The 128,430-nt window shown below is 49.7% G+C and overlaps 2 protein-coding genes, 3 non-coding genes and 1 pseudogene across 6 annotated transcripts; 3 read left to right on the top strand and 3 right to left on the bottom strand.

Annotated features, from left to right (window-relative positions):
- The first annotated feature begins 558 nt into the window (after positions 1-558).
- On the top strand, positions 559-40,526 carry IGDCC4 (immunoglobulin superfamily DCC subclass member 4). Its single transcript, XM_077126740.1, has 22 exons — positions 559-607; positions 754-908; positions 1,726-2,074; positions 11,419-11,760; positions 12,671-12,812; positions 19,735-19,871; positions 21,180-21,320; positions 24,118-24,273; positions 25,087-25,500; positions 26,119-26,283; positions 26,880-27,017; positions 28,439-28,609; positions 29,610-29,846; positions 29,996-30,097; positions 31,347-31,530; positions 32,218-32,345; positions 34,018-34,188; positions 34,442-34,579; positions 35,226-35,331; positions 35,821-36,049; positions 36,808-36,969; positions 37,511-40,526. The coding sequence occupies exons 1-22, from the start codon at positions 559-561 to the stop codon at positions 37,916-37,918; spliced, it is 4,224 nt and encodes a 1,407-aa protein (XP_076982855.1). The 3' UTR covers positions 37,919-40,526.
- On the bottom strand, positions 15,641-15,711 carry TRNAG-GCC (transfer RNA glycine (anticodon GCC)). Its single transcript has one exon. It is a non-coding gene; the product is annotated as a tRNA-Gly (tRNA).
- A 5,564-nt stretch (positions 40,527-46,090) lies between the features above and the next one.
- Positions 46,091-83,088, top strand: IGDCC3 (immunoglobulin superfamily DCC subclass member 3). Of its 2 annotated transcripts, none has more exons than XM_077126655.1 (13): positions 46,091-46,691; positions 74,690-74,834; positions 75,157-75,287; positions 75,713-75,850; positions 77,157-77,315; positions 78,901-79,066; positions 79,358-79,605; positions 79,761-79,925; positions 80,170-80,361; positions 80,516-80,620; positions 81,110-81,248; positions 81,880-82,087; positions 82,280-83,088. In XM_077126655.1, exons 1-13 carry the CDS (start codon positions 46,271-46,273, stop codon positions 82,487-82,489), a joined length of 2,427 nt encoding a protein of 808 aa, XP_076982770.1. In that variant the 5' UTR covers positions 46,091-46,270; the 3' UTR covers positions 82,490-83,088. The 2 variants fall into 2 exon arrangements, with proteins under 2 accessions (XP_076982770.1, XP_076982769.1); XM_077126654.1 differs by having other exon boundaries at positions 82,277-83,088.
- Positions 83,089-97,638: 14,550 nt separating this feature from the next.
- Positions 97,639-97,754, bottom strand: LOC143656682 (U5 spliceosomal RNA). The gene has a single exon (XR_013162586.1). It is a non-coding gene; the product is annotated as a U5 spliceosomal RNA (small nuclear RNA).
- An 8,045-nt stretch (positions 97,755-105,799) lies between these two features.
- Positions 105,800-111,103, top strand: LOC143656548 (peroxisomal multifunctional enzyme type 2 pseudogene; annotated as a pseudogene).
- Positions 111,104-112,460: 1,357 nt separating this feature from the next.
- On the bottom strand, positions 112,461-112,576 carry LOC143656684 (U5 spliceosomal RNA). Its single transcript, XR_013162588.1, has one exon. It is a non-coding gene; the product is annotated as a U5 spliceosomal RNA (small nuclear RNA).
- Positions 112,577-128,430: the final 15,854 nt, after the last annotated feature.

Genomic DNA, 128,430 nt, shown 5'->3' with positions numbered 1-128,430 from the left:
GGCACGGGGGCGCGGACTCCAGCAGAGCAGAGCGCCCGCGCTGCGCAAGGTCGCGGCGCGCGGGACAGGAGGCCTGGCGAGGCCGTGGCGGCCGCACTCTGTGGGCGCCCCCGCCCGGGCTGCTCGCCCAAGATGGCGATAGAGGGGCGGGCGAGGCGCCGGCGGCCCCGGCCCCCGCGCCGGCCCCCACTTGGGCCCGGGCCCCCGAGGCCGCGCCCCCGCCCGCGGCGCCGCGCCTCCCCGGGCCACTGACGCCCGGCGCGCCCTCCCCCGGCGGCGGCGGCCGAGGCGTGGGGAGGCGGCGGCGGCGGCGGCGGCGGCCGGGGCCCGGCCCCATGGCGCGGAGGGACGCTGGCGGCGGCCGGGGGCTCATCGCGCTGACCTTCTGCCTGCTGACCGCGCGCGGTAAGGGCGGGCGCCGCGGCACGGGCGGGAGCGGCTGCGGCGGGTGCGTGCGCCGGCGCTCGGGGCTGGACGGGGCGGAGGGGCGGGCGTGGGTCCCGGGTCCCGAGTGAGTGCGGGGGCCGTGGGGCGCGGGCGGCGCGTCCTGGGCCGGGGATGCCGGGCGCGGGGTTCCGCGAGCTGCGGCCGGGGGCGTTTACCGCGCGTACTTGTCCGCAGGGGGTGTGTGCCCTTGGTTTACGGAGTCTGGAGTGTGTGCGTGTGTGTGTGTGTGTGTGTGTGTGCGTGTGTGTGTGTGTGTGTGGTGTGTTCGGGGGAGGGGTGCTGTTGCGGGGCGTTACGTGGCCGCAGTGCGTGCCACACGGTCGCGGCGTGGCATCGGCGGGGCTGGTGGCTGCGGCGTTGGTGGCTCGCGGGGGTCCGGCTCTGCGCTGCCCGCAAAGTCTCTCCGGGTTGAGAGTATGCGTGTGAGAAAGAGGAGGTGTGAGCAGCTCCATTTGTATCGGGTGCGTGTGTAATTGTGTTTATGCAGCTGAGCTAATATTTGGCCTTGGCTTTTGGGGAGCGTCTTTGCCCCGTGGTGGGGGCCAGGATGGGAGATTCTGGACTGACGGGGAGGGGGACTTGACCCGCTCAGCTTTGCCCGGTGGGTGTGGTCCCTGGGGCAGGTTGGGGCGGGGGTGGGGGGGGGGAAGAGTGTTCTCCCAAACCTGTGGCCCCGCGGTGGCCGGGGGGAGGGGGCAGGAAAACAGTTGCTTTCGTGGGCGTGTCCAACACTCGCTCTCGGGATGGGACGCGTGTCAATCCTGCTCCCCCACACACCCCCGGCAGGGGCCGGTCAGGGAAAGGCGGACGAGGTCAGTGAGACCTCCTGCAGTCCCCAACCCCCAGCGCGGGGTAGATGTCGGGGGGAAGAGTCACAGTTGTCCACGCTGGAGAAAGGGCTGAGGAGGGGGTGACGAGTCCCCGAGTATGTGAACATGTCCAGGGCTCCTTCTTTCACCCCCAGCCCTCTTGCTTTTGGTCCTGTGGGCTTTTCGGGGCAGGCCCGGGGGGCGGGTAGGTGGTGGGATAGTGAGGGGGATGGGCTGCCCGCTTTGTTCGCCGGCTCCAGCCTTCCCTGGCGAGGGGGAAGCTGAGGATGTGTCCGGGGCGAGTCGGGGAGGGACTTGGAGGTGGGGGTGGGAAGGGGGATTTCTCTCCAGCTGCTGCGGCTTTCCAGAAGAGACTCAGCCAGGCCACGTGGGAGCGAGGCTTGGAGGGGGGCAGGGGGAGGCGGGGAGTGTGGGGGGTGGGAAGGAGCCTCAGCCTGTCCGGCCCCAGGCCCATCTCCAAGAAATCCAAACGGCGGGCGGAGAGGTGCGGGAACTGTTGGGACCCCTTCTCTCCCGGAAAAGACACGCGCTTTCCAGCCGCGAGCAACCGTCGTCTCTGCGTTTACGCGCTGCTGGAGGCTGCCTGTGGGCAGGAGCTGGGAGGCTGGACCGGGGGAGTGGAGAGCCCGGGGTTGTCAGGGCGAAGGAGCCGGGAAGTGTCAGAGAAGCATCCGTCCTTCTGGAGCCCCGGAAATTCAAGGAATCGTTGTACGGCCCCCTCCCCAAGTTCCAGGAACGAGTTCAGGGTCACCCAGCAAACTCGGAGCAGAACTGGGAAGTGCAGCTGCGAACACTGAGTACCGGGGGCCTCTGGCCAGGGGCTCAGCTTGCCTGTGTTCTAGACCTGACCTGCCCCTACTCTGGAGACTGCATGGCACAGAGGCGGGGACCCAGCTGGGGTTCACCTTGGCTGCCGAGTGGCCAAAACAACCACTCTGCTGTCCCTCCTACCCAGCCACCTCACTTCGAATGTGCAAAGCTCAGCAGGACTGGGGATGCTCCAGTGGAGTTCTGATTAGCCAGCCTGATCCAGATGGAGGTCATTCATTCATTTATTCATTCAACAAATATTTACTGAGCACCATTCTAGCATGTGCCTGGTGCCTTGGGATATAGCAAATAAGGATGCAGACATTGTCCCTGGTACAAAGCTTTGAGTCTTGTATTGGAGGAGACTTGACAGGTGAACATGTTGTCATGCTGTGCCATGCTGCAGAAGACTCTGGGAGGGAGGGCCCCTAACTCAGTCTGGGGAGGTCAGGAAAGCCTTCCCAGAGGAAATGATAAATAACAGAGCTGAAGGTGGCGGGAGAGTTAGCCAAGCGGGAGAGTGATAGAAAAAAGTTTTCCAGAGAGAATAGCATGTGCAAACACTCAGCAGTGACTTAGTTTATACCACTGAAAGAAACAAAATCTGGCTGGGATTTAGAGTGCAATGGGTGGGGGTGAGACAGGTGGGAGCAGGTGGGACAGCGGCCATGGAGTTCCATGAGAAAAGGCGAAGAGGAGAACTGGACCCAGGATATGAGGGACCTTGTCAGCCCTGCCAAGGTTTCTGCCCTGAGAGCCCTGCAAACCACTGGCGGGTTTTAAAATCGGGTTTGGGGCAGGCCACAGTGGCTCAGCGGCAAGAATGCTTGCCTGCCATGCCAGAGGACCCGGGTTCGATTCCTGGTGCCTGCCCATGTAAAAAAAAATTAAAAAAAAAAATCGGGTTTGCACCAGCTCAGTCCAGCCAGTGCGGAGAAGATTGGCGGGAGTAGAGGCAGGAAGCTCCAGCTTCTTGGGAGGCTGTTGTAATCCAGAAGAGAGGATGGTGGCAGCTACCAGGCTGGCAGTTGGGTTGGCCCGAGTGGCTGGATTCTAGAGATATATAGGAAGCAGAAGCAGTAGGGCTTGAGAAGAGATTAAATTTGTAAGGCGTGAGGGAGAGGAAAAGTCAAGAATAAATAGATGCTTCAGCAACCTCAACACGGGGTGCAGGGTGGAGGGCTGAGGATAGGGTCAGGATAGTGCCAGGGTCTGCCCATTTCTCATCCCGAATGCCACTCTTGAGTGGGATAGGGACCTGGGGAGGCACCTTATGGGATGGGATTCCTGTATGTGAGTGTGGGGTTAGAATGCTGAGTTCTCCCTTTTTACCACCTGCCAGAAGTGGAGCTCTCCCTTCCACCTAAGTCAGAAAGGGGTGGGGTGTGGGGTGAGGGAGCCAGAGGTAAATAATAGAGGAGGCTGTAAGAACACGAGAGTTGCTTTCTCCTTGGCTGGGAAGCTCCCATACACCACTTCTGTCTCCAATCCTTTGTCAGCCCAGAGGCTCAGAGGAGACCCCCCTCCACCAGTTGGGGTGATCCTCCTGACCGCACAGAAGAGACCAGAAACCAGGTCAAACATGGCAAGTCTCCCTTAGTAATGCATCCCATCCAGGACTTATCTAAACCTTCATTGAGTCTATATGTACTTTCATGGCCCCATTAATCACACACTTACTTGTAAATTAGCATTTCCTTTCATTTCTTTTTCATGAACACTTTCAAGTTAAGTGATCTCAGAACTGGAGTGTTATCAAATGTCAACCCCTTTTGAAAGGAGCTTAGAAATAATTTTAGCTTGACCCCATTTTACAGATGAGAAAACTGAGCCCCCCAGAGAGAAGTGGTTTCTGAAAGTTACACAGATACGACGGAACTGGGGTAGAGTTAGTTTCCTGGCTCTTGGACTCTCCACCTCAAGGCTGGAGCTGCCACCCTGTCCCAGTATGTGGTAAACATGGGCCTGTGCTCACCCTCTCTGCACCGCAGCCCCTCATGAGATGGTATCAGCTTTGAGCCTGGCCCCCCATAGTCTGTTCGGGCTCTGGAATCCACCCACCTCCATCTACCCCAACCTGCCTCCCCTGTCTCTGATGTATCACAACCAGACTTGACACAGAATTCCAGATGCAGAACAGATGTCATTGCAGGCAGGCTTGGGGGCTCCCAGCTCCCTGGGATGGAGAAGAGAAGGAGCGACTCTGAGGGGGGAAGGACCATCCTGGTAGGGGGAGGGGGGTAAGGAAGGTGAGGAGAAAGAAAACCAAACAGGATGTTCTGGGGCACGGCCCATGCAGAGAAATCAAATCCTCGTCTTTGGGGCCAGCCAGGCTGCCAGCTACTACTACTGCCTCATGAATGAGGCTGAGGAATCCTGGAGTTCAGGGGGCTGTAGGAAGCAGAGACTCAGTAAGCTGTCTCTCACGTGACAGGCACAAGCTGCTGCTGGATCTGAGGTCTGTGGATGGTTTGATAAAGGGGCCCATTACCTTGCCACATGGCCTGTAGGACCATGGCGGAGTGTGCAAAGATAGAAAGATGCACGAGGGTGATCTTAGCTATATGAGCCACACCGCAGGCGAGCAGGGAAGGTGGGCAGCTCTCCAGCCTTCATAATGCTCAAGTACAGACTTCCTTGCGGTGTGGGTTTGCTTCTCTGCCTCTGCTTTTTAAGCATTTGTTAGGTGTCTCCTCAATGCCATGTAATATGGTAGGCATTTTCCACATGTATTATTCACATCATCTCTACCCCTGAAGGGAGGTATTATATTTTTGCAGATAAGGAAACTGAAGCTTGAAAAAGTCTGAGTGACTCTGTAATATATATTTTTCTAAATTTTAGAATAGGTGTAGATTTTTAGAAAAGTCATGCAGACAGCACAGAGTTCCCATATATCCTCTCTCACACAGGGTTTACTTAACATTTTGCATTCCTGTTTTACAATTGATGAAACATTGTTATTGTCATTATATTAACTAGCTCTGCCCCATAGTTTCCACTAGGGTCCGCTCTTTGTGTTGTACAGTCCTGTGTGTTTGTTTGTTTCTGATAACCTAAAATTTCCCATTTTATCCACTTTGTAGTGTACAATTCGGTGGTGTTGATTACACTCGCTAAGTTGTGCCTCCATTGCTATCATCCATTGCCAACATTTTTTCATCATCCCAAACAGAATCTTGGACCAATTAAACCTTAGCTCTGCATTCCCCAACCCCAACATAGCCCCTGATGACCTGTATTCTAGTTTCTGACTCTATGAATTTGCATATTCCGATTGTTTCACATCAGTAAGCTGATGCAGTATCTGTCCTTTTGCATCTGGCTTATTTCACCCAACCTGATGTCTTCACAGCTCATCCATGTTGTAGCATGTATCAGAACTTCATTCCTTTTTATGGCCAAATATTTCATCATATGAAATCATACCACATTTTATTTATTCATTCATCTGTTGATGGACATTTGAGTGGCTTCCAACTTTTGGCAACTGTGAATGATGCCTCTGTGAACAGTGGTGTGCAAATAACTGTTCAAATCCCTATTTTCAATTTTTTTGGGTATATACCTATGAGTGGGATGGCTGGGTCATATGATAATTCTATACTTAACTTTCTGAGGAATTGCCAAACTGTCTTCTACAGCAGCTGTACCATTTTACGTTCCCACCAGCAATGCATGAGGGTCCCTATTTCTCTGCCGCCTCTTCAACACATGTAATTTTCTCTTTTCTTAATAGGAGCCTTCCAGTGGGTGTGAAATAGTATCTCACTGATTTGCATTTCCCTGATGGCTTATGATATTGAGCATCTTTTCATGTACTTATTGGCCATTTGTTATCTTTTTTGGAGAGATGTCTGTTCAAGTCTTTTCCCCATTTTTAAAATTGGGTTGTTTGTCTTTTTGTTGTTGCTTTGTAGGATTTTGTTATATATTCTGGGCATTAAACACTTACCAGGTATATGGTTTCCTTGCATCATATCTTTTTGAGTGTGTCTCTGCATGTTTGTCCACTCATCCACTCAGGGAATACTTATTGAACATCTGCTATGCCAGGCATGTTCTGAGCACTGAGTATTTAAAAAGCCAACCAGGATGTAATTCCAAGAGTTTGTGGTCTTGCTGGGGCGACAGGCAAGTCAAAACCTAAGTGATGCGACCCCACCATACAGCATACAAAAAAAAAAAAAAAACCGTAAGTGACGAGTGCGACAGTTGAGGCACCCAGGACAGCTAAAGAAGAGGGATCTAAATCAGCCTGGCAGGGCACTGTTCTTCTCATCAGAGCGGCACAAGCACCGTGTGAAGCAGGTATGTGCTTTTAGAGAACGGAAGGTGCTTTGCTATGTTGGGGGCAGACGGTTGCAGGGAACAGGGCACAGGCAGGAGCCAGGACAGGCTGAGTTTAGCTTTCAGGATTACAGATGAAGAGAGGGTTGCGGCCTTCCCTGTATCCTAGGAAACCGTCCCAAACTCTCCTTCCAGCTGTTGGTGGGCAGGGCTTCTATGTGAAGTGGGAGGTGGCCAGGCTGCAGGAGCAGAGAGGTTTCTGGAAGAAACTGACTTGCGTCCCCTGGGACAGGACAGTGGTGATGGTGTCATGGAGAGTTGCCCCTCCACCTGAAAGCAAGTTGTAACTCCACTGGGCCCAGAAGTGACAAAGCATTGATGTTTGTGGTAAGTTCTGAGCTTACTGGATGAGACATCTTGGCTTCATCCTCCTTCCCACTCACACAGCCCTTTCCTGAGGGTTCACTGCAAAATGGGCTCACGCCGCGGCCCCGCTAATCCCACCAAACAGCAACGAGCTGGCCCTGGGGTTCAGCAGCTCTTTTTGTCCGGGTTCTTGCTTGGCCTCATCAAATCTAATTTATCCTGTAAGTGGGTAAAAAAAATAATCTGTCAGACAAAGGAGATTGAGAAAGAGCCCCAGGGCTCCCAAGCATAGAAGTTCTATGTCTCTGGTCTCACTGAGGAGACGGAAGAAAAGGAGCTGGGAGAGAGGGAAGTCCCCTCGAGGCAAGGGCAGCAAATGTCCCCTGAGCACCTGGTGTGAGTCCACCCAGCGTCTCAGAGACGCTCGTGGGAGGTGCTTTGGGGAGCCAGTTGTGGCAGGGGGCTGGGGGCTGGCAGGAAATGGGTGGCCATGAAGCCACTGGACACCCACGGTTCGCTTTCTGGAGCATCACTTTTATGAAAAGATTTGGTGGTGTGGGAACCGTGTCCATATTAAAGCAACCATTGCTATGTTATGGAGCAGAAGGAAAAACTAAAAACATTTCAGGCTATCATTGAGCCTTGTGAATATACTCTCCTGTTCTGTTGGGGGAGTTTTAGTGAGAATGTTTGAGAAATGCGGAGACTTCTCGTTGTACAGATTGGGGAAACTGAGAGATGGAAAGTGGCTTATCCAAGGTTATATGACAAATGACCGGACCTAGCGCTCAAGACTGTCTCCTAGGCCAAAGGTTGTCCCAGCACATCCCACTGTCTGTGTAGTTGAGAGGCAGCATGAAGAAGTGTCCTCCAAGACTCTCTGTGATGTGAGTCTTAGGATAATCTCCTCCTGGGGAGTGGAGTCGCCGGCGTCTGAGCTGCATCTCACCTGGGCCCAGAAGTTGGTCTGGGCATCGGGGCAGAGAGAAGCCTCTCATTCGCGTGCAGTTATCTCCCCTGGGCCTCCATTTCCCCATCTGTAAAGTGAGGAGTCTCGGGCTTCGCAGCTATTTCTCCTAAAATAGGCCTTCCCGGGCTCCTGGGACAGCCCTTTTGCTCTCTGAAGGAGACTCTGATTCTTCCCGCATCTATATCCCAGGGCTCCTCTTCCCTCTCACGGGCTCCTCAGAGCTGGGGAAGCCAGACATCTGCTGCTCCATGAATATTCAGGGAGGGAATTGGAGCCTCCTCCGGGCTCCCCAGCCAGCCGCCGTCGGCACTGGCCGCCGTTCTGCTCCCCAGCGCCCGGGCTGCTGACATACCCAGCAGCTGCTGCGGCCCCAACTGTTCACATTGTTTGTTCAGCGCGGCAGGGGATTTTCCAAGCCCTGGACAGGCTTTGAGGGGGGCGGGGAGGCTGCCAGAGGGCTCTGGGGTTTGTGTCCTGCAGGGCTTTTCTCTCCCCTGCAACCCGAACCGACTGCTCAGCGGCTGGAACGGGTGGTCAGAAGCCACTGGGCCCAGAGCCCGGGCTTGCGTTCCCACCCCTTGTTCGAGTCACAGGACCTGGGGCCTTCAAGACAGAGAGGGCTGGATGTTAAGAGCCGCGATTGGCATCTGTATGGCCCTGTGCGGTTTATGAAGTTCCTTTAAAGAGCGAGCTCCCGTTTGCTCAGTGATGTCCATTAGGTGCTCTGCTGGGGCCCTGACATACATCAGCTTGTTTAATCCTCACAGGCTACATAGTATCGTTTCCATTTCACAGATGTGGAAACTGAGGCCCAGAGAGGTTTAATGACTTGCCACGCAGCTGGTAGGTGGAGCAGCATCAGGGAAACCTTGAGCTTCTGTCCCAAGGTCAAATGTTCTTTCCCCCACAGCACACTGCCTGCAGGGTTGTGAATGCCAGTTTGGTTTCCCCAGTTAGAATGGAAACTTGGGGGAAACAAGGGGCGCCTTCTCCTCGCTGTCCCAGCTGGTAATGCGTGAGTACACTTACTCAGATGGGAGGTGCTCAGCAGATTTTTTTAAGGGATTTAGAAAGGTAAAGGCCCAGTTCAGGCCCTATCCATCCGTTCATCCTTCACAGTGCAGTGTCAGGACCCTGGCCTCAGCCCTAGCCTCCTTGTCTCAGCCAGTTGCGACGTGTCACCTCTTATTTTTATTCCTCTTTGGGGGACCGGGAAGGGAACCTAGGGACCTGCTGCCTTGCAGCAGTTCTAAGCATTAGCAGATGTGTGTTCAGGGATTGATGAGTGTGGCAGAGATTGAGGAGCACATGGAAGTTGGTGTCTGTGGTTTTGTGCATGTGTCTAGATGGTGTTATATGTTTGTCTAGGAATAGGTGTGTCCAGGTCACTGAATCATAAAATGAGAGCATCTCAGAGATCACCCGCTACATGGAGCCAACTGAGGCCCGGAATGGGAAGTGACTTTCTCAGGGCCACACAACTAGACTGTGATGGAGCTAAGTCTGTAACTGAAGGTCTCCCGATTCCCGGGTCACGTTGCTTTCTGCATGTCCCCATGTGGCTCAGCCAGCACAGAGCTGCCTTGCAATCGGTAGGGGTCATTGTCCTCACCTGTGCCTCTAGTTCATGCTCAGACATTTCATTCTGCCTCAAAGCAAGGAGTCGGGCCAGAGGCTAAGTAGGGACCATGGACCATTGGCCTCTTATGGGACAGGGAAGCAGCAGGTCAACTTTATGGGAGGCACAACTAGGAGAACCAATCATCTCTCTATGAATGTTGGCTGCTGAGTCCCATTAAAATGATAGCTGAGATGCACGGTGACTCAGTGGTAGAATGCTCGCCTTCCATGCAGGAGACCCGGGTTCGATTCTCGGACCATGTACCCCAAAAAAAGAGAGATAGTTGAAATAGTAAACATCTTGTCTTTGCCTTGGTGTTTCTGCCTTGACCTGGGATACCGTTTTCCTTTGTGGGAAGGGCAGCCTTGGTGTCTGCAGCCTCTTCTGGGGCCTCAGGAGAGAAGAGAGCCCTAAACTGGGTGTCTGGAGAAGTGGGTTCTGACCGCAGACAGATTAGCCAAAGGAAGAAAGGGTGCTTGGCTTAGGGTTAGGGTTAGGGGTCGGAGAGCTGCTGGGGTAGAAGAGGCAGCTGGCCCCCAGGGCTCTGTCCCCAGCTGCCTGGAATGAGCCCTGGGCACCTCCTTGCGCAAAAGCCAGCTTGACTCTAATACCTACCTTGGAGCACTTAGCTTTACCCATCGGGGTCTGTTCGCTTTGTCCATTGACAGAGGGGAGGGGAGGTCTGATTTCCTTTTGTCTAGGTGCCTCCACAAATCAGCTGGAAGTTATTTTTGTTTTGTTTATTTGGGATATCTATTTATTTATACACACACACACTTGCACTTTCTCACACTCATAGTATGTTTTTAATGTTTCTTGAATATGGTATTTTTCTAACCCATTTTATATTTTAGGCTGGGTAATTGTGATTGAGACAAGCTGTAAGGTTCCAGGGGGTAGAGGGATATTACTGAGCCCCCGTCCTGGGCCCGGCACGGTGCTATACTCCTTTTTCACGCATCTTCTTATTTAATGCTACTACAGCTCAATGACAAAGCTATTACTGTGCCTTTTTTTTTTTAACTGAAATATAATTTACATCCCATAAAGTTCACCATTTAAAGTGTGCAATTTACCCACTTCTAGGTCTATACACAAGAGTAAAAAGGGGGTTGCAAACAGATCCTTGCACACCAGTGTTTATAGCAGCATGATTTGCAAAGCCTCGAATTGGAAACAACCCAAATGTCCATCAATAAATGAATGCCCAACAAAATGCAGTATATACACACAATGTGTGATTCGGCCATAAGAACAAATGAAGTTCTGAGCCATGCTGCTATACGAAAAAACCTTGAAAACATGATGCTCAGTGAAATAAGCAGGATATACTGGGACAAAAATTGCATGGTGTCACTTATAAGAAATAACTAGAAATAGCAAATTTGCAGAGATTGAAAGCAAATTAGAGGTTGAAGGGGAGAGGAAGGGTTGAAGAAGACAGAAAGGGGAGACTAAAAACTTTCTCATAAAAAGAAAAATGGAACGATGTGGGTAATAATAAGCAAAAAAAATAAAAGGACCCAAAACAGTGTATAGTTCACTGGTTTTTAGTATATTCACAGGGTTGTGCAACCAATACGACTATCCAATTCCAAAAAGAAACTCTGTACCCAATAGTACTTCCCCCCACAACTGCTAATCTCCCTTCTGCCTCTATGGCTTTGCCTATTCTGGACAATTCAAATAAATGGAATCATATAATACATGGCCTTTAGTGGCTGCCTCCTTTCACTCAACCTCCTGTTTTCAAGACTTACCCACGTTGTAGCATGTTGCAGAACTTCATTCGTTTTGGCGGCTGAATACTATTCCATTGTATGGATATACCACATTTTGTTTATTCATTCATCGGTTGATGGACATTTGTTTCCACCTTTTGGCTATCATGATGCCGCTGGACGAATAAATCTACCAGATGGGTGGGGAGTAGCGCCGCACTTTGCCCAAGCTCACAGGTAGTGAGGGGCACAGCCAGGATCCAGGAGCACGCTAGCTCAGCGACTTGCCCCAGCAGGGTGGGCGTCTCGGGCTGGCGGCTACAGGCGGTGACCGCTGACAGCTGGTGCTGCTCCTCCGTGCAGGGCAGCGGTCGTCGTCCCCGGCATCCACGGTGGAGCTGAGCTGCGCAGCAGGGCCGCGGCGCGTGGTCCTGGGCCCGCAGCAGGCCGTGGTGCTCAACTGTAGTCTGGGGCCTGCTGCCGCCGGACCCCCTACCAGCGTGACCTGGAGCAAGGACGGGGGCCCCCTGCCGGAGCATGACCACCTGCACCTGCTGCCTGACAGCTCCCTGTGGCTGTCCCAGCCGCTGGCATCCAATGGCAGTGACGAGGGGACTGCAGGGCTCATCGAAGGCAGCTACTCCTGCCTGGCCCGTGGCTCCTTCGGAGTGGTGGCCAGCCAGGCGGCTGTGGTCAAGCTCGCCAGTAAGTGCCTGTGTCTGTTTTTTGTTGTTGTTGTCTTGTTGTTTGGCATGGGCAGGCTCTGGGAATCCAACCTGGGTCTTTGGCATGGCAGGCGAGAATTCTGCCACTGAGCCACCGTGGCACTGCCTAAGTGCCTACATCTGGGGCCAGGACTGAGACCCAGGAGACTGGGGATGTATAGTTACTTGCACAAATGCCTGTTTCTTTCTTTTTTTTTTTTTTAACATGGGCAGGCACCGGGAATCGAACCCAGGTCCAGGTCCTCTGGCATGGCAGGCAAGCATTCTTGCCACTGAGCCACCGTGGCCCGCCCAAATGCCTGTTTCTTGAGGCCACTGTTCCTTTACCTGCCTCCCAGCCAGCTCAGTAGGTCCCTCCCTGATGTTGTTTTTCCCTCACTGTTGTGTAGTCTGTTCTCCTTCCCCTCCTCCTCTACTCCCTATTCCTCCTCCTTTTCTTTCCCATGGGAGTCTGGAGTCTAGAAAGTTGCCCTCCTCCAGGAAGCCCACCAGAGAGGCTTGTTGGAGTGTCAGGGTACGAGGCCTCCTCAGGATGCTCCTCACCCCTGCAGGAGGCCGAGTGTGTGCAGTCAAGCCCCACTGTCCAGCCTACCCCTTGGGGGGCTCCTGGCAGGCACAGGTCACCCGGAGAAAGGTGCCCCTCACTGTAGTCTGACCATCAGGGTGTGTGAGGCAGGGGGCTTTGAACTCACTCTGTCTACAACATCTGACCAGTAATCACCATTTCTTATTCCCTGCCCCCTCTCTTCACCCGTGTGTGTCTCCTTTGATGTGAATTTGCTCTGCTGTCTGTTTCTGTTACTCTGATTCTGTGTCTGCTCACGGTGGCTGCCCTTTCTCCGTGCTCCTCTCCTGTCCCTGTCCCTGCGTCTCACCGTCCTCACCCCCAGCACTTGCAGGCTTCTCCCTGCACCCTGAGTCTCAGACAGTGGAGGAGAACGGGACAGCTCGGTTTGAATGTCACATCGAAGGGCTGCCTGCACCCATCATTACGTGGGAGAAGGACCAGGTGACAGTGCCTGAGGAGCCTCGGTGAGTGCCCTGTGGGAAGCGGGAAGGGGGCCGCTGTGAGCAGGGCAGAGAGGGCCCTGTAATGCACTTGGGACCAGGGTGCTCAGAATCAAAGTGACTGTTTGTCTAGACTCCATTTGCCAACCACTGCCTAACACCCAGGTCATTTCTGGTCCCAAAGAGAACCCGGCAAGAAGTTTTTGCTCCCTAGGAGCAAAGCCACCCTCCACGCTTTGGAGCTTGGGCAGAGACTGGAAGTAGAGTCCTTCAGAACATATTTAGTCCATCCATTGCTTTATTGAGAAGTGGACTGAGGTCCAGCCTTGGTTTATCCAAGGCCACACCGTGACTCACTGGCAGAGTATTTGTTGCTTGTTCAGGGCCCCAAGGTTGCTGGGAGGGTTTTCAGTATTCCTCCAGAGTTTCTGTCCCACTTCCACCCAGAGGGGCTCAGCCATCCGATAAACGGGTTATGGAGTCCCTCCTTTTCCACCGTCCACTCTCCCTGCAAAGGCAGTAGGTTGGCGAAGCCATCCCAGGGAAGGCGAGAAGCAGAGGCTGGACCCCATCCTCGATCCCTATTTTGAGATCCAGATATGCATGTAACCAAGAACCCATGGGGCTCATTTGCATCTGCGGTTTCTGAGTTGGTCTCATGACAGTCACCACCCCATGGATTCCTACATCTTTGGAAATGTAGTCTTCAAAGGCTTTTCCTGGCCACCCCACGGTCCTCTCTCTACATCTCTTAGCTGTGGTTACCAGCTCACTTGCTCTCCTTCTCCCCTGGCTGGAGGTGAGATTCTGTAGGCTTAGAAAGCTAGTTTCCAGATTTCCCTTCCTTGGGACTTTCTCTCAACTATGTTGAGTTGTCCCACCTCCTCTGATTTTTTCCCAAAGGTACAGAAGGTTTAGGAGAAACCTCTAGGTAGAAAAGCCACAGGAAACATCCCTGAGACAGTTGCAAAGGAGGAAGAAGGGCAAGAGGTCAAGATAGAAGAGATCCTGTTGACCTTGGTGATTGGTTGGCACCTTTGGCCCTTGGCAAGTTACTTCTTCTCACCCAGCCTCGTTCTCCCCACCCATAAAATCAAAGGGTTGGATTAGATCAGGGTTTCACAAAGTGTCTTCTTTGTAGAACATCAGTCCCATAAGATGCTTCTTGGAAAAAGTATTCAGTATTCAAATACCGTCGGGAAAGTTTGCCTGTAAATCTCCCTCTTGGGCTTGGCCTGCCTATAGGCATGCCTAGGAGTGCTTCTGGGCCTCTTTTGTTGCTCAGATGTGGCCTCACTGTCTCTGATTCCAACTCTGAGAGTCAAGTCATTGCCCTCCCCCTACGTGGGACATGACATCCAGAGGTGAGGGTCTCCTGGGTGGTGTGGAAGATGACTCCCAGGGATGGGTCCAGCCCTAGCACCAAGGGAGCAACAATTCCATCCTGACTAAAGTGGGGAAAAGAAGTGTAACTGGTAAAGTGTCAGTGGCAGAGAGAATTCAAGTGAACTCAGGGGGCTGCTCTGGAGGTCGTTCTTGTGCAGGCTTCAGTTAGACCTTGCTTCCTGTCCTAACCTGCCAGGCCCTGACCAGGGCCATCCCAGCTGATCCTGGAGAACACCTAGGACAATATATAAGGTTCCATGAGGGTTCCATGCACTAGGGTGGCTTTTCGGGGGCCTGCAGCCTCCGGGTGGGTCCCTGGACCAAATGGGTCCTAGAGCCTGGAGGGCCCAGCTTCTCCAGGGCTTCAGGTGGTTCCATCTCCCTGCCCCATGTTATTGGTGGACCCTTCTGACATGAGCAAGTTGGAATGGCTGTGGCCCAGGCACCCCTGAGGAGAGGGACAGAGGGATCGGGGGTGATGGTGGAGTTAAGCAGAGAGGATAGGATTTGGCAGATGAGTGTGTGTGCTCAATCACTGAAGTGATGTCTCCTTTGGTCTCCAGTATCTTAAAGTAGATAAAAATAAAACCCCAAAATTGTGGAGTTGTGACCCAGGCCAAACTCTGAAATGTGTTCTATGCCTAATTGTGGTGCTGTGCTTTGAAATGTGTTGCTTTTTTTTGTATATATGTTATTTTTCACAAAGGGGAAAAAAAAAAGTTGATTGTGATGATACAAAAATAGTTACGCCTTCTGGCCGCCTATATCGTGGAGCAGCTGGATGGGGGGCCTGGGATGGGGGGATATGGCCCGTGACAGACTCTGTCCTGTGGCTTCTTGTTGAAGAATGCTTTGAAGACTGTTGCTTTTTTCCTTTTTAATATATGTTATATTATACAATAAAAAAGTTAAAAAGAAAAAAAAAATCTGCCTCTTGGAGCTGGCAAGGCCCTGAGAAGTACTGTACTGAAAAACCTAGTGAACTTGTTTCACTTCCCAGACTCATGTGCCCACCAGCCCCCTCTGCAGCAGAACCGAACTGACAGCCTATGAATGAGCATTCTAGGTCATAAGGCTGCGAAAAGCTGGCCTGGCCTTCTTAGCACCGACATTGTAACTCCGGTGCCTTTCTAAATGTGAGTCCTCTCACCCCTGTGGGGTAGGTGCTTTCTGGGAGTCCCGTGGACACAGAGTGCATGGGCTGGGGAAGAATCCACTCCTGGAAGTCCCCGGAGAGGCTGGGAGAGACCAGGGAAACTCCCCACATTGAAATTCATAACAGTCACTGCTTCATGAGAGCTTACCCTGGGCCAGGCACTGTGCTAAGCCTTTTGCACATATTTTCTTATTTAATCCTACTCATCATCTTTTGAGGAAGGTATTTTTCTTCATATTTTCCTCTATTTACTTTTACTTTATACCTCTAGCAGCTCCATTTTAAAAATTCAGATCATTTGTTTAGGAACTGCAAGGGCCGGGAATCGAACCCGGGCCTCCCGCATGGCAGGCGAGCATTCTACCACTGAGCTACCCTCACACCCCCATCCAGTCATCTTTTTTAGCAAAACAAAAAAAATGGAATTAGTGTGCAATTTTTTTTCCCCATTTAATATATAATGCACGACCTTACAGGTCTGTGTATTTGTTAGATGATATTATCTGTGTTGTTAAATGAGGAACTAAGGATCAGAGATGGAAGTAATTCACCCCAGGTTGCACAGCTTGTACCCAAATTGTCGGACTCTGGGGCACAGAAGTCATGCCCAACAGGCCTCCGGGCGGTAATTAGGGCAGGGACCACTTAGCTCTAGAAAGTTCATGCTGACAATAGGCTAAGAGATGAGGTGTTCCAACCATGGCTGAGAGCAGAGACGTGACCTCCCCAAGGTCTCTCAGCAAATCAGCAGGGTCCCGACCTTCTCTCCCGATATTTAGCCCAGGCATCATCCTCTGAAAGCACAGGCCTCACCCAGGAGGCCAGAGCTGCCAGTTCCTGGGAGTGTTTGCCCCCAAGTCCTCTGAAAAGTGACCCTCATCTATAAATAAGCTGGGCTCACATGTCCCGGCACACTGTGTGAAGAATAAAGAAACATCTAAAACAGCATACCTTGATTATGCCCAAGGTATGTATTTTTACACATGCCCAGATATAGTACATGTACAAATATGCTATTCATAAACTCAGCCCAGGGGTTGGAAAGGGACCATATGCCTCGGCGTGGGGCGTGCACATGTGCAGTTAATTAACTCACTCCGTCAGGGTATGTGTGCATGTTTTTTGGCACTGATGGTGAAGGCTAGACCCCGAGGCAATTCCCTTGTACTTATGCTAATTTCTAATAAAGGGATAATCTAGAGAATAATTTTTCTTCTGAGGGAACCAATAATCAATGAGAGCAGTGTTTACCAAAGTCCAGGCATTCACAAGCCACCTTATAATCGTGGCCATCCCTATACCGTTTATACAGTCACTGAACACTTCACTGTTTTGTAACTTTAACATGTATTAAAAGGGAACATTATCTCACTGCAGTAAATGGAAAATCAGTAATGCTTGCCGCAAATAGAAGGTAGCCATAAAAATAAATACATATTCAGTTCCTGGTGCCTGCCCATGTAAAAAAAAAAAAGAGCATAACCACTGGAATAAAAATATGTCTCTGGCTTCTCTTGAAATCATTTTCTTATCACCATTCATTCACACTAAGAAACAAGTAACGTGGGTTCCCTAGTCTAGCCTTCCACCCTAACATCTCCCAGTGCCCGTCGTGTGACCCTCAGCTAGTGTCCCCTTTCCCTAGATTCTGTGTCCTTAAATCCCTGGGCTCAGGTGACCCTTTTGGGGCAGGGGATAGCAGGCTCAGGCTTGGGCTTTTAAAAAGACCAACCCCTTCCTTTTGAATAGACGTTGTTTTCATTCTATAAGTAGATACTGTGTCTTATCTGAAATTTAAATTGATTTTAAAATTATAAAATTACCAACTCTACAGAAAGTTTTTAAAAAAATTATCTACCCATTGAACACAGCTATTATGATGTTTATGAGTTCTCTTCCAATCTTTTAAAATATGTGTATGATTTTAGAGCTTGTGGTTCATGCATTGTGTTTATGTTCAGTATCTCCTAACACATTAAGAGGGTTAGTGCAGTAAAGTTAGGCAGGGCAGGAATTATTTAACCCATTTTTCAGATGAGAAGCCTGAGGCCAAGACATGTAATGTCAATTGCTAAAATCACATGGGTTGTAACCAGCTCTCTCTCTCCGACATGCCCCACTGCTTCTTTAGAGCCTGGAATTATAAAACAAAGTGTGCACATTTTTTTAAGTTTAAAATTTAAAAATATTTCCCCCAAACACATATTTGCTATAAAGCAAAACAGACATTTTAAAAACATAACAAAGTCCTCAGTAATCCCACCCAGAGAAAACCCCATGAACTTCACCAACCTTGACTTTCTGTGCATTCCATATATTCGTTTCTCCAAAAATGGAATTGCTTCATAAACACTGTGATTGCTTTTTTTTTCCCCATCAAGCAATATATCTTGGACATCTCTCTGATGCCAGCTTCTAAAAACACATTTCAAGAAAACATAGCAAAGATTTTGGTTGCATTCTAAAAGTGGTTGTGCCACTGCTCTATTGGCTGCAGCAGCAGCTCCAGGCCCAGGGGAAGCTATCCATTCATTCTTTCATTTGTTCATTCATTCATTCATTCAACACACATAATGAAGGAAATCTTATTTGTCAAAGGAGATTATTAGCTCTTGGGTACTTAATTTCCCTGGAAAAATCAGGAAACTTTGTTAATAATTGTGGGTGGCTCTGACGGGGATGCAGTAGACACTGTCAGTGAGTTAGATTGAGGGAGAGGAAAGGAGGCAGCAGGTACAGGGGGCAGGACAAGGCCATGGGGGGGCCCTTGTTTCCCAGATGGGCCCTGCTTATCCTTCCCCTCCCTGTCCTTTTCCATCAATTTTTTCTGTGGCAGGAGGCTGGACCCTGGCTCAGGATTTTACCTTCAACCACCCCTTGCCTCCAGTCCCCTTCCTTCCCACTGGCTCCAGCCCTGATGCCACCAGACCCAAAGGGGCAGCTGTTGGAGCTGAGTGTTAAGGGGCTGCAAGCAGAGCTGGGTTTGCCTCTGGGATAAGGGAGGCACAATGCAGGGTTTTTGTTTTTGTTTTTTTTTCTCTAAGTCCCTGTCGAGCCACAGCAGGTTTCTAGGCCAGTGCACAGAATTCTCCCCTCCCTTCCTCTCCTCACTCTCTCCCACATTTGGATTTTCTCATACCCCATTTCTCCACGAACTAAGGGATCCCTACCAAGTGCACAGCTACTCCGCTCCCTCTCCGACCGTGGCCCAGCCCACACCATCGGTGCCAGCACCGTTTGCTCTAATGAGAAACAATGACTCTCAGCCTGGACTGACCCGGCGGGGGTCACAGCTGATGGGCTCAGGGGGACCTGCTGGTCTCTCCTTAGGCCAGCACCCACTCTGCTCCTTACCACCCTAACCCCCATGGGGACCCTTTCCTGGACTGCATCGCCCCTCAAGGAAGGTCTTGCCCTTTTAACCCTCTAACCACAAGGACAGAACATCCGCCTCATCCACCCCTCCCCTCCTAAGTAAAGTACCTGCTGACCGGGACCCTCTGGAGAAGGTGTCCCTTCCACAGGATTCTCACACGTCTCATGGTGGCTGCTGGGACAGGTAGGTGAGCATAACATGGGATTTGACACTAGGAGACCTGGGTTCAAGTATTAACTCTGCTTCAGCTGTGAGACCCTGGGAAAATATCCTACTTCTCCTCTGCCTCAATTTTGCCACCAATAAAATGGGGGAGGTGATCCACTCTATCTCTTGGGCTTGTTTTGAGGGTCGGATGAGATAGTGTGGTCAAAAGGAATTTTATCAGGAAATGTACTGTAGGCAGGGGGTAAAAAAAAATCCCAGGATACCACCTTTACCAGGGTAAGTCAACATATACAAACACACCTGGATATAAGCACACATCCTCACATACGTTGTGCTGCGCTGACCATTTTTGGTCAAAATTTGACCAGTTTTGGAGATTGCTGTGTCCCAGCTTATACAGAGCTGTCTGCCTCCTTTTTAACAGCTGCTTAGCATTCCACTGTGTGACTACAACACAGTTTAGTCAGTAACCCCCTATGGGTGGACAGTTGGGTTATTTCCAGTCTTCTGCTATTACAGACTATGCTGGAGTGAATATCATTAAACATACTTTTTTTGTGCACGTGTATGAGGATATCTGTGGGATAAAAGAAGTGGTACTGCTGGGTCAAAAGGTGTGTGCAACTTTGATATTTTGAGATTAGGGTAATTCAACCTTTTGGCCTTCGCCAATCTGATAGGTGAAATTGATATCTTGTACTTTTAGTTTCTTTTATTATGAGGGAGGCTTGACGGTGAAATACTGCAGGTGTCTGGGGCTGGGGTGGGAGGTAGGCCTGGGACAGTCTGGGCACCCCAGCCGCCTCCCCCGCCCCAGGCCCCCCGCCCATCTCACAGCTGCCTTCTCCCCTGTCCCCAAGGCTCATCGCTCTTCCCAACGGCGTCCTCCAGATCCTGGACGTCCAGGAGAGCGACGCAGGCTCCTACCGCTGTGTGGCCACCAACTCAGCCCGCCAGCATCGCAGCCAGGAGGCCCTACTCAGCGTGGCCCGCCGAGGCAAGGGGGCTGCTGGGGGATGAGGGGGTTCTTGAGTCTGCCCCCTTGGAGCTGGGAGGGGTCCCAAGAGGCCCATCCCTTCCTTCAGCTAGGTGCCGTGGTAGTAGCCCCATAGGAGGGTAAGGCAGCAAAGCCCAGGGAGGACAAGTGCCACCCAGCAAGTGGGGGTGGAGCCAGGGCTGCAGGAGTCCCTGGCTCCTTCCTTCCTGTGGAGTCTGTTCCTCTGGGTGCAGGGTGGGAGAGGGGAGTGCCAGGGCTCCCCGCTCCTTTCTTTCTTGCCCCTCCATATGCCCAGAGGATTCTGGACACGGGGAGATTCTTCCCTCTCTGCTTGCTGTGTACAGCCAGCCTCGGAACCCCACAGTCTAGTGTGCCCATCCATTTCTCCATTTTGCTGAAAATCTCCGGTCCGAGTGTGATGGAGTAAGAAGGGCACAGGCTTTGGGGTCAGAAAAACCTGCTTTGAATCCTGGCTTCACTGTTCCATCGCTACCACCCTGGGCTTCTTCCCAATTGGCCAGCTTCAGGGCAGTTGTGAGAGTAACTGAGCTAAGAGTGCAAAGTTGCTTGGCCCCTAGCAGGTACTCAACAGCTCTTACATGCCTCAGGCTTCCCCCAAGGGCCCCTCGCTGACCTCTCTCTGTCACACCATCCTCCTCTCCCCATCCTCATTCCCCAACCCCCAGGCTTAGCTTTTTTCCCTTTTCTGGCCCCCTTTCCCGGTGCCTGTGGTCTCTGCTGCCACCTGCTGGACAAACCACAAGTTACCCATGCTGTCCCAAAGGGCCCCAGTCTCCCTGAGAGCTGGGCAGGGAACCAGGGCTCAGACAGCTGCCATGCTTGCAGAAACCCAAGCCCACCCCACCTTCCTTTTCCACACGGGAGCCTGAGGCCCTTGCTTACCCATCTTGCCCAAGGTCACACAGCACGTTAGCGGCAGGGCTGGAACCAGGCACTCTGTTTATTCCGAGTCCAGTGCTGGACTTTTGACCCTGATGGCCCTCTGCCTGGAGGGTCCATTTAACCTGGGAGGGGAGAATGAGGGCAGGTGTGGGACGGTCCTGTCCTTTCTCCAGTGCCGAGTCAGGGGCCAGGTCATGTTGGCTCCGAGAGAGCTCAGAGCTCCAGTCCCAGCTCTGCTGAACCATGTGGCTATGTGTCCCTGGGTCTCACTGTCCCCCCCTGCATCAGATTGAAACATTGCTGCTCCCTGCTCACCTGCCTCACCAGGCAACTGCGAGCCTTAGGTGAGGTATTCACATAGAGACGCAGAACACTAAGGCTGCCTCCTGCCTGCCCTCTCTGCAGGGTCCCTGGTCGCCACCAGGGGGCAGGACGTGGTCATCGTGGCAGCCCCGGAAAACACCACGGTGGTGTCTGGTCAGAGCGTGGTGATGGAATGCGTAGCCTCAGCTGACCCCACCCCTTTCGTGTCCTGGGTCCGACAGGGTGAGTGAAGGGAGAGGGTAGGAGGGCATGGGAAAGGTGGGGGGCGGGGTGTCATTGACAAGCCCCCAATCTCGGAAGCTGTAAGGGCTACTGCTCTGGGGAGCGCTGACCTTCTGATGTGGCGGGAACTGCCCTCAGGGCTGGGCGTGGGTGGGCCACCTCGTCAGGGGGGCTGCCCGGGGCACCGGACAAAAGTCATCGTCACATCTGTGTGGCATTTTCCTTTATGAAACACTTTGAGTCTACCCACGGCAAAATCAGCAAAATCGTTTCTGAAACGCTGGGTGAGGTTCTCCACTTTATTTTATTCTATTCCCTGCAGTGTTACAAGTGAGTGAGTGCTGGGAGGGTGGGCACAGCCTGCCAGCCAGGTGGAGCCAGGGTGCCAGGGCTGGTCTTCTACCCACAAAGGCGGCAGTTGTGTCTACCCCGGTGCACCGCTGCCTTTGTGTGTCTGGCGGCTTACAGGGCACCGGGAATAAAATCGCTGGATGAGAGAGGCGCGGGCTCTGCCCTCTGCGCTCATTGTCCGGGTGAGGGAGATGAGATGCACGCCTGTGACCAGAGGCTTGACGGGTATTAGACAGCAAGTGATAAGTGCCACGGGGGCCGGGGGCCGAGTTACTGGAGATGCTGTCGGGGTTGCCAGAGCTCACTTCGCGACTGATTGAGCATTTTCACACCCATTCTCTTGCCTCCCGAGAGCCCTTCAAGGACGGTTGGGGCCAGGACTATTTTTCCCACCAGGCAGAAGAGGAGGTCGAGGTTCAGAGAGGCAGGTGGCAGAGCCTGGACCCAAAGTTCAGAGCCTGTTCTTTTTCTGGAACAGTCACTTTCTACAGTCCTGTGAGAAAGGAAGGCAGGGATTGCTTTTGCTTCCACTTGTTGGTAAGAAGTGACTGCACAGATTAATGATAGAAGCAGGTCTTGAACCCGGCCCTCTTCTTTACCCTTCCTCCTCAGCTCCTTCTCTTACCCTACACTGTCTCCTTTTAATACATTTATATCACACGTTCAAAAGATATATGAATACATATAATTTAAAGAAAAACAGTAAACTAGATATCTATGTGCCTGCCACTTAGCTGATGAAATAGAACAACACTAGCTCATATCTTTGTGCTCCCCAACAAGCATTGCCTCATTGGACTTATGACATTTGCCTACTTAGTAAGATCCCAGAGGCCAGTAGGGCCCTCATACTATTGTTAGAGGAAGCCTGTGGTGTCACCCCAAAGTCCTAATTTCAATGTTTCTTAAATCCTGACCACACATCATGATCACCCAGGGAGTTTGTTAAAATTGCAGACTCCCTCCTTTCACCCCTGGAGAGTTATGATCCAGAGATCTTTAAGTTTAATAAGTGCCCTCTGTCCTGGCTACTGTCAGTGAGGTCCTCAGCTCTAGCACCCTGGAGCTCGTTAGAAATGCAGAATCTCTGGCACTGCCCCAGGCCTCTGCATTGTAACCTGATCCCCTATGATCCTGTGACTCCCCTGTACGGTAAGGATTTGAGAATTGCTGTCCCAGATGATGTCAACACCTGCAGTCCTGGAAAGCCACTTGGAGAGACTCCTGGATAGATGCTAGGAAGAGAAGGGCTGGAAGGGGACTGCATGCCTGGCATCACACAGTGCTCCCTCTCCAGGAATTAACTCCACTGCATCAGAAAAGGGACCAGTTTTTTGGTCGGTTTGTTTTTTCAAACTGCAAAAGAAGTACATGTTCCATGTAGAAAACTAAAGAGAAAACAAGCAGAAAACATGCCACCACTCAGAGCTAAAAATTGTGAACATATGAATGTATTTTCTTCCAGATTTTTCTATGCATATGCACATTTTCCCCACGAATCAAGAACATATTGTATTTACAGTTCTGAATCCTAGTTTCATACAACAGTATAAAATAAGCATTTCCCCTATCTCTAAAACTTCTTAAAAATAATTTTAGTAACTGTATCACATTCTATCATTTGAATGTAGCCATAATGTAATTTGCAGTGCCCTACTGCTGGATTTTTAAGTCTTCTCCAGTTGTCAGCTACTACACTTAGCACTGCAGCCATAGTCCTTGGTCACAAAGTCTTGCCTGTAATTCTGATCGTTTCCCCAGGGCAGATTCTCACAAGTGGAATCTCTGGCTCCAAGATTAAGGCAAAGGCTGCTTTATGGCCCCATCAGTATTTTAGCTCTTCACCAACATTGCAAATTACTGTTTTTTTTTAATCTTCCCCAATTTGATAGGTGAAAAATGGTATCTGTGCTCTGATGTGCATTCCTTTGATTACATGAAGCTGAACCCTTTTTTTTTCTGTGTTTCTTGGTCATTTGTATTTTTTCTCTGGATTTTCCGTTTGCACCCCTAAGTCAGGTGCTTTTCAAATGGTTTTCGTTTAACATCAAGATAAAAGTCCCTTTGCTCATGGTCAGCACTTCATCATAGTTCTGGGTAGACACAAGAGTAGGGGAGCACGTCCTTCTTGAGGGAAGTGGATATAATAATAATGATAATTGTAACCAACTAGTGTCCTCAGCACCTATTACAAGCCAGGGGTTCTCACAGACCTTATTCTTTTCATCCTGGCAGCAGCTCTTCCAACCAGGGACTGTCTCCCCACTTTTCAGATGGAAACCCTAGGGCTCAGAGAGGGTCACTGGCTAGCAAGTGGAGGAACTGAGATCAAACCTGGGACTATGTTCACTTAACCTGGGTGTAAGAGGGGCCTGAGGCCCAGAGCGGGGCTGGAGGGGCCGTCCCCAGCGCCCCCCCTCCAGCGTGCCTCCCACTGCCCTCCCAGATGGGAAGCCCATCTCCACGGATGTCATCGTCCTGGGGCGCACCAATCTCCTCATCGCCAGCGCGCAGCCCCGGCACTCGGGCGTCTACGTCTGCAGAGCCAACAAGCCCCGCACGCGCGACTTCGCCACGGCCGCCGCCGAGCTGCGCGTGCTGGGTAAGGCGGGGCAGTCGCATGCGCCTCTCGGCGGGGTGCAGTAGGTGTGGGGGAGACCAGATTGGGGTGGGTTAGATGGGGTGAAGGGCGGAAATGGGGAGGTGCCTGTCGTTAGAGGCACCGAGGGGGTGACCGTGGGGGATGAAAAGGGGTAGAGTTAGGGTGGCGGGCTCATAGGGGGGCACTGGATGAGCGGGGTGGGGGGTGGGGGAGGGGAGGTGGGAGGGAGAGAAGAGAGGATGAGGTGAGGGGATTTGAGTCAAGTAAGAAAAGGTGATTTAGAGCCTGCCGTGGGTGACTGGAGGAGGGGACAGAGTGGTCAGGGTGGGACTTAGGTAACTGGGAGAAGGGGAGGGATTGAGGTGATTCGGGGAGGTAAAGGAGTGGTTTCTGGGTGGCACTGGGAAAACTGGGGGACGGGGTTTGTTCAGGTCTGGGAAATCTGAGAGGAGTAAATCTGGGAAGTGTGGGAAAAGGGGGAAGGAGGGGGAGCTGGAGTTTTAAGGAAAGCTGAGGAGGCATGAGGATAATTCAGAGAAGGGAAGAGAACGGTCAGTGTGGGGCTGGGGGAAGTGGGGGGAAAGTCGGGGTGGGGGTGGGGGTGTAGATTTGCCCTGAACTTGAGTGTTTGGGGAGGAGTGAGTCGGGGAGAGGCTCGTGATTGGAATTGGGGGGCAGGGGCGTAGGGGTCGGCCCGGCCGGGTGTGGCTGGGGGTTATTTGGGGGAAGCTAAGGAGGGCTGGGGTGTTCCGGGGAGGGGGAGAGCCCCCGGTGGCGGAAGCCCGGGGTCAGCGGCCCTCTCCCCGCCCCCAGCGGCCCCGGCCATCACGCAGGCGCCCGAGGCGCTGTCGCGGACGCGGGCGAGCACTGCGCGCTTCGTGTGCCGCGCGTCGGGGGAGCCGCGGCCGGCGCTGAGCTGGCTGCACGACGGGGCGCCGCTGCGGCCCAACGGGCGCGTCAAGGTGCAGGGCGGCGGCGGCAGCCTGGTCATCACGCAGATCGGCCTGCAGGACGCGGGGTACTACCAGTGCGTGGCCGAGAACGGCGTGGGGACTGCGTGCGCCGCCGCGCCGCTGGCAGTAGTGGTGCGCGATGGGCTGCCCAGCGCCCCCACGCGGGTCACCGCCACACCGCTGAGCAGCTCCGCGGTGCTGGTGGCCTGGGAGCGGCCCGAGCTGCACAGCGAGCAAATCATCGGCTTCTCCCTTCACTACCAGAAGGCGCGGGGTATGTCCACGTCGGACCCTGGACGCTCCAGCAAGGCCCACGCAGGGGCGCAGTGGATGGGTGGGTGGCTGGGTGGGAATATGCAGGTGGGATGACTGAAGGATTGGTTACCTGGGGGATTATCTGTGGGGTGGGGTGGAGTAGGAGTCCACAGAAGAGACAGGCACCTGTTAGGCAACTCTTCTTAGACTTGGGGCTGGAGGGATCAATGCGTGGGACACGTTTTCCCCTCAGCCACGTTTGTTATGAGAGGAGAGAGGGGATGCTTCTCCTTCCTTGGCATTCCCAGCCCGGGTTAAGGCTCCCAGAGCCAACTCCCACTCTGTCTTAATAACTGCAGCAGGAAACACTTCAGTTAGACGCCAGAAAGAACTTCTACCCACATAGAAATTAATATAGCAAAACTAGAAGGCAAAGGAGTTTATTCATTCAGAAGATTATCTGGTATTGTTATCTGGGAGCAATAATGCTCCTACCTCAGATTATCCAGGATTGTTTAGCTATAAATAGACTATTCCAGAGACTGCAGCAGTCTGAGGGTCCCCTAGGCAGCCTCCATTTTCCCTGGCACAGAGCCTGGGGGTGGCCCCGTGACAGTCCTCTTGTCCCCCACATCAGGCATGGACAACGTTGAGTACCAGTTTGCCGTGAACAATGACACCACCGAGCTACAGGTTCGGGACCTGGAGCCCAACACGGATTATGAGTTCTACGTGGTGGCCTACTCCCAGCTGGGGGCCAGCCGCACCTCAGCCCCCACGCTGGTGCACACCCCGGATGATGGTAGGGCCTCTGCACTTGTAAGGGTCGCATAGGGCCCAGAGAATCCCTTAAGGGTGGTAGCTCTGACTTCTCTTTATGAGTGTACGCCAAAGCACATTTACCTGCCCCCTGTCTTGTTTGGGGCCCTCTAAGGGGATGGGCAGGGTTTCTTCCCCTCAATTTACAGTTGGGGAAACTGAGGCCCAGGAAATGCGAGTGACTTACCCAAGGTCAGTTGAACAGCTGGGATTTGAGCCTAGATCTCGTGCTTCCCTCTGTCATATGGCCCCTCTTCCAAATACCCGTGTATCCACCCGGTCAGGGCCGGGACCAATGACGCTGATACATTGAATGTGGAAGATCGGGCCCCAAACCTTGCTCTTGTTTCTGGATGGGAAGAACGTCCCTTGTGCACAGGAGCAACTCCACGCCAGGACTTTTAGAGGCATGGGCCCCTTGTCCTCCAACCCAGGGTCCCCCTGAAAGCCCCTCTTCCCTCCCTCATGTCCTGGCACTGGCCCTGTTTATGGCTTGCTCTGTGACAAGCCTCTGACCGCTCTGGGCCTCACCTTCCATGTCGGTGGAGCCGGGCTCACCCTGATGTTCTTGTGTCTCAGTCCCCAGTGCAGCGCCCCAGCTCTCCCTGTCCAGCCCCAACCCCTCGGACATCAGGGTGGCGTGGCTGCCCCTGCCCCCTGGCCTGAGCAATGGGCAGGTGGTGAAGTACAAGATAGAGTATGGTTTCGGAAAGGAAGGTGAGTGGGGTGGGATGTGGGCTTCACGGGGTTGGGAATCAATGAAGTGAAGGGTTGTTTAGAGCAGCTGTGGACTTCAGCTGGGCTGAGATGAGCCTGGAAAATGGAAAGCAGACTGGAAGTAGGGACAGCAGGGATGAAAAGGGAAGGCAAAGAATGCTAGGCCCACCTCCTCTGTAGCTGCACCTTGTAATCCTATTGAGTCCCTGCCTCTGTTTCCTCATCTGTGAAATGCGGCAGGTACGGCAGGTAGCCTGGGTAATCCCCAGGACCCCTTCCAGCTCTAAAGGCACAAAAGTGGAAAACAGTTTGGTGGTTTCTCAAAAAATCTAACATAGAATTACCATATGACCTAACAATTCCACTCTTAGGTATATACTCAAAAGAATTGAAAGCAGGGACCCAAACAGATACTTGCACACCAGTGTACATCACCATTATTCACACAGCTGCAGGGAGGATACAACCCAAATGCCCACCTGCAGAAGAGTGGATAAGTAAAATGTGGTACATCCGTATAATGGAACATCATTCAATTGCGAAAAGGAATGAAGAGCTGATACATGCTAAAAAAAAAAAATAGATAAACCTTGGAAACAATATGCTAAGCAAAATGTCAGACACAAAAAGACAAAAAAAAGTATAATTCGACTTACGTGAAATATCTAGAATAGGCAAATTCATACAGACAGAAAGTAGAGTACAGGTGTCGGGCAGGGAAGGAGGGGGAAGGGGGAGTTAGCACATAATGGGCGCAGGGTTTCTGTTTGGAGTGATGTGAAGTTCTAGTAATGGCTAGTGGTGGTGGCGGCACAATATTGCAAAAATAATTAGTGCCACTGAATTGTATACTTAACATGGCAAAATTTATGATATGTATATATGTTACCACACACATACACAGACACACACACACACAAAGTAGAGGAGGGCTTCGGGGTAAGCGGGTAAGGGGAGTGCTTGTGGGATTGGAGAAATGAGGCATTGGGAAGGCTGTGTTAGGGTAAATGTAAGTCATCTAGGGTTGGGGATGTGAAAGGAATAAAGTTAGAAGAAAAAAGGTGGCTGGGGGTCCAGGGTGAGGACTGCGGGACAGAGAAAGAAGTTTGGGGTGATTGTCAGGGCTCTGGGAAGCAGCCAGTGCTTACGTGCCCTGGTGTGGGGACAGTGACATGCGGGAGAGGGTCATTGCCAGCTCCCAGGGAAGGAGGAGGGAGAGCCTGGTGCGAGTCTCCCCATTCTAGAAGGTGTGTCTAGAGCCGTGTGTCAGCCCTAGAGCTGTGGAGTCGTCAGTGCCAGGAAGGTTTCAGCCAGGGTGGGCACCGAGGAACCGGGATCTGAGGTGGCAGCGTCGGTATGGGGGTGGAGAGTCACGGTCCTCAGGTGGCCACCCAGAGCCCATCTCTCCTGATCTCCAGCAGATCAGATTTTTTCCACCGAGGTGCCAGGGAATGAGACCCAGCTTACGCTGAACTCGCTTCAGCCGAACAAGGTGTATCGAGTACGAATTTCAGCTGGCACAGGTGCAGGCTACGGGGCCCCCTCCGAGTGGATGCAGCACAGGACGCCCAGTATGCACAACCAGAGCCATGGTATGGGGCGGGAGGGGCAGGACGGGGGCAGGGGTGCGACTGTGTGTGTTACATGTGCCCTCCCTCGAGGCTTTCCATGGCTCCTCGCTGCCTTGGTGTATAAGGAAGACCGGGGTGCAGAGTAAAAGGCTGACCTCTGCAGACACACTCGGACTCAAGCCTCCCTTCTTCTTTCTGCTGCATTTAACAAACCTAAGAGCTTGTTAAATAATATATTCTGCCATGATTACGATTGTTACTATCTTTGTTAAGAGGCCCTGTTGTAGAGTGATTAAACGCAGTCTGGAGCTATATACAAAACCTAGTGCATTTACCATCTGTGTGACCTTGGGCAAGTTACTTAACTTCTCAGAGCCTCAGTTTTCTTAGCTATTTTATAGGTTGTGAGAATAAAGTTAAAATATGTGTACAAAGTTTACAAAACCTGGTGCATTTACTACTTGTGTGACCTTGGGCAACTTACTTAACTTCTCTGAGCCTCAGTTTTCTTAGCTATTTATAGGGTTGTGAGAATAAAGATAAAATATGTATACGAAGTGCCTGAAGCAGTGGCTGGCACATTGCAAGCCACCACCACTCCACCATTCTGGCTCCATCCCTCCCACCTAGCCTCAGAAAGCCCCGCAGCCCCCTTGCTTCCCGGTCTCCATGCATTCGTTCACTCAGGAGACTGGCAGAACCTTAGAGCCAGGTACTTTCCTCCCCGCCCTTGAGATTCTCCTTGCTGACCTCTTTACCAGTGCCCAGGAGACACCCCTGCATTCCCACACTCTGCTATTGTAGCATGAGTTCGCCTCTAGACCTAGCCCAGGGCCTGGCAGATGGGGTGCATGAGTGACTAGGGAACAGTGACTTGAGAGGATGCTGGCAAAGCCCTCACTGAAGTTCATCTTCTGCTTTTTGCTTCCTCCTACCTCTTGCTGTCTCTCTTCCCTGTTCCCCTTCCCTTCATCCCCCATTCTCTTCCTTCTTTTTCCTATCCTGCTGGTCTGCCCCCCAGTCCCCTTTGCTCCTGCAGAGTTGAAGGTGCGGGCAAGGATGGAGTCCCTGGTCGTGTCCTGGCAGCCGCCCCCTCACCCTGCCCAGATCTCTGGCTACAAGCTGTACTGGCGGGAGGTGGGGGCCGAGGAAGAAGCCAATGGCGAGAGCCCTCCGGGGAGCCGTGGAGACCAGACTTGGGATGTGGGGCCCGTCCGGCTCAAGAAGAAAGTGAAGCAGTATGAGTTGACCCAGCTAGGTGAGGAGGGCTTTGGGGAAGGTAACGGAGCGGGCAGAGCTGCTGTGGGGTGTGGACAAGCCAGGAGCAGGAGTTGGAGAGGGACGTGTCTCTGGGGATAGAGTGACCCCCGCGTTCCTCTGGTGAGTGACCCCTGTGACCTTCCCCAGTCCCCGGACGGCTGTATGAGGTGAAGCTTGTGGCGTTCAACAAACACGAGGATGGCTACGCAGCAGTGTGGAAGGGCAAAACTGAAAAGGCTCCCACGCCAGGTGAGAGGGGCAGCAGGGAAGGGGAGAAGGGCTCTTTCTAGGGGTCCCTGTGCCTTTCTTCTCCCGTTCCTTTGGGCCGCCTGGTGGGCAGGTAGCCCAGTAGCCTCAGCCCACCCCCAAACCCATTGTCCTAGAGTCTGGGTTCCTTTTTTGAGCTTCGCCTCTGTCATAATGAGAAGCTCCCGTTTATGCCCTGTCTTTGGGTCCTCATCATGCACGAGCAGATGCTGATTTAAAAGGTTTGGCTAGAGGGAAACCTCATGGTTGATCCCAATCTTAAAACTGTATTTTAAAGTACTGCCCCCTACATCACATTTTCTATCAGATTGCTGCTTGGCTGTGGGAGATAAGCAGGGAGAGTATTCCCTATGTGGCCCCCTGGGAAACTGAGGCTCAGAGAGGTAAAGGGAGTTGGCCATGGTTGCACAGAGGAGCCTAGAATACAGGACTCCTGGTTTCCAGGCAAAAACTTCCCACTGCAGCCCTGTATTGTTCTCCGTGGTTGCCAGTCACAACCCTCCTTCACCCCTAATCTCCCGGGCTAGTTTCCACCATGTGGTTTAGCAGAAGGAACATTCCACCAGGAGCCAAGAAACCTGGGTTCTAATTCCAGTTTGTTCAGTCATTCATTCAGCAGACGTTACTGAGCATCTACTGTGTGCCAGCTCTGTTCTGGGAGTTTAGTGGCGAGCAGCATAATTAAGGTTCTGTTCTCATGGAGTTTATTTTATTTTACGTTTATAGAAGAAGCATTTATCATTACATCATACTTTCTATAGGCCAGACACTTTTCAATCTACTTTAAAATATTAACTAAACTAATCCTCATAACAATCCTATGAGGTAGGTATTATTATCAGACCCACTTTACAGACTAGAGACTGGAGGCACAGAAAGGTTAAGTAAGTTGTCCAAGGCCACACAGCCAGTAAGTGGCATGCTGAAACGTGAACCGAGGCATTCTGGCTCCAGGCAGTCTGTGCTCTTTACTGCCATGATGTGCTGCGTCTCTCTGTTACATTCTTGCATATTTGTGTTCCATGGTCTATGTATGACCTTGGCAGAAAATCATTTACATCCTTGTGAGCCTCAGTTTCCTCATCTGTGAAGTAGAAATGATGCCATCCAACTCGTAGGATCAAAAGAAACAGGGTAAGAGGAAGTGCTTTGGGACCTGTAAAACCGCTGTACATATTCAGGGATGATTGCCCCCCACTCCCTTCCCCACACTGTGCTTTTCTCCTTCCAGACCTGCCCATCCAGAGGGGGCCGCCCCTGCCCCCTGCCCACGTCCATGCAGAATCTAACAGCTCCACATCCATTTGGCTTCGGTGGAAAAAACCCGACTTCACCACAGTCAAGATTGTCAACTACACTGTGCGCTTCAGCCCTTGGGGGCTCAGGAATGCCTCCCTGGTCACCTACTACACCAGGTGGGGAGAGGGGCCGCTCCTGTAAAGGCGGGAGGTGTGGCAGGCAGGGGGAAGGGGAGGAGGGGGGAGGAGAGCAGCAGGTGGCCAGGTGGGAGCAGGCCCTGGGGAATTCAGAAACATTCCACTGCTCACCTGTTCCTCTGGGGGCACGCTGAGAGTCCACATGGGGTACACCTTCCCTGCCTGAAAAAGGAGAATCCATTGGATCCCACCTTTCCCAGCCCTAGAGAATGTGATGCGTGCACATCTATTCATCCATCCTCAGGGAACTCCCAATCGGATGGGGGAAGAGACATCCCAGCCCCTGTTCTGAGGAAGCCCCCAGTCAGAAGGGGAAACGGCCCTGCCCTGAGGAGTTGCCAGTTGATAGAGCAATGGAAATACACAGCTGCAGCCAGAGCAAAATTAAAGAAAAGATGCGCCAAAGAAAGGATGCACCAGAGATAGTTCCTCAGGTGGAAGATGACTCGGATGAATTCAGGAAGGCTCCCTGGAGGAGGGGACCTGGTTTTGAGTTTGCACATGGAGTAACATATCCAGACTTCTCTGCAAGTCTCTGCAGAGAGGCTTCCCTTCTCAGGGTACAGCCTGGAGCTGGGGCTAGGAGCAGGGAAGTAGTTTTGGAAGGGCCTGCCCTGCTGGGTCAGCGGGTCTGAGAACCCTAATCACCATTTCTTGCCTCTGCAGCTCTGGCGAAGACATCCTCATCGGTGGGCTCAAGCCATTTACCAAATATGAGTTTGCGGTGCAGTCCCATGGCGTGGACATGGACGGGCCTTTTGGTTCCGTGGTGGAGCGCTCCACCCTCCCTGACCGTGAGTGGCCCTTCGGCCCCCTGGCCACCAATCCATCTTTTACCCAACTCCTCCTTCCACCAACAGCCCTCTTCTCTGAAACATCCCTCAGAACCCCTCAAATGTCATCTGCTTTGCATTTATGTAGGACAGTCCTTGTGTGGGTCTTAACCACTTCTAAAATAAGGACATAGGGTTTAGGTGAGTGGCTTCTTAAGAGGCTGTGGTGAGAGGCCAGGTCAGGGAGGCAGGAGTCCTGGATTCTGCATTCTGGTCCTCATCCTGCCCTTGACACACAGGGAGACTTTGGGCAGATTCCTTCTCCGCTTAGAACCTCGGTGTCGTCATCTGTAAAAAGAGACAATGGGACCATTCACCCTGCAAGTCTGTGACTCTCAGCTCCATAAGAAGCATCTGGAAATGCCATTTCAAAACACAAGAGAATTTCTTTGGTTCTGTTAGCCCTAAGACTGTTTACCTTCCAATTGAGAGACCTTTGTCCATTGTCCCAGGATCTGAAATAGCAAGATGTGCGTGGCACTGAGGTCCTCAGCGCTTGTGAATTTGCTTTAACAAACACCACTTACAAATTTTTTCTCACCCACCTCTAACCTTGTTCATAAGGGTGTAAAAACGCACAAGGACTTTAAGGAGACCTGGTACTTTCTCAAAGGGCACTTTACGCCGTTGGAAACCCAGCACAACTGTCAATACAGTTGGGGAGGGAGGTTATTCCGCTTTTGCAAGTAGAGAGGCTGGTGCCTAGAGATGTGGAAAACCAACTAGGGCTAAAGAGGGTCGCTGGAGCCCGTGAGTTTGTGACTCTTGTGCCCTGGAACTCCCTGCCACCCTCTGGAGGGCCTTGAACTCCCGAGTCCCCAAATTGCTGTCCCTTCTCTACTCACCAGTCACTTTCTGTCCTTACTGCTCACCCTTCCTCATCCACCCTCCCTTTCCTCAGATCTTCTCCTCAAAAAATAAACCACAAACCCTCCCAGGATGGTACTTCTCAAACTGAGGTTCCCATGGCGTCTGGGGGCCTGTGCCAGAGCAGACGAATATTACAGAGGACATCTGCACGTGCAACTCATTTTACTTGAAGATCGTAGGGGGGTAGTTAGAAACTTACAATGATATATACTTTTTTTTTTTTTGGCATGGCAGGCACCGGGGAATCGAACCTGGGTCTCTGGCACGGCAGGCGAGAACTCTGTCTGCTGAGCCACCGTGGCCCACCCCAAATGATACATACTTTTAAACATTATTTCTATATTAAACTTTGCTCTGGAATAGATGGCAAACGTAGCATGAGAGTTTAAAATAAAGCCTAAGCCTTCCAAAACTTTTTAAGCTCTGCCCCGAGACCCCTGAAACACTGGACAATGTCCTCAACCCTCAGAAGTATCTGGGAGTAGACGGCTGGGGGGCTCTGCGGCCAGGGCTGGGCAGAGCTGAGTAGAGAAGCGTTTCTGGGAGGGGAGGGACAACGGTAAAGCGCCCCCCTCACTGTCCTCCAAAAGTTCCCTGACTGTGGACCAGACCTCATCTCTGCTCCGTGCTGCGTGGTTTGTTGCATGAAGGGGGAGAAAGGGAGGCCGTGTTCTCTGGCCCTGTCTCCCACCTTCCCCCTCCCCCGCCCCGGAGCTGGGGCTCCCAGCGACTCAGCCTCTCCCCGTCTCCTCCACACACCCAGGGCCCTCGACGCCCCCATCCGACCTGCGCCTGAGCCCCCTGACGCCAACCACCGTTCGCCTGCACTGGTGCCCCCCGACGGAGCCCAATGGGGAAATCGTCGAGTATCTGATCCTTTACAGCAGCAACCACAGCCAGCCGGAGCACCTGTGGACTCTGCTCACCACGGAGGGTGAGGGGCCCACCGTGCGCCCCCAGCGCTCCGGCCCGCATAATCCAGAGCGCCCCATCCCTTCCCCTTCTCAGTGAGGGGGCCCCTGGGGGGGGCGAGTTCCAGGGCGCCTGGGAGGAGCTGAGCAGGGTGAAGCTACTGCCTGACAGGGGTTGGGGGGCTGCGTCTCTCAGTCCTTGCTCCCTATCTATCCCTGCATCCCACCCCCGCCCCCTCCACCAACCCTGCCCTCCCTGCCCCCTCCCCACCCCAGGAAATATCTTCAGCGCTGAAGTGCACGGCCTAGAAAGCGACACGAGGTACTTCTTCAAGATGGGGGCACGCACAGAGGTGGGGCCCGGGCCTTTCTCCGGCCTGCAGGATGTCATCACTCTCCAGGAGAAGCTGTCAGGTATGGGGGTCGAGAGGTGGGACCTCCAGAAGCCCCTTGGGCTGACTTGGAGGCCTCCTTCCCCCTGAAATCCTCTACTCCAAGACCCTGTCTCTAGGCACAGCTGCATTATCATTATTTTGGACAGCTGCTCTCCTGGTTGGGTGGGGAGAAGGCGAACTGAAGGGGCAGTTGGCCTGGTCCCGCGATTTATGAAGGACTGATTTAATTTGGAGACCATCTTGGGGGTGGGGGAGCAGCAGTTCCTTTGAAAGACTAATTTGATTGGACTGTTGGCTCGGTGAGGGGATGACCTCCGTGGGGTGGAGGCAGGCAGCAGCACTGGCTGGAGAATTTGCAGGGCCCAGGGCGAAATGAAAAGGCAGAGCCCCGTTTAAAAATTACTTAAGAATTTCAAGATGGTGGCAGCAGAGCGGGGGGCCCTGTGCCAACGTGCAGGTGCACGCGCGCGCGCGCACACACACACACACACACGAAGAAGGGAGTGTTCCAGGCTGCGGGGCCCTCCTGTGCTGGCAGCAGAAGATTGCCGGCACCAGAGGGCGAGACTCAGGCCACTGACCTCCCGAGGAAGCTGCAGGAAGCCCTGCCCCGGAGCCCTGGGCCCCTCCCCGCTCCCTGACTGCTCTGTCCCCCTCCCCGCCAGACTCCCTGGACGTGCACTCGGTCACGGGCATCATTGTGGGCGTCTGCCTGGGCCTCCTCTGCCTCCTGGCCTGCATGTGTGCCGGCCTGCGCCGCAGCCCTCACAGGTGGGCAAGGGAGCCAGTCCAGCCGCAGAGAGGGGTGTTCCAGGAAGGGCCGCAAAGATGGGGGGCAGGGAACGTGGCCGTGACTCGCCCTCAGCACCCCCAGGAGCCCCATAAAAGTTAGGGCTCCGGGATCAGGGTGATGGCCTCCTAAGAACAGGGGAGTAGACTTAGGGGTGTCCCCAGCGCCCCCACCCCCACCCCCTTAGCAGGGGCAGACATAAGCAGAGCCGCCTTTCTCCTTCTCTGTGGCTGCCAGCACCTTGGAGAGAAGGGCGCCACAGCTCAGATGCCTGGAGCCCAGGGAGGGAGTTGCATTGTCAGGGCTGTTTTGAGCAATCACAGGGTGTCCACCTCATTATGCAAATGAGGAAACTGAGTCCCAGGGACCGGCAAGAACCTGTCCAGGGCCATAGGCTGAACTAGATCCCAGTCTCGTTCCCACCCCCTCACCTTTGACCCCTGTGCCTTGTTCCCCATCTTCCCTTCCAGAGAAGCCCTCCCGGGCCTTTCCTCCACGGCCACCACCGGGAACCCTGCGCTGTACTCCCGAGCCCGGCTGGGCGCCCCCAGCCCCCCAGCTGCCCATGAACTGGAGTCCCTTGTGCATCCCTGTCCCCAGGACTGGTCCCCTCCTCCCGCCGACACCGAGGGCAGGGCTGAGGTGCACAGCCTTATGGGTGGTGGCGTTTCGGACGGCCGCGGGCACTCCAAGAGGACGGTGAGCCCTGCCGGGTCAGAGCCCCACACGGCCGCGCGTTCCCAAGTAGGACAGCAGGGTGCGCCAGAGCACAGCTTGTGACCCTGTGACGGACACCTGCCCCTGGCCCCGCCCCACCCCCACCCCTGCTGCCCCCCTTCCTCGTCCTGGGCAGCTGCTGCAGAGAAGGAGCTCTCGCCCTCCTCCATGAAAGGGCTGGCAGGGCAGGGAAGCAGATGGGCCTCTACCCCCTGGCAGAATAGGTCAGCCTGACTCTCAGGGAGGTCAGGGCTTCCCGTAGGTTGTTTGTAGGTGACTGAGAGTGGCCAGAATGCGCAGCTGCCTCCTCATCCCCACAGCTGGGGAGACCTCTAAGACCTCCCCATGTGGGGAGGAGAGGCTGGTCAGTTTGTCTCTGGCCAAGTGGGTCCAGGATGCATCAAGGAATAGCAAAGTGAGGTCCTCTCCACGCAGGCATGCCCTACTCTGACCAGCCCTCTCAACCCCTGGGCCCTTCCCTCACCTTCCTCCCTGCCTCTAGGGTGGAGATCCCACTTTGCTTGAAACCTCCAGGCTTTGCCAAAGCGTCAGGTATTAGGCTTTTCTGCAGGAGGAATTCCCCATCCTCAAATTCTCCCCCATTCCGTGTTCCCCAGAGCAGGGAGCCCAGGGGGGAAGGAGATAGCAGGAGCCAGGGCCCCCCGTCTTCCCCGCGCCCCATTCGCTTCCCTCTCCGGCCTGGGCCTGCTCCTCAGTGCTCCCCGTTCTTCCCCGTGCAGATTTCCTGGGCTCAGCCAGGAGGGCCGAGCTGGGCAGGCACCTGGGCAGGCTGTGAGCTGCCCCAGGCGGGTCCCATGCCCTCCCTGACCCGAGCCCTGCTGCCCCCTGCTGGAACCGGGCAGACGCTGTTGCTGCAGGCCCTGGTGTACGACGCCATAAAGGTCAGTGTTGGGGAGGAGGCGGGGCGGGGTGAAGGGTCCCCGTCCTTGTGAAGAGGAGGTGATGAGTTCTCAGGAGACCCCTGGATGGTAGTCTCCCTGGGGATAGGTATCCCACCCAGAGACCCCTGGACCTCTAGAGATTTTGCAGATGGAGAGCAGGCCAGTGTGGGACTCTGTGCTTCCCCTGCATTGGGGCGGTCCCTCCTCTACCTGGACCTAAGTGGGCCACCGCACAACTACTGTGGGTCTGAGGGTGGACCCAAGCTGAGGACACTCAGCCCTTCCCGCACTCCACTCTGGGCCTGGTACTTCCAGAATACCTAGGGAAGGGGCTAGGGCGGGGCTCCGTTTTCCCTCTGCCTTCCCCGGGGTCTGGACACCATCTGGTGGGACAGTCTCCGCGTATCCTTCAGCAACTCCAATGTGACTTCTACCCTGTGATGGAGGGTCAGTCTCTGTCCATCCCAAGCATGTTGGTCATTCTTCTGGTGACCGCTGCCAGTCACGGTCCCTTTGTCATTGTGTTCTCTGCTCTGACCAGGGCAATGGGAGAAAGAAGCCGCCTCCAGCCTGCAGGAACCAGGTGGAAGCCGAAGTCATTGTCCACTCGGACTTTAGTGCATCCCAAGGGAAACCTGACCTCCGTGTCCAAGACCTGGAACCTGAGGACCCCCTGCCTTCCGAGGCCCCTGACCTTGCCTCGGGTGTGGCCGATCTCGGGCACAGGGCACACTGGCTGGACAGGGAGCTGGGGGGGTGTGAGCGGGCAACCACTGGGCCGGACAGACTTACCTGCCTGCCAGAGGCTGTCAGTGCTTCCTGCGCCTACCTGGACCTCCAGCCCAGTGAGGTTCTGGAGGCTCCTGGAGTCAGCTGCCAGCCCAAGGCCCCCTGCCGTCCAGCAGCCAGCCCAGGTCCGCCCAGAGGCCCCGTCTCCTCCTCTGCTTAGCTCCTCTAGGGAGTGCAGTTTGAGGCGGGCTGCTGTGGATCACGGGACATGACATGCGTGGCCACACATGTACACACGTGTACCTACAGATACTGACCATCATCAAGCCGTGTGCAGCCTTTGGCTAGGGGGAGAGGAAGAAATGGCCTGTTCACTCTCCCTGTACTCTTTGTGACACATATTTGTGTGAGAGACATGTGAGACCCAGCTACATGGGACATACACGTGTGTGAGGCACAGGCGGATGTGCTGGTTGGTGAACTGGGGACCTGGGGTCCGGGCAGTGGCAATGATCAGTCATTACAGCTAATTGATCCTCCAGGTCGGGACAACGCCCCCAGCCCTGGTGGGCCCCCACCTCCATCACCCAGCCTTTTATTACACACTCTGAGAGTGTCTCCAATGCCCTGTCTGACACAGACAGTGCCAGCCCATTTTCCTGCCCGGCTGGGCTGAGTGCAAATAGGCTCTGAAGGCCTAACATTTTAACTGTGCCACCTCCCTTCTCCCATGCCCCCACTGCCCAAATGGAGAGGGTGATCCTGGCTCCCCACAGAGCAACTCTGCATTTAATTTTGTAATGTGGGAAGTGCCTGGTTTTGAAAATCTTCTGGTCTCCCTTTCTCTCTCTCCCCACTCCTCCCTTCTCTGCCTTTCCTTCCCCTGCACTGCTCTCTTTCTCCCAGTTCCAGTGCTCTGCTATTCTTCTCTTTTCCTTTCCTCTCTCCTCTTTCTCTGTCTTTCTCTCTGTCTCCTTTTGTCTGTGTCTCTGCCTCTCTCTCTCCATCTCTCTGACTGGCACTCCTCTCCCAGACTGGATCCTCTGGCTCTCCTGCCTGGTTCAGTATGCACCCTCCCCTAACAACATGGCTACCTCATGTCTGTTTCAAGGCCATAGCATGACTCCTGTGTCCGCCGTTCCCTTCACCCGATGTTCTCCTGCCCCCTCTTCCCTCTGGGACTCTGCATGCTTCTTCCCAGGCAATGCTGGTTTCCTTGCAGACCCATCCCCAGGGCCGGCTCGGAGAAGACCTTCCCACTTCCCTGGCATCTTTCTCCTCGGCATTGGGATAGGAGAGTGCTCCATGGAGGTGGTGGAGTCATGTCACAAAGGGGATTTTCCCCTTCCTGTGGGGCTGGGGAAGGGTAGTGTGACCCAGAGGCTCGGGACAAAAGGACTCCCTCCCTTTTATGCAGGAAGGTGGGTTTGCTGAATGGAAGTAGTTTGGGACCTTCCTTCCCAGCTGAAGCTGAAAGCAGGATTAAGTGGGATAGGGGTTAGGGAAACTGTAGCCCAAGACCCTTCCCACTCTGTTCCCCTTGAACATGAACTGATGGTGGGGTTGGGGGGGGCAGAGGGGGAGTGAGAGGAATCTCATGAATTTGCACCCAGCACACTTAACTCTCTACAGTCCCACCCTGGGCTGCTGGAAGGGGGGTCTTTGGACAGGACAAGTGTTGTTGGCTCATTTTGACTCGCTACATGGAGACAAGCTTGACTTCTATTTCTTTGTGGAGCAAACAGTGTCATTTATTTGATTTTTCACCTCTGCCCCCTCATAGGAGCATAGAATGTGGGATATCTTACTCCCTAATTGCATCTTTTTAACTGATTGGCACACCAAGGGTTAACTCTGACTTCTGGGCCAAATTGGAAATAACCAGTCTATCTTTCTTTCTTCTTCTTTTTTTTTTTTAATGGTGAAATGTCTCAGCAGAGTTGCAGCTTCTTTAGACCCTGAAAGCATCTGTGTTTATTACACTTGGGTGTCACTCACGTTTGACATCCACCCCTCTATTTCCTGCCCCTCCCCCTCCTTCAACCAGCCTATGATAACACTAAAGATTATTAATGTTGGTTTTGTATCTTGTTAAGGACAGAATTGTCACTTGTGTTATTTCTGTAGCATTGAGCATTGCTGTGGCTAAAGCCACTGTGTGTTTCATCATTGCTTCGAAGGTCAAAAGCCTTGTTTTATTTTGCTGGTTTTTTAAGGGAAAAAAAAAAAAAAAACTGCCCTGAATTAAATGGCTGTTTTAACAGTAGGCTCTTAGCATTACACGACGTAGTCATTTTTCATGTTCTTGTTTAACAGGCACTGAGGTTCTGGTTTAAATTAAATAGCTGCAAATGAGACAATTTATAACCCATTAGGTTGGGTGGAAAATTGTTTCTCAAAAGCAAATAAGTAATAAATCTGGTATCTGCCTATAATTCACACTTGATAAGAAAGTGGCCATTACTCACTAGCATTATATATGATTTGGGCTCTGGGTAATTTTGGAAGTGTTAGGACTGTGTCTTTTGTAGCAGTATTCTTAGAAAAGAATCTATTGGCCTTTTACAGGGTATTAATCCCTTTGTCACCCTCCATCTCGATGCCTTAATTTTTTCAAGAGTCTCCTTTTTAAAATCTTCCTTTTCTTGATGCATGACAAATGTAACCGGTACCTGCTCATTTATTTGTCTATATTTAGTTTATGCTATATTATTTAATTATCTTTCCATCATTTCTTCTTTCTCCTTACAAATAGATATTCTTTACTGTTAAGCCAAGGCGTTGATCATGTATCTGTCCCTAATGAATTAAATAAATAAACTATTTTCCAAAAATGTCAAATTCTTCTTTGAAACCAACAGCTAAGATCTCCTCAGCCTTTCTGCCCTTGGAAATTTATTTTCTAACAGGGATAAGAAGTAGTAGTTTTTGAAGGTAGAGAGCCAGTGGCCATGGGAGAGAAATAAAGCATCTTTCCCCAGTCACAGGCATTTAAGAAAAAGACCCAAATTTAGGAAAAATGAGTTCTTTGATGGCATTCTATTAGGCTCTCTGGAGATCTCTTTCCACCTAGGTACACATTTCTCTGAACTTTCCTGGGTGCAAGGGAGGAGCTAACGACTCCAGGAATTTAGATTTCACAACCATTCTTCTGTATAAATGGTCACCAGAATTACTCGCAGCTGGGCATTCACATCCGTGGATACCACACAGCCTACAAGCTCAGAGTCACACACATGCACACTCACCTTCACAAACACCCTCATGTTCCTAAACTCAAACATGCATGTACAACTCACATGCAAGACCCCATGTTTACAAAGCACACACGTTCAGGATCCCGGGTGGCAGCTGCCCTCTGCTAGGATCTTTACAGAGCCGGGGACTGTTCTTTTCTCCTGGAGGGAACAGGCAACCAGAGGTTACCCTGCCCTGGACCACCCCCGAAATAGCTGGTGGACCAAACCCCAAGGTAATTGACAGATCGTCCGGGAAGATACTGCACAATTTGCATGCAGCAGAATGGCCATTATTTGCATATCACTCCCAGACCAAGGGGTGTGATAAAGAAGAATTAAACACTTGTCAAAATGAATTTAAAATGCCAACAACTCAGGACACCAATTTGACCTCTCTCAGTCCAGGACGAGCCAAGAAGGGGTTGTTGCGAATTCAGGCCCTGCAGGAGGGAGCGCTGCTTTAGGCCAGAGAGTGCCCTCCCTCCCTCCCTTCTGATGACCAGTTGAGACCCATCAGTCCAGCTCTTCCTCACAATGAAATCAGTTCTGGGCTTTGGCATACTGCTGTCCCCTGACCCTTAATTTCCCTCATTGCCTCCCAAGGCTCACACGCTCCAGTGCTGCCTCTCGGGTCCATCTCCCAATTGCTACTGCAGACTGGAGTGAACCTCGGCTGTACAAATCCCACCATTAGTAAACTTTCCACCTCTTGGCAGTCTGACTCCTAGAGCCCTGCACTTCTTTGCTTATCTGCATCAAAGTTATAAACACTCCTGGTCTCAAATTTCCAGAGTTGCGAACAAAAGAGAGACTTACTCTTTTCCCATCTCATTCCAGCCCCAGGTGATGGAATAGCTGAGTGAATCCGAGACTGCCACCTTTAAACCTCCAGTTCCTAGAATTTAGTAGATGCTCAATACTTTTGAAAGAATAGCCCTTCTCGCTGGACTCAACAGAATATCATTTAATAGTGAGAGGCCAAGATTCAGGATCTCTAAGGGCTAATATGGGGATGTTTCTCACAGGAGGCACACCTGTCTTCTGTAACATTTTATGTGAATCCTATGTTGTCTCTTTATATGTTCCCTGATAAGAAACACTGAGAGTCTTCTTTGTGGCATAGATATGTTTTGGGGAGTTTTGACTTTGAATGGGCTTCTCCAGTTACTAGGTCATTTGTCTCTAGGGATGAACAGGACAGACATGATTATCTTATATTTCAGATGAGCTCCAAGAGTAGACTTCCTGAGTTAGCTGGTCTACACAGCCGGCAAATCTAGGGTCGGGACCGGGTTGCCTCAGCGCGCTCATGGTGCGGATGGGTCTACTCTCCCAGGCCCTGGAGTGAGTTAGTTGCCTCCATCTGCCCCCAAACATCCAAGCACCAGGACTCCGCCAGCTCGAGGAGCCTATCTTAACAGCTAAGTGTCTGTTCTTTGAGTGGAAAGGTCAAAAACCCACGGAAGTCAGAAACTCCGACAACTTTGCACAGCTTTTAGGAAATTGTCTCTAAAACATAGACTTGGTCACGGTGGAGGGACGCAGCCGAAAGAGTGGCTCGGTGCAAATCCGGCCGCCTTGCGTGTTTCTCCTCAGCCCTGACCCACTCCACAGTCCGCTCGGTCCCCACTTTCCCAGCCTCCGCCCGCGTCCCCTGGGTCCGAGGCTGGCCGGCGGGGAGGGGATGCGGGGCTGAGGCCCGGGACGGCGCCGGCCGCTCCAGCCACAGTTCAAAGCACAGGGGGCGCGTCCGCCGCGCAGCCGGGAATGTCCGGCCGCTTAAAGCGCTCGCCGGCTCTTTTGTTCCCCAGACCGGGCCTCCGGGGAGAGGGGGCTGGGGGAGGGGGACGGGCGGGGAGGGAAAGGGGGCGGCGGGCGGAGGCGAGCGGGCGGGGCGGGCGGCAGGCGGTGCGAGTGCGGAGCGCGCACCCCGGGCGAGGCTGACAGATCGCCCGGTGGGTGCAAGATGGCGCAAGCGGCTCTCTCCCTGCGCCCCCGGCTCTCCTAGGCAGGCATGCGGCCCCAGCCCCCCGCCGCCCGGGCTCGACCCCGGCCCGGGCCCCGGCCCCGGCCCCGGCGCCGGCCCCGCGGGACGCTGTGAGCCGCAAGAGGCCCCCGAGCCGCGCCGAGCGGAGCGGACCGAGAGCCCCATGGCTGCGCCGCGCGCCGCGCCCCCGCGCCCCCCGCCCGCGCCGCGCCGGCCCCGGCTCCTGCTGGCTCTGCTGCTGCCGCTGCTGCTGCCCGCGCCGAGCGACGGTGAGCGAGGGCGCTCGAGCCCGGGGAAGGGCCGGACGGGAGGCGGCGGGCGCGGGGGGCGGACCCCGGGAGAGCGAGCGGCGAGCGAGCCCAGGGCGGGAGGAACTTGCCCTGGAAGAGAAGACGAGTGGGACCGAGTGGCGCCCGGGACGGGGGCATCCAGGCCGGGCTGCCGGGACGGGAGGGTGGTGGGTGCTGAAGAGAACGGAGCCGCCGGAGAGAGACGGAGCTCGGTCAACTGCGGCTCCGGGACTTCGTGCAGGACCCGGGACCCGGACCGAGGGGCCAGGGGTGCAGCGAAGCCGGAGCTAGCGGGGCGCGCGCTGCGGCTGGGGGAAACCAAGTCAGGGGAGACTCCAGGGCTGGGTCCCGGCGAGGGGGTGCGAGGAGCCGCGCGGTGGACACCGAGTAGCCCGAGGCGGCCGAGGCAGGAGACTGCAGACCTGGGGGCGGAGGCCGCGACCGAGCGGGGCAGGAGACCCCAGCGGCCACACTGGGCGTAGAGGACACATCCTACATTTGGAGTTAGGACTGAGACGCCGAGTGAGTCGGTGATATCAAGGAAGAGGAGGAAGATTCCGAGTGGTCCGCGCGTGGGGAAGGGGCCACCCGGGTTGGGAAACCCGCGAGCCGAGGGAGAGCGGGAGAAGCCGAACAAGTGCGAGCTGCCCACGTGCCCCCGCGGCTCCCCAGTGTGCACGCACGGTCAGCCTCTGCCCCCGGGCTCGCGGGGCCGGCCCGCTTTGCTGCCCAGAGCTTGGTCACCACCACCCCTGTGACGGGTTAATGGGCCCATCTCATTTGGGAGGGAGATGCACAACGAGCCCTTCCCCAGGGGAAGGTCCCTTCCCTCCCAAGGAACAGAGGAAATCGCGTCCACACCAAGGAGAAACTTTCCCCCCCAGATGCTATACCAGGGTGGTGTTTGGGGGCTGAGGAGATGGAAAGGCAGGACGTGGGGGTGGAATGGGTAGGGTTCTGAAGGCGTGTGATCGTCAAAAGTTTAAAAATGTTACATCTCCCCGAGGAAATCTTTATAATCCCTGAACATCCTGCTTTTGTTTTATTTACTCAAAGCACAACCCACTTTTAACCACACCGAGAGGCTGAAAGCCCATCATCCTAGTCCTGTCTTCTCTTTTCTCCCCACTCACTTCTCAGTCTCCCCTGGTCCCGGGAGGGTGCGGGCCTGTTAAGGAGGGGCCAGCACCCAGATGGTGAGCTCCAAATGTGGGGAGGGGTCTGAGGCTGCCCTTTCAGGCAGGTGGGTTCATTTCTCTTGGAGTGAAGTTGTAACTGGTCTGGTAAGTTGCATGCTGGAGAAGTTGGGGACTTGGCATGATGCCTGGGACTGAAGTGCTCTTGCGGGATTTCTCCTGATTCTCTGATCACCCTCTCCCAGCTTCTCTTCCCCCAACCCCCCCCCCCCCATTACTTCCTGCTCCTTTCTCTTCTTTTCCTGCTGGAGGGGTGGGGTTGCTGAAAGTAAAGGTTCTAGGAATCTCCTTTTTTCCTAAATTAAGGGAAATCTGACTTGGCATTTGATACCCCTCATCTCTTCCCAAGACAAAGGCAAAATAAGCAACACCCAGTGCACCCTCGGGTCGCAGCTAGCAGGTACCTTCCTGGGTACTGGGCCTGCACCCTTGCTTCCTGCCAAGCATTGGATCAGAGCTCAGATTGTTTTCAAACTATAACAACATATTTAATAATCCAATGCTCTTGAGCATTTCAAACACCAAGTAATGCAGATGTAAAAATCTAACAAATTTTCCAATCATTAAACATTACTTACAAATCTAATAAACCTATGCTTTTTAAAATAAATCAGATTCTCTTGAACATCCAAATAGTTTTTATATTACAATTAAATTCTTTTAGGACTTTAAAGGAAAACAATCCCTTGCCTATTAGCAAATATTTCAAATTGAAAACAAATCTAATACAACTTAAAATTTTCAAATAAAATATATCAAATATTTTCTTGTCTAACATTCTGATTGTTGCATATCTTTTATTATTATTTAATTTTTATTTTTATTAATGTACATAGTATTTTAAAAGTCAAATAGCATTGCAAGGGGGGTCGTTACCACAGACCCTGAAGAAATTTTTTAAAAATCATAAGCAGATACTATGAACAACTGTATGCCAACAAACTAGACAACTTAGATGAAATGGACAAATTCCTGGAGACGCATGAACAAACTACACTGACTGAAGAAGTAGAAGATCTCAGCAAACCAATCACAAGTAAAGAGATTCAATCAGTCATCAAAAATCTTCCTATAAAGAAAAGCCCAGGGCCAGATGGCTTCATAGAGGAGTTTTATCAAACATTCCAAAAAGAACTAACAGCAATCCTGCCCAAACTTTCCCAGAAAATTGAGGAAGAAGGAACACTACCTAACTCATTTTATGAAGCTAACATCGCTTTAATACCAAAACCAGGTAAAGATGCTTTAAGAAAGGAAAGCTACAGGCCAATCTCCCTAATGAACATGGATGCAAAATAATAGCATTGCAAGGTCTGCAACAAAATAAGAAAGAAAAGAAATTGCCTATGGCCCCTCTGTACTTTCTATGTAAATGGTATGTACAGCTAATCCATCTCGCTTTCTATTATTACCTTTCCTTAGGACTCAGGAGAGTTTGCCAACAAGAAGAAGCAATGATTCGTTACTAGCTCACTTTGTATTTGTTTAGAACTTTTAACTTTTCCAGTGCTTTTGAGTGTGTTTATCATGTTCATCAACCTATGACACAAGCAGGCAGGTGTTGTTCCTGATTTAAACCGATGAGGGTCAGGATTGCAGGGCCAGTGAATACTTCACCTAAGGACATGAGGTCTCACCCTGAAAGTCTGTGCAGGTGTAGGGTGACCATAGAAGTTAAGCAAGTTGCTTCACATCCCTAGGCCTCAGTTTCCTTATCTGTAAAAGAGGGAATGGAAGTAACAATATCCATCATTCCAAGAAAGTTGGATGAGGAAATGAAATACTGCATGGGATGGCACTTTGCATAAAGTTCTCTCTATTTTTTCTCTAGAACAGGATTCCTACTACCATTGCCGAAAAATGGAAATAGGGAGCACAGAGCCAGGGAACTCGGCACCCCTGTGTGGAGTTCTTCCTGCCTATTCTCTCCACACTAACATCTCCTTTTCCTCCCATCTCCCCTGCCCCGATGCAGGTCTTGGCCACTCTGCTGAGCTGGCATTTGCGGAGGAGCCATGCGACGATGTTGCAGTCCCTGGGCAGCCTGTGGTGCTGGGCTGCAGGGTAGAGGGGACCCCTCCAGTGCGGATTACCTGGAGGAAGAACGGGGTGGAGCTGCCGGAGAGCACCCACTCCACTGTGCTGGCCAACGGGTCCCTGATGATCCAACACTTCCGGCCTGAACGAGGAGGCAGCACCTCGGATGAGGGTGGCTACGAGTGTGTGGCTCAGAACCGTTTTGGGCTGGTGGTCAGCCGGAAGGCTCGCATTCAGGCTGCAAGTAAGTGGATGTCCCTCATTTTCCTGGTATGTAAGCCAGACTGGTGATCCAGGGTCAGCTGGGGTCCCCGAGGCCTGGTGACAGGGGGAGCAGTCCTATCTAATGTAGCTTTCGGGAAGACTCATTCTCAGCATGGGTCAGGTGAGAGCTGCAAAAGCAGTGATTGGTGGTGGTGGGATTGTATCATTTGTTTAATGAACTGATTGGAAGGTGGCAACAAGAGTGAGGCTAAACATTCTTGGGGGTGGGGTAGGGGAGAAAGAGAGGGAGAAGTGGAAGCACGATGGCAAGCTTTCCTCAACTCTTGGGTCAGCGCATCTTAGTTTCCATCTGCCTGGCATATCGTGAGCGCCCAGCCCAGCCCATTGAGTGTGATTCTTTTGTGTAAAAGTAAACAACTGTATGTTATGGGTGATTTAAGTGGTTTTTTTGAAGGGTGATTTTGGCCACATGCAGTTTTTACTGTATGAGCTGACTTTCAAACCCCATCCTTGGGTAAGATACTATCTTACTATACCAGTAATGAAGTTTGAGGCTTGTCAACCATTTATTATTAAAAATATATACAGTGGAATAATTTCGGGGTTATCTTAGTGATGACATCACTCCCACTCACCTTCGGACTGCTGTGCTCTTTTGAATGGGAGAGGGGAGGCCAGGCATCGTATTTCAGCTCTCTGAACTGTGCTTTGCTTGCACTGACAGGCAACCAATGAACGTGGTGATGAAACGATGGCTGTGCTTTTGTGCCTGGCCCTGCAGAAATTGTTGTCATTGTCTTTTAGTCTGTGTACACTCGTGGGAGTGTGTTGCATCAATCCCCATTATCTGTGTATCTTGGGGACGTGGCACATTTGGGGATGGGGGAGTGGGGGGCATTCTCTTAAGAAAGGGCAAAAGTTTGGGCAAGTGGAATGTGTCCTCCATCCCATACCCCAGTTTAAGGGATTCCTGGGGTCCCGAAAGAGGCTGCTTTGACTTTTGGGAACAATTATGGCCAACACTTATTAAGCACTTGCTGCATGCCAGGGACCAGCCTAAGTGCTTTACATGAATTACCCGGTTTAGTCATTACAACAACCCTGCGAAGTTGGTGGCTATTGTTCCCCTTTTACAGGTGAGAAAACTGAGACTCAGAGGGATTAAGTAACACTCCAGTTAGCAGAGGGGCCAGGGGCTGCAGTCTAGGCAACATGAATCCTGTACCCTCCTGCTTAACTCCTATGGCCTGCTTCCCCTTTCCTGTCTAATCACTGACAAGTTTCTTCCTGGTTCTGAGGGCGTTTGCATAGTTGCGCTGAACGGCTGGTGAGTGATGAATCTTTCCAAGGCAGGAGCCCTGTGGTTGGGTTTAAGATGCCCCTTTGTTCTAAGGAAGGCTGATCCAGGCCCCCATATGGAGCTCGCTGGGAGACAGCCCTGGACTTTGAGACCAAATCACTTCTGGCTCAGCCGCTTCTCATCCCCCAGCCGTCCCGGCGGGTGGTATGGTGGATGGCGGGGGCGGCCTCTGAGCAGATGGCTGGGTGTGAGGCAGAAAAGCTTGGACGGAGGGTGGCGACCCGAGGAGGATCTACGGATGGGAGCAATGGGACTTTTCAGGGAGATGCTCCCCATACCCTTTTTGCCGGGATGGTCCTGGCTGAGCTCTTTTCATTGCCGATCTTGAACTCTAGGAGCTAAATCCCCAAGTGCTTATATACAGCTAATGGTAAATGTGCTTTTCTATAAATGATAATACCTTCAAGATGTTTGGTTTCCTTAAACTCCTAACAGTATAAGAAATTGAAGTGTGAGCTCTCGCTGGGGGTAGGATCGGCGGGTGGCGTCAGCCGGCCTAATCCTTTGGGGTCCTGGAGGCAGCTGAGGATTTTGCCCCCAAAGACCTGACATAGCCTTTCTCTCCCCCACAAGGCTTGTGTCCCCATGGACAAATGCTTGGATGCCACACACCTGTGTGGGCGGATCTCCTTTTCTCAGCTCACAGGATGATGCCCCCCAAACCTCCAAAGCTGATTAGCTGCTCGGTTTTCTCCTTCAGTACCAACTCCCTGCCCACGTGCCCTCCAGCACTGCAGATGGTAGGGTGACATGGTAGAATGCTTTTCTGAAAAGGCCCTCCTGAGCCCCCTGCCTCCTTCTCTGCTCCATGGGGACCAGTGGTGCTGGCAGGGTGCATGCAAAGCACCTTCACACATATACAGCCCACCCAGTGGACTGACCCAACGAGACACCGGGGTCCAGATCCATGGAGTTCCCTGGGTCATTGGCGCTCTGAGCAGAGGCCTATGACCAGAAACGCCCGCCTCTTCCATCCCAGCATGCTCAGATGCTGCCTGCAAAGACAGCTTGACCATGGGGTGCTGCATCTCAGGTTGATTCCTCGGAGGCTTCGGTTTCAGGTACCTCTGTTTTTGAGGCTGGAGTGGCACAGAAATCTAAGAGTACCTGTGCTTCCCGGGCATCTGGCTCCTCTGCCTTGCAGTTCGATGTGCTGAAGGCTGTGGGAGCTGAAAATCGAGACCCTTGTTAATGATGAGATCCTGGCACAGTTTACTCATCTGGGAAATGGGCACATAATCCCACCTGGAAGGACGGTTGTGAGGACCAGCACCCCCCAAACTTTGCCTGGCGCTCAGTAACGGGAGCCAGTGCTTTCTTCTTTATTTAAAAGTAATTTCACTGACACCACTTTTTAATGTAATCTTGGCTTCCCAGGGAGGTTAATCGCCATCAAAAGCAAGCAGTGTTATCCACTCCCAGATGCAGCCTTCTCTCTCACTGGGATTCATTTGGGGAGTACTCCAGGGAAATCTACCAAGGAGTGGAATTATTGGGGCTGGGTGCAAGTTGTTCCATTTTAACCCCTTCCTGGGAGGGCCTGGGGATTCTCTCAAGCCTCAGGGTGGGGACTGGAGCTGGGCTGGCCATCCCTCTGGAGGAGCTCCAGGAAGAGCACATGGGTCTCTGGACCCAGTGGGAAATGTGCACTGATTCATACCTGTTGATATCAGGGTGCCTGGATGACTCCACAGAGGAATGGGGTAGGTACAGGAGAAGGGGGGGGGCGTGACTGGGGAGCCCCACTCCAGCCTTCCCTCTGTCTGCAGGGTCTGGCTCCCAGCGCTTGATCTTCCCAAAGCGTTCAGTCCCTGTCCTGTGCCTCCTGGCCTTGGCTCTTCTCTTAAACTCCTTGGGGAACTGGAATGAAATGTACAGGGTCTAGAACTGGGCGTGAGAATCACTTGGGTGTGATAAAATTCAGGTCTCACATCAGGAGGTCTAGAGGAGGCCTGGGAGTCTGCGTGTCTACCGAGCGCCAGGTGGTACTGATGCTGCTGTACCACTGGCAAGAATAGAGACCCACCCCTGCCCTAGTCTCTGGGTCGGGGGTCTGTGGGCAGCATATGGTGACATTGGTAAAACCTGGGCCTCAGGGCCAGACCTGTGTGGGTTTCAACTCCAGTTCTGCCACTCACTGGTCATGTGCCCTTAGCATAAATTACATCATCCTTTGAGCCTCTGTGCCCTTATCTGGAGAAAAGGGGTGGTGCATAATCCTATCAAGCTATCAGGACTGCTGGAGGATTAAACAAGGTGATGAGTGTAAAGCGCCTCGCACAGGGTTGGGCGATGCTCGCATTAATTTTAGTGCTGGGTATTGAATGCCAATTTAGTCTGCGGTCTGGTAGCCTGTCCCAATCCCAGCCGGGTTATCAAAGAGCCAGGATGGCCTCGCCCCTACCTCCGCCGTGCCTCGGGCCATCCTGATGGGAAGGACCCAGCAGCGGTCATGAGCGTGGATTTGGGTGCTGCACACGCCTGGACTTGGTGGCCTCGGGCCCTGGCTCTGCCTTGGGTATGTCACTTAACTTCCTTGAGCCTCAGTTTCCTCATCTTTATAATGGGGAAAATAATACTTACCAAGGAGGAATGTCGCAAGGATTACCTATGATAAATGTGTGTAAAGAGCTCAGTGTGGGGTAGGGCACACATTAACTCTTATTTTCTGGGGAGGTGACGGGGGGGGGGGCGGGGGGAGAAACGTTAAGATCTGGGCTCCTTTAGTTGTGGTTTGATTCTTGAGAAGGTCCCTGGTTACTACAGACTTGTAGAGAGAGTCAATGGGGCATAATGAGAGGAGAGGAAATCCAACTCTAGTCCCCTGCTCTCTCCTGTATTCTCGGGACCTCAGTTACCCACTGCTGAAGTCTGAATTATTGCTAACCCCATCTGAGAAGAGCAGTTTAATGCAGAATCCCATCTCAGCAATGGAATCTGGAGGCAGGGCCTGGGACAGAGCTCTGTGAAACCGGGTCTGGGTGAGAGACGAAGAACTCTGGGCTGGTCACATGGCCGGTTCAGTGTATATGGGGGGCTGGGAGTTGGTTGTAGAGGGAGGTGATTCCTGGCCAGCAGCTGGGAGCCCTGGGGGGCCTTCCTCACCTAGAGACTGGGTGCTCAGGCCTGGGGTATGGAATCTAAGCTTCTCTCTCCTTCCTCAGGGCAGCTCAGCTGAAGAAGTTTCCCCCCACTGCCCCTCTAATGCACCCGTCTGCTTCTCCTCGTTATGCTCCCCCCTCCCACCTCCCATCAAAGTAGGAGACAGGTGCCACAGCTGAAGTGTCACTGACATGATGAGCCAGGGTCGGTGCCTAGACCTGCCATCATGCCAGGGAGCTCCCTTGTACCGTGGCACAGGGATAGGCACAAATGGGTGAGGTTCTACCCGCCAGCTGCAGCACCCCACAAGCTGACCCTTTCTGACACCCCTCAGAAACTGTGAGGTATGATGGGGAAAGGCCCTGGCCTGGAGACCAGGAGTCCTGCGTGGCTTTGAACAAGTCACTCAGCCTCTCTGGGCTGGGCTTTTTATTTTTATTTTGTTTACCTTTGCAGTAGTTCATGCAAGAACTTATTTATATTTGTAGTGTTAGTTGGTGGGACACATGAGTCTATATAGGCTTGGCTTTTTTTTTTTTTTGCTGTAAAGTTGGGTGGCTGGACTGAGATTCATTTCTGCTCTAAGGCTCCGGGAGCCTTCCCTGCTAGCCAGCTAGTCCCCAGGACACGCCTGCCTCCACTGGACCTTTTCCCAGCCTATTCTTGTCTCTGCTTTTCCCCTACTCGATCCCTCCCCAAAGACCACTTACTTAGCTTACAGTAATTTTCTTCTTCCTTCTCCGCACATGGGTAGGATTTGTGGTCGTGGCATTCAGGCTGAACCTCGTCCGACTGTTGATTACTTGCATTGCTACGTAACTGTTTTGCGGCTGGACATTCCATCTGTGTCCTCCACTAGATTTTAAGCTCTTAAAGGGCTTCTCTTTCTTGTGCATTTTTCTTGTTTCCTGCATGTGGCACTTGGTTTAAAAACTAAAGGAATATGGGCCTCCTGGCTGCAAGGCTCTGTCTCTGCTTCTCTTCCACTCTCTGTCTGTCTCTCCCTGGCTCCTAATTGATAGCATAGCTCAAAGGAACAGAAGCTTGCGAGCAGCGAGGATCGGCAGGGGAGTATAACACACATGGGGCAGTATCACGGGGTGGCTAGTGCTGCGTGTTTATCTTTGGAGGAACTGAGAATCTCTCTTCCTCACCAGATGGGGTGTGAATCGGAGACTAAATTGCTTGGTCGCCATTCCCCCACCCCACCCCTCATCGCCCCCCTCACCGGGCCTGGGTCTCGGCGTCTCCTGCTTTGGACCTCACTCCTGGCTGCACGAGGTCTGTTTCCCCCAGCCCACCATTGGCCCCAGCTGTGTGTGAATGGGGGTTGGGGGGGTGTCTCCCTTATCCTCTGCGTGCAGGGCTGCCCCTCACCCCCCCACCCGCGGGACTCGAGTGTGGAAGTCGAAGGCTTCTGGTTCCCACACCTTGGCTGTGCTGTTGCAGGCAGCCAGCTGGCCCCTTGAACACAATGTGCAAATCTTCTCTGTTCCTGTTCTCGGCATTGTCCGCGACCAGGCGCCTTGGCTGGGAATGTGGGCCGGTGAATAGGAGAGGCATTTGCAGCCTGCAAATGAAACAGGCCCCCTGCCCCCCCTTAACCCTCTGCCCCCTCCCCACCCCCAGGGAGAAAGGACTTTTTCACTCCTGGCCTTCTTGTGTTGCCTTTCCCTCTCCCCTCCAGAGACCCTGCAGGCTGCTGCTGCTGCTGCTGCTGCTGTGTGTGTGTGTGTGTGTGCAAGCGTGTGCGACTTTTCACAGTAGCTCGAAGGCTGTTCTGCACAGCCTTCATTGAAAGTGGAATGGAACAGAAGGGCACCAGACAGCTCACTACTATCTTTGTCTGTACTGGACTGAAACTCCACTAGAAAATAACTATCTTGTGGCACCCTGAGGCCATATCCTGGTTGCAAACTGGGGTAAAAGAGAGTAGTGTGTGTGTGTGTGTGTGTGTGTGTGCGCGTGTGTGTGTTTGTGTACACCTGGACCTGTGTGGGTACCTGAGCATACAGGTACATGCCTGAAGGATGTGCATGGGGCTCAGGATTCAGGCCCATCTCTTCTTGTAAGGCCTTCCTGTGGGCAATATGGTCATGTAGAGAGCTGCAGTCGACAGAACTGGCGCAGGGCTCACTCAGCCAGCTTAATTGAGAGAGGAGGGAAGCCAGTTCTGGGTCACTGGGTGGAGGATGAGGCTTAAATGATGGGCATATAGGCATGGCCAGGGTTCTCTTACTCTTAAAATGAGACACTTCCTTCGTGAGGTAGGTGCCTTGAATCTGGCTGCAAGCTGGGTCACGTGCTGTCGCGTGTCTCAGGACTTTGGTCTCTTTTTCATGGCTGAATAATATTCTGCTGTGTGTACATACTGCGTTTTGTTTCTCCATTCAGCTGCTGATGTATATTTGGGCTGCTGCCACCTTTTAGGCTATTGTGAATAATGCTTCTAACGACACAGGTGTGCAAGTGCTCCTTGGCCTTTGATACTGCACCCCATTGTCTCCCACCTTTAGGAGCTTTGTCCTTAACACCCTCAGTCTTGGTTCCTCCAGACCTGCCCTCTCTGCCTTCTTCCTTTCTCTCTCTCCTCTTTCTTTCTCATTCTGTCCTTCCTCCTGCCTCTTTCTTCAGTTGCAGGAATTCTTGTGGTCCCCATATTCTGCCGTGCTGCGAGGGAGATGTCTCTGTTTCAGAAGCAGAAGGAGATGAGCTCAGGGCTTGACAAAGAGCTGGGAGATAGAGGGAGACCGAAGGAATAAGGTTCAAAGGGAGCCTCAAAGGAAGGAGTGCAGGGCCTCGCAGGCAAGCCAGCGCCTCCCTGGGAGCAGCCCTTCCCTGAGAGGAATCTGAGAACCCTGGACCCTGGTTGGGGCCTGTCTCCGAGCCAGGACACTGACCACGGTGGGTGGTGAGGGCAGCCTGGGGCTGCTGTCTGGAATGCTGGTGTTGGGTTGCAGTGCAGATGCAAGCAGTGATAATGGGCAGGAACTGGACTTTCTGGTCTGGCTGCTGCCCCCAAGACCACTGGAATGTATGAGAGGGGGACCACTAGAGGCTCCTGGGACTTGGGGTGGGCAGATGGAGACCAGACCACCTAAATGGAGCGGAGGGGGCAGACCACCGTGAGAGAGAACCATGTCCTAGCCCTTTCACTGAGTTTGCTGGTGCAAGCCACAGCAGAAGAATCCTAAAATTCCTGTGCCACCTGGGACCTTGCCTCTAGGTAGGATCGCAGACATCCAGATCTGCAGCAGAAACCTTGGAGTTCATCTGGGCCAATCTCATTTTACAGATTTGAAAACTGAGGTCCCTGGGGAATACCCTGCCCAAGGAAGTGGCTGGTCCTCGCCACACCGCAGGGCAGGTAAGGGAGTCTCTCATGTTAATTGCCATTCTGAACTACCCCACCTGGGAGGCCTCTGGCCTTCCTGGGTGCTTTACTGCTCTCTGGGTCAGAGAGGGGGGATCTTTTTCTTCTCTCCCCACCCCCACCTCCACGTCCACTCAGACCGACATGCTGCTTCTGTTTTTCTTTTGTCCTGTCCTGCCCTGCCCCAGGCTTGTCTTCTGGATATGAGCCTGTTAACCAGCAAACCTCAGGTGCAGGCTCCTGGTTTAGTTTTCCAGCTGCTAAAACAAATACCACGCAGCGGTTTGGCTTAAACAGAGCAAAATTATTGGCTCACAGTATTGAGGCTGGAACTCCAAAATCAAGGCAGTACTTTTTCCCCAAAGACCGTGGCATTCTGGGGCTGGCTGCCGACACCCTCTAGGCGCTTCCATCACATGGCAATGCCTGTGGCAGCATCTTCTCTTTTCTCTTCTGGGTTCCCTTGATTTCCAGCTTCATGCTGTTCCCCATGGCTTCTCTCTCTGTGGCCTTCTCCATAAGACCTCCAGGGATGGGATTTAGGCCCAGCCTCATTCATTTGGGCCACACCTCAACTGAAGTAACCTCATCAGAATGTCCTACTTACAAGAAATGGATTAAATTATTAAAATTAAGGACTTTTTTTTGGGGGGGGGGGGTACATAAGCTCTTGGCATCCATATCATAGAGAGCCTCTGAGTTTCCAAAGTACCCTGGATGCCGAGCTAAGTGGTCAAAGGTCCACCTACAGCTGGGCTTTGTGACTACCTGACCAGCAGTGGCATAGAACTAGTAATAAAGAGGCTGTACTGTCTTAAGCTCTTTATATATGGTAATTTACTTAATTCCCACAACAATTCCATTACATATGCATCACTAGTTCTATTTTACAGATGAGTAAACAGCAGCCCAGAATGGTTAGTTAACTTGCCCAAGGGTACTCAGTAAGTAGGGAAGCTGAGATTTAAGCCAGGTCTGGCTGCTGCCAAAGCTCCGTGGCTTGAATTTTAAGGAGAGGGGCTAAGAGTCCCCTGAGAACATAAGAACATGGTGTTTCTTACGCCTCAGCAATAAATCCAGGCATTGGTGACATGCCGGATGGGGGAGAGAGGGGATGTTGGGAACAGGGAACAACTTCGAAGCCTGGCCCTGGTGGGGCCACTTCTGGGTGGGCCAAGCAGGGCTCCCGCCCAAGGACTGCTGGAGACCAAGGAGAATCTCCAGGGGCTGCTCGGCTAGGAAACTCTGTGTAGAGAGGTCTTGTCCTACCTTTGAGGTGGGGCAGAGCCAGGTACAGGTCCCAGGCAGAGATGGAGGTTGGGAGGTTGCTGGGGCTGCTGGAGGTGGATGTAGGAATGGCTTCAACTGGAGGACAGACAAGTCCCCTCCTCCCCTGGCTCCTTTTCCCTTTCTTGTTTCCCCGCATAATGATGCTGATTGCTCCACATCTGTCATAATTACTCTTTGTTTGAAAATTCAGAACAAATCACAGGAGAGGAACTAGTGTGACTTGAGAAGGTTCCTTCTCCCCAGGGGGTCTGGGTGGGGGGTGGGGGAGCACAGAGCCTTAATCAGCCTGGAGTTGCTGAAGCCGCTGATTGTCCTTGTCTGGGCCCTTTGCTAGGCCTTGGGCGCAGCACCCAGGGCAAGATGGCCTGAGGCCTTATGGAATTGCACACCCACCTCCACCACCACTGCCCACTCCCCCTCAGGTCACTGTCCCTGCCTGCTGGGGAAGCTGGGAGATTCTACCCCCCTATCTGGGGAAGGGGACAGTGGTGGGTTCCCCTGCACTCTTGGCTCCAACAATGGGTTGGAAGGCAGGAGCAGTCCAGCAGGGTGGGGCGGGCAGTGGCTGCTGGAAGGGCACAGGGCAAGGCTCTTTACTGGTAAGGGGAGAGTAGCATTTGTGACCTGGGGGCCCTGGAACAGGGCAGGCATTGGATCTCGAGTGAGAGCCAAAACTGAGGGACCAATATTTCCAAGGAGCACCAAACTAAGCCCTCTTGGGGCTCCATCACATAGCCCTGGATGCTCAGTGCATCCTCCTACCCACTCCCCAGTACCCTGATTTCATGAAAGGGTCCTGATTCCTGTCCCTCTCCCCTGCCTGAAAGCCCTTGACATTAGGAACTGCTCCTTCATGGGACATGGGTCAGGGCATGTGGCCCTGTCTACCATGGACACCCTGTCATGTCCCCCTCCCAACCTTGCCCTTTCCCACCTGGGCTTGTGTCTGCAAAGACTCTGCCATATTTGTGGGGGGTGGGGTGGGGAGGGAACAAAAGACTTGTGACAACCTAGAAGTCATCTCCAAGCCCTACCTGTAATAAAACCCACCTGCTCTGGCCCTCGGTCCACCCCAGAACTTGGTGGGTCTACAAATGCTAGATAGTCTTGCACTGAGGACTGATGCTGGGTTCAAGCTTTCTCCCTTAATACGACTGGGCAATGGTAGGGAATCTTTGTGGGAAATGGTAGGGAGCACTAGCTGGCCTGTCCTTTGAAGGAGAGCGAGTGAGTAAGATCCAGGCATTTATAGAGTGTAGGGTCCTGTCACCACCACCCGCCATCCACCAAGGGGACAGACCTCTGGGGGTGTTAGTGTCTTCAGAGACGCTGGGAGTCGGATGGATTCGTGGAGACAGAGCCCCATGGAAAGACATCTCTGGCCCCAGCCTTAATTGATTGAGGTTCATGGGACAAGTCTGACTTGACCTGGGCACCATCTTGCTTACCTCCATGCCTTCCATGGCCCCTCCTTCGTCAAGAAGCTGCTTTTAAAATGTAGCCTTCAGCTTATTCCTGTGATCCCAGGGACCCATCACGTTTGCCTTCCTGGACCTCAGTTTCCTCATAGGTGAAAGGCTTGGTGTGGGGAGGATCCGAAGAAAAGATCCTTAAGTCCCTTTCTGGGGCCTAGATTTCTTCTTGAATTCCGCCCCGCCCCCAACTGTCTTCTTGTCTTCCTCTCTCCAGGCTGGTGACATCTCCTTCACTCCGTCTCCACTGTCCTTTGGTCTCTCCTTTTCTCCCTGGCTCCGCTAGTGCCCTGGCTCGCTTGGCCTCCTTATGTGTGCGTGTGTGTGTGCGCGTATGTATGTGTGTGTGTGTGTGTGCGTGCGTGTGTGTGTGCGTGTGGGTGTATGTGCGTCAGGATCAAAGTTCTGCAGGAAAAGCTTTCCTCTCATTCTCACCCTCTTTCGCTTCCATTTTGTCGCCGCCTTCCTCGCTCCTGCCGCCGCACGAGTCCGCGGCACTGGCCCCAGGTCCGGGGGTCCCCGGGCGGAGTTCCATGCTGTGCGGGTCCCCCCCACCCCACCCCGAGCCTGGCGGCCCGCAAAGCCCACCTCGGCGCGGGGCAGCTGGCCGCCCGCGCTTAGCGCGGCCTTTGGGGCTTGGCAGTGGCGGGTAGAGCGCGGGGGAGCCAGCGTGGCCAGGGGACGAGCCCGGCCCGGGAATTGATCCCTCTTCCTCGAGGCTGGGGGGGGTGCGTAGCGGCGCCCCGGTCCCCAGCACAAAGCGCGGCCGCCCCTTCCCGAGGCCAGGGCGCGCGGGAAAATCGATGTGCATTCAATTAACCCCGCGCCGCGCACTCGCTCCGTGTTTCTGTGTGGGTGTGAGTGAGAATGTGTGTGCCTGTAGAAGTGTGTGTGTGTGCATATGTGAGGATGTGTGCCCTCCTCGCCAGGCTCCCGGCATCCAGGACGCTGTGCCTGGGGGACACCACGCCCCTGGGCTGCCCTGGCTGGGAAGGGAGGGGATATTTTCAGTTGGTAGTGCAGAAACCCGGCGCCCACCTACCAAGAGTCTGGAACTGGTCCTAAAGGGGAAAGATGGGAGAGGGAGGAGGTTACAGGTTCCACTCACCGCCCTCCCATTTGGCATGGGTGTGGCCCGGGATTTCCGACAAGGAGCTAGAACAAAAAAGTCTGCTGGAAAAGCTTTAAGCATAAACGGATCAGCCTTGTAGGGGAGAGGAGGCAGAGAGCAGGGATGGGTGCTGGTCGGGCTGAAAGTACTTGGGAGTTTTCTCAAGCACCAGGCATACAAGAATGGGGAATGAAGAAGCTTTAGAGGCTTTGCTGATATACATCCTGAACCGGCTCCACCCCAGGTTTCTCTTATCCCTGCCCTGGAAACTGAGGTCCAGAGAGAGGCTTTTCCCTGAGTGCCGCAGCCTGCAGCCTGCGTGGGCAGAGCTGTGAGGCAGAAAGAGCCCAGATGCTCTCTCCATCTTGCTGGCTGGTCAAGTGGGATTTGGGTTTTAGCTTCAGAACCCAGAGCAGAATTAGACCTCAGAGAACTGAAACACAGTATTTGAATTATGTATGATTAACAACAATTCTCTGATCTTTTTCCTGATGTCTTCACATCTAATTTGTCTTTTCCTCGCCCCTTTTTGGGGGTTTATTTTTGTTTTGCCTCTTACATCCCAGCTTGTATGAAATGTCACCCTCTGTTCTAGTTTGCTAGCTGCCGGAATGCAATATACCAGAAATGAAATGGCTTTTAAAAAGGGGAATTTAATAGGTTGCTAGTTTACAGTTCTAAGACTGAAAAAATTTCCCAGTTAAAGCAAGTCTATAGAAATGTCCAATCTAAGGCATCCAGGGAAAGATACCTTGGTTCAAGAAGACCGATGAAGTTGAGGGTTTCTCTCTCAAGTGAGAAGGCACATGGCGAACACAGTCCGAGTTTCTCTTCTGGAAGGGCACATGGTGAACACAGCGTCATCTGCTAGCTTCTTCTCCTGGCTTCCTGTTTTGTGACGCTCCCTGGGAGGCATTTTCCTTCTTCATCTCCAGAGGTCACTGGCTGGTAGACTCTGCTTCTCGTGGCTATGTCGTTCTGCTCTGCTCTCTCTGAATCGCTCATTCTTTCTCCAAAATGTTTCCTCTTTTATAGGACTCCAGAAACTAATCAAGACCCACCCAAATGGGTGGAGACACATCTCCAACTAATCCAGTTTAACAACCACTCTTGATTAAATCACATCTCCAGGGAGATGATCTAATTACAGTTTCAAACATTCAATACTGAATAGGGATTAGAAGAAACGGCTGCCTTTACAAAATGGGATTAGGATTAAAACATGGCTTTTCTAGGGTACATACATCATTTCAAACCAGCGTACCCTCTTTCTTTTTTTTTTTAATGTTTTTAATTGTTAAATATAACATATACAGAAAGAGAAGAAAGAAAAAGCAATGATTTTCAAAGTATACTTCAGCAGGTAGTTACAGAACAGATTTCAGAGTTTGTTATGGGTTACTATTCTGCTATTTCAGATTTTCCTTCTAGCTGCCCCCAAACACTGGAGACTAGAAGAAATTCATATTTTTTTCTTTTTTGTGCAAAATAACATATATATAAAAAAGCAATAAATTTCAAAGCACATCACAACAATTAGTTGTAGAACAGATTTCAGAGTTTGGTATGGGTTATAATTCCGCAATTTTATGTCTTACTTCTAGCTGCTCTAAGATACTGGAGACTAAAAGAAATATCAGATTAATGATTCAACAGTCATACTCGTTTGTTAAACCCTACCTTCTCTGTGTAATTCCATAATTACCTTTGATCTTTCTCCCTCTCTTCAGGGGAATTTGGGCTATGCCCATTCTACCTTATTTGTGTTGGAAGGGGCTGTTGATAATATGGGATAAGGGGATGGAACTAGTTGATGTTCTGGAGAGGCTGGGCCCTCTGCATTTCAGGATTTATCTGGAGCACACCCTCTTTTTGCAATACTTTCTATCATCCTAAATTTCTGAGGTACTCCAATCCGCGAGCACCTTAGAGAAGTGTTGTCTAATTTAGATCTACTTGCAGATTAGATTAAAATATTCTTGATTCCATTATTTCAGGTCACCAATAACGATATTATGTAGAATGAGCCTGTTTGCTATAACTGCCCTCCTGTGGTTCTGATTTTGCTTGAATCGGTCATTTTCCCAGCTAACTCTAACAGTCAAGATGATTATAAGCAAATGGTAAGTGTGATGTTGATGGAATCCAAGACTTTCCTGCAGTAAAGCAATATTGCTTTCATGACATCAATTCAAGAAGGATCCTTTGGGTTGTGTGCCCAGCTTTGCTTTTCTTGGGGTGGAGTCAGAAGAAGGCACAGTCCCACTCTGGGACAATGAATTTGCGACTTGTCTCTCCCACTGGTCTGCAGACTCCCTGAGGAGGGGAACTTGTCTGCACCCTCAGTGCTTAGCATGGGGCTCGGCCTAGAGTAGTTGCTTGGTGAAGGCAAAGGAATGGGGACCATGTAGGTGTCTGGAGTGGAGGATGGGAACACTGCCCACGTGCTGTGGGTCTCTCACAGTCTGGGGCTCAACAATCGGTAGTGGGGGTGGGGGTGGGGGTTACAGATAGGCAGGGGTGGTCTCGCCTGCAGGGGTGTTCGCACCCAAATCATTCTCAGTAAGCTTCTGAGTCCTGTTATCACTAGCTGAGAGTGGCCATGTCTGGCTGCTCTTGGCTTGTAGGAGCTGAGAAGGGTCTCATCTACGTCTTTTCCTCTATCTGTACTCCAACTCCCCTGGTCTATCTCTTCTTGTACATGCCTTCCTTCCTGTTATCTTTTAAAGTCATAACTATAATGATAACAAAGCATTGCATGAATGCATGTTGCTGTGGAAATGGATAAGGGAGAGGGGAAAAAAAACACTCTCATTATTATACTCATTATCTTCCCATCAGAATACTCACCCACGGAGCATTATTTTTAAAGTTACTTGTATTCTCAGGTTTGGGGAAGGGAGAGATGTGGGGAGAGATTGGCTTCATTTTAAAGCAGTTCTTCAGTTAAAAGCATTGAATCTCTAATTTGAGCCTGGTAACAACTCTTGCTTTTTGAATAGGGGACTGTTTTTGCAAAGTATAATTTTTATGGGGATTAGACAATCAGGACTTGCTAAAATCTGGGCAAACCATAAAGACATTCATATAATAATATATAGTAAAAATTATATTTGTGGTTTAAGTTTTCATGGTCATTTAATCTTGTAAAATGAAGCTGGTGGCCTGTGTCGCATTAAAATGATCTTTGATCTGCTACTAACCAGCTGTTGTTTCCTTGGACAAATCCTTTTCCTCCCTAGAACAGGGAATTTTAAATATCATTCCTTGGAATCCCTGAGTCTGAGGAGGGGGCTCAGGGCCTGGAAGTGGAGGGGAAAAAGGAAGCCAGATGGGTGAAGCTCCAGCCCGCCCACCTCTACCTCATCCACAACAGCTCTGCTTTTACCCTTTTTGGTTTGTTTTGTTTGGGAGTTCTCTAAGCAGCAGCAAACCCACTAACTAGGCAAAACAGCCTAAACAGGGAAGTAGCTCAGCAGCAGCAGGTGCTGGGATGTCAAGAGATCTTATCCTTCTAGAACCTAAGAAGCACGATTCTAAGATGAAGATTTTAGGGGAATTAAAAAGAAAAACAATATGATCACATCTGATGTTATTACCAGGGTTTGAGTAAACCCTGACCAATCAGTAGTTCGGGACTGGGTCAGAAAAACAATGAACGATACTTAAATTTTTCTCTCCTTTAAAAGCACACTTTTCACGTTACACTTTTTACAACTAGTGCTTGGTATCCTTAAATATGGTTGGTTGGTCAGAGTAAGGAGTGATTCAACTTCTGTGCAACACTTGTTCATTCTTTAATTTTATTCTCAAATAAGTGGATGGATGGATGGGTGGGTGGGTGGGTGGGTGGGTGGGTAGATGGATGGATGGATGGATGGATGGATGAGTAGGTGGGTGGTTCTGTTTAAGGGTTTGTTTGCCGTCTGCCCACAAGAGGCTTACAATATAGTTGTGATGACATAGATGTTAGAAAATATTTTAGCCTCAGAAGGTGCTCTGTGATTTGTCAAATAAGTGATCCCATGTCCTAGTGTACATCTGGGCAACAGACCAGACCTTTTCATCATTTGATCAAACCAATAGAGCAGTGGAGCATACCTGGAACACCCTTCCTTTAGGCAGACGTTGTCGAAGGGTCCATTAGAAGAGATTAGGAAATATGTTTCCAGAATAAGCATATGTGGAATTGAGGAAGCAGGTCAGTTCTCAGATGTGCTCTCAGAGAACATATACGACCCTGGACCTGCCTGCCTCAGAGCTGGGTGCCCTGAGGGTCACAACAGTAAGACAGGATCCTCCTGATTATTTAGGATGTCTAAACTCTGTAATCGTCAGCTTCTCCATCTGCATTGTGGTTTCCTTTAGTTCTGATCTCTAAGCTAAGCCACCTCAAATCCTTATACATGAGGAAAAGTGAAATTCCTTGAGCTTGTCGGATTCCCACGATGAATCAGTTTCTGCGGGCGTGCGGTTGGTACAGCAATCTTATCAGCCCACCATTCTCATAAGATCCTTCCTTGGTTTAAAACACATGGCCCCAGTGCTTCGGGTTTTAAATCCAAACTCTGAGGCCTGGCTTTTCACACCTCCTATAATTCAGAAGACTCCTCTTTCTTACCTATTTCCTCCTTCCTCCCTGGGCACTCCTTCAATCTGTCCAGACTCCCCACAGCTCCCCACTTCCTTCCCTCCTTTCAGAGCCCTCCCCTCCTGCCTTCCCCCCCACATCTTGCCATTCTCTAAACTTCTCCAATGCTTTCAGTTCCTGGGACACAGTTTTGGCACTAAGGTACATGCCTTCCCCACCTGTTCTCCAATTGTTTCATGTGTCTGCATCTAATTAGACCATTGAATATAGAGCCCTGTCTGTTTTTCTGCGTTAAGGACAGGAGTGGGCAACCTCGGTAGGTGCCCCCCAAAAATCTGCTGGTGGAGGAGGCTTCGGTGAGGAGCCCAGAGGCGAGGTGATCGGTGTGGGTTGGCGGGTAAGGGGAACGGCTGTCCCGCTGTCCCGGCATCTTCTCCCCGGGGGGTGGGGGCGACGCGGGAACTGCTTCCTCAGTTTCCCTCTGCCCAGTCCGCCCGGGGCCGGGCCCAGCTGGGGAATTTGAGCCGCTGGGGGGAGGGGGTGGCGGGAAATGGTGCCTCGCTCCCCCCAGCGACATCAAACCCTCGTTTGGCGTGCGAGGACAATGGCTGTCTTATTTTCTCCATTCGCCGCGCACAATGCCGGATTCTCTCATTCACCCGCGGTGGTGCGAGCGAGGTAATTAGCCAGCGCCATTCAGCGCGGACACCATGGCTATGCGGGGGGGCCGGGACGCCCGCGTCGGCGGGGATTAGCCGCCGGGTGGGGTGTGCAGCTGCGGCCACTTCAAAGGGGCTCGGCGGGCCCCGCCGGCTGTGGGAACCGGCCCGGCGTCCTGCGGGAGCTGCCGGGGAGCAGCCCCGCCGGCTCTGCGCTGGGCCGCTGGGGACCGGACCCCGGACGGCCCTCCTGAGCCCGCGCCCACCGCCCCTGCAGCCGCCGGCTCGACTCCCCGCAAGGGCGAGGTCCGGGGGCTGCATCGGGCCCCAGCACCGGCGGCTGTTGTCGCTCCCCATCACCCTCCCACTTTCATCGGGACCTCAAGTGCTTTTTTTCTTTTGAGTCCCGGGAGTCAAAGGGCAAAGGGGGGAAGGAAGGAGGAGGAGCGAGGGGGATGGGAGCTTGACACAAAGCGCTGACCTCTGAGGAGTGGAGCAGATGGTCCCACTTACTCCTGCAGCCGAGCGAGCGGCTCTCAGGGCCCCCAGGCTCGGGTCCCTGACCCCGCCCGCCACCCGAATGCCTGAACTGGGGCCCCGCGGGGGCTGGGCTCCCACACGCTCCTCCACCCGCCTGGCGGCCCGCTCTCTGGCTCCTGGAATTGGACTGGGACTGCCTGAACCAGCCGGCCTCCAGCAGGGTCTGGGGTGGGGAGAGCGGCTGAGAATCTGCCTTTGTGGGGTGCCTGAGCCGTCGGGAAGATCAGGGTCCTGGAGAACACAGTTGGGCCCTGGGTTGCATATGAAGCACCCCAGGAGCTTTTAAAAAGCAAAATACAGGTTCCTGGGGCCCAGCTACAAGCCAATGACTGAATCTCTGGCTGTGTGGTCGCGGAATCTGCATTATTACCGAGCATCCTAGGCTATCACGGTACACGGCCGAGTTTGATAACCGTTGATCTAGTCCAACTCCTTGGTTTTCATGTAGGAAACTGAGACTTGGGTAGAGAAAGTGATTTACCCAAAGATAGACATCAGATTATGGAATGACTCCCAGGACCATATAACCTTTAAAATTCAGCATTGAAGAGACGAGTATATGAAGACTTCTTAGTCTTGTCCTGGGTGCTGGAGATAGAAGGCTAAATTAGAACCTTCTTTGCCCTGAAGGGACTCCCAGGCCAGTAGGCAGATTGATGTCGGAACGCCTGACTCTAATACAGTCTGATAAAGGCTAGGAGCAGGCGTGGGCAACAAATTAGAAGCAGGAATTAATTCTGCCTGGTGTGGAGGCTGTGGAGGTTGGGGGTGCTAGCAGAGAAAAAGGCAAAAGAGGTCCAGGCAGGGGGGACAGCAGGAGTAAAGGAGTATGGACGTCTGTGCTATGCTCAGGGAAGGCGAGTATGCCTAGCACAGCTGGAGTACGAATCAAGCGAAGGCAGAATTAGCCAGTGTTTGAGGCTGGAAAGATGAAATTGGACTTTAATAATGAAGACCTCCAACACCCTTGATTCAAGGCGAAGGCAAACCATCGAAGGCATTTAATGATCAAATTTGATATTCAAGAAGATAATTATGGCTTCACGATGGACAAGGGAAAGGAGGGAGGAAGGACTGGGAGTGAGAAGACTGGAAGAGGGGAAACAGGTGGGAGTGTTCAGAGCAAAGGGATGGAAAAGGGAGGTTGAGCCAGAATTTGACAGATGTGGGAGACAGGGTGGAGGATGGGGCAGTGGTTGCTTGGTTTATCCCTCAGGCAGTAGTTGCGTGACGTGACGAGGCTGTTACAAAGAGGCAAGGAAGAGAATCTAGGTAGGGGTGAGTGTGGTGGTTTCTTTGAATTGTTGGGAAAACTTTTGAAACCCTCTACAGCAGATGGCTTAAAGGGCTTTAGAAGGCCTCCGACCACTGGAGAGCAGCAGGGAGTTCCTCGAATAAGTCTGTTTCCAAGGGTTCACAACCCCATTCCAGCCAAGAAACTCCACGATCCTGCCATGATGGAATGCAGACTTCACCCCACCCCATCCGGCACCCCCTCTCCAAACAGATAAGGAAGCTATTCTGGTGAATTGTTAGGGGTGAAGGGGCTGCAGGCGTGGCTCTGTTCTTAGGTGTTGAACCACCAGAAATTCTGCAGTATACCTACCGTGGGACACCAGTGAAGGATTGGATCAGGGGTACAGAATGGGAGAGGCTCCTTTCATGCGTGAGAGGGACCACTTTGCCCAGCTCTCCTAGAATCTAAGGTTGCTATGGACCTTAGAGATGATCTTGTCTGCCCTTCCCCACTCCCATCTTACAGATGAGAAAATCTAGTTTGAAATTGAAAGATTGCAGAACCAGGCATGATCCCAAGTCGCTTTTCTCTTACACGACCCCCACTGTATTCGTTCCTACAAATCTTAATACATGGCTCTGAAAATTTGGGGGAAGTATCTGTTTTGGTTGAGTTGTCCTGGTGGTCATGTGAAAGCAATTTAGTTAATGGCTTCAGCCTGGGTCCCCTAACCAGATACCCTTCCGGGAGGTGAGGGAAATCTGGTGGCCTGACCAGGGCGATGAAGTTAAGGATGTTGTGGGACAGGGCAGGTTTACATAAGGAAGATTGGTGACGCTGCCATGAGTGGAGACGCGCAGTCTGTGGAGGGGGGCTCTGCTGGGCCTGGACATTTTCAAGTCCAAGGCAAAGAGACATTCCCACAGCAACTCCCAGCCGCTGACCCTGCAACCCGGGCTGGTGCCAAGAAGCAGATGTGCCTCAGTGGCTACAGCTGGATGAGTCTTTCTGATTTGTCCAGCTCAACGTCCACATTTTACAGAAGAGGCAACAGAAACTCAGAGAGGGGCTTTGACTTTACCAAGATCACACAGCCTGTTAGTAAAAGAGCTGAGTTGTAGTCCCCCCACGACCACTCCTCCCTGGCCCCTCTCTTCTTCCCTTACTCTTCCTCTTACCCCTCAAAGCCACTAGCATTTCACAATGTTTTCTGCCCCCAACCCCCCACCCTAAAAAAAAAGGAAAATAAATTACTCCTATTTTATGAGGTCCAGCAGGCTAGCCTACAGTCCTGCAGGACCCACACATGCACAGCCCTGGGCTCAGGTCTCCTGGTGGTGGAGTTGGAAGTGCACAGAGAAGAACCACCCTGGGACAAGCATTGAAGTTGTTTATTTACCTGGGTTAATAGGACCTAGAAACGTGTGGGCAACAGTGGGGTGATGACACCACCCCATCACGGTGGTGCTTATGTGCATGAGTTACACTTATAAAACCCACCCCCAAATCCTGGGGGAATTAAATTCAAGAGAAACCTCCTGTGTAATGGTTGTCTCTGAATTACACTGGTTGTAAGGGTCTAGGGTATTGTGTGCCTCTCTTTTTCCGTGTGAGCAGACACCAGTCATGTTTGAGCAGCATTTGAATGTGTGTTTCCCCAATGAAGGCAGCTGTGATGCAGGGAAAGAGCACTGGATTTGGAATGAAACAGCCCTAATACCTAAATTCAAATGCTCCCCTAAACACCATAAACTGGCTATGTGACCTGGGACAAGTTACTTAACCTCTCTGAGCCTACCTCCTGGGTTACATTGATATATGGAGTTGATCCTTGATGGCTCCTGCAGGTCTGTTTTTTTTTTCAGGGCTATATTACTGTGTTAGTATCTAGATCCTGCACGTGGTGCTTTCGCCTTTCTGATATTTCTTAGGAGTCTGGGTGGGAACATCAAATTCTCTCCCCCCATCAAGCCTGTGGGGGCAGAGAATTTGCTCCTGGAGTGCCAGAACATTAGCATTCAGTACCTGTTAAATGAATGCTTAGAATTGACTCAGTGGGTCTGCCGTGTAAATAGGACAGATGACTGTGCTTTCCAAACCAAAAACCAGGACACACCTCCTGATTCAGAGCCTGATACATGGGATGAAAACAGGGCAAAATATGTGAAATTAGGACTGCTTTTGAAAACCTGGGTTGCTTCTCTTCCTTCCCCCTTCCCTGAATGTCTTAAGCGGCCACCACCGTACACTGTCCCCAGGGCGCATCCCTGCGAAAGGAAGGCTGCAGCCTGCAGCCCTCAGCACAGGCTCCCCCAGGCACACTTCACACAGCCTGGGGTGGGGGTGGCAGTGGGGGTGGGGGGTCATGGCTTCATCTGGAAGAGGAGCTAGAGCCTCCAAATCAGGGACTGAGTAAAGACGGGGTTCTCAGAGGTTTTTATTCTTCTAAGGAAAGCGTAGACGGCCTCCCCTACAGCTGAGCTCTGGCCCTTACTGTCCCCTGGAATCAAAGGCCATTCCATGAAGATGATGGCCCGTGCTCACCGGTCCCACGCAGACAGCTGGATGCAGGGCCTTTCCCAAGCTCAGTCCTGTCCCCCATCTCTCCCCAGTCCAGGCCCCCACTTGTCAGAGGTGGCTGCTGGATTTATGGCTGCTGACTTGAAAGACAAACTTGCCTTTTGTGTTAGAATTGGGGCCGGGGGAGTGGTGAGCTGGTGGTAGAGCAGGAGGATGGGAGGGAGGGGCTGGGATTTAGGGGCCCAAGGTAGGGGGTGGCAGCGAGGGGCTGGGGGAGGCCCGGGAGGCAGACAAAGGGATCCAGGGGCTTCTCAGAGCAGGGTCACCAGGCAAAGGCCCAGAGAAATCAATCACCCCCGGGTAGGCTGGGCAGGGCCCCTGAGCCCTCGCACTCCTCTGAGGCTGTCTGTAAATGCCAGCCACCCTGTCCACCCGCGCCCACCCCAGCACCCACCTCAGCACCCACGCCCACACTCATCCTCTCTGCCTGCAATGGCCCACGCGGCCCCCTTCCCTTCTCCCTAAAACATAACTGTCTGGATTCAGAACCTTAATTCGATTCTGAAAACAGCCCTTGGAGGCCCAGGAAGTGAATACAGGTCTTCTGAACTGATACCCCCCCGCCACCCCCACCCCGAATGACGGGTAACCAGTCGGCAGGGCGTGGGGACAGAGTCCGAGTCCAGCACAAGGTGAGGCCGGAAGATGGGGAGATGGAAACAGAGCGTGGGGAGGCCCTCGCCAAGAACCCCGAGGAGGGCGAGTGGCCAGCCTCCCCTGCCGCCTCTGACTTAGATTGTGTGAGATGGGGCACTTACATGTGCTTTGAGGGGTGTAAAGAGCCAGCGAGGCGCTGTTTGGTGGCCTCCTTGCCCTCGGGTGCCCTGCCCCCCCCCCCCGTGGCGCCCCAACAGCAGTGCCACCTGGTGGGTCTCGGGGCAGCCCGAGCGGCCACGGGGAGCCTGCGTTTGGCAGGTGTTTTAACTGCACCTCGGAGAGCCACATCCAACCCCCGGAATGTGCCTGGCCAATAAAGGCATGAGTTTATGGGCTTCATAAACATTTTACTAGAGAAATCAAGGCCGCAATTACCCTGTGGCCTCTTCCGACCATCAGCTCCTCTACTGGGGCCTCTATGGAACCCCCCCCCCCCCCCCCCCCCGCTGCCAGAATAAAGAAGATAGAAGAAACTGAGCTGTGGTTTATATCTAACTGCCCTTTCTCCTCTCCGTGTCACCCCCAAACTCCCTCACTGTTCATGTCTTACAAATTCTGTCTTTATTCTCTTCTCCCCAAGCCTAGGGCTGGAGACTCTGCCACTCACTCTCTCTGAGTCCTCTCTCTTCTGAGGGCAGAGGGTTATCCCTTGCAAAAAACAGCTGCCACCACTACCTCCTCTTCCCCTAGCCCTGCTCTTCCATAACCTCTCAGCTCCCTTTCAACTCAAGCTTCTACTACATTTTTCTCTACAGTTACTAGCAAGGATTTTCTATTTGTCAAGGGCTGCGCTAAGCACATTTTGAGTATCTTCCAGCAGCGCAGTAGCCCTGGAGACACGAGCTATTATCCTCCCTGTTTTCTTAGTAAAAAAATAGAGGTTCTGAGAGGTTAAGTAACTTGCCCGAGGTCACACAGCTAATAATTGGTGGTGTTGAGTTTTGAACCCAGCTGTATATGATTCCAGAGTCTGTAGCGTTAAGCTTATACTGTACCACTACCTCCAAAAGTTCTTAGCAAGTATTTCCCTTTAGGAGCAGAAATCTTCCCATGTGAGGCCCTAGGATGTGATAAAAATGTGGGCCTTGTCGGGTCGGTGAGTCCATGTGTCTAAGTGGGGAGGAAGCAAGCAGGGAAGCAGGGGCAGGGTTAGGCCAGTGGTGAAGATGGGGGAGGGGGGAACCGCTGGAGAGGAGGGGCCTCTCTGGTGGGACAGCAAGAGAGAAGGAGTAGGCGAGAAGGCAGCTGGGGGTCTGAGTGTTTTCCTAGTGTCTCGCTGGGCCAGCACTGTCCGATATAATTTTCTGTGCTGATAAAAGCATTCCATCTGTGCTGTCCTATGCCATAGCCACTAGCCACCTGTGGCTACTGAGTACTTAAAATATAGCTAGTGAGTCTGAAGAACTAAATTTTAAATTTTATTTAATTTAAATGTAAATGGCTTGAGACTTGCTGAAAGTCCTCTTCTAATGTTAAAGCTCAGTGGGATTTAAAATAAGGCCTTCAGGGGCTACCACCACTTCTAGATGCCACTTTGCAAGGGACCTTTGCCCCACCCAGAGCTTGGCTAGAGGCAGGTCTCTAGGCTGGAGGCATCCAAAGATCATTGCAAATCACAGGTAGCTGAGGGAGGTAGGGTGGCGCACCTCCAAAGATGTGTCTCAGCTGCCACCCAAAGCCTCAGGCATTCAAGGGGCTGTTGTGGGCAGAACAGCCCTGCTGGCATGTTCTATAGCAGCTCTGTCCAGTAGACATAACTCGAGCCACCTAGGTATTTAATATTTTCTAGTAGTCACATTAAAAAAATCAAAAAGAAATAGGCACAGTTAATTTTTAATAATAAATTTTATTTTACCAAACTCTTATCATTTCAATATGCAATTAATTATTAGTAAAACTTATTGATGAGATATTTTACACTCTTTTTTAATACTGAGTGTTCACCATCTCGCGTGTATTTTACACTTTCAGTTGGGACTAGCCACGTTTTAAGGGCTCAGCAACCCTTAAAATGGACAGTGTCGTTCTAGAGGGAAAAGTTGGGGCCAGTAGGTAGAAATCAATAGGATTTAGCCCCGATTCTGGAATACACCCAAGGTGGAGCCGTATAACCCAGTCCTTGGCTGGATGGATGCAAGGAGGCGATTGTCTGCGATGGCCCCAGTCCTTGGCTGGATGGATGCAAGGAGGCGATTGTCCGCGATGGCCTTGGGAGGAGTCTGTGGTTCTGGGGCGAGGGGTGTCCCTCCTGTGTGGCCAAGTGAGGCGGGAACGGTCGGTTTTTGCAAAACTATGTTTTGAACTCTCCATCCAAACACGTCCTTGGACTTCTCTGTCATCCACCCCAGATAGGGGTCTGGCTGCAGCCACAGGGTGGGAGGCCTGGACTTGCAGACTGCTAGCAGCTTCCTTCCCAGCACTCTCTGACGGCCCTTGGCTGCCCCTCTGAGGCCCCCTGGAGCCTGTCTAATCACATCCAGGCCTGACCTTGCCAAAGGTCCTGGACCTGGAGGGAAGCACCCCCCGCCCCCATCTCCCTGAGCTGCCCTGGGTCTGGCTCTCAGGAGACCCCTCCCCTCGAGGTGATTTATATCGGTGTCCAGGAGCCATTTCCTGCCTGGTTTTGCTCCCTTCCTGCCTGGTGGGTCGCTGGACTCGCTCTCTCGGGCCCCCTTTTTCGCCCCACAGCCTGGTTGTACAAGGAGGGACTGGGAGATTCCTTTCCAGATTGCTTGGGCCAAGGTGCTTGCTTCTTCCTTTCTGCAGAGCTGCCCCACTGTCTCCAGCCACAGCAGTGCAGTAACCCAGCCACACCGTCATCAACCACACAACGGCCTCCGGGGGTCCAGGGCTCTGGGTGCACAGAGGCCCATATGCACCCCCAGACCCACAGTGCCCACACTTGACTCTCCCCCAGAGAGGGGCAGCTCCCCAGGCCTCCCAGCTCTGTGGCCTGCTAGTGCAAGCTGGGGCCAAGGACAGACTGTTGGCCTAACTTTCCCACCCGGAGAGACTTGGAGGGGGCCAAAGTGGCCCCCAGATCCTTTCTCGCTGACTTCCTGAAGGAAAAATACTGTTGCCTGTGTACCAGGAGAATGTGGAAGATTCCTGGAGATCCCCTGAAGCTGCGTATGTTCACTTCTAGATTGGGGGCCCAGACAAGGGCCTGTTTATGAAAGCATGTGGAGTCAGGGCTGGAAGAGCCCTGGAGGGCACCCTTGCCATGCCATGGACAAGAGGGCTGGCACTGCGAGGTGCTGCCTGGTTTACCTAATGGATATGCAGGACCGACCAGAGAGCTGGGCAGGGGTGTGGGGAAGGGGGGAGAAGAAATCTCAGACAAAGAGGGCTACACGCTCCCACTGCACACACCTCCTCTTGACCACACCTGTGCAGCCAGCTGGGCTTTGAGGGGTGGGATTGGGAAGCCAGAGCAATCTCCCCATCCCTGGAGCCTATTACACCCTGCACCCCTCCTCCCGCCCCCCCCTCCCCCTGCCCGGAACTTGTAATACTGCCCCAACTCCCAACCAGTGAGAAGATGTCGTTCCCACAAGCAGTCTGCCTTGGGGTTACCTGCACTTGGAGAGTGAAACCTTGCTGGAGAAAGGACGCTCGAGCAGAGGGCCTAGGGTATGGCACTCTCTCGATCCAGGGCCAACAGAGTCATCAGTGGGGCCCGGGCCTCAGTTTCCACCTTTGCAAAATGAAAAAGTTGCCTTAAGATGAGTGGTCTCTCAAGCATTTTGAAAGGCAGCAAAAGCTACCCTTCAAAATTGTTATGTAAAGCTGGGAGCGATGCAGAGTGCGGCCACTCTGCTGCAAGGAGGTGGGGAACCGGGGCAGGGCGGGGCGGGGCTCAGCTGCATTGGAGGGACCCCAGGGGACCCTTGGGACTCCTTGCCATGCACTGTGTGAAGAGTATCCGACTGGCTTCTCACCTACAACCCCTTCCGGCTCTAGTAGCATCACATTCAACCCCTGTTGTTGTTTCCTTTGGGGAGAGGAGAAGGGGGGTGGGATAGTGGAGGCCGGACTTTCTCCATCCCCAGCACCCTGGCAAGAGGCAGCCCTGTCCTGTGTGTCTTTCTCCTGACCTCGCTCAAGGTGCCTTGGGAGAGCACAGAATGGGGGCTAGGAGCACAAAAGGATTCAGTTCCTTAATGAGGAGGCATCTGTAGTCAGCAGAGCCATTAGCCCCGCCCCAGGTCCCTGGGGGCCTGCGAGCTCCTCTCCAGCTGGAGTGAGGAGGGAGCAGGCAGCTCCCCAGCTCCCGCAGGGGCACGGCCCAGGGGGCGCAGCCTGGGTGCCCTTTCCATCCCCATGCCCTCATCCCGTCCTACCCTCCTGGAGGTTGAGACCCGGAAGCAGCAGAGGGGGCCCCGCCCCCAGGACCCTGGGCTGACCTGCAGGCTCTTGGCCAAACACAGCCTGTGGCCTGAGACTGGGCGGCTGACCTCGTGGGGCTCCCCGGGGATCCTCTCCCCGAGGGTGATGGGGTACCAGCTGGGGCACTTGGCCCCACCTCCCGCCCCCAGGGTACTGTTCGTAAGGGCTAAGCCTACAGGGGGACACGCAGGATTGATCACCCACGCAGTCTCACAGTCTCCACCGGCCACGGGAGCTGTTGGATACAAACCCCCCTTCACATCCCAAGGCGTGGACACAGTCAGACACTTACACGAAGACGCAGCCGCGTCCTCCCGCACACACGCACAAAGCCCACACGCCCATCAGCCAGCGCTCCCAGGAGGCCCTCAAAGAGGAGGAGGCAGGGCGGGGGATTTTTATGCACGTTTATATTTAATGAACCACATGCAAATGAGATGGAGAACGCACGCCACAAAGGAATCAGCCCCTGGAGACCCGAGGGACGGGCACAAAGGCTGGGCCTTCGGGGCTGCCCTGGAGTCGGGACTGGGCAGGTGGGTTGAAGGGGCCTGAGACAGGGCGTGGGGGCCCCTGGCCCACACCCTGGAGCCGGGAGCAGGTTCAGGACAGACTCCGGCTGCCGTGGGGGGAAGGCGCCTTCTGGGAGGGGAGCCACTGTCCCAGTTGATGGAGTGTTTGAGGGGAGGGGGCTGCCTGCCCTGACAGATGGTGAACCGCCTTCCCGCACTTGAAGCAAAGTGGATTTTAATGAAATCGCAGCCCTGGTGCCGAAGCTGGGAACCAGCACGGGCGGGGCTCCTTCCCCAGTTTTTACAGGGTGGGGCTCGGGGATGGGTGGGGGGTGGGGCGGGCAGGAGCCTGGGGAGGTGCGGGGGTGCACGCCACAGCCCTTCCGCCCCCTCTCTCCACACCAGAGATCAGGGGGTTAGTTCAGATCCCCAAAAGGTGGGGAGGAGGCCGTGAATATTTATGACACATTGAAATGTAGATTGGTAAGCCTGACAAGTCTCCTGAGAGACTTGTCACCTTGTCACCTTGGGTGGATGCAGCACCCTTTTGGTGGATCCAAGAAGCCCGTCCCCTCAGAAGAAGTGGGGGGCAGTGAGGAAGGGGAAAAATACGCTGGGCGCTGGTAGCCAGGACTCCGATGCCTGGTGTCCCCACTGGGTAGGGACTAATTGCTTCCCCTCTCTATGCCTCAGTTTCCTATTCTGTAAAATGGGGAGTAAAGCACTTAAGTCTTGCATACGTAAAAGGGAGTTTATGAAATTAAATCCAAAAGCAGCTGAAAATGCCCTGCCCAGCAGTACTTGGGAGTAAGGCTGTCTCTGGTCTTCACGGGTCAGTTTTGGGGGAACGATGCCTCCCAGGGAAGCCCCCAACAGCTCAAGATTTCCTTGTTAGAGGTTTCTTATCCAGGAATTTATCTAGACCCTTCTCAGCGTGTCCCAGGTCACCCCGTGCCACCTTGCAGGGGGAGATGCTTCCCACAGATGGGAGGCTAGGGGAAGAGCTGGTGTGTGTATCCCTGCAGCTGCCGGCTCCAGGAAAGCCCCCGCCCCCCAGCGGGCACCTGCCCGTGACCCCGCCACACTCCACGCTCACCCTCCCCCCGCAGCGCACCTTTCCCATACATTTCCCTTCCGCCCCCAGCCATGTCGGACTTCCACGTGCACCCCCAGGCCACCGTGGGCGAGGAGGGCGGTGTGGCCCGCTTCCAGTGCCAAATCCACGGTCTTCCCAAACCCCAGATCGCGTGGGAGAAGAACCGGGTCCCCGTTGACACGGACAACGAGAGGTGAGTCGGGCACGGGCAAGGCGGAGGGAGGGCGCTCTGGGAACCGAAGCCAGCACCCGAGTCCGCGGGGTTTCTGGGACTGCAGCCAACACTGGGTGTCTGTGAGGCTGGCCCGGAGCAGACTCTCTGCTCGTGGCTGTGCGTGTGAGAAGGACCGCCTGTGACCGTGGTCCAGGCTGGAGCTCAGGGTGTGTCCGCCTGCCCAGGCCCCTGAGTGTGTCCGGGTGATCCTGGGACAGCACCTGGGTCCTGGGCCGTGTCTGAGATGCCCCAAGTCCCCGCGGCTGCGCTGCTGATGGCCGTGGCCCCTCCCCCCTGTCAGGTACACGCTGCTGCCCAAGGGGGTCCTGCAGATCACAGGACTCCGGGCTGAGGACAGTGGCGTCTTTCACTGTGTGGCCTCCAACATCGCCAGTGTCCGAGTCAGCCACGGGGCCAGGCTCACCGTGACAGGTGAGGGCCCTTTGCCCAGATCTGCTCCCCACTGCCCCACCTTCTCCCCACCCTCAAATAAATCAGTCTCCCTTCAACTGCCCTCCGGCACCGTGTGGGCCACGTGTGTACAGACCTCAGCGCAAAGCTCTGTTTCTCGTGCAGAGGATTCAAGCAGCATCCAAGGCCACAGGCCCCAAGTTCTACCCGGGGAAGCCCATCCTCTGTTATCTGAGGTGGGGGAGGGGGTCCCCATTGCCAGAGGCCACACGGGGCCAGGAGTGGACGGCTGGGTGTGGCCTTGGTCCCCCGGCCCCTCCTCTGCCCACGGCTGCCTGCGGCCCTGCGCCTGTTCCTCCGGCCCCATGTCTTGGGTTGCAGGAGGGGGTGGGGCTGGGGGCTAAGGGTCTCCCGACAACTGAGGAAACGGGACGTCCTCCCCCCAGGCTCCGGCTCGGGGACCTACAAGGAGCCGACGATCCTCGTGGGGCCTGAGAACCTCACCCTGACCGTGCACCAGACCGCGGTGCTCGAGTGTGTCGCCACGGGCAACCCGCGCCCCATTGTGTCCTGGAGCCGCCTGGGTAAGCCTTGGGCCCAGCCCCTGCCTCTCCCACCCCCAGGCCGCCCCCGGGAGGGCCCAGCTGAGCACCCAATTCTGGGGAGTCTCCGGATCCTGTTTGTTGCCCGCGGGGCTCTGTGCTGGGGAGGTGGTACGCTTCCCCTCTCCTTGGCAGCACCAGGGAGGGCTGCCCCCCGCCACTAAATTCTCCCTCTCCCTGCAGGGGTGGCTTAGCTCCCGGGGTTACCGCACCCTGTCCTGGCAGCCTGCCCTCCTCCCCCATGTCCCCTCAACCTGGGTGCTAGGGTCTCCAGGACCCCTCTGCAGCCCTCGGCACCCCCAGTCTCCTTCCCCTCCTGCCCCCCTGTGCCCTCTGTGCCCGGGCCATCATCTCCAGCTATGCAACCCCCAGACCCTCTCCAAACCTCAGCCAGTTGTCAGACTCTCCCTCTGGGCACCCCCCAGTCTTTACCCTGGCCCCCTAAGTCCCCAGCCTAAATCCCCAGGCAGCTGAAGGAGAGAAATGAAAGGGTGCAGATGGGCCCACATTGTCTGAGTGGAAAGGTCACTCGGGGGGGAAGGAAACCCTGGCGGGGTGGGGTGGCATTCACAAGAAGACTGTGCCACATTGTAGCAGCTGAGGGATTGGTGAAGGAGGGGGCAGCAGGCGGGATAATGGAGTAGATTTCACCACTTCAGGGGTTGAATGGCTAGCTGTCTCCTTGTATTCTGACTGTGCTAATCTGATCCTGGGCCGGGGGGAGGCCCCAGGTCCCTGGGAGAAGCTGGAAAGAGTGGCCTCAGCGTTAGCAGGAGCCGCCAGGCACTGCAAAGACCATCTGCCCAGCATTTCCCGAAGCGCGACCTGTCAGGAGGGGAGGAATGGCTTGATGCGCTAAGAAGTTTGGGGAACAAACTTAACCAGCTCCCTACCTCGGGACTTCTCAGAGCCTTTGTGTTAAGGGGCACTGTGCCTGCCCAGCACCCGGGTGCGTACTTGACCGTGGACGTTTCCTTCAAGAGGGACAAACCACATTGGGAAACGTCTGTCTAATCCAAACTCCTTCCTTACGAACTGGGAAACAGGGGAAGGGACCCGGCGGTGGTAGGTGAGTCCATGACAATGCACAGAGGCTTAGGCCCCGGGTGTCGGCTGCCAGGTAGGCGTTCCTGCATTACTCTCTGCCACCTCGGCCATAAAGTGGGACTGGGGGGCCGGGCGCTTCCTGGAAGACACGTGGGATGGCGAACAGGCTGCAGCATCCCCGTGCCCCCAACCCCCATCTGTGCCCCTGCCCACCCCCTCCTCCCTCCTCCCTCCTCCTCAGACGGCCGCCCCATCGGCGTGGAGGGCATCCAGGTGCTGGGCACCGGGAATCTCATCATCTCAGACGTCACTGTCCAGCACGCGGGCGTTTACGTCTGTGCAGCCAACAGGCCGGGCACCCGGGTGAGGAGGACGGCACAGGGCCGGCTGGTGGTGCAAGGTAGGGGCCAACCCCCACCCCCACCCCAGCCCCTTCCTCCAGCCCCATTCCTGGCCTCATCAACACTCCTGGCCCAAGCCCATCCTCAGAACCTTTGTTTCCCCAAACACACCCTACCCCTAGCTGCAGGGATGAGCTGCCCAGGACCCTCACTGACAGTGGGGGCAGGGCAGGGGTTGCAGGTAGAGGAGGAGCCAGTTGAATCCTCCACCTTTCCACCTCCCACCTGTGGCCCAGAACCCCAAGCCCTGACAGCCCACGGCCTCTGACCCAGGGTCTCTGCTGGCTCAAACAGCACCTTTGCACGAGTCCCTACTTGCAGGCTGACCTGTGCAGTGCCCAACCTGAACACCCGTGCACGGCGGCCCTGCCCTGACCTCCTGAGTGACTTCGGTTTGTACTCCACATCCAGGCCTCATCTTCGCCCAAGGTGCTGGCCAGGGTGGGGACGGAGGCTGAACTCGCCCAGTCCCTCGGCCTGGAGGCCCTGCTGTAGAAGTGGTAGGCTGTGGAGGCCTTGAGGTTGCCCCCAGGCCGGGCGCAGGCAGCCCCCTCCTCCAGGAAAGTGTGTGTAGGGCCAGGGAGGACACTCTGGCCATCTGGCCCCTTGGGTGTCCCTCCACGTGCCATCACCATTCCTCCACCCCCGCTGAGAGTCATTTCCACTTTACAGTCTCAGCTGGTTCCCCCTTGCCCGTCTCAGTCACACATACGCCCCCACCCCGTGCTGTTTCCATGCACACGTGTGGCACTTCCACACCTGCCTGCGTGCCCACAGCGTTTGTCATTTTCCCACTCGCAAGGCCCCACTCTCTGTCTCACACAGAGCCCGCCTCAACGCCCACAGGGCTGCAGGGACTGCAGCTGACCAGGCCATTCCCTTCATCCTCCCGCCCCTGACCTCAGTGCCCCCCACCCCGTGAACTGAGCTTTGAGTTCCGTTCTCAGGGCTTCTCTGTGGTGGTTCCCTCCCTGAGAGCTGGGGAAGGGGTGGGAGATAGGGGAATTAGGAACTTAAATGCCCGTTTGTTTAGCATTCTATGTACCGTTAATCTGTCCAAATGAAAGTGATGGAGCATTTCATTTCTCGGGTATTAATGGAGGCTTGAGGCCTGGGATTGGAGGAGAGTGGAATTGAATGTGGAGGTGAGGGGGGCCTCTACTGAGGGCTCATCCATCTCCCCGTCATTACAGCCTTCGAGGTGCAGCCAAACCTATTAGCACATTTATTTATTTAACAATTTCCTGAACAGGGAGCTCAGCTTGATTGCTTTCGGATACAAATGTCAGTCTTTTAAATAGTCATTAAAATGGAAGCCTCTCTTGGGTCTGCCTGGGGTGGAGGGAGGTGGAGCCAGCCACCACCTCCCCGAGCCCGGATAGGGATGCAGGGTGGGCCCCACCCGCAGGTCTCTCCAGGTTGGGCGGTGGGGGGTGGGGGCATCCCAAGCCCACCCCTCCACCCTCAGCGGACCTCTGGCCCAACCTCCTTTCCCCTCTCCTCATCCCTTTACTTGCAACTGCCTCCATCCCTCTCCTCCTGACCCTGATGACTCCTCACACTTCTCTGCACCCCCTCCCCCAGCCCCGGCAGAGTTTGTCCAGCACCCGCAGTCCATCTCCAGGCCAGCTGGGACCACAGCCATGTTCACCTGTCAAGCACAAGGTGAGCCCCCCCCTCACGTCACGTGGTTGAAGAATGGACAGGTGCTGGGGCCAGGAGGCCACGTCAGGCTCAAGAATAACAACAGGTATGTGAGAGTGCTGGGGTGAGCGCTGGGGAAGAGATGGGGAGCAGGGCCTGGAGTGAGAGAGCTCAGCCTGCTGCTGCGCCCCCCTCCAGGGAAGGGCGCTGAGGTGGGGCTCTAGGGACTTGGGTTTGAGTCCCAGTGCGGCCACGTACTCCCTGGGAGACCTCGGACATGTCATTTATCTTCTGGAGGGGCTCTGCTTCTCCAGCGTCCAAATGGGGCGTTCTGGTGGACCCCCTAAGGATGCTGTCGGAGAAGGCGGGACCCTGAGGCGCCCCCTCCCCCCTGCAGCACGCTGACCATTTCTGGAATCGGGCCCGAAGACGAGGCCATCTACCAATGCATGGCCGAGAACAGCGCCGGCTCCTCGCAGGCCAGCGCCAGGCTGACCGTGCTGTGGGCCGAGGGGCTGCCCGGGCCCCCCCGCAATGTGCAGGCCGTCTCCGTGTCATCCACGGAGGTCCGCGTGTCCTGGAGCGAGCCGCTGGCCAACACCAAGGAGATCATCGGCTATGTGCTGCACATCAGGAAGGCTGCCGGTAGGGGGCGCCGGGGCAGCCCTCCCCCCACGTCCTCGTTCTCATCCCTTCCAATCCTGCCTGAGCCGACACCTTCCTTTCCTTCTCCCCACTGCACCCTGGCCACCCTCCCTCGTGCCCCTTACACGCCTCTGCCCCGTCCCTTACCCTCCCAGACCCCCCCGAGCTGGAATATCAGGAAGCCGTCAGCAAGAACACCTTACAGCATGTGGTGAGCGACCTGGAGGCCTCCACGGCCTACAGCTTCTACATCAAGGCCTACACGCCCAGGGGGGCGAGCTCAGCCTCCGCCCCCACCCTGGCCAGCACCCTGGGCGAAGGTGAGGCCTGGATGTGCAGTACGAAACCAGAGACACTGGGGGGGTCAGGGCAGGACCGCCGTGCACAGGTGTTCAGGTTGGGCGCTGCACAGGTCAGCCTGGCAGAAGGGACTCGTGCAAAGGTGCTGTTCGAGCCAGCAGAGCCCCTGGGTCAGAGGCCGTGAGCTGTCAGGGCTTGGGGTTCTGGGCCACAGGTGGAAGGTGGAAAGGTGGAGGATTCAACTGACTCCTCCTCTACCTGCAGCTCCCGCCCCGCCCCCGCTGTCAGTGAGGGTCCTGGGCAGCTCATCCCTGCAACTGCTCTGGGAGTCCTGGCCCCGGCTGGCCCAGCATGAGGGCGGATTCAAGTTGTTTTACCGCCCAGCAAGCAAGGCCTCCTTCACAGGTCCCATCCTGCTGCCTGGAACTGTCTCCTCCTACAACCTCAGCCATCTCGGTGAGGCGGCCCCCTGCCTGGGGCTTGGGGAGCCCAGCAGGGGTGCAGTGCGTAGGGGCCGGAGGGGTGTCCAGGGGTCACTTCTGTTCCTTACCAGGACCAAGCTGCCTGGTAGGGGCTGGGATGGTCACGCAGTGGCCCTACCTGCCCCCAGACCCCACTGTCGTGTACGAGGTGAAGCTGCTCGCCTATAACCAGCATGGGGATGGCAATGCCACAGTGCGCTTCGTGTCTTTGAGGGGAGCATCTGAGAGGACAGGTGAGTGTCGGGGACAAGGGGTAGGGCTGGGACCAACACTCAGGAAAATGGGCTAGGGCCTGAGGGGGGAGGGGGTTGCAGAGGTTCAGGGAAGGTAGGAGGGTAGAACTGTGTAGCCCTTGAGAATGCAGACTTAGACCTATGTTGGAAGTTTGGCTGTGTGACCTCAGGACGTTCCTTAACCTCTCTGAGCCCCAGTTTTCTTCTCTATTAAATAGGAATAATAATCTACTTTATTAAAGAGCTGTGGAGAGGATGAAGTGATCCATATTAAGTGCTTCTCCCCATTATCTGGCACCAAGTTAGGGCTCAGTAAATGATTAAGAAGAAACAAAGAGGTTGGGCAGGGGGTCCTATCAGCAAGGGCAAAGGGTATGGAGACTTGAGGGTGAGAACCATCAAGGAAGAAGGAGTCCCCCAGAGGTTGGGTGTCTGGGGAGGGTTTCAGGCCAGGAGAGCCCCAGCCCCCAACTTGCCCCTGCCTCCCAGCCCTGAGCCTGCCATGTGACTGCCGGAAGGAGGGTGCCACCAACCACACGTCCACTGCGGGCATTGTCATCGGCATCCACATCGGGGTCACCTGCATCATCTTCTGTGTCCTCTTCCTCCTGTTCGGCCAGCGGGGCAGGTGGGTGCTGACCTGGGGAGGGGGGCTGGGGTGGGAAATAGGCCCAGAGAAGCAGCAGCTTGGGGCCAAGTGGTCTGTGGCTCACCGCCTCTATCGCTGGTCTCTGTCCTTGGGGACTTTTTTTTTTATATTGTCCAATATATTTTTTATTTCTTTCTTGCTGTATAATGTTGTGGAGTTATAGAGCTATCCACATGCCTAGTAGCTTATGTAGAGATGTTTCTTCTCTTTAGAAATGTTTGCAGTGTAGATTGAAACCACAATGAAATGCTACTACTCTGGTACCAGAATGACTAAAATGAAATTAAAAAGAGTAACGATCCCAAGTTGTATGAACATGTGAAGCAACAGAAACTCTTGAACACTGCTAGTAGGAGTCTAAATGATGAGAACTGCTTTGAAAAAAAGTGAAAAAATCTTGGATATATATTAAAGTTGAAGATACACATACCCTATAGCTGAGCTCTATTCCTAGACACACCTGATAGAAAAAGTTTCCCATATGTGCCAGGAGACTTGTATAAGGATATTCAAAGCAGTGTGGTTTGTATTGGTGGAAAGCTGGAACAACCTGTCCTTGTGGTCTGTCTCTCTCCCCTGCCCCTCCCTCTGCCCCTCGGCTCACCCTTAGGACCCTCTTGTGTACGGATGTCGAGAGCCGGCTCTCCCCGCCCCAGCACCCCCGGAGCCAGGGGGACCCTAGCATCCTGGCACTGAATGGGGCTGGACACGGAGAGCAGGGCCAGCTGGGCCGAGCCGAGAAGCCTGTGGACGTGAAGGAGCTGGAGCAGTTGTTTCCCCCAGCTGGGGTGGCAGGGCCGTCAGACCCCAGGCCCGTGGTGAGTGTCCAGACGTTGAGCAAAACTTCTCCTCTGGGCTCCACCCACCTCCCGAGCCTTCCCTTCCTCCATCGCGGTCCCAGGCCCTGTAGCCCAGAGCCTTTAAGTCCCGCGTGGGATTGGAATCCGGAGCCTGGCTCTGGCTGGGGGCTCGCTGCTGAGGCCCACGTGGCCTGGCCCTTTCCCCAGCAGGACCCTGTGGCCCCCGCCCCGTGCGAGGACACCCAGCTGTCCGTGCTGCCGCTCCAGGGACACCACATTCTGCAGGAGTCGATGACGGTGGAGCCCCAGGCCCCCTGCGCCCCTCGCGCAGGCCCCATGGCCGCCCCACTGCCCCAGGCCCTAGGCCCTGCTAGGCCTTCTGCAGCCCCAGCTGCACAGCCACTTTGTTCGGGACAGTAGCTGCTGTCTGGAAAGTTCTGGTGGGGGGCAGCCCCCATGCTCAGGTCGAAGGCAAGATTTCTCCCGTCATGTGGGTTTCGGCTGGTGCTGGGGGCCTCCCCGGCATTTTTGTCCCTGCTGCCTTGGGGATTGTCAAGACCTGAGGCACCCTCAAAAGGAACCACCCCAAGGAACTGCAGGCATCCTTGCAGCAGCCGCTCCCTGGGGTCTTGCATCCCCCTCACCCCTGCCTCGTTCCCACATGGCATGGAACTGAACTGAAGTTTTCCTTAAGGAAAAAAGGAAACAACTTAAAAATAAAAAATAAAAATAAAGACAGAGAGAGAGAGAGAGAAAGAGGAAGGTGAATTAGACTCCAAAAGGACACCCCTGCCGTGGCTGGGCCCCTCCACCGGCCCCTCCACCGGCCTTGTTTTCTCAGGATGAATTTTGCTGTTTGGCTCTCAGCACCTACCTCAGCCGGAATGAATGTCCTTGGGGAGTGGGGGTGTAGTCTCAGCCCCCTCCTCCACAGAGCCCTGAATGCACTCCTACCTCAAGCCCCCTTTAAGGGCACCCCCTCTCCTTTCCCATATTGTTGTCCAGACATTTAAAAAAAAAAAAAAAGCACTTCCCCATTTCCAGGTGTGAACGGAAAACTTCTACCTCAAGGCCCGCTGGCCGCGCAGGCAGGTGTCCTAACACTGGACGCCCCCCTCCCAGCCCCGCGTCCCCCAGGGAGGAGGAGGAGGTGCGGGGCCCAAGGGTGGGCTGCTCGGGGCCTGCAGAAATGAAGGTGGAATTGGGCAAAGAGAAATGTGAAAAAAGCCAAAAAAGAGAGGAAATGTATTCCTGGAAGTATAAATTGTTGCCCCAAACTAGCCACCACTTTAGCATGTTGCCCGTGCTCAGCTCTCCTGCCCACCCCCCACCTTGACCTTTCCGACCACCTCCTCCCACCCCTCCGCGTTTCGGGCCCTGACCCCCACCCTCTCGGGGCGCTGGGGCCGTGGCCCCCTCCCTCGCGCCGGGAGGCGGCGCCCTCTGGCGGCGGGGCAGGCGCAGCTCCCTGGAATGTACCGTGCGTGGCCCCCCCTCTGGGAAGATGGGGCCTGGAGCTATTTTTATACAAGGTGTGTTTAAGGGTTATGTTCTTGTGACTTTTTGTTTCTCTTTCCTGTTGTGTTGGTCTTTTAAATACTTAAAGGAGGAAAAAAAAAGCAAGGAAACAAATGCCTATTTTTGGTTACACTCGGAAACATTTTTTTTTAAATGGCAGAAAGAAAAAGTGTTTTGTTTTGTTTTTTAAAGAAAAAAAAGTGTATTCCTAAAGTATGAGATTAGATGATGGAGTCTCTGATGCCCCCCCCCCCCAACCCTCCAGGGACACCCCGCCCCAACTTTAGTCAGTTAGCTGAAGAAGGTAGAACTCCTGGTGTTTTCCTAGGAGACTCGAGTCCCGGGGGTGCGCTCCGGGCAAGGGCGGCCCCGCCCCTCCCACGTGATGGGGGCTGCCCCAGGGGACCTGGGCACTCTGAGGTACTGCCCTCTCTGGCCCCTAGGTGGCGCCTCTGCCACCCGCAGCCCGCCCCGCCTAGAGTAGGGCGCCTCCTGTCCCCCAGGGAAGGGTGGGTCTGGGCCGGCCGCCTAGCCTGACTCGGGTTTTGTCACCCTCGACTCATTTTTGACTGAATAAAAAGTCCTGTTGCCAAAGTGAACCTGGAGTTTTTTGGTGGCTCTGTCGGGTCCCCGGGGAGGGGGTGGCATTGGGCGGCGGTGGGGGGCAGCCCGGCTGACCCTCACAGGGTCGGAGCCCGGAAGAAGCGCAGCACGGCCGCTGACACCACCGCAGGCACAGAGCCAGGTCTTCAGAGCACAGTCACCGAGCCCTCATGCCCTTCCTGTGAGATGGGTGCCGCAGTTATCACCATCTCCGCTCCACAGATGATGCGACCGGGGGAAGAGTAGCGAAATGAAGTGAACACCCCCAATCTCACACAGCCAGTTCAAATCCAGGCTGCCCCGGCCCGCGTCTGCCTTCAGACCACCACCCCAGCAGCGAGGGCAGCAGCGAGAAATCCCTGTGTTCACTCCCCTCGGCTCCATAGTACAGTTCATCAGTCTTGATGCTAAGCAGTGCTTTTTTATGCAATGTCTATGAAGAAGGGTATTTTCCTCCCTATATTTAAGTTGAGGAAACCAAGGCTCTGAATGAGCGGATCCCACAGCTAGTGCCCCTGGCCTGGCCTCTCCTTTCCTCCACTGCCCACTTCCTTCAGTCCAGGCCCGCGAGGCTTCCTGAAACTGAGTATGTAGGGGCTGCCGAGGCTTAGAATAGACCAAGAGAAGATTTGGCTTAATGGCGGTCGTGCTGAAAATGATCTGGTGGTCTCAGCTGACCCCAAGCTTACTAAGAGGCAATGGTGTAATGCAGCTGCTTAGGATGTCCATTCTGCTGCATAAATGGAAAGCCAAGGGCTCAGACCTGCAACCCGTGGCAGGTCTGGAGAGCCGGGTTCCGTACCAGAAGGCACACTCTGAGAGGAGCCAACCAGAGTAGTGGTTTGCAAACTGGGTTGCCCAACTGTGTGGCTGGGGCCCTCTGCCCACCCTCACCCAGAACAGTTTTCTTATATGTTGGGTGTTTTTGTGAGAATTCATTTGAAAGCAGGGTTTTACTACAAAAAATTTGAAAACCCCTGGCCTGGCACTTCTGGAAGGAGCCTGGGGCAGAGGGGGAGGGTTGGGGCCAGTTGTCAGGCAAGGACCAGCGATGGTGTTGTGGATGTTGAACTGAGAAAGAGAAGCCCGGGGCCAAGGTGGTACCTGTCCTGAGTCTCCAAGGAGAGGGCCTTCACTTGCCCTGACTTTCCCAGAGGAAAGAACTAAGTCTATATATACATATCACACTCCACCTTTCTGAAGGTTTATACAGTTTACATGAAACTTTATAAACACAGGAATTTTTAAACAACTCGAGCCATCCAAGGGTTACCTGGAGATGAGGTTCCAACAGATCCTGCTGGAGATGGGAGAGAAGATGAGGTGGCCGCTGGTGACCCTTGGTGCCCCATACTTGTTAAGAGTCAAGGATGCTAGTATCTCTACCAGGGGGGCATCTGGAGACATTTGGAAAACACCTGAATATGATCCATGTAGATGTATGCAAATTGCATACAAATCACATGCAAATGTAGGCAGGGCCTGTTCTAACCATCACAGGCCATGATCTGGGCTAAGATAGACAGAAGCAAGGCTGCAGCTGGGACATTCAGCAGAGATCATTGCTGAAGCTGAGGGGCCTGGGTGGAATCTGGGTCCTAAGACCTCAAACAGCCCAGAGACCCGCCCGGCCCCATGTCCCCTGCCATCTCTGAGTCAGCTTGCAACCTGTTCCAATTGTGTATTGCTATGTAACTAAAACACCTCCAGGCTGAGTGGTTTAGCATAACATTTATTTTTGCTCACAAATCTGAATTTAGGCAGCTCTGGGCAGGACTGCTGGGTTGCTAGAAGCCTCCCTCTCGTATCCCTTTGGTGGCTGCCTCTGGCTGGTGGCTAGTGGGACATTATTTAGCCAGAACTCTCAGCTGCTGTGCCTGCCCACAGCCTCTCCGTGTGGCCTGCCCTCCGCGGCGTGGTGCCTGGGTTCCAAGGGCAAGCAGCCTGAGAGCCAGAGCCAGGAGGAAACTGCCTCGTCCTTTCTAGCCTAGCCCTGGACCTCACCTGGCATCACGTCTGCACATATTCTAGTCCCTATATTGTATTCATTAGAACTGAACCATTAAGGCCAGCCATATCCAAGCGTGGGGAATTAGATGCCACCTTCTGATGGGCAGAGAGTCAAAGAATCTGTGGACGTATTTTAAGCTGGGGGTGTGCATAGGAGGGAGAGACAGGACACAGCCTGGAGGGGCAGCTGGAGGGGCTACAGGGGAGGGTGTTTTCCAGTTCCTACCCTGAGCCCCGTTTCTCGGTCTCATCCCTATTATTTAGTGAGGGTCAGCCACAGGGGTGAGTTCTGAGACAGCCTGGAACACCTGGAAAGGGTCTTCTCTGATGCCCGCCCCCTCTCCCATGTGAGAGGGGTGAGGGAGACAGAGGGGAGCTAGTGCAAGCCCGGTGTCATGGAAAAGTTAGAGGCAGAGCCAGGGCTGGAACCCAGGACAACAGAACAGCCGTGCCCTGCCTGGGGCCCTTTCCACTTGGGGGCTCCACCCAGCCTGGCCAAGTCACACCCACAGAACTGGGCTGAGCCCCAGAGCCCAGGGGAGGGGAGTGGGAGCAGGCAGGTGGGGGCATGGATACAGAGGGTGGGTGGCCTGTTACCTGGACAGCTGCGGGCAGAACCCCTGGAGTTTCAGGGGTGGGGTGGTCAGGGAGTCACCTGCTTTGGGCAGGTGGGAAATCTGGGTTGGAAACAGGGGATTCACTCTGGGGACCTGCCCTGAACATCATTAATCTTCAAGAAAATGCAAATTAAAGCCACAATGAGATAACACACCCACTAGGAAACTATATAAAAAGACAGATAATTAGCGTTGATCAGGATGTGGAGAAATTGGCGGGCTTGTAAAATGCTGCAGTCACCTTGGAAAACAGTCTGCCAGTTCCTCAAAAGGTTGAGCATAGAGTTACTGTACGACCCAGCAATTCCATTTCTAGGTGCATACCCGAGAGAAGTGAAAACATATGCTGAAAGAAAACCTTGTATACCGATACTCACAGCAGGATTATTCATAATAGCCAAAAAACGGAAACAACCCAGATGTCCCTCAACCAGTGATTGGATAAATAAAATGTGGTATATCCATTCAGTGGCATATTATTAGGCAACAAGTAAGAAAGAAGTACTGATACATGCTACAACGTGGACAAACCTTGAAAACATGCTGAGTGAAAGAAGCCAGACACAAAAGACCACATACTGTATGATTCCATTTATATGCAATGTCCAGGATAAGCCCTTCTGGTTTGGTGGATGCTTAGGGCTGGGGAGTGGGGACTGAGGGGAAATAGGGTGCGACTGCTAATGAATGAGTAAGCAGCTCCTTTTGGGGGTGACAGCGTTCTCTAATTGATAGTGGTGACAACTTCACAACTCTGCGAAAACACTAAAAACCCATCAAATTGCCTACTTTAATGAGGGGATCGTATGGTATGTGAATTATATCTCCACAAAGCTGTTATATAAAGAAGGGTTGTTAAGAGGATTCAATGACTTCATGTAAGTGAAGTGTGGCACAAAGTTCAAGTATTTAAACGATCCCCTTGTTGCAGGCAGAGAAACTGGCATGGGCAGGACACAGAGGTCCAAAGCAGGGGCGGGATAAAGAAGGTGAGCTGGAAGGGCCCACTGCACCCAGCCTGGTCTCCCTGCAGTTAGGAGAGCCTCTGGGCGCTTAGCGGGCAGCCTGGAGGCTCCGCCGCAACGCCGCGAGCTGTAACTGGAGGAATTTGCTGCCACCCTGTGGTCTCAGCGAGCATGACAGCTGCGGGCAGAACCCTTGATGTTCACACTTAACAGTCGTATGGGGTTGTGTGCGTGTACAGATGCAGCCCTCGGTGAGCCGACAGTCTGTAAACTGGAATACAGGTAGCTACAATCCATCCATCCGAGTAAGCACTTGGATGGATACCAGCCAGGGAAACGGAAGAAAACGTAATTCATTGAAGTGTAGGATTAAGGAAGGTTTAACGAAGTGGAGACAGGGAAAGGGGCATTCAAGGCTGAGGGCACAGCGCGAGGAAAGGCTTGGCGGTGTGAACGAGCATGGCGAGATCACTGAGCACAGGAGGCTGTCGCCGGCTGCGTGGGACCTGGTACGTCGTGGGTGCTAATAAATGGAGGAATGAATGACTTACTAAGCTTCCAGAGCAGGAGCTCTCTGCACAGTTGACATATCTGAGGGCAGCCCTGGTTGGTTTCCAGAGTAGAGAGGAAGCAGGAGAAGGTGCAATCACCTGGAGATTCTTTCGGGGATGGGGAGCCCCCATGGAGTCCTCGGGCACCAGCGAAAATGAGAAGCCTCCGTTCCCGTTTCAGGAAGCGCCGCGTTTTCCAGCACACCGACCTCTACGGTGCATGGGGACGTCACGCAGCCTTGCAACGGGCGGGGACAGACTTACAGCCATCGTCCCGTCTGACACAGGAGGAAACCACGGCCCAGAGAAATGAGGTGGTGGCCCTAAGGCAGCACCCCTGGCCTCCTGGTTTTAAGTCCATTCTGTTGGCTGACTTGTTATCTATATTTTAAGGAGAAGGGAGCAGAGAAACTGTCTAAATTGGCTGAAAGGGAAGATTTTCTTTTTGAAGAGTGAGGCAATGCCAGAGCCCAGAGTAAGAAGGTTGAGGAGGGTGAACATATCCTAAAATGCAGGTTGGATCAGAAACCTGCCCTAACTTCCCCCGGCTCACGGTGGAGTCCAACGCCTTTAGCCTTAGCATTCAAGGCCCCTCACAAGAGGCAGTGTAGCCTGGTGGTTAAAAGCTTGGGCTTGGGTTTGTGGGCCCTGCTGTGACACCGCCCAGCTGTGCAACCTTGTGGACGTCCCTTCACCACTGGTGCCACCGTCTCCCTCTCTGTAAACTCTGAATGAGGACAGCACTCACCTCATAGGCTGCTGTGGGCAGTAAAGGAGTAGTGTATGTGAAATGTTCAAGACAGTGCTTGCGGCATTTATTATAATTATTGTCATTGTCATTATTATTACTAATCTAAGCAGAGCCTAATTTTCTACTTCCATCATCAACTCTGCCGCTCCGAGTTGGGCTCCTGGCCTCTCCCAGAATATGCCTCGCCCTGTGGTGCCTGCAGGCCTCTCCTCGTGTGGTTCCCTCTGGCTGGAACCAGATCACTCTTCCCTCTTTTCTTTCCAGAGCCTTCTCAAAGGTCACCTGCTCCAGGATATCTTCTCTGACCCTCTCCAGCTAGGACCCCTCCTCTTCCCTCCTGCATCCTCCCTCTGCACCTTGCTTAACTTTCTCAGACAGAACGATTTTCTCCCGTAGCATAATATGCCCAATATGTGTGTCTGTCATCCCTTCTCAGAGATCATAGGTTGTAAGTTTTCCAAAGACAGGGACTGTGCCTTGTCCTTCTTATGTCTTTATTCTCCACCGGTGCTGCCATGACTAGCACTAGATGCTCGAGAACTGTTTGTGGAAAGGGAGGAGAGGGAGAGGAAGGGATCAAAAATGGAGAGGAAGGAGAAAGAAGAATGTCAAACTAGAGACGGATCCAAGAGACTAGGAGAAACCAGCTGTAGCTCCATCTACCTTTGAACAACATCAGGGAAGAGAGGAGGAGGCTGGGGACTGGGTCGTTTTGCAATTCTTCCTTGGGTCTTATTTTCACTCCTCGAGCTTAAGGCATTAAAAGACTTTGAAAGCCTCAGAGTGGCTCTGGACTTGATACTTAGCCCCCTAAACCTCAATTTCCTCACCTATAATAAGGGTAATAATGATACTTATCTAATTGGGTTGTTATGAGGATTAAATGAGAAAATAACAGAAAAATCCTTGGCACCTGGTCCATAGAAAGCACTTGATAAATGCCATGTATTATGATGGTGATGGTTTGGTGATTCTAAGATTTCCAGACCTGTAAGAATAAAGGCCTGCGCCCTGCTACAAGGAGGAGGGGGCTGCTTCCTAAGCTTGAAGAAAGATGCATTATCCCAGAGCTGGGCTCAGTAGTCACAGAAAGATCTATGTTTTCTCCAGGGCCCCGTCCCCCGCTCGCCAAGATATGCTATAAAGACTCTTGATTGCCTGATTAAAGGAAGCAGATACACAATTTCGATTTTAGACCTAAAATCCCTCCCCACCCTCCAAAAAGAACTACACAACCTATTCCAATTTACACACTGAACCAACATGGAATTTTCCAGCAAGTTCTGAAGGCTTTGAAGTGACCAGACCAGACTCTTGATTTATTTCCAACTAGCCTCTCTCTTTGAACCCAGAAGGGTCAAGGTTAATTATATAATAAAACATACCGTGCCCAGCTGCCCCCTCTGAGGGTGCAGGGAGCCTTCCCCCGCTTTCTGTGCTAGTGAGGGGTGATCGTATTTCGATCCCTTCCCTGCATTCATTTCCTTCATCAGGGCCCATTAAGAAGAAGAAAAAAGAAAAAAACCCGACCTCTCGTTTCCTCCCCGGGAGATAAATTTTAATTTGCTGGAACCCGACAAAGGAGACATAAGCCACGTTTCCAGGCTGCATGTTGCAGCTGGAGAATCTTGCTGGGAGCCTCCATTCTGGAGCTGACTAGGAAATGGGGCGAGGATGGTGGAGGGGAGTAAAGGGGCAGCAGAATCCCAAATGTGCATCTCCCACCAAGAGAGACTTAATATCACAAGGAACCGACTGCTTCGGCTGGGGAGCGGCGAGCACTAAAGCTTCCTCGCGGGCTGAAGGGACTGGGAACACGTATTCCTCCGGCAGGGCCTCAGGGACTCCGTGGGCGCTACTGTAATTCCCTCTTTTCCTGACCATGAGACAAGGTCTGAGCCAGAACAGAACTGGCTCCCAGAGCGACATGTAGGGAAGTGGCAGGGCCAGGATGGGGACCCAAGTTTCTTTCCTCCCCTACATAAGGATGGATTTCCTTTCCCCACATCCCCTCACCCCAAGGAAACGACATGACATGGTAAAATGTTTCTTTCTTTATATTCTTATGTATTTATTTATTTTCTTTCCAACTGTCTTAACCTGCCAGGGCGACTGGGGCCAGGTGCCACAGGCTGCTTGGCCTAAACAACAGAAATGGATGGCCTCAGTTCTGAAGACTGGACAGCTGAAATCAGGGTGTCAGCTGGCCCAGGCTTCATTTCAAAGGGGAGACTCTGTTCTCAGACTCCCCTGGAGAGGGCGCCCGGCCATCGGTCGCAGCCCTGGGCTTGTGGCAGAGCTCAGTGCCTCCCACGGCTGTCCCTCTCTGCTCTCTGCCTGGGTCCAAATCTCCTGTCCTGGTGAGGACACCAGCCATATGGGATTAAGCCTCCTTCCCCAATGCAGTCTGGCCTCATCTTAATTAATACCACCTTCAAAGATCCCAGTCACAAAAAACAGCTCATATTCATAGGCCTGGGAGTTAAGAATTGAACCTATTTTTTTTTTTTTGGGAGGGGGGATGCAATTCAATACATAACACCATGATTATAAAAGAAAAATGATGCAATACTATTATCTAATGTACAGTCAATTGTCAACTTTCCCCATTTGTTCCCAACACTGTGCCCCTCAGCTGCATCCCCCTGGTGCCACATCCAATCACGATTGACCCATTCTCTCAGCCGCCATGTTCCTTTACTCCCCCCCATTCCAGAACTGCCCAGCCTTCTTTTATTTGGTTTTGCACAACCTTGCCGTTTCCAAAGGGGCAAGACCCACTGTCCCACGGATGGCGGTGGCATGGATTTGCCTGTTTCCTCCTGAGATGTTGCTGTGTCCTTTGTCATCATCACATCTGGAGGACCCCGGGGGCGATCTGTCTTGTTTTGGGCGAGGGATGCAGGCTTTTCATCTCAGAGGCCAATGCCCTGCCTCCTGGGGCTCGGGGGAGGGATGGTGGGTGAGCCCTTCTGCAGAGGGAACTCAGTGTCAGCCACCTGGAGCAGCGTGGTCTCCGGGATTGCAACCCAAAGCCTTGGAAGGAAGTCTGTCCATCACGCCCTGAGATGCATCTTCCCAATTCTCCTTGCTGGAAAGTTCTTGTGTTTGTGTCAAAGCCCAACACCCATGTCTCCACCTCCGTGAGGCCTTTATGACTCTCTTGGGCAGAACCAATTATTCCCTCCTCGCAGCTTCCACCACGCTTTGTGTCTTTCCGCCTCGCTTGAGTGGTTTGTCACCATGCATTAGAGCCCATTGTCACTGCCCCGTTCTCCCAGGGCCCAGCACCGAAGTTTCTCTATAAATGTTTGCCAAATAAATTGCAACCCAAATAAAAGCTGTCTGCTTTGTGGTTGATCTCAGTTTTACATTCGAAAGAGAAGCCCAATATCCAAAACCAAATCGAAAAGCTGTTTATGTCTCTGCTGAATATCCAGGAATAAGTGTTGAAGGAAGAACTACATTGAATATACTGAAGATTCCTAAATATTCTCTTTGCCTGTCTTTTCCCCTAAAGCCTCATAACTCCTGTTTCACCTCGAAGTCTCTCTTCTTTCTCTCTCCAACTCCATCCCATACTGGATTTTCTCTTCTTTTCCCACCTCTCTCCTCCTTGTGGATCAATTTGGTACTTCTTCAAGTAGCTCAATGCCTTTTTCATTTTAAAAACTATTTAGGAATTTAAATCAAATAAGCAACACATGAAAACATTCTCTTTGTAAAAAAGTAAAATGTTACATAAATCTAACCACCCCAAGTTCAGCTCCTTCCCAGGTTATCAAACTTACCACATCCTTCCAGGCTTTTTTCCTATGCAATTATAGACATTTACATGCACCCAAATAAAACACATATTACATGAAATAATGCCATTTGTATTTTCAAAATGTTTCCAATTTCTGGGCAGTGCAACGGTGGCTCAGTGGTAGAATTCTCACCTTTCATGCCAGAGACCCGGGTTTGCTTCCCAGAGCCTGCCCATGCCAACAAACAAACAAAAAACATACATTTACAAAACGTTTCCAACTCCGATGCTGCAATGAGATCAGCATCCTTGTCCCTGAGTCTTGTCCTAGAAGTCTGTGCTTCCTACTCTCCCTCCAGCAAGGAAGGAGAAGACCTGAAATGTTTGGCTTGCACAACTGTGGCTGCTCCCAAATCCAATCTGAGAGCCAAAGAGAGGATCAGGAGGTGCTGCCCACAGCAAACACCTGGTTCCAAGCCCCACCCGTTAGTCTTAGCCCATTTAGAAGTGGTTTCAGCTGTGGACATTCTGGTTGCATCCGGTTAGACTCCTCCTCCTCCGCTTTCCAACCTGCCCTCTCCCTCTCGGCGCCCCCGTGTCCTTCCTTCTCCGTGTCCCCTGGTCCCACCCGTTTTCCCAACCCCCTCCCCTGCCCGCCTCACCCTCTCTGATCCACCGACCTCCCTCCTCCAGGCTGGATGGCGCCCCCGGAACCAAGGCTGGGGTTGACATGAAGCTTCCGGGCAGGGCCAAGTCCCCGCTCTGCTGCGCCCTGCTCTGCGCACAGGTGGGCAGGACCACCAGCTCATCCGGGAACCCGCCCGCCTCGGCCTTGGGGTTTCATGGTGCCGTGTGGGTGGGTGACCTATTAAAAAAAATCTATCTAAATTAGAAAAAAAAAGCAGAACACAATGGCACCAAAATGAAACAGTCAAGTAATGGGAATGAAACATACACATAAAAATATTTAGCATAGAAAAATGTTAAAAATTAAAAATAAAGTGATCGCCTCTCACCTTCCCACGCACCTCTTCACTGAGACGGTTCTTTTTTTTTTCCCCTTTTGTTTTGATTCAGACTGACAGAGTGGGCCAGTGTCTGACGTCAGTCATCTACAGTAACCTCCCTTATATAATAACACAGAGCAGGAGCCAGGAAGCTGTGTTGACACTGTTTCACTCTAAACCCAAGATGTAGATATTACTATCATCATTTTCCCTTTGCAAATGAAGTAACTGAGGCACAGAGAAGTTAAGTAATCAGCTTCAGGTCACACAGCTAGGAAGCAGAAAAGGTGAGATCAGAACCCAGGCAGTGCAGCTCCAGGGCCTGGGCATAACCGCTGCTGCCCTGCTGCCTCTCAGACAACTCCCCCTCCACGGGGCACGTGTGTTTGTTTTCCAAAGTATTATTATTATTTTATGTCACTTGAGTCTCTCAAGTGCTTTGTGAAGGAAAGGAAGGCCCAACTCATAGATGGAGAAACCGAGGCTCAAAGAGAGATTGCATCCCCAGAGGAAAAAGGAGGGAGAAGAAACGTCATGTCCACAACTGAATGTTCTTACCAGATTCTAAAGTGTTGGTCAGCAACCTCTTTTAATTAAGATGCAAAAAGGAAAGCTCCCCCAGCCATCACCTGGCCCGGTTCACCTCTGCTTCAACCAGCTGTTTATCTTTCTCTCCTTCCCTACCTGCCTCCCTCCCACCCTTTGTGTATTTCCTTTTCTTCCTGTCTCTCACCTCACCTTTCTCCCCTCTCCAGGTTTATCTCTTCTCTCTTTCTCACACTCTCTCCTCATCCACCCATCCTTCTAAACCTCCACTCCCTCACCTATCTAGCTAGGCACCCCTTCACGCTTTTAAAAAATTATTTCGTGAGCCTATGAGGTGTCAAGCCCTGTGGTAAAGGCTGGGATGCAGATGTGAATATCAGAGTTCTCACTCTGATCTGGATATCTGATATTGGAAGGTGTTCTAGTCCACTAAAGCTGCCAGAATGTAACACACCAGAGATGGATTGGCTTTTAATAAAAGGGGATTTATTTAGTTAAAACGTATAGTTCTTCAAAGGAAAGGCAGCTAACTTTCATCTGAGGTTCTCTTACACAGGAAGGCTCAGGGCAATCTCTGCTAGCCTTCTCTCTGGGCTTCTGGGTTCCAACAGTTTTCCCCGGAGTGATTCCCCTCTGCATCTTCAAAGGTCTGGGCTGAGCTGCGTATGCTGAGCTGCTTGGGCTGTGCTGCGCTGACCCCTCTCATATAAGCACCAATTAAACGAGACATCACTCATTGCAGGAGGCACTCCCCCCAGCCGACCGCAGACACAATCAGTGACGGATGAGGTTTACATGCCAATGGCTCATGTCCACAGCAATAGAAGAAGGCACCTTTCACCTGGCCAAGTTGACACCTGAACCTAACTACCACAGATGTGTAGTGTGTGCTGTTATCCAACCATCTGACTCCAACTCTCTCCTTCTCTCCATCCCACCCAGAAACAAGAGCCCAGTTCATTGCCTACCTCTATCACCCCCTGAATGGACACCAGCAGTGAAGATTCAGAGCAGGCCATCTGCAGAAGGCCCGTGTCCCATATCTGCCGCCTGTGCTGGAAAACCAGGCTGTAGTCCCCGCAGGCGGGGAGACACACCCAGGCCCGCACAGTGCCTCGCCTACCCCAGTCTCATGGGCAGGAATGGGAACTGATGGCCCAGGCTGGAGGGTTGGGCAAATTCCCAGACGAGGTGGTGCAGAGTGATAAGCAGCACCCGGGTGAGCGTGTCTGTGCAAGTGTGTAAGTGCATGTGTGAGTGCATACCAACATGTGCCAGCCTGGCCAGCTTGGTGTGACCCTGCCATTCTGCCTTGGCCCTGCCAGGCCTTTCATCCCTAGGGTGAGCAGGGGCTCAGCCAGGTGCAGGTGGATCAGCCATGCAACTCAAGGCAGGGCTCTTCCTTATCACAGCCTGTGCTGTTTGTTTCTTTCACACTCTTATCCCCATTCCCCTGGGCCCAGAGTTTAGCATCATAACCTGTCCCAGCCTGGAGGGGAATTTGGAGATTATTTTACCCAGGCCCTCATCTGACAAATGGAGGAAACCAAGCCCCCAGAGGGTCAGTGACTCCCAGGAGGTCACCCAGCCGGTTAGTGGCAGAGCTGGGAGGAGAACCCCTATCTCCCCAGCCAGGTTTAAAATCCATCCCCATCCCCACTGCTACAAATAACAGCAACGCTTTCTAGGCTGTGGCTGAAGATATTCAGTGCCTGGAGAAAGTGCCCAGGGAGCCAGAGGCTGCTTAACTTGTGCTTTTCTCCACCACCCGACATGTCAGTTTTCTCCTCCTTTGGTGGTATTTCCCCTACTCAGAAAGAGAACTCCTGTCTCTGACCAGCAGCTGTAACTAGTGGCCACATATGCTTTTGATGAATTACAAATGGAAAATGAATAAATTCTTACCTGATAAGCGCAGTACGCAAAAACTCTTTCAATAGTTGAGATTGATGAGTAAAAGATAATAAATTAGGTCTTTGATGAAAGTTTTGGAAATGTTAGTGGAATGACTGAATGAAGGACGACGGTATGGCAGGGGGCCTGGGAGGGACTGAACTTCAGTGGTTTTGGTCTCTTCATCAAAAGAAAGGGTCAGAAGGTCCCCTGGGACACATTGGGAAGTAAATTACCTTTGAAGGGAACAAAGGGGCTTCTCTATGAAGAAGGCTCCCCCACCCCCCAACAGCTCTATTGTTCTGGAAAGAGGGTGTCAGTAGAATTTGTGTGTGTTCTGGGGACCATCCTTAAGGGCTGGACGGGAAAGGGACTTGAGGGGAGCCTTTGAAAAGGAGGGGCAGCTGTTCTTGCTGGTGTGGGATCCCTGGGAGGGCAAGGGATGATGGCTCTGCCATGCTGTGGTTCCCCTCAACTAGCGCTGACCCAGGCCCTCTGGAACCTGAGAAAAGTGAGCTCCTAGGGCCCTATAGTTAGGGCCCTGGGGCTGGCTAAACGTGGAGAGACGGATCTCCCTGCCCCAGAATAGACGTGAACGGAGGCCCCATTACTGACTGAAAGATGGCTCAGCTACCCGGAAGTGCTGCTCGCACAGAGAGGCTGTGCGGCCAGAGCAGGCGCACAGTGCTGTCTTCTAAGGGTTGACTGCATAGCAGGAATTTAATATGGAAGCCACAAAGTACCATACATCTCTGGAGTTTGGAGCAAATGCAGTTCAGGTGTGTTATGTTCTTGAGTTGAATTTATTGTACCGGCCTCCATTTTTGTGAGGCAAGTCTCACACACAGTCCCGTGGTACCACGTGGTTTTGGAAGATTAAACTAAGGCTTTCACACATAGCTGTTTCTCTTTTGTATTCATCCCCTCTTGCTTTTTGCCACACCCTACGAGACAATCAAGATAATCACCTTCAATTGCTCAAATGAAGACCACTTAAAACGAAAACGGTCATTCTCCTGCGGTTTCTCGTTGTTTACTTTCTCCAGACTCCAATACTTAAACACATTCCCGACCCAACTCCTAAAGACGGGTGAAAAAGAAACGGCAAAAACAGACTGCTATAAACAGCAAAACGTAGCAAAACAGCTTCGCCTCCCCCACAACGTACAGAGCGGGATCTAAAAAGTAAGCGTAAGTGTTCACAGCACCACTGTGCTATCCCCATTCATTCTGATATGGCTTTAAACAGGAATACTCAAACATAATACCGTTCTAAACAAAAAGGATTACGCCTAACTATAGCAAATTGCTCAGCGCTCATCTATATCATATGAACTTCTGTCTTTTTAACTGCTTTATTAGCCTTGCCTAAACAAGGCCTCAAAAAATTGGTTTAAGACTCAGAGTTGTTTCTCTCCACGGAAATCTTTAGTAAAAGGCGAAAGATTTATACGATCTGAAGAGAAACCAGAGTATGCGTTTTGGACGTCGCAACTCAAACCTCGGGTAACTGCAAGTCCTAATGCATTGATGGTGGTAGGGTAATGACAAAATCCAGTGCATTAAAAACAAACTTTCTTGGAATCCTGTAAATAATCATTGAATTCTCAAAAAGTATGAGCGAACAAAATACAAAAATATTGACGTTTTAAATTTGTACCACGTGCAGTGCACTGTGGGTATTCAAATAAGCCAGAGTCACCGCCTTTCGATTCCGGAAAAATGTTAGCATTCACGCAGTGCCCCTGGGCCGCCGTTAGAGGGCGACGTGGAGGTTTTGGCCCGCCGGGTTTGAACCTTATCCTGGTTTCGGGTTGATCTGCTTTGTATATTTGTGTGTCTGAGTGATTGCTTCTAAATAAAGACCTTCCTATTAGGTTGGAAAAAAAATTAGCAAATAAATAACACAAAATTCAGGATATAGCTGCTCCCTTCGGTAGGGGGTGAGAAGTGTGACTGGGACAAAAAAGCGTTGACCACGATTGTACAAGCCCAGGGAGCACATTTACATTTTATTCTATTTAATTTGTGGAAGTAGATAACGTCAAAGGGAGGAGGTCAAAGGGAAATAAAAATGTACTGATGTTTTTGTTTTATTAGAGGAAAATATAGCCGTTGGTAAAATTTAAGAAGTCAATTGGAGTAAATAATAAAAACAAATTCATAATAGTGGTTCTGAAGAAAGGGGCAACTGCCCTGAGAACAAATATAGAATGTTTAATATTTAAACCAGATAAAGAAAACTGGATCTTTCCAATGGAAAATAGGAACGGGATTTTTAAAAACACAGTCAATGAAAAATAAAACGACAAGATAAATTCTAAGTGGCTGGAGTAATCTTGATTCTAAAACTAGCTAACGTCAATGCAACTAAACTATAAGCCCATTTAATTTGTGAATTTGGATTTAAAACTCCTAAATAAAATGTAATTTTACTGTTTCTAACAGTCACAGTTTTTTGTTCATTCCGGACTCCACAGAGGAGAGTCGTGGAGTTCAGAGGACTTCTAAATCCAAAGTGTGAACTCAACTCATTTTAAATGTGCGGTTTGTGGGGCCTGTACAATTTCCTTTATCTCTGATGTGGCCTGCTTTTCCATTTTTGGCAACAGTTCACACTGATGTCTAATAGAAGACATAACTTAAAAAGCAAACAAAAGATACAAAACTATAAAACCTTGTTGGAATTTTTATTCAAATTGCTTTGAATTTATAGACTTGAGAAGAAATTCCCTTTTTTACCAGTCCATGAACTTCATAAAGTTTTCCATTTATATTTTCTATTTGTTCATATCTTTCTATAGAAAACTATATAGTTGGCTCCATAGAAGTCTTTTCTTATATCTACACCTAATATCTTAGGAGTTTTTCTATTATAAAGGATAGATTTTTTTTAAATTAAATTTTAATTGTTATAATTCAAACAACTTACAAATTGTCTAAAAATGCAATTTATTTTTGTATATCAATCTTGTATCCGACAGCTTTGCTGAACTGTAGTTTTAGCTCTAAAGGATTACGTAGATCAGCATGCGAGGGTTAAGTTCATATGTCAACTTAGCTGCGTTACAGGTGTCTAGTTGTTTGGTCAAGCAAGCCCAGGCCTGATTGTTTTCTACCCTGAAGGTAATTAAATCTTTAGTTATTTGGTGCATCTACTGCTGTTTGCATTTACAATCAACAAAGGAGATTATCTATAGCAAGACAAAAGTCTCATCCAATCAGTTGAAGGTCTTAAAGGGAGAAGTGATGATTTCAGCAGTCAGAAGAATTTTTACCTCTACTTCCACCAGTCAGCTTCTCCAGGAAACCTTTGGAGTCCCCAGTTTGCAGCTTGCCTTATGGGATTTGGACTTGCCAAACCCCACAGTCACACTGCATGAGCCAATTCCTATAATAAATCTCCTCAAATATATTTATGTGTATATATATATATATATCCTGTTGGTACTATTTCTCTGAGAACCTTTACTAAAACTGTCCATTGGAAGTACAATGTGGGCCACATATGTATTTATAAATTTCCTACTAGCCACGTTAATAAAAGTATAAAGAGGCAGATAATAGGAAATTTTAAGTTGTATATATGCTACCACAATGAACATTTTTAAAAAGTAAAATTATTTTTTATTCATTTAAATAATATCTTTTATTTAACTCACTATATCTAAAATATTATTTTTTCATATATAATCAATACAAAAATATTTAATGCAATATTTTACATTTTTTTTCCCCAAAAGGGATTAAGAATCTAGTGTGAAGGTCACACTTGCAGCCCATCTCAGTTCAGATGGGCCACATTTCAAATGCTCAACCATTCGCCACTGTATAGGATGGTACAGTCTTGATCCTTTTAGATCTTCCATGAAGACTGTCACAGTGACTGAGAATAACAATTTTCTTTTTCTCTTTCCAATCCTTGTGCCTTAATCCCCCTTTTCTTGTGTATTTTGCTGGCAAGGACCTGTTGAGTGGAAATGGTGACTCTGGTTTTGTCTGGTTTCTGACTCTAAAGGGAAAGCTTATGACACTTTTTTTTTAAGAGCAATTATGGTTTACAGAAAAAATCAAGCATAAAACACGATTCCCATACACCGCTTTATTATTACAACTTGCATTCGTGTGAAACATTTGTTACAATTGATGAATGCACATTTTCATAATTGTAATACCAGCTATTGTCTATGGCTTAAGTTAGGGTTCATTGTGTTATGCTGTTCCATGGATTGTTTTGAAATTTTTATTCGAGTGCTGTTAATTACATTCACAATGTTGTGCGACCGTCACCATCATTCATTAGCAAAACCTTTCCATCATCCAAATAGGAACTGGACATTTTAAACCTTAACTCCCTAATCCCGATTACCCACCCCATCCCCTAGTAACCTATATTCTAGATTCTGGTTCTACGGGTTTGCTTACCTTAATTATTTCATATCAGTGAGATCCTACAATACTTGTTTTTGTGTGTCTGGCTTATTTCACTCAACATAATGTCTTCAGGGTTCACCCATGTTGTTTCATGGGCCAGAATTATATTCCCTTTCTGTGACTGAATATTCCATTGCAGGTGCATATACCACATTCTGTTTATCCATTCATTGTTTGACGGACATGTGGGCTGCTTCCATCTTTTGGCAATTGTGAATAATGCCAAAATGAACAAGGGTGTGCAAATATCCTGTTTGAGGTCCTGTATTCAAATCTTTATGTGTATATCCACAAGTGGATGGCTGGGTCTTATGATAATTCTACACTTAACTTTTTGAGGAACTGCCAAACTTTTTCACAGCAGCTACAGCAGGTTACATTCCCACTGGTAATGAATGAAGGTTCCTATTTTTCCACACCCTCTCCAACACTTGCAGCTTTCTGTTTTTTCAATAGTGGCCATTCTAGTAGGTGTGAAATGGTATCACATGGTGGTTTTGACGTGCATTAACCTAATGACTAACGAAGTTGAACAACTTTTCATGTGCTGTCTGGCCATTCGGATATCATCTTTGGATAAATGTCTGTTCTAGTCAATTGAGTTGTTTGTCTTTTTCTTGTTGAGTTGAAGGATTTCTTTATATATTCTGGCCACAAGGGGGTGCTGCTTCCCTTTTAGTGCTCAGTTTATGTCACAAGGCAGACAACTTAACAGAGGGAGTCAAATATTTCACTCCTGTACTTCCCAGAGGAATTTTGAGAAATTAAAAAACTGTGTGCTTCAAAAAACAAACAACCAACCAACCATGTTCCTTTTGAATTTTAAGATGATAGCTACATTAAAAAAAAAAAAGTTATATTGTTGCAGAAAATGAACACTTGGCACATAACATCAATTTTAAAAATGTAATCAATGGAAGTTACAGTCCAAAGAGATTTAATACTCACCATCAATTAAAAATTTTTTCTTTACATTTTCCCCTTGAACTTGTTTTCCATTTACATTTTTCCAATAATTTAATAGTAATATATTTCTATGCCCGAAAGTCTTCTATTGATCATCCAACCATATTTCTCTTTAACAAAAATAAGTATGTTAATTGAATTTAATTTTTTTCGTATCTTTGAACTTAAAATTCTCTGCATTCATATTCTTCTTCTGGATTGAGCTATCTTTACAATGATTAGTAATACACACTTGATCAAAACCACAAAAATATATTACAAATTTTGATAGACAATTAGTAAGTGAATTTTTAATTGGGAATGCATCTCAATTAAATGGATACTTATAGTTATTGATAGAGATAAGGTTTAGTTTCAACACTATTCTTTTTTTCTTTTTTCTTTTCACATTGTTTTCAAAGCAAAAAGCCTTGTTCCAACAAATCAGTAGATGGAAAGAGTTTCAACAGTATCACTTCCATGCTAGGTGACTGTTCCATCAGGCTGATGACTAGGTTAAGTTCTCCTTAAATTCCATGGGAAGAAAAGATTTGGAAATCGAATTTGCAAAGGTTTTGTTACCCAGTTGTTAGAATCATCTGCTTTCTCAAAATGGATGGGATTGTTTTAAATTGACATTTTCTTTCAAGCCCTGAAGCTTCTTTTTTAATAAATTTTTTAATTAAAAAAATATAACAACAAATGCAAACATTCTTAACTTTTGAGCATTCTGTTCTACATAATCAGTAATTCACAATATCATCAAATAGTTGCATATTTATCATCATGATCATATCTTAGAACATTTGCACCAATTCAGAAAAAAATAAAAAGACAACAGAAAAAAATTCATACATACCATACCTTACCCCTCCCTTTCATTGATCACTAGTATTTCAATCTAAATTTATTTTAATGTTTGTTCCCCCTATTATTTATTTTTATTCCATATGTTTTACTCATCTGTCGATAAGGTAGACAAAAGGAGCATCGGACACAAGGTTTTCACAATCATAGTCACACTGTGAAAGCTATATCATTATACAATCATCTTCAAGAAACCTGGCTACTGGAACACAGCTCTACATTTTCAGGCAGTTCTCTCCAGCTTCTCCACTACATCTTGACTAACAAGGGTGATATCTATTTAATGCGTAAGAATAACCTCCAGGATAACCTCTCAACTCTCTTTGGGATCTCTCAGCCACTGACACTTTATTTTGTCTCATTTCGCTCTTCCCCCTTTCGGTCGAGAAGGTTTTCTCAATCCCTTGATGCTGAGTTTCAGCTCATTCTAGGATTTCTGTCCCACGTTGCCAGGAAGGTCCACACCCCTGGGAGTCATGTCCCATGTAGACAGGGGGAGGATGGTGAGTTTGCTTGTTGTGTTGGCTGGAGAGAGAGGCCACATCTGAGCAACAAAAGAGGCTCTCTTGGGGGTGACTCTTAGGCCTAATTTTAAGTATGCTTGACCTATCCTTTGTGGGATTAAGTTTCATATGAACAAATCCCAAGACTGGGGGCTTAGCCTATAGTTTGGTTGTCCACACTGCTTGTGAGAATATCAAGAACTCAACTTGGGGAGGTTGAATTTTCCCCTTCTCACCATTCCCCGAAGGGGACTGTGCAAATACTTTTGTACTCATTGATCAAATCACTCTGGGATTCATCGTGGCATCACTCTGGACAAACCAACAAAATCTCATGCCCTACTCAAGGTTCCATGTACTTATGTTGTTCAAGTAACTATCTACATAAGTTATATTAGGAGATGCACTAGTCAAAATATAAATTTTGTACCAAATAAACCTTTTTTGTCAAGGCCAAACTTCTAAGGGCTGCTCTAACAGGTTTCTGAATGGGGAGATGGGAGTCTAGTCCCCTTCTCTCCTGCAGTTTGATCAAAGCATCCCTCACCCCCTCCCCGGCCCCACCCCCACCCCCACGCCCTACCCCAGGGTCCGGCACAGATGGCCCCACAGAAAAATCTTAAGGCATCTAAGGGGACAAAAACTTAATACAATGGTGAAGAATTCTTAGAGCTGAAAGCCATCCTGAGTATCAGTCCCTGACCCACCCCATTGGACCTTGTAACAGGTGCCACTCCGAGCACCCCTCTCTCCTGGGTTTGGATGAATTCTTCTGTAGTGACCACCAGCCAAGGAGGAGACAGAGGGCTGGGTCACTGTCCAAGGAGGCTGACCGTGGGGATGAAGGAAAGGACAGGGTGCTCTGGGTCCATGAACCATCAAGAAAGCACCTTGAGTAGTTGCTCACATGGGATGTTTACGAGGATGAAATACAGCAGTGACGCTGGCTGTGCTGGTTTAAAACTGTCGTGTGCTGCAGAAAAGCCATGTTCTTTAATCCTCATTCAATATTGCATGGTGGGAGCTTTTTGATGGTTTCCATGGACATGTGACCCACCCAGCTGTGGGTGGGGCCTTTTGATTAGCTGGTTTCCATGGAGATGTGTCTCTACCCATTCAAGGTGGGGTTGCTTCCTGGAGCTCTTTAAGAGGGAACATTTTGGAAAAAGCATTAGAGCCCATGCAGCCAGAGACTTTGGAGAGGAAGAAAGAAAATGTCCCCCAGGGAAGCCACTGAAGAAGCCTGGAGAGAAAGCTAGCAGATGTCGCCATGTGCACTTCCAGCTGAGAGAGAAACCTGAACATCATTGGCCTTTCTTGAGCCAAGGTATCTTTCCCTAGATGCCTTAATTTGAATATTTTTATGGCCTTGCCTTAATTTGGACACTTTCATGGCCTTAGAACTGATAACTTGAAACTTAATAAATTTCCCTTTTAAAAGCCGTTCTGTTTCTGGTATGTTGCATTCCAGCAGCTAGCAAACTAAAACTGGTCATCCTGGTAAATTCTCTGAGGTTACACACATCACATCACAGTCCATATAGTTGTTACTGGGATTTGGGGGTGTAGGGGGGATGACAGAAAATCACAACCTCATTAAATATCATTAAATGAATAAATAGAGTCCCACCACATTCATGGATAGTAAGACAATTTCATAAGGGTTGTAATTCTCCCCTAATTAATCTATGGACAATGCAATTAAATTCCAAATTGTTTGCTTTGTTTTAAATAACAAACTACTTCTAAAAAAAAATTTGTGTAAGAGCTAAGGGCCAAGAAAAGCCAGGTTAGTTATGAAAAGAAAAATCAAGTGGAAGGACTCAGTCTACAGCTGTCAAAATTCATTATAAATCTATAGTAATGAGCCTGTGTGATACTGGCGTGGGTAAACACACACACACCGGAGGGGGGGGGGAGAGGCCAGTCATTGACCCATATAGATGTCAAAGCAGATCGAGGCTGAAAGGAAAGATCATTCAACAAATGGTGCTGGACAATTGGTCATTCATATGAAAAAATAAAGAGGAATCCCTTCTTCATGCTATTCACAAAAAAATTAGTACCAGAAAGTTCAGAAACTGACAAGAGGAAAGAACATCGTAAAGCTTTTAAAAGAAAATAGGGCAAACAAAGCTTCAAAATATGTTCAACCTGTCAGGAATCAAAAAATAAAAGTTAGAATCACTGTAAGATGCTATTTCACATGAGCTCAGTCCACTCTGCTTGTGTCTCTGTGTGTGTGTGTATCGCTGCAGGTTGGAGCAAGGCCTCATGAGGTTGGTCAAGAGGTGCTACTGGTCACCCGTGCTGGGGTAAGACAGAGCCTATGCTTTGGCTTTTACAAAAAAGGTGCATCAATTGTTGTAAATGATTTAGGGGGGGACTTCAAGGGAAATGGTAAAAGTTCCTTAGCTGCTGATAAGGTTGTTGAAGAAATAAGAAGGAAAGGCAGAAAAGCAGTGGCCACCTATGATTCAGTGGAAGCTGGAGAAGGGTGAAAAGACAGTATTGGATGCTTTTGAAGAAACAGATGTTGTGGGCAGGCAATGGTGGCACAGTGGCAGAGTTCTCACCTTCTGTGCTAGAGACCCGGGTTCAATTCCCGGTGCCTGCCCATGCAAAGAAAAGATGAAAACAAAAAACCAAAACAGATGTTGTGAACAGCAAGGCTGGGATTGAGGGATAGTTCCTTCCTGTGCTAGGATAAGTAATAAAGACTAAGATATAATTCATTGAGTGCATTTGTAGGGTTCATTCCAAGCGATAGGAGAGGCATGGAAACACATGAAGAAACAGAATTATGGAAGGATTATTATGACTTCCTCAACTTCTGCAATATATGGCAACTTTGGCCAGGCAAATTATAGTGTTGCTAAACTTGGTTTACAAATACTCTGCACTTGAAGGCAGGAAAACAATATTCGCTGTAACAATGTTATGTTACAGTGTTCTGCTAGAAGTCCACCAACACAGAATGTTTTGCCAAAAGATCTAGAAGATCTGAAGCCTGATTACACCGGTACCTTTGGCTTTGCCACGCGAGTGGTGAGGAAAATAGTGGTTTGTTTGAGGTTGGAGCAGGATGGATTGGAAAATTACACTGGGAACAGATCCTTGGAACCAATGCTTGGAGCCACTGTAAGACTGAGGAATCAGCCAATGGCTCTTGAGGCAATGAAGGCTAATTGGAGAAGATCTGTGACTTTGATAATGCCATCTAACCTCTGAGTATTCAAGAATCAATTGGGTTTAAACTGAAGTTCTAAGTAAACTAAATTCACAAGGAGGTATGTCAACCAATCAGCTGTAGCATCAATAGCCACATCAGGATTTGCTGAAGTTGTTGGCCACAAAGTTCCTCCGTTTTCTTCTGCTTATAATGAACTAGAAGTTAGTTATGCAAGAACCTTAGAATGCAAGTGTTCTAGTTTGCTAGCTGCTGGAATGCAATATACCAGAAACGGAATGGCTTTTAACAAGGGGAATTTAATGAGTTGCTAGTTTACAGATCTAAGGCCGAGAAGATGTCCCAATTAAAACAAGTCTATAGAATTGTCCAATCAAAGGCATCTGGGGAAAGATACCTTGGTTCAAGAAGGCCGATGAAGTTCAAGGTTTCTCTCTCATCTGGAAAAGCACATGGCGAACGCAGTCAGGGCTTCTCTCTCGGCTGGAAGGGCAGATGGCAGACACAGCGTCATCTGCTAGCTTACTCTCCTGGCTTCTGGTTTCATGAAGCTCCCCGGGAGGCATTTCCCTTCTTCATCTCCAAAGGTCGCTGGCTGGTGGACTCTCTGCTTGGTGGTGCTGCAGCATTCTCTGCTCTCTCTGAGTCTCTCATTCTCCAAAATGTTTCCTCTTTTATAGGACTTCAGAAACTAATCAAGACCCACTCAGATGGGTGGAGACATATCATCCCCTAATCCAGTTTAACAACCGTTCTTAACTAAATCTCATCAACCAGGGAGATGATCCCATCACAGTCCCAAATACACAGCATTGAATAGAGACTATTCTACCTTTAAGAAATGGGATTTATATTAAAACATGACTTTTCTTAGGGGGCATACTTCCTTTCAAACCAGCACATTCCACCCTCTGGCCCCTAAAAAAGACATGTTTTTCCCATATACAAAATACATTAATTTCATAACAATATCAGATATCCTTAAACCTTTCAGTAGCAATACAAACAAAGTATCAAATTAGAGACAGTATAAAATCTCATCAAATCAGTTACAGGCATGGTCTGTCCTAAGGCAAAATTCTCTCCATTTACTCTGGACCTTTGAAAACTCATGACAAGTTATTTGCTGCCAGCATACAAAGAAGGAACATTCACAGGATACATAGACACATTTCCATAGGGAGGAAGGAACACAGGGGTCACTGGACCCATACAGTTTCGAAAACCCGCAGGGCAAAGTCCATTAGATTTCAAAGTCTGAGACTCATTTATCCTCAGGGCTTTAGAAAGTGGCAGTCCCACCCTTTCCAAATGCCTACGCCTGCCTCTCTCTGAATGCAACCTTGGGGGATATTGGGGAGACCACCTTTTTCTCGGCTCCACCCTCTCCAAGCATTGGGGCCGCACCCAGGCTCTCTGCCATCTCCGGGGCACACACTCAACCCCTCCATGTGGTGGCAGCCAGGCTCTCCCCAAACCCCAAGGAATGTGCTTCACTCTCTCCAAGACCTGAGGCGGCATGACTCTCCCACTGCAATGAGGTGGAAGGCCCATTCTCTGCCTTTGGGGCAAACTCACCCTCTCCACGGGCTTGGGTGGGTCCACTCTCCTGGCCCGAGGCTTCTTGACTTCAGACCTCAGCCTCCACGGTTTTGCCTCTGAAGTTATTTTTCCTCCAATGTGTCCCTTCTCTGAACCCCTCAGTCCAGACTGGCAGCGGCTCTGTTTATACAGGTCCCACAGCACTCTCGTTGGCTTTCTATGCAGTAGCCTTGGATCATGCCCATCAGACATAAGGAGTTTCCACAAATCTTTCCTGGATAACTCCATGTCCAATCCTGACTTTCTCTGAAATGGCTGGCTGGTTCCACATTTGGTTAAATCCACACTATACTCTGTAGTCTCCCTTTCTGTAGGCCCAGAATTTTCCAGGACCTCAATTTCTAGTTTCTTTTTACTCAAGAGTTCAGTTCTCAGCTTATCTCTTTCCTTTCGCATTTCACTATAAGCTGTGAGGAGAAACCAGGCTGCACTTTCAACACTTAATTTGGAGATCTCTTCTGCTAAATATACAAGTTCATGGCTTTTACAATCTGCCTTCCAGCCAAAGCCACGAGTCAATTTTGCCAGATTATCTGCCATTTTAAAACAAGGCTCACTTTCCTTCCAGTCTACAATAACACGTGCCTCATTTCTGTCTAGGGCCTCATCAGAGGTATCTTTAGAGTCCACATTTCTCCCAACAGTCTCTCCAAAGCATTCTAGGCCTTCTCTATCAAGCTTCTCACGACTCCTCCAGAATCTTCCCCATATGCATTTAAAAAGCCGTTCCAACATGTTTGGTATTTGCAAACTGCAGCAGCACCCCACTCTCCGGTACCAAAATCTGTTCTAGTTTGCTAGCTGCTGGAATGCAATATACCAGAAACGGAATGGCTTTTAACAAGGGGAATTTAATGAGTTGCTAGTTTACAGATCTAAGGCCGAGAAGATGTCCCAATTAAAACAAGTCTATAGAATTGTCCAATCAAAGGCATCTGGGGAAAGATACCTTGGTTCAAGAAGGCCGATGAAGTTCAAGGTTTCTCTCTCATCTGGAAAAGCACATGGCGAACGCAGTCAGGGCTTCTCTCTCGGCTGGAAGGGCAGATGGCAGACACAGCGTCATCTGCTAGCTTACTCTCCTGGCTTCTGGTTTCATGAAGCTCCCCGGGAGGCATTTCCCTTCTTCATCTCCAAAGGTCGCTGGCTGGTGGACTCTCTGCTTGGTGGTGCTGCAGCATTCTCTGCTCTCTCTGAGTCTCTCATTCTCCAAAATGTTTCCTCTTTTATAGGACTTCAGAAACTAATCAAGACCCACTCAGATGGGTGGAGACATATCATCCCCTAATCCAGTTTAACAACCGTTCTTAACTAAATCTCATCAACCAGGGAGATGATCCCATCACAGTCCCAAATACACAGCATTGAATAGAGACTATTCTACCTTTAAGAAATGGGATTTATATTAAAACATGACTTTTCTTAGGGGGCATACTTCCTTTCAAACCAGCACAGCAAGCATCAGTCAAGGATCCCAAAGACTTGGAATTTATCTTTGAAAGACATCCTGATTTCTCCTGTTTGCCTACTTTTGAGTTATTTTAGCTCAGAAATCTATGAAGGGTGGAGGAATGGCAGAGATTCCCGGACTTTCAGTAAACTTGGCAAAAGTTCTTCATGGAGAATAAAACTTGGAGTTATATAACCCCCCTCCCAGAACAGGGAAATTACAATGTGAAACAATTGTTACTGATATCCTTGTATAAAGGATCTGGTTTGGTAATTCTTTTGATGTCTATTCTTATTCTGGAAAGGAACTTAAATGTTATAATCAATTCTCTCTCTTCGCTGTTGGCTCTGGAGGATTTGGTGGAAAAGAGACATCAAACAAAGTCAGCTGCAGTTATACCTAATAGAACTCCTGATACTGTACTTACAGATACGAACTCACTTAATCAGGCTGCTTTGTACTGCCTCAGTGGAGACTGGAATCCCTTACACATTGATCCTAACTTTGCTAGCCTAGCAGGTTTTGACAAATCCATAAATACTGCATGGATTACGTGCGTGTGGATTTTCTGCAAGGCATGTTTTACATCATTTTGCAGGTAGTGATGTGTCGAGATTTGAGACAACTGAGGTTTGTTTTGCTAAACCAGTATATTCAGAACAGTCTATACAAACTGAGAAGTGGAAGGGAGGGAACAGAATTCACTTTCAAACCAAGATCCAAGGAACTGGCGATAGTGTCATCTCAAATGCATATGCGGATCTTGTGCCCACATCTGACATTTCATTTAAGGCACTCTCTGAGGGTGGGGACTTCAAAGTACCTTGGTATTTGAGGAAATAGGTCACTGCCTGTGCTGGTTTGACAGGATGTATGTATCCTAGAAAAGCCATGTTTTAATCCTAATTCCATTTTGTAAAGGCAGCCGTTTCTTCTAATCCCTATTCAGTATTGTATGCCTGAAACTGTAATTAGATCATCTCCATGGAGATTTGATTTAATCAAGAGTGGTTGTTAAACTGGATTAGATGGAGGCGTGTCTCCACCCATTTGGGTGGGTCTTGATTAGTTTACTGGAATCCGATAAAAGAGGAAACATTTTGGAGGAAGTGGGAGATTCGGAGAGAGCAGAGAATGCCGCAGCACCACGAGGGAGAGTCCACCAGCCAGTGACCTTTGGAGATGAAGAAGGAAAATGTCTCCCTGAGAGCTTCATGAAACCAGAAGCCAGGAGAGAAAGCTAGCAGATGTTGCCGTGCTCGCCACGTGCCCTTCCAGATGAGAGAAGAACCCTGACCGTGTTCGCCATGTGCCTTTCCATTTGAGAGAGAAACCCTGAACTTCATCGGCCTTTGTGAACTAAGGTACCTTTCTCTGGATGCCTTTGATTGGACATTCCTATAGACTTGTTTTAATTGGGACGCTTTCTCAGCACTAGAACTGTAAACTAGCAATTCAGTTCCCGTTTTTAAAAGCCATTCTGTTTCTGGGATATTGCATTCTGGCAGCTAGCAAAGAAAAACACCGCTTTAAGGATATAGGACAAAGTAAAGAAAGTAAATGCTGTATTTGAATGGCTTATCGCTAAAGGTGGAAATACTGAAGTTAAGCAGACTATTGACCTAAAAAAAAATGGTTCTGGATCAGTATATCAAGACCCTGCAAAAGGTTCTACTGATACAACCTTAATACTTTCAACTGAAGATTTCATGGAGGTAGTTCTGGGCTAGCTTGACCCTCAGAAGGCATTCTTTAGTGGTAGACTGAAAGCCAGAGGGAACATCATACTGAGCAGAAGCTTCAGATGATTCTTAAAGACTATGCCAAACTTTAAAGGGCACACACTACATTAACGATAAAAATAGAAGTATACGCTCTTCACCCAAATATGTTCAAATATTCAGGAAAAGTGATTAAAACTAAAGTACAGGAGGAACTACTTAACATTTCAGATTTCAGATAACTTTTCAGATTTTCATTTTGTATTAATTTTATAAGGAACTATAAACTAGCACATAATTATACTTCTGTTCTTAGAACTATATCTTCTAATAAAAAAATTTTCACACCCCCCCCTGCACCCAACCCCTCCAAATAGATACCATTTCAGGTTTACCATATAGGCAGGAGAATACCAAGTCAAACACTTTGGAAAATAAGTTGGTATTTATCTGATAAATAACATCACATGCCCACCAATTCTACTCCAAGAAATATACCCTACAAAAATCATGTACATGTGTCCCTATAGACACATACAACAGTGTTCATAGCAGCCATGTTCTTAATAGTAAAAATCTAGAACCTGGAATACAAAGAAACAAAAATAAGCAAAATAAAGCTACAAAGTAACAACATAGCAGAAACTGAAATAAAAATTGCCCAAACTTGAGCTAAGACATAATTACCTGATGTAATTCAGCCTTTTACTGGGAAAAAGAATGCTTGGCAATTACATAAAATTTAATAGGATTAAGGCTTGGTCTGGGAAACCATACATTCACCCATCCACCCATCTAGATAGTCTTTTAGTTAAGATCAGTTTCGGTTAGCTAAACTGACCAGTGTCTACTTTAACAAAGATAACACAAAATTTTCCTACAAAGTGCCCTAATTTATAAGTGAATCCTTGAATCGGTCTATCTCCCTCCACTCCAGCAGACTGAAACAAAATACTAACACATGTTCATTGTTAAATTGCTTTACAAACTGTTTTAATCCAAATAATGTATTAGCTCAGTGGCCCAACTCTTGCCAGCCATACCCGAACCCGGGTTCGATTCCCGGTGCCTGGCCCTACAAAAAACAAACATGTACTTACATACGTATATTTTGAATCAAATAACATTGAGAAAAAAAAAGGAGAACACAGAACATTAACAGCATTATTAATTTAACTCCACAAAATTATTTGGAACGCATGTACCCAACTAAAAGTTAAATAACAAAATAAAAGCGGTTTTTCACTACAAAACAAGACATGTACTTGACGGCACAGAAACACAAATCAAAAACCTTCTGAACAGAAAACCCCAAACAAAAAAAAAACCATTAATGCACAACAAACTTGGTAAGCACACCACACATGAAAAAAATTCAGAATATAACACTTACATGTGACATTATAAAACAACCACTGCAAGCACACACCACCACACTTTTGAAGTCTTCTATTACAACACAGCCTGGTAAGCTCTGTAAAAACAGAGCCTCAAAAAATTGGTTAAGAACTCATGCTTGTTTCTCTCCACGGAAATCTTTAGTAAAAGGCGAAAGATTTATACGATCTGAAGAGAAACCAGAGTATACCATCATCATCTCGAACCTGACTTCCCCAGTAACTGCCACTCCTAGTACAATGATGGTGGTTATTTACTCGCACCTCTGCCCCCTGCCAAATAAAGTACTGCCTACGGAGATTCGTCCAAAAATTCGGTGATCAACATTCTCACCTTTAAAATGTAAAGAGAAAGAAATATTATTTTTAGCTTGAAAAGAAACTGTATTATGTGCAGTGTATTATGGGTAAGTAAATGAAGTCTGAGTAAATCGACCTTTAGACTAGCTAGCTACCTCTGCCGGTCTTTAGCCGGCCAAGTCCAGATTTTGTTGTCTGGGACCTAAACCTTGTCCTGGTCAACCAGAGGGATTCTGATTTTATCTGTTCCTACATTGGGAGTTTGAGAATGATTTATTTTAAATAATGGAGGTTTCCAATAGTTGGGGTAGGGAGGGAAAATAGTAGCGGAATTGTTCATACAGAATTCAGAATATGGCTTACCCCGGGGTGGGGAGTGAGGGTGTCCTTGGGAAGGACCCACAGAGGGTCTCAGAGTTGTCCACGATATCTTTTTCTTAAACTAAGAGGGAGGCATAAGGGTTTCATGTTATTAGTTTTCAATAAACTGCACTGAAGGATATGCTAATTTGTATAAAGGCTAATCTTAAAACCGAAAAATACATTGTAACCATGAAATTGGGACTTAAGGGATGATTTCGATTACTGAATTATTGTATAGATGTTCCTTTTTGCATTCTGGTGTATTACAATAGATAGAGGGTAATACCTGAAATCTTTGAACTCTAATGTGGCTGCCTTGATCTCTGATAATGATTGTATAATCTTTATTTTGTGCCCTTGTGATTGTAAAACCCTTGTGACTGACCTTCACTTGTACCCATTTTAGCTGGTTTTTCGACTTTAGAGGCCTGTGACCATTTAACATAGCCCCTAATGTTTATTAATGAAGGGCCCTGGGTCTGCCCAGAACTAACCTACCCCAAGTCCAAAGTTACCTTGATAACTGAGACTGGATCTAACCAAAGTGGGCCCTCCTGACATGCGCAGTAACTTAGACTCGAACGTGCAGTTCACCTATACTAAAAATCATGCCCGCCATCATATTAAGGCTGCCATTTTCTTACATATGTTCTCTAAGCACATAATCAATCTGCACATACTCAATAATTAGATCACCTCAAATGACATCATCTGGGGTCACTGTGCTCCTTATCCTAAAATTTGCCCATCTTTCAATACTATGAAACTACCAGAATTATTGCAGTTCAGAGAGACAGATTTTGAGCTGATAGGCCATCTAATCTCCTGCTTTGCAACTAGTAATAAACTTTTTCACTCTGAAACCCCAGTGTCTCAGGAACTGGTCATTTGAATACATTGGGCAAAACAATCCACACATCGCTGTCTGGTAACAATATTTTTTAAAAAGACCAGTTGTACATTTTAACACATATTAATAGAAATCATACACAGTGTGTCCTCAAATGGCAGTGAAATTAAATACAAAAACAGAATGAGAACTGGAAAATCCAACATCTCTGGAGATTAAACAACACACTTTTAAAAAGCACACAGTCAAATAAGTTTCAAGAAAAATTTTTTAAAAGTATTTTGAAAATAAGTATACAACTATCATCATTTGTTAGATTCAGTGAAAGGAGGTACTCACAGAGAAGTTTATGGCATTGAATATGTAGATTAGAGGGGAAGATCTAAAATCAATCATCTAAGCCTCCACTTTAAGAAATGAAAGAAATAAGAGCTATATAAACAATAAGCAAGCTGAAGACTGAAACAGAAGTCTCTTCCTTCACTCGCACTCACAGCCCACTGCAACCTGAGAGGGCAGGAATCCTCTCTTCTATTTGATGCTGAATCTACAGATCCCTGGACGCAGAGTAAGTAACAAGTATGTGTGGAATGGAATAATTTTAATGTTTTTATAATGAAGTTACTTGTTTTTACGATGTTATCCGGGTCATAAAGATACGGACTTTATACTGAATTTTAGTTTGTAAACATTTGAATATTATGATAAAGCAAACTCAGCCTTTCACATAAAACTTTTTTTTTTGCTTTAACATTAATTTACATTTATTTTAAGATGAATTTATTGCCGAGCCATAAGTTTTTTTCTTCTGGGATATTTTTTTTTTTCTGTGTAACAGCCTCCTCTAGTTTAGGAACAGTTTGTTTTTTTTCAAAGGATCATCTCAGTGTGGCAAGGGGAGCTCATGTACGGGCTAATCCGACCCTGAGCTCTGTAAATCCTGCGGTGCCTCTTAGGAGTTCTGTTCATCTGGATGTGCTAAATGACCAGAATGTACATCTAAACCCTTAAGTTCAGCAATACTCTTTGCCTTTTTTAGTAGGTGCGACAAAAATTCAGCACTCTTTTTGGGCCACCGACCCTGCGTCCAGCCCACTGTGTGGCCTGGACACACCTGCCAACGCCATCACTGTAATGACGGAACAGCACACATTGCTTCTGTAAAGCGACATCTTTCAAATACTCAGTTGGTGGCTTTTTGAAAATGCATACCCTTGATGGCCTGAGCAGTTTCTCAGATGTTCTTAAAGTGAATACAGAGATTTGAATCTCTTGATTTGCATGATTTTGTAGGGTTTTCTGAGTCAAGTTAATAGCGAACTATTTTCATTAATTCAATGGAAATTAAAGGTCACCTCCGGCCACTTATGAGAAGAGGAAGAGTGGTGTCTCCTTTTGCATAAAACTTTTGCAAGAATAGTTACGGTAGCATTGTTCGTAACAGCCAAAATGGTCAAACACCCAAATGTCAATCACCTGAAGAATGGATTTTTAAAATGCAGTAAATTTGTACAACGGAATAGTATCAACCATAAAAAATAATGAGGTGTTTTTTGGTATTTAAAAAAATAAAATTAAAAAAAAATAATAATAATGAGGTACAGGCTGGTGCAGTGGTGGTGCAGTGGTAGAATTCTCACCTGCTATGCTGGAGACCCAGGTTCGATTCCAGAGCCTGCCCATGCCAAATAAAAAGTAATGAAATACATCTACCTGCTACAACAGGGATAAGCCTTGAAAATATTATGCTAAGTGAAGAAGCAGGAAACAAAGTCTACAAAGAAATTATTGCAATTACACGAAGTGTGCCAAGTAGGTGAATATATAGAGACAAAAAGATTAGCGGTCACTAGGGGATGAGGGAAAGGAGTTGTGGGCATGCTGGACTGCTACAGATAGCAGTTTCTTTTTGAGGTAATGAAAATGTTCTGGAATTTGACAGTGGTGATGACTGAACAACCTTCTGCCTATACAAAAACCCACTGAGTTGTACACTTTAAAATGCTGACTTTTGGGGGGTGGGGGGTGAGGGGTGGGGGCCACATGGTCTGGGAATTGAACCCAGGTCTCCCGCACAAAAGGTGAGCATTCTACAACCGAACCACCCATGCACCCTAAAAGGCTTTTATGTTATGTGAATGATACCTCAATTAAAAGAAAGCTTAAGTGAAAAACAAACAAACAAACAAAAACAGTGGTATGGAAGCCCCTCCTGCACTCTCACCATTTGCTAAAATTGCGCCTTTGGAGAGTTCCTGGGTTTTAGAGGAAATTCACCTTCTGCTATTTGCTCTGCTCTACTTAGGCAGCTGTTGTGGAGGAGGGAATGAGAGTGAAAATGAAAAATTAAGTTAACCTTAGGATTTTAGCCATTCCAGACTCCAGTGGGTGGATCCAAAGTGTGGCCTGCACTTCAATTTCCTTGTACTAGAATGTCATCTTAACAAGACATTTTAGGATTGAATCAAGATGACAGAGGGAGAAGACTTCATGGCTCCAACCCCCAACAGAGAAGCTTTGAACAACCAGCCAGAGCTGGCAGAAAGATCTTTCTCAAAGCTCCAGAAAACAGTTAAAGGACTGCAGTAACAGGGCAGGTACTTAATCAAGAATAAGGCAACTTCACAAAAAAGAAAAAAAAATCAACTGTGATGATAAATGCACAGCTATATGATGATATTGTGAACTACTGATTGTACACTTTGTATGATTTAATGGTATGTGAATATATAATATACAGCCATAAAATATTTAAAAGTTTATAGAGGACATTATTAACAATTTTTGCCAATTTATTTTAAAGTATAGGTGATATATACACTTTCTTAGAAAAACACAACTTACAATGAAAAACATAGAAATAAAAACTCTAAATAACCCATAACTAGTTAACAAATTGAAACCATAATTTAAAACTTTTCAATAAAAATTCCAGACTCTGTTGTGGTCAGTGTTGAATAATACCAAACTTTTAAAGAAGAAATCATGGTAACCTTATAAAGGTCTTCCAGGAAATAGTAAAATATGAAACATTTCACAACATGAAATATGAAGACATAAAATATTGACACCAAATTTTGACATGGGCTCTACAAGAAAGGAAAATATTGCAGTCATGAATGTAGGTGCAAAAATTCTTTTAAAAATAGAAAAACAGGAAATGATGTCACTGAAAATGACAGAACAGGAAATTCCAAAATCCATCCTTCTCTAAAGCAATGATTAAACTAGCAAAACGAAAGTCAAATTTTGGGAACTCTGGAATTTAACTGAAAACTTACGTCCAAGGGAACATCAAAAAAAAAAAGGCATCTTAAAAAAGCAGTGGGATGTGGCACCCTGTTGGCCCATCCCCTTGCCCTCCCTGGCTCAGTGAGAACTGTTCCACCTCAGTGTGGGTTCCTGGTCCTGATTCCAGAGAGAGCAGAGTTACCCTCGGGCATGTATTGGGTGCATGTACATCTGACTTAATCTGTCTCATGGTGGCCGGAGGGACTCACCATCCCAGAATTTGCCCTGCGTATTGAAGGCAGCTCACAGATATCGCCCCGAGAAGGCTGTGGGGGAGCAAGCAGGCAAGTCCCTGGGGTAAGGGGGTGCTGACTATAGGACATATACGCTGTAGGGCCAGGAGCCCAAGGAAAACATTTCCTAGGGGAAATGTTTGAGTTCGCTGTATGGGGTTTGTATCATTTTTGTAACCATCCTGTAAGTTTGAAATTATTTCAAAATAAAAGTAAAAAAAGACCCTTTAATGAACAATGCTTAATTATCAATGGAGGTCTACTTTTATGTCTTTTGATACAGTTTTACAAATTTCCCATACGGAGTTTATTATATTTACTCCTAGTATCTTGTTTTTTGTAGTTTGGATAGATTTTAAAACCATAAATTTATTCTTGCTTATTGATGGTGAATAGTAATCCGGTTGAGTTTTATTTATTGCTCTTGCATTAACAATCTGAAACTAAACTAAACTAAACTGTTTAGTTGTAATAGATTGTCTGTGGATTCTAGTAGATGGTGCATATAGTCAAGCAGATCATCTGACAGTAACAAACTTGTTTCTTATTTTCCAAGTCTTATACTTGATATTTCTATTTCTTTTTTTGCTAGTTAGGAACCCGGGTAGAGACATGGAACTGAAGTGGTGTAGTTGGCATCTTTTTTGGTTCTGATTATAGCTCACTGAACCGCCCTTCCATGCAGTTTGCTGTAGGCAGGGCCAGCTTTATGGGTGTGTGGCCCGTGCAGCCACATAGGACCTGCTCTGTTTAATGCTCTGCTGTTGCCTTTATGAAATTCTTAATAAATTTTTAACATGGAACCCCACATTTTCATTTTGCACTTGGCCTCACAAGGTTTCTCTTTTAACCCACTAATGTGGAAAATTATACTCAGAGTTTCTATGATCGACCATCCTTGCATTCACAGCCTAAACCCAATTTGGCAATAATGTATTTTTCTTAAAGTGTTTTATTCTTTGGAACAGTTTTTTTGTTGTTGTTTGTTTGTTTGTTTTTGGGAGCATGGTCCGGGAGCAGAACCCGGGTCTCCACATGAAAGGAAGTATACACTGAACCACCTGTGAACCCGGAACAGTTTTAAATTTCAGAAAATTTGAAAACATATTGCAGAGGTTCCCACATATCCCACACCAGATTCCTCTATTTTTAACATCTTATATTAGTATGTACATTTGTTACAGTTAATGAACAAATATTGATATTATAATCATTAATTAGAGTCTATATCTTAGTCATATTTCCTTACTTTTAACCTAATGTCCTCTTCTCTTCCAGGATCCCATTCAAAATAGCACATTATATATAGTCATCATGTCTCTTGGGCTCCTCTGGACTGTGACAATTTCTCAGATTTTCCTTGTTTTGATGGTGTTGACAATTTTGAGGAGTACTGGTCAAGTATCTTATCGGAGGTCTAACTCTTTATCTTGAAATAATTTCAAACTTACAGGACAGTTGCAAAATAATACAACCCCCTCACAGAGAACTCCAATATCCCCATTCCTCCTGATACCCAGGATGCACTAATTTTTAACATTTTCCTACATTTGCTGAGTCATTCTTCCTATACATCTATCAGCCCATCTACCTATCTATTTTTTTAATATTTGAGGGTAACTTGTATATATCATACTCCTTGAACACTTAATGCTGCCTTATGCATTTCTTAAGAGCAAGGATTTTCACTTATGGATCTACCTTAAGTTATGGATAACCTTAAGTACAGTTACCAAGTTCAAGAGATTTAATGTTGATATAAAGTTTATAATCTATATTCCAATTTTTCCAAATGTCCCAATAATGTTCTTTTTTTTAACCTTTTAAATTTATATACTACAACATATATACAAAGCAAAGAAAGAAAAAAAGCAAGTTTTCAAAGCACTCTTCAACAAGAAGTCACAGGACAGATCCCAGAGTTTATCATGGGCTACCATGTGGTCCTCTCAGATTTTTCCTTCTAGCTGCCAATGATGTTCTTTTGATCCTTTTCTGTTCCATTATTAGATCCTGTCTAGGATCACATATTGCATTTAATTGTTATTGTCTCTTTAGTTGCTCTCTTTCTTTTCATTCTTTAAATTTTGGAAACATATATACAACATAAATTTCCCATCTCAACCACTCCCAAGTTTACATTCAGTGGGATTAATCATATTCACGATATTGTGGTGCCCTCACCACCTTCTGTTACTAGAACTTTCCCATCACCACAAACAGAAATGCTATGTCCATTATGCATTAATTCCTTATTTCCCCTGCCCCTGCCTGGTAACTCTACTTTCTCTCTCTATGAATTTGCATATTCTCCAATATTTCTTTGCAGTTGCAATAGGGATTAAATTTAACATCCTAAATTCATAGCAATCTTGTTTGACTTGATACCAACTTAATTTCAATAGCATAAAGAAACTATGCTCTTATATACCTCCATTCCCTCCCCTCAATTTTATGTAGTTCTTTTTACAAATTACATATTTATATGAGTCCAAAACCATTGATTTACTATTAGATTTTATGCATTTGCCTTTTAGATCCTGTAGGAAGCAAAAAGTGAAGTTACAAACCAAAAATACTACAGTACTGGCATTTATATTAATATATATCATTAACTTTACTGGAAATCTTTATTTTTCATGTGGTTTCAGTCAATTGTGCAGTGTTCTTTCCTTTCAACCTGCAGAATTCCCTTTAGCATTTCTTGTAGGATTAGTCTAGTGGAGAAAAACTCCTTCAGATAATGTTTATCTGGGAATGTTTTAAACTCTCTCATTTTTTTTTTTTTTTTTTTGCATGGGCATACACTGGGAAATGAGCTCCCTCATTTTTGAAAGACAGTTTGCCAGACATAGAATTCTTGGTTGGTGTTTTGGTTTGCTAAATGCTGCCAGAATGCAATATACCAGAAAATGGAATAGCCTTTATAAAGGGAATTTATTAAGTTACAAATTTACAGTTCTAAGGCCATAAAAATGTTCAAACTAAGGCATCCAGGGAGGGAAAGACACCTTGACTCAAGAAAGATCTATCACACGGGAAGGCACGTGGCTGGCATCTGCTGCTCCTTGTTCCCAATTCCTTTGTTTCCAGCTTCAGATGCCAGTGGTTTCCTCTCTAAGCATCTTTGAGCCTTTACTTAGCTCCTCTGGGACACAACCCTGGGTTCTGGCTTGCTTAGCATCCCATGGGAAGGCACCTGGTGATGTCTGCTGGGTTCTGCATCTCCAAATATCTGTTGGCACTCCAAGCATCTCCAAATGTCTGCATCTCTGTCAGCTCTCAAACACTAGTCTCCTGGAGCTTCTGCATTTCCAAATAACTGCCCATGTCAGTTCATTTGCCCAAAATGTCTCCCCTTTTAAAGGACACCAGTAAACTAATCAAGACCCACCTTGAATGGTGAGTCACATGAAGTCACATCTCCATCTAATCAAAAGGCAACCCACAGCTCCGTGGAAGGAATCTAATCAGAAGGGCCATGCCCACCATCGATTGGCTCAATCTCCATGGAAACAATCTAATCAAAGGCTTCAACCCTACAGTATTGAATCAGGCTTAAAGGACATGGTCTTTCTGGGGTTCACAACACTTTCAAACTAGAATGGTTGGCTATTTTTTTCCTTTTGGCACTTTAAATAAGATATCCCACTGCTGTCTTGCCTCCATGGTTTCTTTTCTTTTTTTTCAAAACGTTTTAAAATTGTATAACATAACATACATACAAAGGAAAGAAAGAAAAAAGCCATAGTTTTCAAAGCACTCTTCAACAAGTAGCTACAGGAAAGATCCCAGAGTTTGTCATGGTGTACCATATGATCCTCTCACATTTTTCTTTCTAGCTGCTCCAGAATATAGGAGGCTAGAAGGCATAAATATTTTTTCACCATCATAATCAACTTTTTTGTGTGTGTGAAAAATAGCATATATACAAAATAAATAAATAAATTTCAAAGCACAGCACCACAAGTAGTTGTAGAACATATTTCAGAGTTTGGCATAGGTTATAATTTCACAATTTTAGGTTTTTACCTCTAGCTGCTCTAAGATAATGGAGACTTAAAGAGATGTCAATTTAATGATTCAGCAATCATATTCATTTATTAAATCGTACCTTCTCTGTATAATTCTACCATCACCTTTAATCTTTCTAATTCCTCTCTTAAGGGGTGTTCTAACCATTCTAACTGCCATTCTAACTTTTTTATGTTGGAAGGGTCTGTCACTATTTGGGGTAGGGAGATGAACTATCTGATGTTCTGGTGAGGCTGGGCTCTCTAGGTTTCAGGACTTGTCTGGTCCAGGGACCCATCTGGAGGTTGTAGGTTTCTGGACAATTACACTAGTGCATGAAACCCTTGTGGAATCTTACATATTGCCCTAAGTGTTCTTTAGGATTGGCTGGAATGGTCCTGGTTGGGGTTTGGCTGGTTATGATAGGTAGCAAGGTCTACCTGAAGCTTGTGTAAGAGAAACCTCCAGAGTAACCTTTTGACTCTATTTGAACTATGTCTGCCACTGATACTTTATTAGTTACACTTCCTTTCCCCATTTTGGTCAGCATGGAATTGTTGATCCCATGGTGCCAGGGCCAGATTCATCTCTGGGAGTCATCTCCCATGTCGCCAGGGAGACTTTCACTCCTGGAAGTCATGTTCCACGTAGGGGGGGAGGGCAATGATTTCACATGCAGAGTTGGGCTTAGAGAGAGTGAGGCCACATCTGAGCAACAAAAGAGGTCCTCCAGAAGTAATTCTTAGGCATACCTATAGGTAGGCTAAGCTTCTCTGCTACCTACATAAGCTTCAGAAGAGTAAGTCTCAAGATCCAGGGCATGGCCTACTGATTTAGGTGTCCCTAAAGTTTGACACCATATCAGGGCATTCCCCGATGGTACAGTTACTAATAGTTCCATATTTTCCCTCCCATCCCTCAATGGACTTTGCTAATACTTTTTGATTACCTGATTAATGTACTCTAGTATGTATCCAGGCATTATATTAAGCTATATAGGATTAAAGGCCCTTATTTTTATTCTGGGCTTCCTGTATTTCTGTTGTTTAAATGAGCTATACAGATAGGTTGAGTTAGATTATGTGCTACAGAAAATATGTTTCCACACCAAAAAAACCTTTTTTCCTTTGGTTTCAAAGAGTACATGTGTAGATGAAATGGACAACTTCCTAGAAAGGCATGAACAACCAACAATGACTCAAGAAGAAATAGACGATCTCAACAAACCAATCACAAGTAAAGAAACTTAATCAGTCATTAAGAAGTTCCCCAAAAAGAAAAGTCCAGGACCAGATGGCTTCATGTGTGAATTCTACCAAATATACAAGAAAGAATTAGTACCAATCCTGTTCAAACTCTCCAAAAAAATTGAAGAGGAGGGAAGGCTACCTAACTCATTCTACAAAGCCAACATCACCCTCATACCAAAGTTAGACAAAGATATTACAAAAAAAGAAAACTACGGACCAATCTCTCTTATGAATATAGATGCAAAAATCCTCAACAAAATTCTTGCAAATCGAATCCAACAGCATATTAAAAGAATTATACACCATGACTAAGTAGGATTCATCCCAGGTAGGCAAGGATGATTTAACATAAGAAAATCAATTAATGTAATACACCATATCAACAAATCAAAGCAGAAAAAACCACACGATCATCTCGATTGATGCAGAAAAGGCATTTGACAAAATTCAACATCTTCTCCTGTTGAAAACACTTCAAAGGATAGGAATAGAAGGGAACTTCCTCATCGTGATAAAGGGAATATATGAAAAACCCACAGCTAACATCATCCTCAATGGGGAGAAACTGAAAACTTTCCCCTAAGATCAGGAACAAGACAAGGATGTCCACTATCACCACTGTTATTCAACACTGTGTTGGAAGTTCTTATCCAGGGCAATTAGACAAGAAAAAGAAATACAAGGCACCAAAATTGGAAAGGAAGAAGTAAAATTCTCACTGTTTGCAGACGATATACTATATGTCAACCCCCCCCAAAAATCCACAGCAAAACTACTAGAGCTAATAAACGAGTACAGCAAAGTGGCAGGTTACAAGATCAACACTCAAAAATCTGTAGTGTTTCTATACACTAATAATGAACAATCTGAGGGGGAAAGCAAGAAAAGAATTCCATTTACAATTGCAACCAAAAGAATAAATTTATGAATAAATTTAACTAAAGAGATAAAAGACCTATACAAAGAAAACTATAAGAAATTGTTAAAAGAAATCACAGAAGACCTAAATAGATGGAAGGGCATACCGTGTTCATGGATTGGGAGACTAAATATATTTAAGATGTCAATTCTACCTAAATTGATTTACAGATTCAATACAATACCAATCAAAATCCCAACAACTTACTTTTCAGAAATAGAAAAACCAATAAGCAAATTTATCTGGAAGGGCAGGGTGCCTCGAATAGCTAAAAGTATCCTGAGGATAAAAAATGAAGTTGGAGGTCTCACGCTGCCTGACTTTAAGGCATATTTTGAAGCTACAGTGGTCAAAACAGCATGGTACTGGCATAAAGATAGATATACTGACCAATGGAATTGAACAGAGTGCTCAAATATAGACCTTCTCATCTATGGACAACTGATCTTTGATAAGGCAATCAAGCCAACCCACCTGAGACAAAACAGTCTCTTCAATAAATGGTGCCTAGAGAACTGGATATCCACACGGAAAAGAATGAGAGAGGATCCATATCTCACATCCTATACAAACATTAACTCAAAATAGATCAAAGACCTAAACATTAGATCTGAGACCATAAAACTGTTAGAAGAAAATGTAGGGAAATATCTTATAATCTTATAATAGAACGGTTTCCTACCTTACACCCAAAGCACGAGCACTGAAGACAGAAATAAATAAAAATATTAAACACTTTTGTGCATCAAAGAACTTTGTCAAGAAAGTAAAAAGACAGCCTACACAATGGGAGACAATATTTGGAAACAATATATCAGATAAAGATATATATAATATATAAAGAATATATAAAGAGATTGTTCAACTCCACAACAAAAAGACTGACAACCCAATTACAAATGGACAAAAGACTATAACAGACACTTCTCAGAAGAGGAAATATAGATGACCAAAAGGCACATGAAAAGATGCTCAACTTTCCTGGCTATTAGGAAAATGCAAATCAAAACCACAAGGAGATATCACCTCACACCCACCAGAATGGCCATTATAAATAAAAAGGAAAACGACAAGTGCTGGAGAGGATATGGAGAAAGACGCACACTTATCCACTGTTGGTGGGAATATCAAATGGTACAACTGCTGTGGAAGGCAGTTTGGCAGTTCCTCAGGAAGCTAAGTATAGAAGTGCCATATGACCCATGATACCATTGCTAGGTATCTACTCAGAGGACATGAGGGCAAAGACACAGACAGACATTTGTACACCAATGTTTATAGCAGCATTATTTACAACTGCCAAGAGATGGAAACAGCTCAAATGTCCATCAACAGAGAATGGCTAAACAAGCTGTGGTATACACATATGATGGTATATTATGTAGCTGTAAGACAGAATAAAGTTATGAAGTATGTAACAACATGGATGGACCGTAAAGACATTATGCTGAGTGAGATTAGCCAGAAACAAAAGGACAAATACTGTATGGTCTCACTAATATGAACTAACATTAATGAATGAACTTGGATAGGGTAGATATTGGGTAATCGGAACTGAAGGGATACAGATTGTGCAATGGGACTGATTGTAAAAATCCAGAAATGGATAGCACAATACTACCTAACTGTAATACAATAATAGAACACTGAATGAAGCTGAATGTAAGAATGATAGAGGGAGGAGGACTGGGGGCACAAATGAAATCGAAGGAAAGATATACGATAAAAACTGAGATGGTATAATCTAGGAATGCCTAGAGTGTATAATGATAGTGACTAAATGTACAAATTTAAAAATGTTTTTGCATGTGGAAGAACAAAGGAATGTCATTACTGCAGGATATTGAAAATAGATGGTAATTAATAGTTTAAAACTTTAACTTATGTGTGAGACTAAAGCAAAAAATGTTTATTTGGTACAAAATTTATATTTTGACTAGTGCATTTCCTAATATAACATATGTGGACAGCTTAACTGAATACCATAAGTACATGGAACCTTGAGTAGTGTATGAGATTTTGTAGGTTTGCCCAGAGTGATGCCCCGATATATCCCAGAGTGATTTGAACAGTGAATAAAAAAGTACTTGCAAAGCCCCCTTGGGGAAATGGTGAGAAAGGAAGAAAACTCAATCAAAAGAATTATTGATATTCTCACAAGCAATGGGAACAACCAAAGCAATAGGCTGAGCCCTCAATCTGGGGGGTTGTTCATATGAAACTTAACCCCGCAAAGGATAGGCTAAGCCTACTTAAAATGAGGCCTAAGAGTCACCCCCAAGAGAACCTCTTTTGTTGCTCAGATGCAGCCTCTCTCTCTCAGCCAACACAATAAGCAAACTCACTGGCCTTCCCTCACTACGTGGGACATGACTCCCAGGGATGTGGACCTTCCTGGCAATGTGGGACAGAAATCTTAGTATGAGCTGGGACTCAGCATCAAGGGATTGAGAAAACCTTCTCGACCTAAAGGGGGAAGAGAGAAATGAGACAAAATACAGTGTGAATGGCTGGGAGATTCCAGAGTTGAGAGGTCTTGAGAGGTCATCCTGGAGGTTATTCTTACGCATTAAATAGATACCACCTTTTTAGTTAAGGTGTAATGGAGAGGCTGGAGGGAACTGCCTGAAAATGTAGAGCTGTGTTCCAGCAACCATGTTTCTTGATGATGATTGTATAATGATATAGTTTTCACAAGGTGATTGTGAAAACCTTGTGTCTGATGCTCCTTTTATATATCTTATCGACAGATGAGTAAAACATATGGATTAAAAATAAATAAATAATAGGGGGAACAAATGTTAAAATAAATTCAGTAGCTTGAAATGCTAGTGATCAAATGAAAAGGAGGGGTAAGGGGTATGGTATGTACGAATTTTTTCTGCTTTCTTTTTATTTCTTTTTCTGAATTGATGCAAATGTTCTAAGAAATTATGATGATGATGAAAATACAGCTGTGTGATGATCAAAAAAAGGCAAGATCGGAAAATTGAATAATTTATTGCTTATCCTAAAAAAGGTGTTCATGTTGTGTCCTTGTTAATTAGACTGACGTACTATGAATTAGGATCATTCACAAACCTAATGTAGAAATATATATTTAAAAAATACAAATGATTTGAGGACTAAATATACCACTGGGCTGCTCCGTTTGAACAAAAAGTTGAAAGCTAACTATTTCTCAAGGGGACTTTTCTATGCACCATTTAATACACTGCTGGGCTATATTCTGGGATGGCAAAATCCGTTTATGAACAATAATTTCCATTATTCTCCTTACTACTGCCAGATAAAACAACACTTTTTTTCCTGTATGCTGATTCCCCAATAACAGGTTTCTTGGAGGGAATGGTGACAATTCTAACATAGCCTGTTACAGCCGCTTTGTTTGACCCCATTTTGAATAGGCTCACACCTTGCAGGATGGTTGGATGGCAGATGTGGGGCGAGGATAAAGTAAATGGCCCGCAACATCTTCCTACCGCCCCGGCCCTACGCGCAGCACTCGGCCTCCTGAGGCTCCCCAGCCAAGGCCGTGTGACTCAGCTGAGGCGGGCACCTGGGTCATGCTTATTTCCAGGGACACACCTTGCCCGAATGCAGCTGAAATGCAATGAGAAAATCCTCACAACCTCATCTCAAAACAGACCTGGATTCTGTCACCAAAGTTCTGTTGAAACTTCAAGCCTCCCGTGAATAACCAGGAGCTAAATTCTTGCCACGTCACATGAAAAAGCAATGAAAAGGATTTTAAGAGAGTCACAGAAGAGTGGATCAACCAGCTTCTCACATGGCCAGGCGCCATATAAGCGCTGCTAGAGGACACTGGGGCGGTCAACGTACCGGCTTCAAAGAGCAGCTTCACTATCTTGAAGTTGGAGTGGGACACGCTGCAGTGCAGGGCCGCGTTGCCGTTGCCGTCCGCCATGTTGATGACGTAGCGCAGCACATCCGGGGACAAGGCTCCGAAGGCGGCAATTTAGTCCCCAACCACGGCAGGCACCGCCGGCTGGATACCCGGAACCACTCGAGCTGCAGGGTGCTCAGATAGACCCTCTGCCAAAAACCTCAGATGGCCATTAGCTTATTCTGTTGACAGGCTTTTCTGAGACCTTGCTGAAGGCTCAAGAAATCAGACCTTTTATAGTCAAAGTGTATGCAATTCAAATTTGCTCTCAGAAACAACAGGCAAAGCCTAGAGCCCTAGGAAAAGCCTCGACCCTCAAATCGCGACAACCCTCCCCAGTTTAAACCACATAAATGGTCTGACTCTCACAAAAGAGGGCACAGAGCACTGGAATATCTATGGGTCTTGAGCCAGACCAGCCTGTTTCAAATCCTGGCTCTGCCTACTCATGAGTTGTACCACCCAGGAAAGTTACTTATCCTGTGTCTCAATTTCTTGTCTGTAAAATGGGGACAATAAAAAAACTTCCTAAGTTAAGGAAAAAAAGATCAAGGGCTTGGCCTATTGATTTGGGTGTCCCCAATGTTTGACACAATACCAGGATTCCCTGATAGTAAAGTTACTAATAGGTCCATTTTTTTTCTCCTATCCTTCAAGGGACTTTGCCAATGCCTTTTGATTATCTGCTTACTATCTTCTAGAATGTATCCAGGCATTACATTAAGCTATACAGGATTAAAGGCCCTTGTTCTTATTCTGGGCTCCCTGTGTTTCAATTGTTCAAATGAGCTATCCAGACACGCTGAGTTAGATTATATGCTACCGAAAATTAAGGTTCCAGGCAAAATAAGCCTTTCTTTCTTTGGTCTCAAAGAGTAGGTACATTTCTAAAATACAGACAATGTCTTCCTTACCC

The sequence above is a fragment of the Tamandua tetradactyla genome, chromosome 14, assembly GCF_023851605.1.
Source record: "Tamandua tetradactyla isolate mTamTet1 chromosome 14, mTamTet1.pri, whole genome shotgun sequence".
Lineage (NCBI taxonomy): Eukaryota > Metazoa > Chordata > Mammalia > Pilosa > Myrmecophagidae > Tamandua > Tamandua tetradactyla.
The sequence above is the reverse complement of the archived record's forward strand: the minus strand, read 5'-3'. Positions and strand labels throughout refer to the sequence as shown.

Bases quoted from the DNA above. Each gene is read 5' to 3' on its own strand.
- IGDCC4 (XM_077126740.1), top strand. From the start codon at position 559: ATGCCGGGCGCGGGGTTCCGCGAGCTGCGGCCGGGGGCGTTTACCGCG. The intron at 19,872-21,179 runs GCAAGGGGGCTG...CCCTCTCTGCAG, and splicing joins ACTCAGCGTGGCCCGCCGAG to GGTCCCTGGTCGCCACCAGG. The intron at 29,847-29,995 runs GTGAGGAGGGCT...GACCTTCCCCAG, and splicing joins GTATGAGTTGACCCAGCTAG to TCCCCGGACGGCTGTATGAG.
- IGDCC3 (XM_077126654.1), top strand. From the start codon at position 46,271: ATGGAAATAGGGAGCACAGAGCCAGGGAACTCGGCACCCCTGTGTGGA. The intron at 75,288-75,712 runs GTGAGGGCCCTT...TCCTCCCCCCAG, and splicing joins GGCCAGGCTCACCGTGACAG to GCTCCGGCTCGGGGACCTAC. The intron at 75,851-77,156 runs GTAAGCCTTGGG...CCTCCTCCTCAG, and splicing joins TGTGTCCTGGAGCCGCCTGG to ACGGCCGCCCCATCGGCGTG.